At 39.5% G+C, this 144,179-nt stretch overlaps 2 protein-coding genes across 8 annotated transcripts; both read right to left on the bottom strand.

Annotated features, from left to right (window-relative positions):
• Nucleotides 1–4,033: 4,033 nt before the first annotated feature.
• SLC17A6 (solute carrier family 17 member 6) lies at nucleotides 4,034–35,042 on the bottom strand. The gene is made up of 12 exons (XM_056491961.1): nucleotides 34,443–35,042; nucleotides 31,063–31,315; nucleotides 30,017–30,135; nucleotides 17,637–17,751; nucleotides 15,707–15,794; nucleotides 15,521–15,607; nucleotides 14,456–14,598; nucleotides 12,290–12,439; nucleotides 10,901–11,033; nucleotides 10,089–10,199; nucleotides 8,564–8,691; nucleotides 4,034–8,224 (listed from the first exon to the last, which is right to left on the bottom strand). Exons 1-12 carry the CDS (start codon nucleotides 34,526–34,528, stop codon nucleotides 7,892–7,894), a joined length of 1,746 nt encoding a protein of 581 aa, XP_056347936.1. The 5' UTR covers nucleotides 34,529–35,042; the 3' UTR covers nucleotides 4,034–7,891.
• A 21,041-nt stretch (nucleotides 35,043–56,083) lies between these two features.
• Nucleotides 56,084–114,734, bottom strand: ANO5 (anoctamin 5). 7 transcript variants are annotated; one of them, XM_056491953.1, is made up of 23 exons: nucleotides 114,106–114,257; nucleotides 104,218–104,262; nucleotides 101,889–101,953; nucleotides 95,383–95,430; nucleotides 89,802–89,846; nucleotides 88,652–88,765; nucleotides 82,507–82,575; nucleotides 81,240–81,524; nucleotides 80,769–80,882; nucleotides 79,123–79,238; nucleotides 78,065–78,199; nucleotides 76,751–76,856; nucleotides 76,601–76,661; nucleotides 74,137–74,288; nucleotides 71,401–71,475; nucleotides 70,528–70,750; nucleotides 68,012–68,181; nucleotides 67,337–67,434; nucleotides 64,599–64,729; nucleotides 62,789–62,994; nucleotides 61,834–62,015; nucleotides 60,625–60,730; nucleotides 56,084–59,784 (listed from the first exon to the last, which is right to left on the bottom strand). In XM_056491953.1, exons 1-23 carry the CDS (start codon nucleotides 114,164–114,166, stop codon nucleotides 59,563–59,565), a joined length of 2,829 nt encoding a protein of 942 aa, XP_056347928.1. In that variant the 5' UTR covers nucleotides 114,167–114,257; the 3' UTR covers nucleotides 56,084–59,562. The 7 variants fall into 7 exon arrangements, with proteins under 7 accessions (XP_056347928.1, XP_056347929.1, XP_056347933.1 ...); XM_056491954.1 differs by lacking the exon at nucleotides 89,802–89,846 and having other exon boundaries at nucleotides 114,106–114,259; XM_056491958.1 differs by lacking the exons at nucleotides 89,802–89,846; nucleotides 104,218–104,262; nucleotides 114,106–114,257 and adding an exon at nucleotides 114,648–114,734.
• Between the last annotated feature and the right edge of the window lie 29,445 nt (nucleotides 114,735–144,179).

Below are 144,179 nucleotides of genomic sequence, written 5' to 3' on the forward strand. Positions count from 1 at the left end.
TGCATTCATCATCCATGAAAAGGTGGACTCCAGTATTTTTCCCCAAGAGATCTGCATCATTTCATCTTAGATGTCACAAGGAGGCTCCTGCACGGACTATTCAGGCAACAGAAGCAAAGCCACACAATGTGACATCAGGCTTCAAGCTGCTCTGTAAACACTTTTTGTCCATGCAAACTATCGTGTATGCTCATCAAAAAACAGTTTTTAAAGAAATTTTAATTCCTAATAAAAATTATGTGGACGTTTTATTTTGGAAGTGAATGAAGTTGCCCAGAAATGTTTGAATATGTGGCAGGTTTATACCCTGTTAATAAAATAGTTAGCTTTCAAACATTAGCAGTACAATTTTGCTAATTGATTTTGTTGTCTTCTCTGATGTTTGGTTTTGCAGTCTGTTTTGATACTGACCTTTAGATCTCTTCCCTTAGTCAGCTGGAGTATTCTTTTCTGTTTCATTCTTTCTCACACCTTCCTTTTTCTGCATCTCTTTGTGAGATTTTTGTGAGATTATTCCAGGAAGAGTCACATGGTACGTGATTTCATTGTAGAGGGAAGAAAGCCAAAGCTGCTTGAACTGAAAGAAGTAATTCTACAGGGAACGGTTAAGCCATGCCACCAACATGCTGCTGTTAAAAAACTTGTATATAATTCACTGGTTTTTTGTATAGCATAATTGAAAGTGATATATTTACAAGATTGAATTAATCAATAACAAAAAATAAAGTAAGCATTTCCAATCAATGCCTCCTGATTCACTTGTTGATTAAACCAGGAGGCTTTTTTTCTGATGTTTCTCTAGGCTGTTTAATTATTTATGGGATTTATTGCTTTTTCACTACTGACAGAAATTTAGGCTAGCACTAATTTAGGCGAACATCTGTCATTTGGCACCATGACAGGTGGAGATGGACACATCCTTTGGTGAGCAAGAGCTATACCTTCCCTCTTTTGATCTGTGTCACGTAAACTTCCTTTTTCTTTGCTTCAAATGCTCTTACCAACTCATGCTAAGTAAGTAGTAGAGAGAGGAGATTGCAAAAGATCAATCCAGTGACAGAAGGATTTGCTGGAATATGAGGAATATGGAACATTTCTTGGAATATGAGAGATTGATATCTGAGGCTCTGATTCACTGCAGCCACAGCCAGAGCCCAGGACTACTCTCAAGCTGACTCATTTCACTGTGAAGTCCTGTGAAAATAAAGCTTTCATTGTAACAGAGAATTAAGGAACTTTGAATTTGAGGAAAATATAGTAAGGGTCTTCTCTCTATTTCTTCTGTTCTGTTAAAAGGGAACATAGAGCGAAATCTAGTGGTCAGAAGCACAGAAGAGAATCTCCTACCTGGTGGTGACAGTTTCAGAACAGAATTTCAATGCTTGCAGAGTAACAGCGACAACTTTGAGCAATCTGATTTATCTTCATTGCAGTGACATTAGTGTCTTCAAAATACATTGCTCCATAGGGAGCAGAACTGGATATTTTGACAGAGGAATAGCACTTGATTCTCCAAAGTGTCATAGTCTGTGCATTGAAGTATCAGTTAGCGAATTAATCTTAAATGAGCTCCAAGAGTTAAATGTTAAATAGTGATGCTATTTCAAGAAAAAATATTTCAGCTTGTATGTTTTCTGTTAAGTAATTTTTGTGTCCTCTCAAATTAAATTAATGCACAAGAACAAATAAACCACTGATGGCCCAAAGGACTCTATTCTAAATAAAATGTGGAGTATTTGCATTTAATGATATAAACAGTAAACTACTGTTGCATAAGGCTGTATTGTATGAGCAAGTTTCTAGGCTAATAAAAATATTCTAAGGCAAGAAAATAAATGAACTAGTAAATGCTTTTTAGAAAAATATATTTTGTTTTTTACTCATATGAAGCACAGACATAGACACACAAAAATGTCCTTTAAAATAATTCGCCTAAAAATGAAATTCTGATTTCTTAGATTTTAATTTCTGTGTTTTTCAAAACCAAATGTCTTACTATATAAAAATGAGTGAGAAATGGTTGTAATTGGGTGAATATGATTGACGTATATGGAAAAAAAATCAAAAGTATGTTTTCTGAAAGACATATTTGGAAAGAATATTTATAATATATAATTTTTTTATCTATTTCATTTTCAAGCTGTTTAAAACGAGCCAAAAAGTTTTTGGAGAATATGTACAGACATACCACATGTATTAGGTCTTTTTTTGACTGAGGTTGTTATATCTTTGTTATTAAAGGGCATATGTCAACAATATTTTCATGTTCATACAATGGACAATACTGCCCCACAAAGCACAGCAAATCCACTTCTTCATAGTCCCATCACACTTGCAGTCAATAAAAAGCCATTGTGAACCATCACCCTCAGGATTTCTGAAGCAGAGTTAGATGGTCAGTCTTCACCTTACAGTGCTGCCTTACAGAGCTCTGGTTTTCTGTGTGAGACTTGTATGTGCCAACCAACATCTTTTATACATGCATACATCACGTATATATATACACATATATACACACATTGTATATATTATACATCACATACATCACATTTAATCTTGTGTTTCATCTATGCAGAGTAAACTGTCTGTGCTTTATTGCCCCTATGATCAGACATAATTCCACAGAAAAACACAACTGAGAAGAAAGTTGACTTTATTTGATTCAATTTTAATTCCACAAAGCAACATTTACAAAAAAGAAAACATTGGAACTTTCTAGATTAAAACTGAAAACTGTTGATTGCTGATTGAAGAAAATTATCATGTTCTCCTTGCAAACTCTTTTAGTGCAGGGCCACTGGTGGCACCCAGCCAGTGTTGGCGCATTCGATTGATTGTACAATACAGACTCTAATTAAATGGCAATCTTCCAATCTTAACAATGCAATGCTTTTTCTCTTACATGCTTTCTCATAACACTTTTTCTGCTTCCAAGCATCATTTTTGTTGGGAGTGCACAGGCAAAAAGCTCAGGGCAGTTAAGGCCTTTAAGTGTCCCTGTGGTCCTGGCAGATAAATGCACTAGATGCAAGGCCAGATGCCACAGAATGTGGCAATCAGCTTCTGAGCCCACTTCTGGCCCCACTTTAACCTCAGGAGAGGGTGACCAGATATTTAGAACTTCATACTCACTGTCCCTTCATTTCAAACCATTCTATGACTCTCTGTGAAGAAGTGAGGAATTTTGTCGGTTCTTCTGTAAGTTTTTCCTCAAATATCCTACAATGCTTTTTTTCCTGTAATTTCTAATTTATCTATATATTTTATGTCTGACATTACACCTGTTTCATACTTACTGTCTACCTACTTTCTTATAGATAAGAGCCTATCAAAGGTTAGACTGTTGCTCAAAATTTTGTATTGTTTTCTAACACCTCACCTGTGGTATTTGAGAGAATGTGTTTTCACCTGAAAAAAAAAAAAATTGAACTTATTATATGTTTCTAGTGTTAAAATTTTACCAAGAAGACATTTGCCAACAATCATTTGTGACATTAATTCCCAAGCATGGAAGATACTGTCTAAACACTTGACCTCAGGCTTGAACACAGACTTCTGTAGTGGCTTATAAGTAAACAGACAATACATTTCATTCTTTGCTGTGCTTGGGGTTACAGCTGAGTGAAGAGACATTAAGCAAAGCTAGAATAGCAACATGAGACACACTGGCTTGATAGAGAGGATATCCGTAAATATCTAATTTAAATCTGACTGTAGTTCTAGGTCCTTTGATTATTTACTCTTAAATCTCCCAGTGCAGTGAAAATTATTCATGTGAAAGACACAGACAAATTCCAAATAAGTACAAAAGCAGCTGCTGTTAAGTAGTTAATCTAGACTTATACTAGCCTTTAAATTCCTTCATTGCTTATCATGAAAGGAACAAAACATTTCATCTTTCAGAGGCAGCAACTGAGACTATGATGTTATCTTTTTTATGGTACAGCTTTGAACTGTGACATTTATTCTGACTTCCACCCTCATTCCTATTCCTAGCTTCATGCTGAAAGATAATTTCATTTGTATTTGCAGATATTCTTTTGTAAGTTTTATTCAACCTTTACCTTGAGGCTTTCTTTTTCCCCTTAGGGAATTTTTTTTAAAAAATTTGATCAGTTGAATTTCATGATCATATTTGAAAGCAAAGAACACTTTATGACAGCTTTATCTCTGCAACAAAGAGTATGTGTTAACAGAAGGCATCCCACTGAGGGAGATTCAAATATTTTAAGAATTGTCCATTTTACTGATACTGTCTATATGGAATCATTTGAAGACATGAAGGTGGACATGAGTTGTTATTCTAGGCCATCTAAATGCAAAGCTTTTCTAACAATTTAAACAGTCTGGATTCTGCCCCTTCCTTTTACTTACCTCGCTGAAAAGATAACCAAGCAGTAAACAAAAATGTAAGAAAATACTACTTTCTTTTTTTCAATATAGTAAGTGAGCAGGGAGTACCAGATGGGGAACAGAACAGAAATTGGTGACAAAACAAAACCATCAAGTGACTGTTAGCATTGTCTGACTGACAAACAGAGATGATTAGAGCTTCTGAGACTTCCAAAAGGGGAGCACTACACCATGCAAGTGCAACAGGCTTGCAGAGTAAGTCTTTGAACCTGAGCAGAAGAGAAACCTCTGAACAGAAAGGGCATAGTTCAGAAGAGGCTGAAGAGGTATATTTCAGAATTGGTACTTTATAAAAATGAAGTAGCAAGAGAAAAACATAAACCTATTTACTTAGAAGAAACACAGGGGTTTAGATGAAGGATCATGTCCCCTCAACTGTCCTTTATCCTGAAGCAGATACAGCTGTTGCTGCTTGTCTTTGAAGAACCCAATTATTTTCTCCATTTCCCTCTTCTTCCTTCTCTGTCATGTTCCTGATAATTGCTTCCTGTATTTTCACATGAATACGAGTCTGTGAAGAAGTAAAAATCTGAAGATCTATCATGCTCCTTCTCCTTCCCAGAAGAATGGATTCTTCTGGTCTACCATTGAAAGAGGAAGTGAGGGAGCCAAAGCAGAAGCAGAGAGCTAAAAAAAGAATGTGGTGATTCCTTGAGTAGTGTAGCATTCACAGGCAATTGTTAGGTCCTCACTGAGTTGTAGCTGTCTGAACAGTAATGGCTGGATTAAAGTCTCACCTTTGTTCTACATAATTCAAAGATCTCAAGCTCATAAGAAAAAAATCTCTACCTATATTTAATGAAAGGAAATTATTGAAGTAATTCCAAGATAGAGGACCTGTAAGATTAGACTGAAAATTAAGAAGAATTGTTTTTTGTTTAGTTTGTATTTTCTGAGCTATCCACTTACCACAATAAATACAACAGTAATTTTGAAGCTCCTACTTATCCTATTTTTGAATTTTTCAGGAAGTTTCTATGGCAACATCACACCAGTCTATCAAAACTGTTAGCATTAACTTTGTCTCAGCATCTCATGACAACCACCCTATTGGTGAAAAGCACTGGGCCTGTTACTGCTCTGGTTAGCATTCTGAAATTAAAATATTTGATTTTGCTCAATTTGATGTTTCTGCATTATTCTACTTGGTGAAAGAAAATTAGTGAAAAATAAAAATTTATTAGAAAAAGACTTATTTTTAATACAGGGTTTCTTAAAGTTACTGACTGCTGTGGGGTTTATCTAAAAAATTGATGTAAAGTAGTATGTTTCAGTTAAGGAGCCTTGTTGCATAATAAAGAAGTGAAAAATTCTGTGAAGAACAGTGTATAGGTTTTCATTTTCTTTAGAGAATGCTAATCTATGCCAGATTTTTTGCTAACACAGATTCGTCTGTCTTTCCCAGATTCACTGTATCTGTCACACTGATCCTCCTGCTCCTTTCTCTTCCACACCTACTCCAGCCATTCTTCTGAGAGGACAGAACAATCTTGAGACAGGTGCCTCTCCCACCACAGTCATGCACAAGGTTGGAGGGAAGAGCAGACAAGGTGAAAGGTTAGGTATGGAGCAGCGCTCCCAGCTGAGACTGTCTCCATGTCAATAGCAGAATTTGTTCTGCATTGACTATAATCTGTCATCTATACTAAAACACATCTAAAAATTACAAGAAACTATAGTGGTCCTTTTTATATAAAAGGATAAATAGAGCGTTTTATTAACACCTTTTGCAGCAACAAAAGTGACACAGTCCACATCTTTTTCATTAAACACAGCAAAAGCTATGGTCACGTTTTACATCACTTTGAGGCACAAAGCAAAATACTTCTTTTCTTAAGGTCAAGGTATGATTTGCATTAAAAAAAAGGAGAAAAAAACAATCCTCAAGTTGTATATTGCGGTAGCAGGGTTTCCAATCACTAGCACAATACAATGAACAGACCAAGAATCCAGAATGGCGGATTATTACATACAATAATAATCATTTGATTGAATTAAGAAATGGATCATTGTCATTTTAGAGTATTAAGAAGTGGTCTGGTGTTGCTGACTTCAGTTGGTTCAGTTTGGTTCAATCCCAACAACCCCAAGTATATACAACAAGCTAAATAAAGGTTAATATATCATCTAGAAGATTATGCACTTCATAATGCATTGCACTTATTGCTTGGTACACTAATGTTGCAGTCACTGTTGAGTTATGCTAAAAAGACAAGCGTGATGCTTGTTGGCTTCTTTCAACCCAACACTAGTTATTTACCACTTTGGTTTATTGTGAGTTTTTATGTTATTCATATTCAGTGTCCATTATTATTAGGTTTGAGCAAAAGACAAATACATCTTTTATTTTAGGGATTTCTAAAATAATAACATTTTCTATAATAACAGTATCTTCAATAAACATATCTATGTATACAAGTGTGGCACAATGTGTAAAAATATGAAAGCTATTAAGGGAAGAATAAGGGTTAAATTATTCTCTGCTTCTTCTATTTGTTTCAAAATATTCTGCAAAACAAATGCATCTTTTTTCATAGGGCTACTTGCTCATAGTAAAATTCTCTTTGGAATTTTGTAAAATACTATATTTTTTTCTATGTTACATTGGGGATTTTTTTCTCTTTCTAAAGACATCAGTACAAATTCAGAATATACTGCAAAGAATAGAATAATAAAGCTTGTTTTTTTTATAAAGGGATTTGCCGGCTGCCTGAAAAATCAGACTTGATATTTTATATTGTTTGTATATTAGTTGCTAAGTGCAGGGAAGAACATGACAATGTCCATAATTTCATGAGATTCTGTAAAGAATAGAAATAAGAATTTGTGCCCAAACATTCAGTGTAAAACTCCTAAATATTTCCTTTATTTATCACAGAGTAGCCTGCAGCATGTAATCACGATAAACATACAATATTCCCTATTTGTTCTTTAGGCTTGATGCAATTACCATTAAGGGAACTGGATCAATCCTTGTAAATGCCTAGGACTCAACCTTTCTTCTTTAAGAAAGTTCTTGTCCTAGACCAAACACACAACTACTACATTGCACTGAGTAAATGTGTGTCTTTAACACAATCTCTTTCAATACAGTGTAACAAATATATAAGTGCATTTTTAATGATCAAGTAATTTTGGCTTTCTAAAAAGAGCATTAGATGTGCCAACTTGGTTGCTTAGTTGTGCTTTAATCTTTAATTATGAGTTTTAGCTCTTGTATACTCTAAAGTATCTACTTGCCTCTATAATTTTTACCAGTAAACCCTTAAAACTCTAATGTTTATAGAACAAATATAACCTAATGAAAGTGATAACATCACAACTCATACAGATTGCACTTTGATGTATTTTTTTACAGTAAGACCTTCCTTCCTGTCTGATATGTGTTTACATGTTTATATCACATTTTATTTCTGTGCAAACAATCACAATGAATTTAATCACAAACACTACAAAATATACCAAATATTTAGGTTTGTTATGAATAATCTCTTTCCTTGTAGTTGTATGAGTCTTGTACTTCCTCTTGTACAAATTCCTCTTTTTTCTCCCAGCCATTAGGCCAGCCACCATTCACCTGGGTTGTAGCACCATAAGACTTGGTGGTACCATAATTCACATAATTCTGCGTAATGTCCCCTGTCTCTTCAGCAAGTTCATCTTCATGAATAAAGCCACATTTCTCTTCACTTGTCTGTTCAGGGTCTGCCCAGGGTTGTTTCTCTCCTGAAGCAAATATGCCATAGAAGATCACACCTCCGTAATGAACTAAAGCAGCAATGAGGAAGACATACTGCCATTCTTCACGTGTCTGTAAAGAAGAAATTTGCTAAATCAGAGTAGCACATAGATTTACTTAACACTTCTGAGCTGGAAGATTCAAATTACAGATTGAAGTCATGATAGCAGAGTTAAAACATTGAAGTGTCCATTTTAGAATTATTTATATCCATCTTTCTTTGAAAAATTTATCGGCCCACAAAAACATCAACCTAACGGGCGTATAGTGAAGCATGCCTCTAATTTTCATCCCTGGATGAAAGTCCCAGGCTCCAATATGGATATCCTGGCAAGTTGTACAATAGAAAGGTCTTTCTCTTGAAACCAGTTGTATCAAACTGGAAGATTTGAAAACCGTATTTCCATTTACCTTATTCTTTGTCATTGCTCCAACAATTATAGGGCAAACCATTCCAGACAAGGTCCCGACTCCATTAGAAATCCCCATTAAAATGCTAGCATACCTTGGGGCAATGTCTAAATGGTTGACATTGAATCCTGCAATAGAAAGGTCAGTGAGCGTTCACACCAAGACCAGAGCAGTACTTCAGATAAGAAAAGTAACATGACATTTTTACTGTAACATATTTGGGCTGCTTAATTGCATTTCTTTATCCTGATAAGACTTACAATGCTTAAATATTCCTAGAGAGACTCTGAGTTTTCATTTTCTTTTAAGAAAATATTTTAAAGGGATACCAGGTTAATTTTCTCACAAAACTGCAGTTTAAGAAAAACCCAAAACCTCCCAGTATTGTCTGCGTGGAATAGAGAACCCAGAAGATATTCAGGCAGGGAAAGAATTTGTGTTTCATAGTCCCTTGTATGACCATTTCATTCTGTAAATAACATGTCTTCTTTCCTATTGCCCACATTTTTCTTTTCTGAATTAGACAGCAGAAGGGAGTTCTTTTCTATTCAACAGTGGTAAATCAGAGAAAAAAGACATCTATAACAGAGTCACTAATTAATTTTGAAAGATATTTTCATATTCTTTTGCATTTTCAGCAGCACATTCTGTTGAAAATGTATGCAGTAACTATTTAAATAATCTAAAGAGGCAGAACACATTGCTCCCAAAATAGGTACTTATATAAGTGAAAACAGAAACCAAACCTTTGGACGCAGATAGTATAAGGGGAAAGGCAGGTAGTATGATATGGTCAGCTTGGGGAAGGTGCAATACACTTCCCAAATTGTACAAAATAAGAGTGATACCTTCCAGAATGCATGAGATTAAGGACAGATTTGATTAGAGGAGGCTTTAGATGTTTGGCACAAAATGAAAGAGAACCTGCTTGAGACATAAGGAACCAGCATGGGAGAGGATACTAAAATCACAGTGGGAAGACAATGGGAGGCCAGGTGACTTGTGCTTGGGAAGGGGAAAGGAAAAGGCAAGGGATTGATGAATCAGCAAGAAAGCTGAACTTTAATTCAGAAAAGAAATACTAGTAATTGGGCCCAAAAATAAAATAATATAATAGTAACAGGCCTCAAATTAATAAAACAGTACAATATTAACAAAACAATAACCAATACACAGTGAAAAAAAATTAAAATACTTCTATTTAAAAAAAAGATGTGTAAATTTAGGTATCATGGTGTAATACCAGTCAATTTGTCTTCTATGTTTGATTTCAAGAAAAATCTGTAGTACTTTAACACTACATTAACACGTTAATGAGAAGAGAATCTAATTTGCTGCAATGAATATGGAAAAGATTGGATTATTTGAAAAGAAATGTACATTCCTTTGTAACAAACATAAATAATGTCCTTTGGGAATTCCAAAGTGAGTGGGCTTTTAGATTACTATCCATGAATAAAAGCAAAGCTAGATATTCTGTCTCTTAAGATAAAATAGTTTAGCGTTAATAGTAATATAATCTTACCAGATATGGCAAATCCACTAAAGCCTACAGCAAGCACTAAGAATGATATAGCCACTCCTTTGCTGTGTGAATATCCCACCACGAGAAGAAGAGTTGCTTCCATACCAAAACCTGGTGAAATAATGAATAAAACCAGGCATTGAATTTAATTCCCTATCAAACACTGCAGACCTTAGGATGCCATGGTATTTCATAGGAACACAAATAAAACATTACCTCAGAGTGGGATATAATCAGGTATTTTTTTTCATCTCTAAAAAACACATGTTCTTCCTCTCTCAAATAATACTAATTTTACTCTTTGCATGCTAATTTATTGCTACTTTCTGTCAGTTTTAAGATGAAAATAAATACTTGTGTTGTGGTTAGGTCATTCCAGTCAACTCTCATGGGAAGATACATTTAACCTGCTTGCGAATTTTCCAACCCTTACCACAGCTAATTTGGTTTTAACATCTAAGAAGTCAAAGATGTAATCTCAGGGAGTGGTCTGGGCTCTCTTAGTGAAAAGTGTTTAGATGAGGAGCTAAGACTGAGTAAGTAGCTAAGAGTAGGCAAATTACTCTCCAAAAGCTCATCGATTTCTTTAACAGTCTAAATGGTTTTTCAAATACCAAATAACTATATGGAAATGGTGAATGGGAGCACCTGTGTTTTCTTTTATTTAGTAACATCTGCATTACATAAAAAATGCAGAAAGGGTTGCCTCCTAAGAGCATACAACTGTGCAGTTTGTTTCTTGATTTTATACACAACACAATATGAACATCAAATCCCTCCAAGAAACTTTTAAATAAAATAGAAAGACTTACCTCCACAGTTCATTATCTTTCTCACATTAGTTGTTGAAACAATCTGCCTGCTTCTTAAAAAGTCAGCAATTTGTCCCCCAATTGGAACAATAATTGTCATCACTAAATGTGGCACAGCAGATAAGATACCCACCTATAATTAAAATTAGAATTAGCAAAGTATAAACCATAACGAAACCTTAATTCTTCATTTCTTAAGTATTCAGCAGCACATTAATTACATCTTTTCAATGTCATACTCTGTTTTAAAAATAGAACTCCTGGGTTATGAAATGAACCAAACTAGTGAAGTTTTTATTTTATTTTATTTTATTTTATTTTATTTTATTTTATTTTATTTTATTTTATTTTATTTTATTTTATTTTATAGGTACAGTGAGAATTTTTTAAAAAACTCTGAAGCCGTGACACTTGCTGTTTATAGATGGTTTTCATAGTTTATATTTAAGCTAAAGCTTTTTCCCCATCACTTGTAGTCCCGTCAGAATTTTCAGAAAATTCATGATCAAATGTGTAAAATTTAATTGCTACATTTCTTTTGGTTTTTTTAATGTAGCTTTGCAGTAAGCCTCACTTGTCTAGACAGATTCCCTACAGACCATCATCACATGCATAACATCTATTTGTCCTTGATTTCTGACCAGACTGCAAAGAGCATGTGGGCAAAAGGTATGTCTGGAAAACTTTGTATGTAGTGAATGATAAAGCACTAAATATCCATCAGTGATATTCAAAGTGCTAAACATACACAGCAAAATAGGACATAGTACTTTTGTGATGGCTGTTCCAATAGATTGTATGTATGTATTCATATTTACCTTACAGGTCTGATCCAAACTTCATATGAGTCACATGGAACCTATCTCACATTTTGCCACCATGTAAGTTTCCTTTCTAAATGAGAAAGGGAGTGCAGTTCTCACCACAATAAAGGGGCATATAGAAAGGTGAAAAATTATACTATCCTTCCTAGAACAAGATGCTTTTTAAAAGGCACCTGGAAAAATCCATTTGTCAATGCTTTCTATACAGCTTTGGTGGGATTTTGCACCCCCTGGGGGATCAGAGTGTAATGGGTCTGCTGATACCTGCAGATCCTTTCTAATACCAAACACGATATAATTTTGAGCACTTAACTTACAATGTGGCCCCAAATAGACCATCACTAAATCTCATCTTGCCTCCACCTTTCTCTATCCTGTCCTTTGTCACAGTTGTTACTTCACTTATTCATGCTGGTCAAGAAAACAAGAACTGGGATGAGTAAGATTTAAGATGTAAGTGCATTATAAAGATGCTTACCGCTTTTCTTTCCTATTCATAAATACTACAAATGTAGATCTGATATTTACTTAATTAAAATAAAAGTTTTATATACTTTTTGCATACCTTGCTTATTTCAAATCCAAACACTTCCTCAAAGTAAGCAGGCTGACTAATTAGCAGCAAGTAAAAAGTCCAGCTTCTACAGAAGTTTGCAACGATTATTGCATAGACTGGCATAGATGTAAAAAATTTTCTCCATGGTGTTTTGTATTTCTGAAACATAAAAAGGGGATCCAATTACCATATTGATCATTATCAACTATACATCTTCCCTTTCCTTACCCTTTTTCTAGCTACCGTCCAACAAGCACGTATATGTACAGCATATAAAAGTTACTACAAAATGCACAAGTGGAGAAACTCAGTGATACTTAATTGTATAATTACACTCATATACAAGAGCTTTTATCTCAGTCACATAAACATGAACATACATGGACATAAGACCAAAATAATAATGTCTTTAAATGACATTTTAAATAATAATGTCTCTGCATAATCTTGTCTTTAAAAGACAATGTTGCTGTATATAAGGCAACAGCCAGATTGGACAATGTAATTCAGATTTACTGCAAACATGTATTTTAGCATTTAGATCTTAATTGCAGTATTGCAGTATTCTACTTTCTTTTTTTTTTTTTTTTTTTTTAAATCAAGCCTCAGCTGAAACTGCTTGGTTAATATATTTTTGTTTGTTTTACTGTATTTTTAAAATACATTGCAGAAAGAAAAGAAGAAAGACAGATGGACAATCCTGCTGAGTCCCAGCACCTGTCCACAAGGCCAGGCTTCCACCCATCTGTCTTGTGTCCAAACACAGGATCCATACTCAGATATGTGCTTGAAAATCAATTCAGCAAGAATTCAGGCTGAATTCAGTCTACCTTTGATTTGAACACTGGCTTTTCTTCAACGAAAAACAGCCCATAGACGTGCAACTCCCTGTATACCTTTTAAATTACACCTAAGTGAGAGGTAAGGATTAATTAAGTGACTTAATTCATGAGAAGCCAGCCAGAAAATCTAACTTGATGGTATGGGAAGAATTTCAGCTTAAATATTTTAGAAGCAACTGAACTACTGATACAAGATAATCACTTAAAAAATGTTTAATTAAAAAGCCACAATAAAAAAAAGAAAATACAGAAATTGTACAGTCCAAATTAGAATTATATGGATATCCTTCAAAGTAATTAATTTCACAGATTTTCAAAACCATGAATCCTACTGAATGCTGTTGAATATCAACTGCGACAGGCCCTCAATAACACCTAAAAATATTAGCTATCAAAAAATGACTCTTTAATATTTTCAGATCCTTATTTAATACAAAACAAAGTTTTTAGTAAGATGAACATTGCTAATTCCTGATTTCAATCAAGAAGCAGTGTTCTGACCAAATAGAAAATATAATGAAGGTCTACTGGGAATGGATGGGGGAAAAATTTAAGTAGATGAAGTGAGGCTTAAACATTTTCTTTACGTTTTCCTGGGAGAGCAAGCATGGCAATAGTTTCTCTAAAGCTTTTCAGCAGTTACAGAAATAAGATGACTATTAGTTAACACAATTGGAATGTTAGGTGGCTGGAAAATTCAGAGTTCATAAATGGTTTTTAGCAGGTTTTGAGAACTAAACCAGTACAGAACTAAGATTATGAGAGGCTTGATAACATGTCTCAAGCAAAATTACTGCAATAATAGGAAATGTCCTCACGGATCTCAAAGCATGCTCTATTGCAACTTGCAGTCTTTCTGGCAGACCAAACATAAAACAATAAGGATTGCCATTTTCTGATGTTCTGGTGACCTCGAGAGATACTGAGTATTGCTTTTCCTGCAGTTTGCTTTTAGGAAGAGCAAAACCTTCCAGAAATTACTATGTAGGAAGGAAACTGATTCCTTCAACAAGATATAAGAAAAGTCTAAGTAAAGTTGAAGTTTCAAATGTAGCTGTACCTCTTGTTTATAATTTGGAGTAGAAAAAGGAGCATAAATTCCATGAGTCATCTGCTAGAAGAACTAGAACTTTGAACTACTGTTCAAAAACAGTATCCACCCAGAAATCCACCAGCAGATTTAAGATCTTCCCATCCCTCAGGAACACATTTGTTCAAATTGCTCAAAACACACTTTTTGATCTTAAAGGAGAGTGTTGGATTTTTTTGTTGTTGTCTTTATTTGGGTGCTGGGATATCTCACTAGAAACCAGTGTGTAGGTAATACTCTTACTTCCATTGCTCCTAGGAGGTTGGCACTCTCTCCAATGCTTTCTTCTATGTATCTCCTTTCCTCATCTGTGATTGTAGGATGCTTTGCAGGACTCTCATATGAAACCAAAAGCCAAAACATGTACCAGACTATACCAAAGCTCCCTTGGAATAGAAAGAAAGACTTTAAAATGAAATGTACATTAAAGCAGCAAAACAGGAAGAAAGATCTGTGAAGAATTACAACAAATTTATATGGAAATTGTCAGTGCTTCTTTCCTGAGTTCTCTCAGTAGAAATAACTCTCCAATAGAAAGTTTCATCCTCTGAATAGTACTTGTGCAAAGTACATGCAGAGCTAAAGCAAATTGAAGTAGTCTTTGCTTCATTTACAGAATGATTTTACTGGAAGTAAATATTCACTGATCTTAACATCAATTTGTACAATTCAATGCAATGAAACAGCTTCCGTTTCATTTTACTAAACTGTAAATGAAGGCCCATTCAGCTTTAAGATGCTGCTGTTTGATTACTGCCCTAAATTTTTTACCTGCAAAATAGAAGACTGGCAATTCTTTTCAACATAGCAATGCACTTCCTGAGTAGTTTATTAAATTTCTATAATGCTTCTACTAAATTCACATAAATGCAGAATGAATTCCCTTGGGGCATTCTTTTCTCTCAGTGCAGGTTAGCACAACTAGTGAGAATAAAGTTATGTAGGTCTTTAGATAAAAATCAGACTAACTTATTCAGGGCAGGTACTCTAAATTTGCAGTTTTATCAGTGTGAGAGATGTTAATGTGAGCAGAGATAGTATAGATCTGCACAGAAGTGTGCACTGCTTGTGCTAAAAGTGATGAAGCTTTCAACATGAGCTAGCTTTTCTTATTTAATCATGTTGCTTTCTTATAAACTCTTCTCTTTAAATTCTGTTCTTTCATTGTCCTTTTCTCTAGACTGTATTTTTTAGCTTAGAAGTCCCACTTCTCTGGGGTTTTTGTCCCCATAACAGTAGTTTTCACATTTTTACAAAGGGTGAAGTATGTTCATACAATACTGGAGTGAAATGAGCAGAAATGCATACCATACACATAGAACACAGAAGACCACCCAGTATATTGCACTAGAATCCCAGCTAAAGGCATTGCAATGACAGCTCCTGCATAGGAACCTACAAAACAAGACACGTGGAGGAAAAGGAAGAAAAAATCAGTTTCAAAACACTTGTACATTACAAATGGAAGAAAGACAAAAATACAAAGTTACTTACCACAAAAGGAAGTGGTTGCTAACCTACTTCTTTCTAATGGGGGGGCCCACTTGCTCCAAATACCATGGCAGGCAGGGTAGGTGACCCCCTGGGGAATGTGCCACAAGTTAGCTAATGCTGGTCAGTCATTCAGTTAATTGTCTTTGCATAAGTTTTTATTTTTAATTGCTATAAACAAGAGGTTGAGAATGCTTTGCACTTTTATAGCAAACTCAGAGCACAGCCACAGAAAAACGTTGATATCTATTCAAGTTGAAACAGGTTTTGTGTATCGCTCCAAATCATTAGAGAGACCATATGAAACAAATATAACATGGTTTGCTCCCCCTCCCCCTTCCAGGAAAGAATTGCAAATAATTAAAGAGAAAGCATATTAGTGCACAAGAACCAGAGTCAAAGGAAGGGTGGCAATACAGACCCTCTGCAATCTTTCTAATGCAGGACCAATTCATCCAACCCTCATTTTTAAAATTTAACATTTAAAGTACTATTTAGGAAATATAGATTAAAGTCCCACCACTCTAAAACTAGAAAATAAGATCTATAACCTTTTAGAAATATAATTTTGAGAGAAGTTTTTCACTCTGTCTTTAATGAACCTTCTTGACCGTGTAAAGCAAGTATTATTTGACTTAATCTTAAGCCAGCTACCTTTCAGGTCTCTCTTAAAAACCAGCCTTCAACTTAGGAATAGGAAAACTAAACCGGCAGTGTTGAAATTTTAAGAGATGTTATATGAAATGTACAGTAATTCTACACAATTCCTGATTAAAAATTATGGTATATGCATATAAACCATATATATGTATATATATATATATATATATATATATATAAAATCTAGGTTATATAGATTTACTTTTCTCCTAATCTGTTACTTTGTTTTCTCTCCAAAAAGTAGAAAAATTAATAACTTATTGAAGTTACTGAGTGTTTCACAAATACTGAGAGGATGAGCCTCAATATGAAGAAAATTGTAAAATCATTTCTTCTGTTTCGAAAGAAGATCCTGTAACCAGTTTTCTGTTCATTTCTGTATTTTAACAGTTTTTTTAAAAAATATTTAAAGATATAATCATAAGATGGTCATTATTTATCATAAACCTTCTTCAAAAAGTTTAGTTTGGAATGTTTCGCATTCACAATTCCTTTGAACAATATTGGAGATGTGTGAGTCTACAATAGCTATTTTCTTGTGTAATTTATTACCCACTTGCTTCTCTTCCTCTCATTTTGCAGTGAAAAACACTATTTGTGCATGCAGATCACTTGCCTGGAACGGATCCAGATTTATACACATATATTTTAAGAAATTGGTTGACAGTCACCTAAATTTCAGGCACTTTCTTCACTGTTTTTTGGAATCTTTTAATACGATAAAGTACATTAGAGGGAAGGGGAAGGGGAAGGGGAAGGGGAAGGGGAAGGGGAAGGGAAGGGAAAGGGAAAGGGAAAGGGAAAGGGAAAGGGAAAGGGAAAGGGAAAGGGAAAGGGAAAGGGAAAGGGAAAGGGAAAGGGAAAGGGAAAGGGAAAGGGAAAGGCTCAGTTACTTTTTTCCTCTTTTAAATTATGGTAGATCTCTTACTCTTTCCAAAGAAAACATGACATAGTCAGGACTTAGGGTTTTATTACGTACTTATTCTGTGATGCTGACCAGCAAGTAACTCTTGAGCGCTATGCAGTACAGGAGTTTAGTGAAACATCAGTGCTAAATGCATATCCCACTGGCTTCTCAGCCAGAGAATACTTTGCTGTGAAATTTTATAGCTGACAGAAAATCAAATAGCTATAATTAATACACTGAAATCCTTTGCACTCAAAATTAGTAATAAATTTAAAACAATTTCTATCTTCCTTCCAAAGTTACAATGGCTAGTTAAAGGCTAACAAACATGTATCACATTAGTTATTTAATATAGTTTTTCCATACCTCTACAAGGCCCTGCAAGATCCTAACAAAGATGACACATCCATAGTGCACCCTGGCTGCAGATGGTATTAGCATGTTGAGGGAAGATGTCAGCAGTATAGCAGCACCAAATACTCTGCAAAGGTGGAAAAAAAGGGAAAGCAAATCACTTCAGTGTTGCTCCAATTGACTTGTTCTTCTTACCCTCATTTATCAATATAGATATAGTTCCCTACATGGGTTCTTTATATGGGGAATATACTGACTGGACTGGATAAGTGTCTACTTCCATCTAGTGTAATAATCTGTCTGGTAAGACCCAGGCCAAGCATGGGTGCATTTATCTATTTAGCATAATTTCCTAAGAAAATATATCTTATTCAATCACAGCTATAAATATTACTTTCCCTATAAACACCCACTTTCCACTAATTTTCACACTGATTTCAACCAAATTTGATTGAATTCTCCCTCCTCTAGAAACAAAACTAGAAAATGTCTCCAAATGGTTTGCTAAAAGAGATGGTCTGTAAAAGGGTTTCTCATGTGTTTTAATTGTAAGAAAGTGACACCATGCATTTACTCCTTGCAAAGCAGAAGAAAATCCACTTTCATACAGGCCAAAACCATCAGGAAGAATTTCAGAGGTTGGATTTTCTTAGACACAAGTCAATCAATCTGGAAACACATATCCATAGAAAAGAGTTCATTCCTACTGTTGTTTTTTCAGAGGCTACTCACTGAAAATTGCTTATTTTGATTCCACAGCATCCTAACTTCAAATAAAGCACATCACAAAGTTTAAATAAATGTATGAAGTGTGATTCATTTTCAATTCCATTGATTTGACTGAATTTTTATTTGATTCAATTAATATCCACCTCTTGTAGGAGGAAACGTTTTCTCCAGCATTATTGTGTCTTTTTTTTTTTTTTTAATAAAGTTATATAATGCAAGTATAAATCTGATGACATATGACATCATGGTATCTGTTGTGGAACTGATTTGACAGAAACTTTTGACCTTCACTTGTGTTCCTCAGAAACTGGTACAGTTCCATAAGACACTGAGAAATACAACTTAAGCTAGAGAGGCAGGATACTTGGGCTAAAGAAGAAGGATGAATATTCTCCTCAAAGACACAATATTTCACATTCTGTATTTAGAATCATGGTCTGAAACAAATCTTCAAATAGCAAACTGAGTATATGCAACTTTTATTTGACACAAAATAAAGGGCATGATAAGGAAGCTTTGCTAAACAGCTCTTAATCTTGTCACCTTAATGTGTTCCCTTTGATCTCCATCTCAAGTTAAAGAACATTTAGCTGTCTGTACAGTATATTTCTTTGCTTGTCAACATGTTCAATGCATTTGCCGGGATTGACTGGGCACATGATTGTTGTGCACTGTGAGGACTATTTTGACCTAAATTGTCTTTTACTCTTGATTTCTTTATGTGAAAGTTCCTACTCCAAAAACTACATGCTCTTAATTTCCTTACAATTTAATGCCTCCTTATGTTCACATAAATTCCAATGGTGTCTTGTCCTGTTAAAATCACATGAAGACATAATATTAAAAAAATGCCATCTCTTTATAAGGATGAGATTTACAAAATTATTGCAGTAGGTGAGCATTTATTCAAGTAAATTTACTCTAGTTTTTCAATTCTGTATCAGAAATCAGCTTCTATTTGCACACAACTGAAAGGTGGGTTTCCCAGAATTGCTTTTGCTCTCATGTTTACTAAAGAGATGCTGTTTCCTGGAGTCTGTTCCTTCTAGAAGACAAAGGAAAATGTAACTGAAGGAATTATCAGAGACATGCTTCTTCTTGCCTTTATTTAGACACACAAATACTAGAAAATATTCTGTTACATCAGGGTGCAGATGATGAAATAATTCCACAGCATCAGTTGTGAGTCAATTCTCTCTCTGAACTATGCTTGATAAGAATGATTTCCCAAAAAATCTAAGGATTTGAGAGTAGAATAAGTTATACTTACATTATGATTTTTGCAAGAAATGGCTTTTTTAATTATTTTTGTGGATCCCTCTTAAAAGCGATGTCATGTATGGCTATTTTAGTGATTTCGTTTCATTTATAACTCTTAATCAAGACCAAATAAATATTTCTATATTTTGCATCTCTCAGCACACAATGATAAATATCATAAGTATTTCTCCTTTGTGCTCTTTAATCTTCTTAAGTTTATTTCCATAAATACTAAATTCTACCTAATAAAATATTGTGATATAGTGCTGGTTTTTGTAAAATCTTACTGTTTCATTGCTTTAAATATCTCACTCATTTATTATTATTATTTAGATCAAGTAAAAATTATTTTGAGCTACAGTCAAAGTATATTTGAATGCAGCTCAGATTTGAATATATTTAATTGGGAAATGGAACATTCTGATTGTTCCTAGGGCATTTCCAAACTATTTTGCTGACTCACACATCAAACCCTCAAATTGCATAATCCTTTTTTTTCTGCTTACATTTTTTTCTGTCTATTACGCTAGTGATTTATGGTCCTTTAGATTTAATTTTTCATCTTGCTCAATTTTTCTACAACGTTAACTCCAGCAATGGGTTAGAAAGCTTAGATTTCTTACGTTTTCATGGCAAATTGAATGCGTGTGTGGTTCCATTGTCGTATGCATTGATGGTTAATGCTCATTCTCAGACAGATAGAGTTCCCTGCAAAACACAGTTTCCAACTCATTTAGGAGTGTTCGTTCCTCTCCACACCCCACTGCATTTTTATAAAAGTATCTGTTTCCCCTCTTGATATTCTGATGTCACACTGAATGGAGAGGTGTGGCCCTTATTGGAGGCACAGATTTAAAGATTTTTGCCCTGTTCTATCTTGCTTCAGTTGTGTTTCCACAGCTGTGCTCTGAAGTGAGCCAACCTAGGAAATCCATGTGGCTGCACTTTCATTCAGCAGTACCCTTGAAAATCCATTTGATTCTGGGCACACTACAAACCCCCCAAAACATTTTAATGCCATGGCAAAAATTAAGAGATTTAGCAGATTAAAGGTAAATTCTGGGAAAACTGCAGAGAAATATCACAGAGATAAAGCAGGCAAGACCAAAGATGTTGCCATAATTCTTGGCCCTTTTATTGGGATGGAATTAAAATGTCATGATATGTCTACAGCAGCCCCTAGCCTTGAAAAAAATTCCTTTCTGACTCAAAATCAGCAACTGTGCAACTATACCTGGAAGAAAATATCCATATACAGAAGAAGACAACAAATGCAGTAGTAGTATGTCAAGGAGAAGGGGAAAAGCCCAAGAAATTCTGGTCCTCATCAATGTACCAGAAGCAAAACAAAAACAAAAGATTATGCTTTACTTATCTATTTGTATTTCTAGACTGAGTAGACTCAGTCCCAAAAATCAGAATCTAACACTGATCCTCAGTGTATTGCTGGCGTTGAACTGTGACTTAATCCTCCTGTAATATAAGTAGTAATAATAGCAAAATCATATTTGAATGCAAGACATTTGGGATGGGAGAAGAGAAAGAAAATTGCTTTGACAGCTCAGGAGAAGTGCTTAGAATGGAATGAGGTCGCAGGGGAAATGAATCTATTTGGGTTTCAAGTCAATTGGCTCATTTTTCTCTTTTGGACAAAAGAAAAATAATTGTATTTATTTTCATCTCAGGATTTCTAATCTCTGCATCTGTGCAGCAGCACTGCAGTTGTCTACCTTTGTCAGGCAATTCACATTACATGAGCATTCTGCAGTGTGTTACAGATATTGTTACTCAGCTGGAAGCAGTGTCAGCTCAAAAAGTGAGCTGAGCACAGTGCACTTCAAATGCTGAGTGCCAGATGGATGACATATCGCATTACGTATAGGATATCTGAAAGCAAGGGGTCCTGGTTAAAGGCATCCTTTTAACCCAGTGATTGGGAATGAAAATTGCTGCAAAGAATTCATAAATGCATATGTGGTGGAATCAATTCCTCATCTGAGTCCCCTGTGTTTTTATTTATGCCAATTTTTAACATATTTGACAAATTCCATAATTCCACAATTATCGATGTCTCCATTCTCTGAAGAAGTCTCCTGGAGAAAATGAAAATTATAGATACCTTTTCTAGATGTCTTTTCTAAAACATATGAAGTACCTTAGCTAAATTTGTCCTTTAAAAAAATTGAAAAGTAACTCTTTATTAAATCAGTTTAAAACTGTTTTTAAAATATTTATTTAAACAAGAAAATGCTGTAGTTTTAAGATGTGTAAATAAATGCTGTGTCAGTGAATTATTAACATAATTTCATTAAAATTCAAAATAATTAAAGACAGTAAGTCTTGGTCACTTTCAACTATAAAACATCATTGCACGTATTTTAATAGATTTGCATTGAAAAATATGAAAATATAGAAAGCATTCAATGGCTTCCATAGAAAATTAATTCAGGACTGTAACTGAATAGTTTTTCCCTTCAAAGTGCCATTGATCATCATTTCACGGAAGATCTATCTACTGAATAGGAAAGTATGATTATTTTGTTAGTTTTCTAGGGAATCAAAGGGTGTGGGGGTGTGTGTGAAAGCATTTTGCACCACTACAATAAATAAAATTCAAAATATTACAAATTCATTAATTCTGACATGGAAAATTTAACCCATGTTCTTTTCTGAAAAACCTCTGCATTTGACATTTTTACATTAATATTGATCATATTCTAGAGAACATTATTTTCACTGGATAAAGTATAAGTATTGACCAAATACTTGATTTGTAAACAGTGATAAAACATTTTCCCTACTCATAGTTACAAATTTTGTTAGGTAAGGGTAGAAAATAAAGAGGATTGACAACATGAGGCTTCTTGTGAAATTTTCCCAACCTTGCTTAAAGATTAAATGAAAAAAATCTGTTACTATAAAATAAATGAAATTTATTCAGATTCCAGTTGGTGAACTGCTTTGCCATTTTCCTTACAGAAATCGCATGAAATATGTTGAACAAAGACTTATTTTATGAAACCTATATAAAAACTTTAGCTAGGTTTTGATTCTCCTTTGCTGTTCTTTCTTGAACAGTGCTTTTTTGGGAGAATCCTAGACCAGCAGCAGCTCTGAGCAGCAGAATATGTATCACAGAATGTGACTATTTGGACTATTCTGTCAGCTCAAGATTTCTAAAATGTATACTTTCTTCCGCCTGTGACACCTTCTCCTGCAAAGGGCAGCAACACAACATAGACATTCTTAAGTTGCATTTTTATATGCCCCAAAGAATATTTTGTCTGAGAGGAACTACATTACTCAATGCTGTATTAAATGCTTAGTTGTTTCCAGTAAAACATAATGCCTAGAAAGAAACAAGACAGGCTAACTGGAATGTCTATGGGCTTACAGCAGTTTTTCAGAATATTTTCTTCGCAAATGTTGCTGGCGATGACAATTTGTGATCGACTTTTTAACTTAGAATTTTGAATATATAGAAATTTCAGGGGTTAACTGACACTTAACACTTCTCACAAACATATCTCTACCCATATTAGTTGTGATGGGGGCCTTCTAAGACTTTGATATATTTTGATGACCTGAATTTGTTATAGTTTGATGCCACTGACTCATACCAAGATGCTGAACAGTTTTCAGGCTGCACCTTCCATTGCTTGTTTGCAGATCTATTTTTTGATACATCAATGTGTATTTTATAAAAACTTGGGCTCTATTGGATGGCAGCGTCATTGGAATTGATGATGAATGCAAAAGAATCCTGGGTCATTAAATTCAAATTGTTGTTCTTACCAGCAAGTACATTACATTATCCTTTCATAAGCAGATCAGATTCCATCTGGGAGGTTATAAACATTTGCCCTACTTAGTAGCGGTTTTTCCTTTCCAACTTTTTACTTCATGTATCCAGTACGTATTCTACCCATTCTGTTTTATTTTAATGGTTTTAATCTCTTCAGTTTCCACAACTGCAATTCTATCTTCTTTCTTTTGCATCACTAAGCAAATCAAATCCTCTACACCTTGTCTGCTTTTTTTCTTCATTCACTTGCTCACTCTACTAATCCTCTCTCTTTCCTGTCTGAATTCAGCTGGGGAATCTCTCAACCTGTGGTTTCGTTTTACAACTCATTATATCTATATATGTCTAGATAAAGCTCTGACTCATTCCTTCTAGCTCATTAGCTTTGGGACAGCTTGCTCTTTAAATACGTAATCTGCTAGACAATGTTTCAAACCAGGACTGTCTCATTCAAATCATTTTAGGGCTTAGGCTGTGGTTCAACTTTCTCTGCTGATTGAGAGATATATAACACATTTATCAATGGAATCATCTGTAGGATTAATTTTAAAATGTTTTGGAGATGTTTGGGATGATGACTACTAGGTGTTGGGCTCAAAAGCTGGACATTTATACTGCATTTTGGAATGTTTTCTGATACATAGGCCACATGTTACAGCTGATTGTGCCAGGACTGCTCAGATTAAAGGCAGATTCCTTCAGAGAAAAGTGACAGTGACATTAGTGGTTTTATGCAACCAACCTAGATAACATTTTGTTGCATCAAACCCAGTGTACAAATTGTTTTGGGGTGAAATAACTAAGCAAGTAGAGGTGATTAAGGGTACCTGTTGCATAGAGTGCCTGCAATTAATGGTCAGAAGCATCCCTGGGTTTTGTTTCAGAGACTGTTTTATTTATTAGATACCACTGCTAATGCAGTAAGGATTCATGTAAACCCAGGATTAGAAGAAAACTTTGAGCAAAGTTATATGACAGCATTATATCTGGATGATATAATCCTAACAAATAAGAAGTCTCTTTATCATCTTGCTCTAAAAGGGGTGTCATAACATGGGAATTCAAATTGGGTGATCTTTAAGGTCTCTTCCAACCCAAACCATTCTATGATTCTCTGGAAGTATCTGGCGTAATTTTACATAAATTCACTGTGTAGTGAATTTTACACAGATTATGATTTCAAAGAATTTTCATTGATGGAGGATGGAATGCAAAAATAAGATCAAATTTCAAGCAGAACCCTACTCTTGTAGTTATATCTCAACAAGGGAGACTAAATTCTGAAAATTTTATATTTAGACCCGAAAAAATTAGTCAAGGATAAATTTGGTTCTCTGCATTTTCTGTCTCAAGGATTACTCCTCTTCTGTATTCAATTAGTTCCAAAATTTCACATTTGTCAATGTAGTATTGTACTGCTGCTTCTCTGTACTAGAGAAAATTACCGTTTAGCCTATAACACTCTTGTCTGAGGTGCCTTGAACACTAAAAGTTAAACTCTATTAATGATGGTTTACCTGCTTCCAATATATGTGGATATAAAGTGTGCTTTTACTAACTCTGAAAAGATTATTTTTGCTTGAAAATAGTGTGTGGGGGGGGGTGTTCATTTTTTTTCAGCTTCTCTCCACGCATTTTCAGCTGTTCTTCGCATTCACCTCCTTGACTGAAAACTGTGAGTAGCTACTCATTGGAAGACTTACACTATCTATATTGATTTTTTAAAATTATAAGCCTATGATTTAACTTGTTCATCTCCTTTGTAACCTAAACACTCCTGATAATATTTGTGATAGTCTAGTCTGTAATCACACTGATAGCACTTCTTGGAATAACTTTTACTTATGTTTACATATTTCAAATCAACTAAGTAGAACTGAAGCCATTATGGGGAGACACTATTTAGCTATTCTGTGGCATATAGTCACTCTGACTTTTGTCTAGTATAGGCTAGTTTCTCGATGACTCTGTTGACCCCTCTACTGTAAGAATATCCCTGTGAAATGCTCACCCTGACAACTGATGTTTTCCTAAATGATAGACAGAATGTAGTTTTTTTCTGAATTGGGTCCTTAATTTGCATAAAACGGCACAGGGCTAACAAAAATGGGATTATGCCGTGAATATTGGAGTGGCACATGAACTCAGCTGCCCAAAAAAACTGAGAGAATAATCTACCTTTGCCATCAGAGGTGAACATTTATTCCCAAACACCAGTCCTAGGCTGAACATGCTTCATGGGAGAATCGCTTAAAACCGAATCTCCTTAAAAACAGCCTGTGGCCAGAAACCAAAGTAAAACAGCTTTATCTGGCTTTCTTAAATCGAGATAAAACAGGTTATTTTCATTCATATGTGTTTATGGGAGGAGGGGGATGTGCTCTGTGCTCTTCATACTAAATCCTATTATAAGCCCTTCATGAAGCATTAATATGTAAAAGTCGACCTCCCGCCATCTAATCTAGTATAATAAGGGCTTGGATACATTATTAATTTTTGTCACACATCTGAGGCCCCCTTTTATCAAGCAAAATCCCCATCTAAATCCCTTGTTGCATCATTAAATTGTGAAAACAGCTTCATCATTCATGACAGAAAAATGGAAGGACCCTGAAACATATGGCAGAGGGAGCAGCAGTACCAGCCTCCAGTTTCCCTAGTCCCCTTCTTGTAAAGACAGGTACTTAAAAGAATCTGCAATGCAGTAGGGTGACAAAATCACCTTGGGGGGTTTTGTGCAATATTGGCTTCTTTGCCTGGAAACACATGAGCCCCACACCAGTGCCAGGGATCAGAGACCAGCTCAATCTGCAGGATTTTGGACTGAATATGAAAGGTGGGATTGGCAACTGCAGCTCTGGGGGGGTTTCCTTCACAATACAAGGTCAGTTTAAGTCCTCAGAAGTCCAGAAATTGGCACTTGTTTAATTATCCACTAATCCCCTACTCATGCTGTGAATTAATCATTGTTTGCAAATCAGAAAACACACAATATGCCTACCTGCTAAAAGAATGGAACATTTTCTCTTTTCAAAACAGAGAAATGTAAAGATGTGAACTTCTGGGGCATTTTTCTATTTGTATTTCTAAATCAATACTTTACCTTAAATCTTTATGCTTGTTGTCAATAAGGCTGAGTCAGAGAGATTTTGATTTCACTGACATGCTAATGACAGCTCAGTGAAATTCTGTGGGACTCTGAGACAAGATGCACTGACAGTTGTCTAAAATATCATTCATTTTATTCATACAAATAATCCTATCAGATTACTTGCTGGGAAGAAAGATTTAGCCTTTAATAACAAAAAGAATGGCACTGGAGAAAAAAAAGATTAATTTGAAGAGAAATGTTAATTTGTGTAATTTCATTCAGATTAGAGTGACAATGATTAAGAGTTACGCATAGATGAGAGATAATTGCATTGTAGAGAAATGTAGTATAGTCATGTAGTTACATTTTTTAATGTGAATAGTGCCAGGATTTGAGCTTTGACAGATAGTAAGAAATATGTCATTACCATAGGTGATTTTAATTTTTAAAAAAGTGGCATTCTATTGTGCCCTTTGTGTCTCTTTGAGTTAGAACGTTCTAATGTTTGAATATACACAAAGGAGCTAAAATGGGCCCTCAGATTTGTTTTATTAAAAATAGTATGTGATTATTGCAGATTTACTTTTGAAAAAAATGCTTGGCACATACAGTCAAAACTGGAATTTCTATTTTAAATATATAATTACATTGGGAATTGATTATCTATGGTGTAACCTAACAATGCCCTATTAATTTCAAATAATCTTTCCTGATTTGCAGTAAGTGCTTAAACACTTCACTTAGGAAATAAGTGAGGAAATACTGCCACAGCATTTTAGCATTGCTTTTGGTAGGGCAAGGGGTTTGCTATAGATTTCCAACATAAAGAATATTTAAAGGGTGTATCAGAAATTTAAGATATAATAATATTCAAATTATCTTGAAATAAGGGATAAAACTGGGCACAGTTTCACACCTTTCCATATGTGTGTGACAGCACAGCAGGTAGTTCATTCACAGACAGCTAAAGTAGCATGAATGTGAGATAGGGAATTTTAATTTGAATTAAATTATTAAATTTCTAGATTAAAAACAAAACATGTGCTTACTTATAGGACCACATAACCTGAAATTCACTATGGCAACAGCCCTTAACATTTGATTATCCCTAATATTTTTCTTAATTATCCCTCTATTGCCAACATTTCACAGTAGCTAAAACATAGCTTCCATTATAGGAATTTACAAGTTAATGAAAAATAAGTATCACATAATTTCTCTGTTTGGACCAGTGATGGGTAGTCATTATTGTTACTATTTAAGCTTTTAAAAATTTGTATGGCTGTCAATTGCTGATTCTTGTAATATCTTTCCAGAGGACTAAAGCATACACTTATACCAAGCAATTTTTCCAGTGGAATTATATGTATACTTACAATCAGATTATCTCCTAGCAATCTTTTATATACATGTATCCTGAATATATAGTTCTTGCTGTTTCTTTCACTAGGCATCACTTTATACTGTCATTTTTAAGCAATTAAAGATCTCTAAAGCAATCTCTAATTTTTCAACACCCATACTAATATGAACGCAAATTACCCACAAAAATCCAAGGTCAATGTCATTGACTTAAGTACACTCCTTGTACTAAATAAAGAAAAATAAACATTCTAGGATTACACTGATTACTTTAGTAGAGCATCATACTGAAAGCTTGTGATGTGTTTCTAGTCCCACATGGCTCAGGATCCTACTCAGTGAGACTGCTTTCCAGAGTGGTCCCTCCCTCTCTAATATTACTTTGCACTCAAGTGTCATATGTAGAACAGAATTAGTCAACCAAAAGTTTAATATATCATCTGATGGATTGGATGTTTTTGAACCCACAAGTTTGACAACATTTATATATATACCCCAAATGACTTGTGAAATGTGAAGACCACAGCAAGTCTCAGCAGCATCATAAAGGTGTCTGAGTCTTTGAAAGGGTCATAAACTCTAGCCAGATACTCATCAGTCTCCCAAGGTGATAAATATCACTATCCAATTACAGTCATTGACTTGGTTGTGAAAAACACAAAAAGAAAATAAGGGGTTTCGTCACACCACTTGGGGCGTTAACAAGTAACCTGGGTTCCTTACAGAATATATAGGCAGAGAGATGCCTTGGAATGATACAATGCACCTGAGGCATGAAGTGCTTCCACAGGAATAATACGTGACTAGATAAAATACATCCAGTTCAACTGGATTAGTCCTCAGCTATCGTCATAAATGTAAGTATTTGTGAAGAAGAGAAAAATTTGATTCGAACCTGTCAACTTGTGTGGTTCTACTACTGACTTTTCCTGGCTATGACCCTGTCATTGTCTTGCAAATCTATGTAGTTGCATCACTTTACATCTGAATTGGTTCAAACGGCTTTTCTGATGTTGTTTGGGTGAATGAAGACAGCTTTTGATTCTCTGGGTCAGATTCTGCAGCCTTTACTCAACCAAAACTCCAATTAATCCTGACGAGTTACAGACTGTGTAAAGATGCAAAAATTATTAAAGGTAGAAGAAAAGGCAAATAGTCCTTTGCTGTTAATGGCTATTAATTGCTATTTGAAAAAGCCTTTTACATTTCTGAATATTAGTGTTTTCTCAGTTACAGAGCATCTCTCCGTTTGTAAACACTCGTTTCTACTGTAGATCTCTCTAAAATCTTTTTATCTTGAAGAGACCATTTTTTATTTTAGCGACACTCTCTCCTTCCTCTCAGTCTCAAGCACACATAAGCCATCTTGCTCGTCAGGCTAAGCCTCTCTGCCCATCCAAACCTACACTTAATGTTGCCCACTCCTGAGAAGAGTTAAAGGTATATGTGGCTGAGTTTAGTATCTATTTGCACTTAGTGTGTTACTGGTTTGAAGGGTGGCACTAGGACCTTTGCTGCCTCTGCAAATGATGAGCCTGTGGCATTAAGCATGGATGTGAAAGCCTCATGTGTCTCGAATACTCAGTGGATCTAATTAACAGGTAGAATCGCACCCTGGGTGCTTGAAAAATTGCCAGACACCATAGAAACGAGACCTTAAGTCCCCAGACCATCTGCACTTCCTTTTCATTGTGGAAGTCTCATTTAAACATGTTTTTCGACCATTCTAGATTCATTTATGCTTTAATGAAAAGATCCTGCTGACGGTTTTCCTTTTCATTAAAACAAAAATCACAAAAATATTTAATTCAATCTCAGGGGAAAAAAATATCTCAAGCTTTGATGAAATAATGAATCTTTGAATTTGCCTCTGAATAGGTGTTGTCTGAGTATCGTTGCCACAACCTCCTTAAGTGACTGTCTAAAGAAAAAGGAAACCAACATAGGATATCCCCCCGCAAAACCAGGGGGTTACTTGAAGGAGGGTGAGAAATTCACCATCACAGTGGAGCTCCCGGATCGCATGCGAGCGGTCCTTCGCTTCCTAAGGCGCTGCCTTTGAGCGGGGGTTAAGTTGCAGGGGAGCCCCGCCTGTCCAGAGCTCAGCCCCACGGGGGCTCGGGGCCCTATTTAGGCGCTGTTTACCTGTTTGCTGCCAGCCGAGACGAGATGTACCCTCCGGGGATCTGGGTGATTATGTACCCCCAGAAAAAAGAGCCGTGGATCATGCCAACTGTTTCAGGATCCCAATTAAACTTCGCTTTCTTCCAGCGCAAGGCACCGGGACAGAAAAAGAGAAAGACAAGAGGAAGGCTGTAATTGTGCCACTTCAGAGCTTTAGCTTCACCCGCAGTGCAATCGAAGGGGTTTCGCCGCCGGCTCCCGGCTCTGCCCCAGCACCCCCCCCCCGGCAAACGCCGGGACTGCCCGCTGGATCAGCACACCAAACCCGGGGACAGCAATAGAACCAGCATCGCCCGTGCCTCCCTGGGACACCAGAGGGACAGGGGGCTCCGTGCCCCTGATCCGCGGCAGGGATCGCCGGGCAGCGCTGGGACCCGCGGAATCTCCGGCTCAGGCACAGCGCAGCGCGGCGGGGCCGGGGGCGCACAGCCCGCACTCACCTCCCTCCTGTGCGGGCAGCAAACCGTCAGGGGTTTGTCTGTGGGTCTGGGTGTTCGAGACCCATCTGCATTTGTCGTATCTTTCTCACCACACTTTAACTCGCTTTAAAACGGCTCTTATCATTTAACATATTTTGTCAAAGCAAATTCCCCCTGGTGTTTTCAAACATTCCTGCAAAACCTCCCCACCTCCTTTACGGCGAGGTGCACCCCTTCTTCCATCCCCTACGTTTATTTTAGGAGATATCTGCGTTTCTCAAGTGGAAAAGACAGGGCAGGGGACGAATTATCCTCACAATAATACCTCAAACTAGGGTTAGGAATTGAAATGGAAAAGTAGAAATAATCGCTAGAAAATGTTTCTGCGTCAAGAACGGGATTTCCGTCCTTAGAAGGGCAGCGGCGGGGCCAGGAGCGGGGAGGGGGGTTGAATGCCTCGGGACCGGGGAGCATCGGGGCTCAGGTGAGGGAAAATGCCGCGAAACCATTCAGAGCCCACCTGTGTTGAGGTGTTTGACTGAGAGTTGTACTGGGAGTATGTGGGATTTACGAGGGAAAGGCTCCCACCTCTTTAATAATTTTTCCTCCTCGGTGTATGGTGCTGTTATTGACCATATCCACGATGGCCACTCCCAAGTTACATCGGATCCCGAAGGAAATGCAGAATCCCAGTCCACTCATGATGGCAATGATGTACCTCCGGGGCAGCCCGAAGCAGGTACAGTCGCACAACGGGGCTTTCTTTTCGGGCACTTCCATGGGCTTTCCATCTTCAGTCAGCTCGATGGTGTCCCCGGGCTTCTGCCTCTTCTCTAGGACTCTGCTCGACAAAAGAAGGGAAAGTCAAGGCCTGGCCGCCTGAAGGCACAAAAATTTCGGGGAGCTGGAGGCTTAAATTCACCGTTCCCCTGCTCCTTTGGCTTGGAGATTGATTTGAGGATTTATTCCTTGCTTCCCATTCACCTTCAACTGTTCTTTAGCAATGACCTGTGGGAGTCTCGATTAGTCATCCCCAACTCCCCCCGCCACCCCTCCGCAGCAGCCCAGGGAGGAGTTCTAGCTGAGAATTGCTCATCTATCATTAAAGACTTCTCCTTAAATATGTAGGACGCATCAAGAAGACATCATCTGTAACCACTGCAGAGGCGCCATGTTGGGCAGCCCAAGAGGCGCAGAAACAGAAACGGGCTTCTGGAGGTTTTATTATCTCCTTGCTGTGTCAGAAACACCAAGGGGTGATCTTGGTGTGCGCCTCGCTTTAGTTCTGGGAACAAAAGAAACGTCAAGAGAAAAAGACGGGAGGGAGGAGCGAGGAGGAGGAGGAGGAGAGGGCGATATTGCTATTTATTTTAGATTTGCAAAATGGCTGTCACATGCAGTGAAAGAAAACATGACCCAGAACTGGCATCTCCGGAGAAGGCTTTCCCAAAGATCTCAGTGCTAAGCTACACTTGTGAGGGTATGATCACTTAGCAGGTTTAACCTTCCCAGAGCAGCTTTAAGCACTATCTCCTTGCCCTCACTCTCCCTCAGTTTTACTTGAAAATCGTGTCTCCTGGAAAACAATCTGGAGGAATCTATAAGGAAATGGTTGTTTGCAACTATTTCCAATCAGATGGAAAATACCACGAAAGGTTGTTTAGAATATTTGGGGTGGTGGTATTATTATTATTATTATTATTATTATTATTATTATTATTATTATTATGCTTTTGTGGAAAATATTTTAAAATGCTGTGTCAGTAGCAAGAAAAATCAGCTTTATAGAGCAAGTGTCCCATGCCGAATCTGTAAATCTTCTTCTGAAGTCATTGAGATATTTAAAAACCAGAAAAGCTAACCAATTATGTCGTCCTGAGAAGCAAATACTTGACCATTTGCCGACACTCCGGACTCTACAACCGCAGCCCTCACCTCTGCTTTAGAAGTGTTTTCTCACTCGGAGGAGCATCTCTTTCAGGTTAATTCATGCGGCTGATAGGGCGGTAACAATTAGCAGAATAAAGCTTAAAAGGTTATCCGTGTTCGGGAGAAAATACAGGGATTTTCTCCAAAAGCTACTCAGCTGAAATTCTCCTGATTTTTCTTTTTTGGGCTTATTATTTCCATGCATAAGGATCGCCGAATTAAGAAACGTCTTAAAGTTGTGAATAAAAAACAAAACACCGTGGGTTAATGTTCAAAATTCGTTCGTGTGGATAAAGGGTAGGTGTTTTCTCCCTGAATGGGCGTCTTGTCTTCGGGAATAGACTGGAAATCAATGTGTAAGAGGCAAGAAAATTGTTTAGATTCTAAGAAGAGTAAACAAAGTACTTAATTGCCGTGAGCTGAAAAAAGATTAGCAAATCACGCGTTTGTCAGTCGAGGTGTGAATTCAAACGGAGTTTTGCTGGAAAATACAAGCACCGTTTCTCCATTATTCACTGTGTGATTACAAATAGTAGAGATAATAGTTTTATTTAAATGTTGTAGAGTCTTTAAGGAAACAAAAAAAGTTTATTTCCCTAATTATATTTTAAGCAGTTATTTTGCATTATCCTTTCTTCTTATTATTAATTTTCAACTACTGAAAATGACTTAAATATCACCAAAAACGGTAGGAAATCAATTGCATTGTTGATGACTTTAATTTTGCTTTTGGCTTTTCTTAATGGTACACTTCCTATGAAAATGGAAGCCTTAATTTTGTCTGTATCACTTCACTGATATGTCCCCTTCCCTTAAAATGGCAGCAGAAGTTGTGACTCATGCTGTGAAACAGCCTGGTGTCTGTGCCCAGCACTGCCGCATAGGTATGGAAAAAAGATTTTTACGTGACCTACCCACGGCAGGCAAATCCGCAGTTACTTTATAGCTGCAATTCGGGATAAAAAAAAAAAAAAAAAACAACAAAAAAACAACACACCACCACCACAACCAAAAAACAAGGAAACAAACAAAAAACAAAGCAAAAAACTAACAAACCCCCCCCCCCAAAAAAAAAAAACAACAAAAAAAAAAACAAAAAAACAAAAAAAAACCCAAACCAAAACAAAAAAAAACACAAAAACCCCAACAACAAACAACAACCAAAACCCAATCCAAACTAACAACACACCCCAAACCAAACCAAATATTTAGGGGTAATTTCCCGCAGACTGCACAATCGAAAATTTATTGGAATTTCACAGACTATTCTCAAACGTTGTGGAGGTCACTAAAGTCACTAGATTGGATGGAGAACGAAGTGTGAACTTTAATGCATGCACTTCGTAGGCATGCAAGAATCTTGGCTTATTTGTCTCTGTGCACAAGGCTCGACGGTGATAGAAATGTTCTTTACATAAAGAAATATACAGGAGTTATGTTTTTGAGTTTAGCAATTGCAGCTCTATATAATTTATAGGACAAGCAGGTGCTTCTAAAGGCAGATGGATAAATAATTAAACACATTCCTCTATATGTTTCAGCTTCAGGAGAAAAAAAAATCGTTCGAATATCAATTATTTATGCATCTCCATGTTTACCTTCATCTGACGACGAACTACACAAAAGACAAGACTAATCAAAACCAGATTTTTTAAAAACTATATTTGTAAAGGGCAGAGGGCAAGATTCTGGGAGTGCATTGCAAAATTAAGATGGAACCAAAATATAGGTTGCTGCTCTCTCCTGATTAGGATTTCAAGATGGGATCCTGTTTTTGTGGAAGAAAGGTGGGGTAATCTTTTACTACATCTTTACTGACACCATCTACGAGTCAGATAGAGAAGTTACGAGGGTGCCATATTGAGCAGCTTCAGCACTAGTTTCCAGGATCTAGATTATATCCAGCAGAACAGCAACAGCTCCCGACCCTGGCGCCGCTAACCTCCCCAAGGCATTCGACCTCCTGCAGCAACGGGCGCTTAAGATTTCTTTTTTTTTTTTTCTGGGAAGTAGAATCCTACAAGGGATATCTGTCTTACCTGTAGAGTTGACCAAGAGATTTTCCAGCAAAATTCTTCAATCCCTCCTTGCCAGGAGTCAAAATCCTTTGTTTTACCGACTCCATTCCTGCGGGGATGCTCGCCGGATAAAGCTCTGCTCTGGATACGGCACTGCTACGAGCAACAGTGGTTCATATTGGTTTAATCTCTTAACTTTTCGTCCTCATTCAGTGGCTATCGGTTCACCTATGGGTAAAGGGAGAATGAGAGGAAGAGTGCGCGCGTGTGTGTGAGCAAGGTAGAGACGGTGTGCGGAGTCGGGGGGGGGGCGAGGGCGAGGGAGCGCGCCTGTGTGCGGCAGCGAGAGGGGCGTCGGAGCGCGCTGCAGGCAGCCCTCGGGGTTCCCGGCAGCACGGAGTTGCCAGGCACGGTCAGAAACTCTCCTCGGCCTCACAGGGTTCAGCAGCGGCGGGCGGAGGCAGAGCCATGTCCGGCAGGGCGGGGACGGAGGTCTTCCTGCGGTAGCGTTTCGAGGCAGCGCCGGCTCTGCGTGTCCCCGGGTGCGGCGCCGGCGGGGGCGGGGTGCGCTCGCCGCCCTGGGCAGGCGCTGCCAAGTCCCTGGAGCCGCCGGCCGAACTCTGGAGTCGCGGAGTGCCAGCTGCCCCCGCCCGCTGCCCCCGCCCGCCCAGCGCTGCCCCCGGGGCGGCCTCGGCTCCTCTCCCCGGGCTCTTCGCCCTTTCAGCACCGCGGCCAGCGCCGCTCCCGCCGCTCCCGCCGCTCTCCGCGCCTCGGGCGAGCGCCGCCGCTCCTCGTACAGCGCCGTGTGCGGAAAGGACGCGGCCTTCGTGCAGCCAGTCCCACTCCCGAGCACGGCCGCAATAATGCTGCTGCAATGCTATAAACAGACAACACCCGTTCCAAAGGTGTATTTACCTCTACAGCCACATTTGCTCACATAGCTTATTTTAGATAACGTTAGGAATCCATTAGTGACTGCTTTCTCCAAAGCATTTAATATTTTCCATCCTTTTTTTTTTTTTTTTGTCCTCTGTTTTTATGCCTCTGAATAGGCCACTGTAACACTCAACCTTGATTTGTAGTACTTACAGCACTGGAATGAACTGAGCATATTCTAACGAATTATTTTTCCTTTCAGAATCTAGTAATAATAAACTTTTATCTCTTTGAAGAAAATTGAAGATGCAAAAATCGGTATTTCTTTCAAAGCCATAACCATTTTATTTCTCTTAGATTTCATTTTAATATTAAAGTTTCTGTAATATGCTACTTTAAAAAAATATAACTTATGTTTTAAAGAAGTCCTTCTAATATTATTAAGCTCTTTCACTTGCCCAGTTGATAACTAAATGCAAACTGTATTTTCAAAGGAAGATTGCTGATTAAAACATGTGTTGTAGTTGCAATAGCCTAAAAGCATCAGCCGTTTGGATTTATAGAAATATTTCTTTCAGATATTGCCCTCTGCTGGAGGGTTAATGAAGTTTTACAGCGCCAAAGCACATTTTTACAAGACCAATTATTTTAATATTGAAATTCCCATAACGACTGATCCATGTAGAATTTCAATAATTCCTTTCAAAATTCTGGCAGAACTACAAAGTACTAGAGTAGAAAATAAATTATGAACAAACCATATGTAATTGAAATGTTGCTAATTAGCACCATAACATAGACCTGATTTGTACATCACGGTAGCTATTGAATGTAGTTTGCAGCACAGTCACTGCCATCACAAACCTGAAAGGATTTTTCCCAGAAGAGGAAAAGCTGCACAGTTACATAAGCATGTCTTCCCAGTGTATCACGGCTCCACTGTGCCATTGCTGATGTTCAAAGGAAACCCATATTAATAGATTTTTCTGAGATGCAGCAGGAACAGAATATTGTTTTGCAGGGATACATTACATGGGGTTGGATGCTGCAATTCAAGCCTTTCAGAAGGATACTGAGCCCTTTTCTGAGCTGGAATTTGAGTTTGTAAAGCCTGCTGGGCAAGGGGGCTTTTTTTATATATGCTGTGCAAAGAGTTCTGGCCCTTTTTTTAGAAAGCTCGGCAATGGCGTGGCTCTGATGCTACATAGTAGCACTAATAATTATTAGCAAAATAATAGCATTTAATAAATAAATTACTATTGATTTGGGAAAGGTAAATAATTTATCATATCACACCAAAATGGAGAAGAAAATCCAGATGGCACATTCCTGGTTGTTTCTCTTAATACAGGATAATTAGATAGTCCTTAATTGCAAAAAATATGCAAAGTAGCAAGCAACCTTGGACAGTAAAATCCTGTAGTGTCTAGGCTCTGCTGCTGTAGCTACCTGAAATGGAAATTTCATATCTATCAGATGATACCTCCAGATATTACTGAGTCACGTCCTGATCAAGCTCAGCTGGTTTGGCTTCACATGATAGCAGTAGACAGCTAATCTCATTAGTTCTACAAAATTTTTACAGTCTTGTCAGCTTTTTATACATGATATATTAAGTATTTGACCTTGGTAAAATAAGCAATTTCTAGAAGAAACAGAACATAACATTAATCAAAATTGTTATCGATAATTATTTTTATAATAAACACGTGTCACAGACAGATCACCCACAAAAGTGCACTCAAACTTCAGTGAAATCACAATGAGCTCTTTCCACTGGTGTCAGTGGTAAAGTGAAATAAGATACTATGCAGAACATTCTAGTCCAGATGATCACTGCTAAATGTTCACATATTGACCAGGAGGAAAGAGATTCAGCCAAAAGTTGCTAAAAAATGCAGCTCTGAAATGGCTCTAACAGTATTTGTGGAATGATATGGTGCAATCCAAGATACTGCAGATGTCTGTGTTTTTCACATAGAACAGAAAACCTATTATTTCATACTGAAATCTTGCAATTAAATACAATTTTCAGCAAGTCATTGGATTTAACTTTTGCTCATGTGAGGGCTAAAGGATTGAATATTCACCTACCCTTTTATTTCTATAAATAGTTACTTTTTACAAATTTCGAGCTGAGCTATTTCAAGAACTTAATCTCTTTTGGAGGTGAAGAATTCCAGATGTGGTTCTTAGCTCATTTTTTCTTATTGCTATGTATCTAGCCTCAAAATTTTCTAAAATGGCTCTCCGAATAGTGTCTAAATATTGTATAACTCTTTTAGAGAAGCTCAAGGTCAATACACCAATATAAATCTCTTCTCTTTAAGTTTTAATCTTTCTGAAGAAAATTACACAGTAAGCTAAAATTTTCATCGTGGTACGTATCAGCAACTTTTAAAAAGTAATTATTTAAATTCTATTTTTGGTCTTATCTTTGCTATGGATTCACTGCAAAATGAATTTTCTCTTTCCCAAGTGTCATGCAAGCAGAATTTATAAATGAACATATATTTATGGTCCATTTTGAAAAATAAGCATGTATGCATTACTTTAACTTCATATGACCATACATACAAAGTCTAAGACATTTTGTTATTCCTGTTTACCAAAAGGTGACAAAACACTGCCCTCAATAATACAGTGTCATCTTCAGGAAAAAAAATTATGTGCTTAAAATCTTAGCTATGCCATTAAACTCCTGTGTGTAATACAGACATCTGGTACTGCGGATAACATAAATATACGTCAAAAATTACGAATTATGTCGTAACAATTATTCCTGTTTATGATAGCTGTCTGCTAAATCCAAGGGAATTTGATGTGACCTGAAGAACAAAGTGATTTTATACTTTCTTTGGCACTGTGGAACTGCAAAATCATACAGCAATGTGAAAATAATTATCATGCTTACCAGGCCACCAGAAACAAGGTTTTCTGGAATAAACAACAGCTTTGTAAACTCTTTTTTAGTAAATTCTTTATTTAAAAATATTCAATTATTAAAAGAAAATATTTAAATAAAATCTTGTGACAAACCTTGACTTAAGAGGCAGAAAAATGCGACAAAAAGATAGTTTTAAACCAGGATTTTTCTCATTCTCCCTGAAAACCTGTAAGAATCACTTCCTGAGCAATTTTGTTGGGCTTTTGTCTTATTCACCAGAGCCATGATGATTCACTGCTGGAGTCCCCTGAAAAACTGCACAGTATATCACTTTGAGAATTAGGTGTAGGGTCCATGTGTTGACATATTAAAGATCTGTCTATGCTGAATTTTGCATGCCAAGCTGTAAAGATTCCTGAATCTAAGTTCAAACTGTATGAAGTTAAAACTATATGAAGTTGGGTTGACAACACTTTATAGATAATTTTGCCTTTTGGAGGCCTGTCCATCAGTGTCTAAAGCTATATTTCATTAAATGGTCAGGGCCTATAGCTCCAGACCTAGGTTGTGGGCTCGATGTTGTTATTATGTCCTGTCAAGAAGTGTATTAATGGTGGCAAAAGGAATATCTGTAATGTGGTGCAATACTCATAGAACTTACTTTCTTCTTTCTCACAATCTGTGATGTTTACATCTTAACTGGTGCTTTAATTTCCTGAACTGCTGGCCAAATTGGTATTTATATGTTATTCAACAAACATGGCAGAAGTTGAACTGTTGGATCAGGTCTTGACTCTGTACTTCCACAACAACACAATTATTCTTCTTATTGTTTTTTTGTCAGAAAGAGAATATGCTTGGACTGAAATATGCCAAAGAATGCCTGGGTCTGGGCAGAACTTACACATTCGCATGGTCGCTCTCAACCAGATTGTGCATTTTGGAAATAGAAATCCAGAACTTCGGGCTAAGATCACATGGAAAAATAGAAAAATCTAGCAAGAAGCTGGTCACAGAGGAAATATAAAAGTGGCTGTGGACTTTGCCCAGCAAAATTGAGTAGTTTTTCCACTGCTTCAGCTAAGTTTCATATATGGCAGCTTAGTGCTTGCAAATTGGGCTACTCATTCAGATGCCCTTATTCAGTCGCTAGAATGTTATTACATTGGAGGTTTCCTATCAAATTTGCCCTAAACCAGAACAATTGCTTTGCCAGTGGTCTAAAAGGCACAAGAAATGAAACATGATAGAGTATAGGAGTTGCACACTCATTTTTTCAGGGCGGTTTCTACTTTTAAACCAAACTAGTGGTAATTTGCTCAGGGATCTCTGCACAAACATAGATGAGGAAATATTCTAAAGATATGCTACAAACTCCAGGGGTTTGTTTGTTTGTTTGTTTGTTTGTTTGTTTGTTTTTAAATTTAGGGATATCTTGTTTCTAAGCATATAAATTCTTAGTGTTCATCCTAATAGTGCCTAATTATCATATAATCTAGCTCATGTTGAAGCTATTCCTTCAGCCTTCCAGTGCTAAAAGGACTAGGTAAATGACTAGAATTGCAGTTACTTTTTATGTTCTATTGGTGTTGCAGATTTCACGGCGAAAAAGAAATATCACTAGATGATTTGCAGTTACCATATAGGACTACTCCAAGGCTGGAAATTTTTCTGTTATGTTACAAGAAGATTCATTTATTTCCTCCATCCTTCTTTTCCTCTTTTTTCGTCTAAAATCTAGTTAATTTTTAGTATTAGCAGATAGATTGTTAAAAAAAAAACCCAACAAACTAATAAAAATCCACCCATTGGCAAATGTCTTATAAATCATGAAAGCAATGATATCACTTTTTTTAATTATTATTTTTATTTTTTATGGTATCTGTGGAGAAATGTAACAGCATTAAATAAATTTATTTTAAAAATAAATGGAGATGCTTATATTCTTCCCACATATTACAGGAACATCTGTTCCTTTGAATTCCAGTACTGTTCCACGAGTTACATGCAAAGGATCCCAAAGGATTGGAAGCCATCTGTCATTTTACACAGTTAGAAATACACCTACCTCTGGGGCTCAGACACAGTAACAATTCTTTCAGTACCTAAGACAACTATGTAACACTTGGTGAGTGGTTGGAAATTACTCATAACAAAATTTAGCCAAGGATTTGTGATTGCAGCACAGTATCCTTTCTTTTATTATAGTGATGATTGATGATTAATGTCATTAACCTCTTATTACATTATTATTCCAGGATGACTATCACTGGATTGTTTAACAGCTTAGAAAAGGCTTTTATCCAAGAGTCAGTTTGGTCTTAGTGACACTCAGGTCTCTTTTCATTGGATGAGAAATCTTGTGAAAAATTTAATAATTGAAGTCTATATTATGGTGACTTTTTATTGCAAAAATTAGAAAATCAGAAGCAGGTTTTATAAGGCTGCGGTAGTCCTTTATTTTCTGTTGACTTGTTTCTTAGCATTATTTTAAAATTTATTAAGAAAAATTTGGGGAGGAATTTCCATTCATTCAGATAACAAGCTGCACTGATCTGAACAGGGCTTAAATCTACTATATGCTTTCATTTGCTAGAAATACACTTAAAGAGATACCAAAAGTAGCATCAGATACATCATTTGATTAGGAAACTACTCCTGGCGGGGGAAAACAACCCAAGAAAGCCATAACTTTTCTCTGTAGAAGGATATAGAGACAATGAGTAGAACTCATTGCAGCAAAAAGTAAATAAGGAGTATGTGTTTAGTTGATATTTGGGGTTAGTGGAGTCTGTAGAAAGCAATTGTTGCATTTTCCCAAGAAAGAAATGTGAGGGGGACTTTCATTCATCCCATATTTGGTTTCATTTCTTGACAAGCTGACAACCAACACATGAATTCCAGACTGTATGTAATTCATGTATTCTCTTGGATTTTCTTGGAATTAGCATAAAAGCATTGTCTCCAACATGGATCCAAAATAGAAGAATATGAAATCTGTGCAGGTTTCTTATGTCATATATTTGCACCTGCATCAGATAACACTAATCCAATTTAACAATGCTAGCTTGTCTTCAAATTACTAATATTTTAATTAAAATACTCCCATCATTGTATTCTTAATATAAAATCAAATATTGCTAGTCTGTGAGCACAGAAACATAAAAACATAGAATCATTAAGGTTGGAAAAGACCTCTAAGGTTATTGAGTCCAGCTGTTAATGAATGCATCTGACTCCCTAAGGCATCCTGTCCTTAGTAACCCTGGTTTTCTACTGTCCTTTCCTTACATCAGGCCCTGGTCAGGATCTATGACAACTGGGGTCCTCCCCTGCATGTTCTCCAATGCTTTCCTGTCATCATACTTAGTTTCTGTCATGTCATCAGCATGTCTATGCCTTCTTCCTTATTGTGCCTTTTTATTTTCCTTTACGGCGCTGCTTTTGGTAAATTATTTTTTTGAAAATGGTAGGGAACTCATAATTCTGACATATTTATATTTCTGCTAAGTGGGACCAAAATGGGTTCAAAAGTGATTATGAAAGGAAATGAACACACACACACAAACACACACACACATACACACAAAGATGTATAAGTCTTCTTTTCTTAGAAAATAGGATTGAACCCATCAGTGTTAAATGCTGTTGGTTGAGTTGATCTCATGTTTCATTAATAGCAGAAGATACCTTTGATATTGCTGTATCTTTTGAGGGACAATATGTGCACCTTCTCTAAATCACAGGGTCTTGCCTCTTTTATAAATGCTTCAGAAGTGCTAGATACCTTCTTTGGAGAACATGGCCATGGGTTTGAAGGTAGAAAAGCCCAAGTGTTCTTGTCCTTGCAAAGGAAAACCAATGTCTATAAAAGATTTTATGGGAATCAAAATACAGAAATGCTATTCTTGTTGATAGTTGCAATACATAAGATGTTCCTTCTCCCCGAGAAATATTAGAGAAGCACATAAATTAAGATGACAGGAAAATATCTGCTTTTTTTACTGCACTGCTAATGAGCTCAATGGTGGTTGCATTGTGTTCCACAGGGGAGGGGGGAGCATCGGGATGTCTCACAGATAGATTGCTTCAGGCCAAAGCACCCAACCTATCCACTTAAAAATACCTGTGATCTCTAAATGTAACTAAAAATAGCAAGTTCTTAATTCAGACACCTTTTCTAGATGTCAACATTTAGCTCACATTTCATATACATTTCATTTTATAATCTGGTGTTTAAGTGCAAATATTTCACATCTATTTTTTCTTACTGTTTGTTACAACAGATCTGGTAGATCAACTAACTGATTCCCCTGGAGGAAGTCTGTTGATTTTTATATGACTCAGTCTCTGTGTGACCAGTTCTGATGTCTAGCTATTTCAGTGTTTCTCCTATGGGGGAGGTGAATTTTAATTACCTATTTAGTGACTTATTTGCAAGGCTTGAAAGTTCAAACAGTTCAAAAGACTTGTGCTGAACCTTCTTCCCTTTCCAGGCTCAGGGTTTCCTTATCTATCTCTTAAGCTAGTGTTTTCATCCTGAAAGACAGAAAAAGCTTTTGGTTTTCTTTCCAACAGCCTTCATCTTAATAGTTGACATCTGCTGAGCCTTTACCATGGCCTTTTACTGAATTACACCTGATTATTACAACTCTTTCTGTAGTTGAGTCACTTTCTGACTCCTCTTGGGGCAAAGACTTGCTGGTTGCTTGTTTTCTACCCAAAGGGCACTCTTTTATGGGCAGTTCTTCTCTGGCTTTTTTTTCTTTCCAGAGCTGGAAAAGTGATCAGAAGCACCACTAGTGCTACCCCTATGTGCTGTGAGAAGTGATCAGTATTACCATTAGTGCTCTCTCTGTTTGCTGTGGTGTATGATTTAGGGATCCCATTCTGTTTGCCAAAGCCAAATACTGAAGTGCAGATAGAAAGCTCTTATAAGACAATGCTATTTATTCTGTTTTAGTGCTACAGAAACTTCTCAATCTATTAGAAAAATAACAGCTGGTAGGAGGAAAGAGATAAATGCCAAAGTCTCAGTATTCCTACCTAGTAGAGCAAGAGGCATATCTCTGCATAATATTCAGAAAGGAATTCAGGATTTGCCCATCTGTATGGAACTAATTTAAATGTTCCCATGGCATTCTACCAGCTGAGAAAGATTCCATAGAATTTTCACATCCTCTATACTCTCCTTTCAGAAGTAATGCCAGTTTCTCAAAAAATTGTCTTACTATTTGTTTGTTCTGAAACCTTGTTGAGTATTTCTTAGATATTAAGCCTGCTTTATTAATGAAAAATGTCCATCATGCTACAGGCAAGCAAAGATCAAGATTAATAAATATGTAAGAAAAGGGAGGTTGTAAGCACAGTTTTGTTGCTGTTTGCCAGATGTCCAGAGCTCAGACCCTGGGGGCTGCAGCCAGGTAATTAATGTCTGCAACACTTAAGTTGTTAAATTTGATTGTTTTCTTCTTCTCTCACTTAATATTTTCCTGTATTTCCACACTGCATGTCTTACTTTGTACATAACTCCAATAAAATCACTGTAGTTATTTCCAGAACAAAGGACCGAAATTTTGTTACAATGATCTGAATGTTTTTTGTACAAATATATTTTTTTTCTCTTTGTCCTGATAGACTGACTTTTAGGTACTAGTTTTCCCTAGTTTTGTTTTGTTTTCAAGTGTCTAGCAATTGGTCTGAGACTGTCAATTCACCCACAAATCACACCTACCATGATGTTATATATTCCTTTTTTTTGGTGGAAATGTTCTGGCTTCTGAAGTGCTGAACACACCAGAAGCATTACAAAGGTTAGATTTAGTGCCTTTACATCAGGCTTCTTTTTTTTTTTTTTTTTTTTTTGCTTTCTGTTAGGAATAACCATTAGGAATAATTAAAGCTCTGAAATAAATACATATTGCTGAAATAAATACATATTTCCAAACTGAATGGCTGGAAAGCAAGTAGTCCCTAAAAATCCATTCCATCAGTCGTGTCCTCTTCAATTCAAAATTTTACTATGAGGCCTCACTGGCTTATGAAAGCACCTTTCCCTGGAGGAATCATATCTTAAATAAAAATCTCCACTGAATCCATCCTTCAAATCAGTCTCATGTTACTGAGTCACTCCTGGTGTATTGAGATGGTGTTCTGCTTTCATAGACAAATTTCCTTGACAGGTTGCCTATTTCTCTCCATTTATGACAATAATATGAATTGCTCTCAGATCAGTGCCTGCTCCATCATCAGGACACATCATAAATCATTGAGAGGTACTTTGGCAGCTAGTTAACGTTATACCTAAGTGCTTCATCCAGCACATGCTTTCCCCATCTACATGAGCATCTTTCCTCCACTCATGTCTTACACCTTGCATCTGTGTGGTTTCTCCAAAAGGTTTCATAAATCGACTGCTTGTCTTTCAAAAGCTGCCTTGTACTCTCCAGCACTTCTCATAGATTTCAAAATTATCCTCATTAATCCTTCTTCACTGAAAGGATGGATGGCCAGTCACAAAGCCTGAGGGACATGGAAAAATATGACCAGTGAGAGAAAGAGAGAAGCAGATCCTTCTCTTATTGAACACAATCTCAAGGAATATGACTTTAAATACAATAGGACTTTCTCATGAGTGCTAGCATTTTGGCAGGAAAGCTCACAAATTATTAATGTTCTGGAATTCCTTTCCCATACCACAGGCAGGTTATCAGCCTGAGAGCAGCCCTCACTATGCATTTTCAAGGGGACTGAAGCCAATTTCTGTTTCACATACATATTACTGTTTTTCCAAAATGCTCCATGCTTCATCTACCCTGCAGTAGGATAACAAGCAATTTATAGAGCCCAACATTTGAAGGAATGTCTCTTTCTCAGCACCAGTGGGATGGCAGATGTACGTGTCAGCTGTATCATCCTCTTCTCCATGCTTTTTCTCATTTTACTCCTTGCTATTTAACAAAAGGTTATAGGGACATAAATAGGACTAGATAATGTTCAAAATTAAATTAATTCTTAACAGTTGATAACATTGCTAAACATTGGGGCCCAATTCTAATATCCTTAATAAATACTTGACCAAAGTGCAACTCCATTTTTTTGTTAGTAGCTGCTCTTTTGTTAGTAGAAAAATCAGGTTCAGAAATTCTTTGTGCATCAGGAGGGAAAACTGAGTATGAGCAGTAACTTTCTCTTCTTGATAGTATTTAAATACCTGCTACTACTTGGAATTTTTATTTATTAATTAGTCTGAGTTTAATTCTCCAGGTAATATTAATAGGTTATATATTATATTATATTATATTATATTATATTATATTATATTATATTATATTATATTATATTATATTATATTATATTATATTATATTATATTATATTATATTATATTATATTATATTATATTATATTATATTATATTATATTATATTATATTATATTATACTATGTTCACAACATAATCTGTCCAATACTATGGTTACCAACTTAAGTGTGGTAACTAGTAACTAAGGCTTGTAGAACAAGATGAAAGTCTGAGAACTGCAAGAAGTAGTAAACTTATTGCCTTTGATGATGACAAAAAAAAAATCAAAACTACCATTCTTAATATTTTAAAATATTCCCCAAACATATTTAATAACCATTTAAAAACATTTCCATTATTTAAAGCTTTTTCGGTTAAAATCTGTTGATATAGATGTTTGTTTTTAATGAAAAGTACTTTAGAGAAATTTTGCTGAAAGAGCAACGACCTGATATAATTGTCTTCTTATGCTAAACAATATCAATCCTTTTTCAGATTAGAGGCTTAATTATAAAGTTTCAGAATGACTGTGAATTTTGTGCATTTCTGCACCAAATATGGATCAAATAATTGGCATTTATTGCAGAATGAAGCAGCTTACCAATGTAGCCTTATAGGAAGTTCTATTTGTTCTCACCACAGCAGAAACTGAAGTTCCATTGCTCAACATTTGCCTCACCCTCACCAGACACCTAAGGTCTGTGGAAAAGCCTTGGTCTGGGACTGTCCTAGTTCCCAGGAATGAGCTCAGTCCCTGCAATGACAGATGCATGACAATCAGGCATGAATGGTGTGTGCACAGGAGAAAGGGGGTGCTGCTCTGTTCACCGTGAGGTGTCTGGTTACTCTGGGTAGACATTTGAATCAGAGTTTGCCCAGCATTGAAAATAAAGCAAACACTCCAAAGGATTTATTTGCCGTTCATTCCTTCCAGGTGCAAAAGCAAATAAAATCCTGCTTTTCCCTTTTCAACAGAATCAACCTCTTGGATGCCCCCTTCCAGTTCTTGTATTAAGTACTAATACAACTCGGTCCTCTCTCCAGGGGAGACCTGCTGACAGTCTAGCATTTACATTTAAAGGCTTCTTCTACACACCTGAATATTAAAAATTTCTCTACGAGTGCTGGCTTCAAGCCTGTCTGGTGCCTCAGCTTTTCTGTCTTCTCCAGTTCATAAGGCCTTACACTTCTGCTTATTCACCTTCCTCCTTCTGAAGATAAAGTAGTTAATAAAGACTTCATAGTTCCTTCCAATTTTATTCCTTTTTAAAAAACCTATTAAAAGAGCTACTGAGCATTCAGTGCTGGAACATTCCAGTACTATTTGTATTACATTTCACCAATCACTAGCTGAGAAAAATAAGTAAAAGCCACCAGCATGGAGGATGCAAGGATCTAGGAGCCATCTGAGCCAGAACTTTTCTACCTTTGCAATTTTACATTTCTGAGGATGGTGTGGGTCAGACAGACCCAAAACATCAAGTGTTTCAAATCAACTGTGGTTAAGGAAGGGCCAACAAAACAACAAGGCTCATTTATTTAATGCCTCCTGATGACAGAAGCAGTTACTATGGCTTCTGCATCTTTCAGTACCAAAACTGAAATGCTGAATAATGTTGGATTCTTTGAACACCCAAGGGCCAAGCAAGATCGATCAGTGATTTAAATACAAATGTTTCTGACAAGCTAACAGCACTGGTTTCTTGAGAAGTTGAAAAGAATAAATTAAAAAAATATCCTACCTTTATCAAATGGTTCAGACTGACTCATTTCTGACTGAGAAAGCATAGTCACTAATTATTGCAGGGGAATGTGTGTATGCACCTTCCAAAAATTGATATGGCTGCTGAATTTCACATCCTACTCATCATCTCCCAGCAGATTTCTCAGTACTTGCTTAAAAAAGAACTTGAGTTGCATCTGAATGATGTAAGCGTTATGTTAAGAAAACTGATTATTTAAAACCAGAATGAGATTTAATTTAGCTACTCCTTATAAAGGACGCCAAGGTAGGAACTGTTGGGACCACCCTTAACAAGGCAGACAGACAAGAAAAAGTAACTGTGGCTTAATAAGGTTACACAATAATTCATGTAGTCTGGAAATAATTTTGTTATCCTTCATATGATAATAATCACCCTTCCCTTTATTTCTTTCCATCTGTTTGGGGAAGAAAGGTTTTTTAAATAAGTCTTGTGACGGCTCCCTTTATCCTCTCTGGATAGAATCTCTTGCAACACTAGATGTTAGGAGCCCTGACCCTTCCCCTATGTCTCCCAGCATTGTGTCCTAAATATTTAAGTATTTTCAGTATTTTCAGAAACTGGGTTTTTAATTAATTTTGAATATTCTGTGGAATATTAGACAAGATTTTATTTGTTTCAGAGCCTACACATCTCAAACAAATTGTAGACTTCAGATGCTGGCATATTGTTTCTCCCACATCTTGCTGCTCTTTCCCACTAATCCACTGGTGAATGGGTTACTTATTTTTCTACTCCTCTAAGACAACATATTTTACACCATTTGAGATGCAAATGCTGGAAAAATGTCTTCTATTTCAGTACTTCCTAAAATTTTTTTCTTTGTATAGAATAAACATGGACTCATTTTTAGAAAGACTCTTTAATCTGGGTAGATGATAGAGATGCCTTACCTACTTTTCTGATTCAGAAAGTAGAACCACTGAGTTTTGGTGCACAAGTTTAATGAATGAATGTCCTGGTTTAAGGGAAATTTGGGAGGAAACCTCTGAATGGGGTCCCTCTAGGAAACAGATTCAAGTGGCCCCTCCCCTAACTGGCTTGGGAAAAGATCTTCTCAGAGAGAAGTGGAAAAAACCTGTTTATTTTAATAGGCAAAGCACTCCCCAGCACAAAAATTAACAAGACTAAACAGCAAAATCTCTCGCTGCTCTGAGAGATGACAGATTCAGCAGAGTCCCTCCCGTGGGTTGCAGCCCGGCTCACTCAGGCTGCTCTCAGTCCCTCCAGCACTGGGAAATGTCACAGCCCAGGCCAGACCCGGGTGCCACAGGTGTGAGCTCCTGGGGCTCTTCTGGGTTTTCAGTCCAGAGCAGGTTCAAACAATTCCAAGAAAAAGAAAAAAAAAAAGCCACAGTCCAGGGAACTTGTCTGCCTCACCTAGTCAAAAACTAACTAAAAGCAAAGGGGAGCTCTCTACTGCTGTGCCCTGCAGCCAACACAGTCTGTGTGAAGGATGCAGGGGAGCGAGTGCAGTCTCTGATAACAAATTCTGCACCTCTTCTCTCCCCCTTCACTCTTGGAACCAGCCTTAATGCAGAACCTAACATCCAGCACAAATGGAACAGACGACTGGGGATACAAGCATCACAAAGTCACACCAGTACATACCACCCCTTATCCCCATATTGTCAGCTTACTACCAAAACTAATATATATTCTAACTCTACAAACACATACATTATACATACAAATATATATATATCCAGTATAAGCTATATACAGACAATGGCCGTGACAACCAGCAGTGATATTTACGTATGGTTCTCACCCAACAATCAGATCTCCCTGAGGTACACATTGTGTTGTCCCATCTTTCTGCATTATCCACCATGTGCAACCTGGTCCCTGAGCAAAGACAATCCCACAAATGGGTTTGTCTGTACCGGATGCAGAATCAAGCCATACTGTCTTCCCTAATCTCTGACATGCACCACTCGGACTTTGTCATCATCTGCTGTATGCAAGGACTCCTACTGGGCAGGACCTACTCGGTTGGTGGAGCCTTGGGTATTAATGAGCCAGGTGGCCTTTGCTAGATACTGCTCCCAGTTCTTGAAAGATCCCCCACCCAATGTTTTCAAGGTGGTTTTTAACAGCCCACTGTACCTCTCCATCTTGCCTGCAGCTGGTGCATGGAAGGGGATATGGTACACCCACTCAATGTGATGTTCCCTAGCCCAGATGCTTATAAGGCTATTCTTGAAATGAGTCCCATTGTCAGACTCCGTCCTCTCAGGGGTACCATGCCTCCAAAGGACTTGCTTTTCAAGGCCTAGGATGGTGATATGGGCCATAGTGTGAGGCACAGGTTTCCAACCATCCAGTGGTGCCTTTTACCATTGTGAGCATGTAGTGCTTACCTTGGTGTGTCTGGGACGGTGTGATTTAATCAATCTGCCAGGTCTCTCCATACTTATGTTTGGACCATTGCCCCCCATACCAGAGGAGCTTCACCTGCTTGGCCTGCTTGATATCAGCACATTTCATAGTCATGAATAACCTAAGAAATAACCATGTCCATGTCCATGGTTAGATCCACCCCTCGGTCTCGTGCCCACTTATAGGTGGCATCTCTGCCATGATGACCTGAGGCATCATTGGCCCATCGAGCCAGGAACAATTCTCCCTTGTGTTACCAATCTAAGTCTATCTTTGAGACCTCTATCTGTGCAGCCTGATCTACCTGCTTGCTGTTTTGGTGCTCCTCGTTAGCCTCACTCTTAGGGACATGGGCATTTACATGATGGGCTTTCACAGATAGTTTCTCTACCCTGGTAGCAATGTCTTTCCACTCTTCAGCAGCCCAAACTGGTAGTTTCTCTACCCTGGTAGCAATGTCTTTCCACTCTTCAGCAGCCCAAACTGGTTTTCCTCTACACTGCCAGTCAGCCTCTTTCCACTTTCCGCCATCCCCACAGAGCATTGGCTACCATCCATGAATTAGCGTAAAGGTAGAGCTTTGGCCATTTCTCTCTTCCAGCAACGTCCAGTGTCAGATGAACAGCTTTGAGTTCAGTGAGTTGACTTGATCCACCTTCTCCTTCAGTAGCTTCTGCGACCTGTCATGTGGGGCTTCATATGGCTGCTTTCCACTTTTGTTTCATCCCTACCATGCAACAAGAATCATCAGTAAAAAGAGCATAGTGTGTTTCTCCTGCTGGGTGCTGGTTATATGGTGGGGCTTCTTCAGCACGTGTCACTTGCTCTTGTTTCTCTTTGTCAGTGAGACCAAAGTTTTCACCTTCCGTGAAAGTTTGTAATTATTTCTAAAATCCCAGGGCAATTTTCCAATATGGGCGTGCTGTGTGATGAGGGCAATCCACTTGCTCCATGTGGCATTGGTGGCGTGGTGGGTAGAGGGAACCTTTCCTTTGAACATCCACCCCAGCACTGGCAGTCGGGGTGCCAGAAGTAGTTTTTCAGTGCATATCACCTCTGAGGCAGCTCAAACTCCTTCATAGGCTGCTAAATTTCCTTCTGTGGGAGTGTAATTGGCTTCAGACCCTCTGTAACTTCTGCTCCAGAATCCCAGGGGTCGGCCTCAGGTCTCATCAGGCACCATCTGCCACAGGCTCCAGGACAGACCATGGTTCCCGGCTGCAGAGTAGAGCACATTCTTTACCTCTGGTCCCATCCTGACTGGGCCAAGGGCCACTGCATGAGCGATCTCCTGCTTGATCTGGGCGAAGGCTTGCTGCTGCTCAGGGCCCCAGTGGAAATCGTTCTTCTTGCGGGTGACCAGGTAGAGAGGGCTCACAATCTGGCTGTACTCAGGGATGTGCATTCTCCAAAAGCCTATGGCACCTAGGAAAGCTTGTGTTTCCTTCTTGTTTGTTGGTGGAGACATTGCAGTGATCTTATTGATGACCTCAGTGGGGACCTGGCACCGTCCATCTTGCCACTTCACTCCCAGGAACTGGATCTCTCGGGCAGGTCCTTTGACTTTGCTTTTCTTGATGGTGAAGCCAGCTTTCATGAGAGTCTGGATGATTTTCTCTCTCTTCTCAAATACCTCCACTGCCGTGTTCCCCCACACAATGATGTTATCAATGTACTGCAAATGTTCTGGAGCCTCACCATTTTCCAGTGCAGCCTGGATCAGTCCATGGCAGATGGTGGGGCTGTGTTTCCACCCCTGGGGCAGTCGGTTCCTGGTGTACTGCACGCCTCTCCAGGTGAAAGCAAACTGAGGCCTGCACTCTGTTGGCAGAGGAATGGAGAAAAACGCATTGGCGATGTCAATGGTGGCATACAACCTTGCTGCCTTGGACTCCAACTCATACTGCAGCTCCAGCATATCCGGCACGGCAGTGCTCAGTGGTGGAGTCACTTCATTCAAGGCACGATAATCCACAGTCAATCTCCATTCTCCATCAGACTTGCACACAGGCCAGATGGGGCTGTTGAAGGGTGAGTGGGCTTTAGTGACCATGCCTTGGCTCTCCAGCTCACACATCATCTTGTGGATGGGGATCACGACATCTTGAATTGTTCTGTACTGGCAGTGGAGTGCTATGGAGGTGGCAATTGGTACCTGTTGCTCTTCCACCTTCAGGAGTCCTGAAGAGATGGGTTTTCTGACAGTCCAGGCAAGGCGTTCAATTGCTTGATGCCCTCTGCCCCTACAGCCACTATCCCAAACGCCCACCTGAGTCCTTTTGGGTCTTTGAAATACCCATTTTGGAGGAAGTCTATGCCCAAAATGCATGGGGCTTCTGGACCAGTCATAATAGAGTGTTTTTTCCACTCATTTCCAGTCAGGCTCACATCAGCTTCCACCAAAGTAAAATCCTGTGATTCCCCTGTCACGCCAGCAATAGAAACAGATTCTCCCCACACATGTCTTGATGGGATTAGTGTGCACTGCACACCAATGTTGACCAAGGCCTCATACTTTTGTGGTTCTGATGTGCCAGGCAAAGAATTCACACAATCAAAAAAACATGGTTTTCCCTAGCCTCTACCTGGCTAGAGGCAGGGCCCCCCTAAGCCTTGTTATTCTCTTTTCTCTGGGCATAGGTCTTGGAGGTGCCTTCAAGGGGTCCGACATGTCAACATCATCATACCTGGCAGTTTGGCTACAGGCTACTGGAGCTGCTTCCCTTTTGGTGGAATTTCCTCTCTGTATCTTGCTGTCCAGATATTCAAGCACGTGTTGTGCCAGAGCAGCAGTAGATTTTCCATCCTGCTTCTTCACGTGTTCCCCACAATTATGCAGGAAAAAACACAGCTCAGTTCGTAAGGTGTACCTTCTCTCCCCATCTGGGGCAAGTCTGCGTTTGGTACCAGAACTTTTGATCTGTACTGCTGAGATTTGGAGAAAGCCCTCTTTAATCTCCTCCCTGAGCTTCTTGTGATTCTCCTCCATCTTATCTTCTAATTTCTGCAGACATGTTTCCACAGCTGTGATTCTTGCATGTGTTGGGCCACACATGGCATCTGCATATGCTCAGAGTTTCTTTGCCATATTAAGCAGTCTCCTCCCTGTCATCCTGCATCATTATTGCTAAAGCAGAAGTATATTCTTTTGGCCCAAGTTGTACAAGTTTTCGCCACATCAAGGATGTACATGGTACCAAGTCTGGATTTTTAGTTGTTACATCATGTGAAAAGACAACCTCTGCCACTGCCATTTCTCTCAAGTGTTGAATCCCTTGTTTGATGGTCTGTCTTCCATTGGGTTTGCTGCATGTAGAGACCATCTGCACACAGATATCTTTGTGCCACACTTCCCAGGACCTATGCTCAGAGGCTGTGTGCATCAGCCCCACCATCACCCCTTGATTGATAACCAGATCATGTGACAAGGATCCCCAATGCCTTGCTTCAGGACCATCTGGAATTGTAGCCTCGCCTGCAGTGTCCCAAAGAAGGACTGGACAAGTAATTAAATATTCATCAGTTGTTGAGTGCAATCCTTTCTTAGGCCACGAAGGCCTTTCAGGGAAAAAGAGTCAATAGGGACTTCTGATCTTGTGTCAGCTGCTCTGATTTCTGATATTGTATCAGGAGCTCGCTTTGAGGATCCTTTCCCCAGATCATCATCATCCGCTGGCCAATCAGTTTTGCTTGTGTACTTCTTTCCCATAGTGAGTGCCAGTGGCTTAGGCTCACTGTCTGGTTTAGCTACAACCTGAATAACTAGGGTGTTGGCTGATTTATTTCCCTGCCCCCCTGCCTATATCTGCTGCCCTACAATATCCAGCAGTGTGTGATAAGCATATGCCAAGACTCAGCTTATTGCAATGAGCTTTTTCTCATTAGAATCATCATGGCATTCCTCTTTCAAGTATTTCCCCACCTCAGCTGGGTCCTGAATTTGTTCACGTAAATAATTCCCAGGGTGGAGGATCAGAAAATTCCCTCAGGGTTTGGCCAATTCTCTCCCATTCTCCATACCACTTAGGATTTTCCATGCCTGGGTCTACTTCTGGGTCAGGGGTCTCATCAACTCCTTTGGAAATCACAGCTCTCACTCTAGACAAGGTGCAGACCATATGGAGGAAGCCTACCAGATTAAATACCAGAAAGGTGGTCTCTTTAACATTCAGGGGAAACAGAACACTCTCAAAAAATAATGTAACAGATTAAAAGGAGAAGAAAAGGCTGAAAAGCCTCATCCCCTGCTCCTCCTCTAACAAACTGGGTACAATTACTAATAAACCCCCAAAACATGCTACTAGAACTGGGATGCAGGGTAGGACGAAGAAACCATAAACCATACATACATGGAACAAACTTCAGTACCTTTATAAACTTTCTATAAATCATTATCACCAAGCCCAGGACAATAGCTATTCTAATCCATGCCCTTCTACTGTAAAAACTACATGTTAGGGACACTACTGGAGCAATCTTCGAATAAGAAAATAATCCTAGGGACCAGAGAGGTATTAAAAGGTCAAAAAAGCCTAGGGACTAAAAACACATGAAAGCCTCCACCCTGAGAGACATCGTGAATTCAAGCATCATAGCTACTGACTGCTTTATCCTAATATAGAGTTAAGTACAACCAAAACGCAATCAATACAGGTTTTTTTCCACTTTCTCGAGCCACATGTTGAGTGCCAATTAATGTGTTTGTCCTGGTTTAAGGGAAATTTGGGAGGAAACCTCTGAATGGGGTCCCTCTAGGAAACAGATTCAAGTGGCCCCTCCCCTAACTGGCTTGGGAAAAGATCTTCTCAGAGAGAAGTGGAAAAAACCTGTTTATTTTAATAGGCAAAGCACTCCCCAGCACAAAAATTAACAAGACTAAACAGCAAAATCTCTCGCTGCTCTGAGAGATGACAGATTCAGCAGAGTCCCTCCCGTGGGTTGCAGCCCGGCTCACTCAGGCTGCTCTCAGTCCCTCCAGCACTGGGAAATGTCACAGCCCAGGCCAGACCCGGGTGCCACAGGTGTGAGCTCCTGGGGCTCTTCTGGGTTTTCAGTCCAGAGCAGGTTCAAACAATTCCAAGAAAAAGAAAAAAAAAAAGCCACAGTCCAGGGAACTTGTCTGCCTCACCTAGTCAAAAACTAACTAAAAGCAAAGGGGAGCTCTCTACTGCTGTGCCCTGCAGCCAACACAGTCTGTGTGAAGGATGCAGGGGAGCGAGTGCAGTCTCTGATAAACTCTGCACCTCTTCTCTCCCCCTTCACTCCTGGAACCAATCTTAAAATTGTAGAATGTAATATCCAACAGATATCCAAACAGAACAGATGACTGGGGACACAAGCATCACAAAGTCACCCCAGGACAGACTTTTGATGGATACCTACAATTTCTAATCATGCGGAGTGCCAGGTTTGTACCAGAAGTTGTGAATGTTTTCTAACAAGCTAACATGCTGCTCTTTTTCATAAAATACACTTGTCTTTGGATGACATTGTACCCCCAATTCAACTTTAAATTTAAATTACCCATTTACCACAGGCCTTAGTGAAGGCAAAATTTAACCTCCAAGAGCAAAGCCTGAAAATCCACAACTTAATATAAAAATATTCCCCATATCCTGCACATCAACAGCACTTTCATCTTTTTTTTCCTCTCTCCTCTCTTTCTTTTGCTACCAATTTCTCCTCCTTTTTAATGCTTTTTCATTTTCATACTTAATTAATTACCCTATCTCACCTCAGTAATGAGCACAGAAGTGGTATCATATTATATAATTACACCTTGCTTGTTTTGGTCTTTTTTTTTTCATCTCTCCTTTTTTAATACAGAGAAGATTCTCTTATTCATCTTATATTTTTCTTTAATTTGCTTAAATTGCATGTGTTTTAGTTTATAATTTCAAAGTTACAAAGGAAATTACCTACCAAGCCTGGCAGGTGACCCTGTTCTCTGAGTCCTGACATAGGTGATACAATAGGAGAGGTGACACGCTGAGATAAAAACATCTATTGCGAGCGAGCCATAAACTTCAAACTAGATTCCCTGTGATTTAATCCAAAGCCCTTCACAGGTCCCAGAAGTGACTTTTAAGAAAAATTAAAATATGTATTGTAAGACTTACCAGTTCCTTGGGAATGCTTCTTTCCCAGTACATGTACTCAAAGCTATTTAAAGTGCATGTATGTGAACCACTTGTGCTGCGTATGGAAACTGCCAGTGTGACTGAGAACTTGAGAAGTCACCTCAGGTTCTGGCACTGCAGGAATAAAAACTGTATCCAGATAATACAGGGAAAAGCAGCCTTGCTGAAAACGGATCTGTATGAACACAACATACATGAGTTACAGAAATCTGTATGAATATTCTCCTTCAGGAAGCTCCCCAGGCATCTGACTTTTTGTACTTCGGCTCCTCTATCAGTTCTTGGAGTTTTCACACACAAGTTGACAGCACATTAAAAATGTACACAGCTTTATTCGCTATTTATTAAATGTGCATATTAAATGTTAGCAGAATGTTTAAAAAATTTATTCCCACATTAGTGTATCATATAGATCAGCAACATACTTAGCAGACAAAAACAACACTCAGATTACAAGACAGTACAACTCAAACAAGTGGTACATGTAGAATAGTTAGAAACTCCACCTATTTCGCTCCATTCTATTGCCTCAAATTGACAGCATTACATTAAAAAGTGAAAGCATAGTAAAAAAAAAAACTTTCTAGAAAAAACAGGATAGTGTTTCATAGTAGCACTATTCTTTTGCAGTCTTTTGCTTAGAACATACCACACCAGACCTTCCCAAGGTAAAAAACCTATATTTTAATTGAAAAAAAAAAATTTAAAAATCCCTGATTGTATTACGCTTGAAAGGTCAATTTTGTTTTGTGTAACTACTTCTAATGAGGCAATCTATTGTTGCTTAAATTACAATAATTGCAACACAGAACCTTATTCACTTTGGTTAAAGGACACTTTTAGAAACTGAATCACATGAAAATGAAATATTCCAACAGTAAGAATCAGCACATCTCCAGACTGACCAGGCCTTCCTTACTTTTGTCACTTTTCAAGAACACTACAGGAAACTTATGTGAATCATTATAAACCCAACCATACTGATATCTTTTGTCAAAATACTCCTTAATGGCAAGTAAAGGCAAAATTTTATGTAAAAAGGTGTCAAGACTAATTTTTTATGTGATATTAGCTTTTAGTATGACAACAGATTCTCTTTTCAACAGTTTTGGTATACAAAGAAGTAAAGTTATGAAGTATAATGACTTATTTTTAAGATACATATATAGTTTTTTCTAAATAAGCTGATCCCAGGGTTTTTTCCACTTTCTATTGTATGATACAACATATACAAAACATCTGTTTGTACTGCACTAAATAGCAAGTGATCTTAAAAAATAAGTTTGTATGAAGCACAAAGTAGGAGTCAAAACATCAATTTAAATTCAAAGGTCTGCATATCAATGCTGTATTCGAAACAAATGTATTTCCTTATTTTCCTCCGTCTTGCTTTTAATTTTTCATTCACAACACACCTACTTTGCTGATATCTTTTCAAGGGTAGCGTACTAGGACACTTTATTACTTGAAGAAACTCATCTTCCATAAGCAGAAATAGTGCATCTAATGCTGAATTTCCAAATCTGTTTTCAGCTTCAGTCAGGTTGTACATTTTGCACAGAACCTTTTGTATCTCATTATCTTTCTGACTGAAGCATCCGTTTGCATTGCAAACAGTAACAAACCCACAATATCTAAATTAAGCAGTTTAATTAACAGTATATGTGCAAGATGCAGCACAGTGCTTTCATTGTGCAAATTGTGGTGTTTGATATGTGATTACAACTGATGGCTGATTCTCTTCTTTGGCTTACACATTAAGCAGCAGAGCTAATTTATTTACACATGCATACCTCTAACAGATCCATTACTTCAAATATATCTGAATATTCAAGAGTATCAGTTCATCATGAACAGAAATTGCCAACATGCTTGATTGATCAAGCAACCTCAGAGAATGAAGGTGAATAACTTACAGTAATGAGAAATGTACATTGGCATCAACTCCTTGACTGGCAGCCAAACTGTGTGATGGGTGCTCGAGGTAGGCACTTAATTCTTTTGCTAATAACAACAGCTCCACTCAGGACATTGATTTAAAACTGTTACAACATTAAGGTTACTCGCCAAGTACTCCAAGACATAGGTAAGGTTTGCTAAAACAAAATACTATAACTTGTGGTACTAGTAAACAGTACATCATACAGCTGATATAGAATACAAAATCACAACTTTTATATGCATACTTGCGAGAAAGTATCACTTTCAAAGTGCAAATAGAGCAAAAATTTTCTAATCTTGTCTACCTTGTATATTCAGCATGAGAGTACTCAATAATCTGGTGTTGGAACAATCTGCAGTCTAGGCATGAACTGCTCGCCAACAGTCCACATGGCACTGAAACAGAAGTGTGCCAAGGCAGGCATGGTTTGGTAACACTGAACAGTTCTGTCTGCAGGTTCACAGTTACCATGATGCACTCACTTTGGAAATAGGCACTGCCCTGCAGAGATAATTTTCACACCTCTTGCCAAATGCAAAGAAGGCACTAAGCATGAAAGCGTTGATATGTTTTAAATATATAACAAAATCATAAAAATGCCTGCCTGCTTTAAACTAGAAAATGAGGGCACATTCTTGAACAGCTGGAAGCTACTCTGCACAAATAGTTACATATTTATAAACTGAGTAACTTTGTAGAAAAGCCACCTAACAAAAAAAGAAAATAAGTCCTTCCCAAAGATTCAAAAGGGAAAAACAAAACCAGAACAACCCCCCAAGCCTCAGGATACTATGTAAAAGGACAATAACAGCACAAACATAGATTATTTGGCATGCTTAATATCTTTCAGATAAAAATCCAAGACCAAACCATACAGCTAAATTGACTGGTATAGTGGTCCAGCTCCCAAACCACTGCCATGGAGTGCAGGCACACTCCATAGTATGCATCAAAGACAGACACACAGCTTTAGCCCTTTGCTGGCATCCATTGAGAATCCAAACAAAGAAATAAATGAATGAGCAGCTTTGGCCAAAAACAATGTCAAACAATCTTCCAATGGTAGTTTTAAAGAATAAGAAATTAAATAACTGTTATTCTTCAAATGGCATATATCTTCTCAAAACCCAGTGGAATTAGGTGATTCCACAATATCTGCATTTACAGAGTAAACTCTTCCATAAATTGTATCTTTACAAAAATAAATTATGGCTTTTTTTCCCCTTCATTAAGTATGTATTAACTCAATTTTGTGCCTATAAATAATTCCAAGTGGAATTAAGTCAACACATCTTTAAAAATCAATTACTTCTACAAAACATATAGAAGTTCAAATCAATGTTTCATAAGAAATAGTGAATATAAAAAAAGCCCCAAACTTTAACCTTTTTATCAGGAGTGTTCTATTTAAATTATCACATAATAAAAATAATAATTCTCAGCATTTTCCACAGCAGTGGTCCTCTGTGGTATCCTTTTCAGTCAGCTGGGATACAGCCTGGAATATTGCAATTAGCAACAGGGAGAGGGCTTGGTGGTAAATGACCTTATCATGTCCTGTGAGCCCTTTGAGGTTAACAGTCCCTATACCAGAAGTCTAAATTCTAGGATTACAAGATTACATTTACTATTCAAAGTAACAGGTAAATAAAAACCAGTGTTGAAATCATACAGTTAAATACATTTCCTAAAACTTGAAAGCTCAGTAAAACTTTAAAGAAAACTCTAAAATCTTTGGACTGAAAGAGAAGGATTGAACTCTCTTACAGTTTTCAACATGATGCATACTGAGCAAACCACAGATAAAAAAAGCTGAAACAAGCTAAATCCCAAACAGTTTAGGTTTTGGCTACATCGCTCTGGATAGCTCCATTCTTCCTTCCGTGGCGATGAACTCTTTTTCTGTGGCTCCTTTATCACCTTGGCACAGTCTCTCCTTCAGTTTTTCAAGTTCATACTCATGTAGGATTTTTTGTGTTAAATACTTTTCACGTTTTATTTTGGCTTTCACATCTGCAGGAACATCAGGGATCATCCATGCTACAAAGAATTTGACGATGAATACAACATGCTAAAAAAAAAGTAACAATTCATTACCAAATGAAACACCTCTTGTTTTATCTGACACCAAATAGGTCACTTTTTGTTCACAGTAAAATACATTTCATTTGGCTGTCCTGGAACAATATGCACCAAAGTAATGTGTATTGATGATATGCATGAAGACTAAAACCCTTCTTCTTATGCAGAAATTTTAATTCCAAACCATTAATGACTTAGCAAACCCAAGAGGAAAGTGTCAGGGCCTGAATCTTAACCATCACTTTTTAAATCCTCTGTGCAGTTTGTTAGAAAGTTCACACAGCTGTACTGATAACACTTAGCTATTGAGAGCTGATGAAACACAGCAGGAAAAGTGATGAGATGAGCACTTGAACTACTTACTCCCTTTTCTCTTCATAACTTGCAAAGCAGTGGCTTAACACTGAAGTGCCAGTTATCCAAACTATTGATTTAGCTGTTTTTAACCAATGTACATCGCTACAAAATGCTGTCTGGATTTTGAACACAGTCATCTCAGACACAGTTCTTTAATGAAAGCAAGAGGAGTGGAAGTGCTAGTCCTGGTGGCTTTCATCTCTTCCGCTGGCATAAAGTCATTCTCTATTTTGCTGATTACTTTGATCAACATTTGGATCCTCCTCAGCCATTTTCACTGTTCATACTCTAAGGTCAGCTCACTGAAGTTAAAAGGCCCAGTAACAGTAAACATTTAGGACATGAGTACTTGGCACTACCTAGGGAACAAATTATTTTATACTCCCAGCAATTCTATTTTCTGTAACATTAGTAACTATCTAGAAAAATCATAAGGTACCAATGTCAGAAGAAAATTTTGTAGGGAACATACCTCCATAATAATTATAAATGCCAGTTTTGCAGCAAGAATGTGCCAGAACTGCATAGTGTGTAAGTATTTCCTCTCATGGTCTGGAGGATATCGATAGTCTCTGTACCTGTTGGAATGACAGACATGCAAAGGTGAAATGTCACATTCAGTCTGGGACAGACTACAAGCTTAGTGACACTTACAAGCAAGTACAACTGTCACTTAAGGAACCTTTTCTTGTTTTAAATTGTCTGTTTCCTTTTGCAGACAAAGGTTGCCCCTCAATTTGTTTCTATCTTTGTGTTTGCTTAGACACCCTCACACACACAGCAACAGAGCAGAGATGAGGATGCGTGGCAAGAAATTTGGTACACAGGTTACTTGTTTTTCAGGCAGTGATGAAATAATACAGGACAGGGTGATGGGTGATAATGCAGGACAGGATGTGATACATCCGTATCACAGGTTAATGGACTCTTATTGAATAAATGTTACAGATGTGAGTAGATCATGGACTGGACAGATCTTCAGGGTTTCCTGAAGGGAAAGACTTGAATGCATTTTCTACATCACCAAACAAATGTAGCTGCTTCTGAAAGTGCTGGGGTGGTTGGTTTGGGAGGGGTTTTGTTTGCTTTGAGATTTTTTTCATCCAATCAAAACTTTTATTTTACCATTTCCAAAGTTCTTTTGCAATCATTCTAGAATATTCGATGCTTCTGCTAACAAGAAAGGACTACTTTTTAAATGAAAGCATGATCAGCCTGATTTTTGGTCCAATCAAGCAAAATAAGGATTGATTTTAAATACCATATCTCATTTTCAGCTTTGAGACTTAAATATCTCCTTTATTCTGCTTTCTTGTCCACTTATTCAGCCTAAAAATCTTTGAAAATATAGGCTGAAGTTTGCAACTTCAGGGACATAAATTTGCTTCCTCGCTCAAAAAATCAAGTGTAATTAAGTAAACAAAAATCCAATGAAGAAAAAACAAAATGCAAGTTAGCAATGAGACTCTTGGTGGTGATTTTTTTTTGAGGTGATTACTTTTGTCATTGGCTTGATCTCTTACCACCTCAAGCATTACCTCATCAATAGCCTAAATATTACCTCTCACACTTCAGAATTATAAGAACGACATAATTTATTTTCTAAGGGACTACTTAGATCTGCATAGATTTTTTTTTATGCTGTGTTCTACACAAAGTGATAAAATACTATTACACTAACCTGCATATGACAAAGTTTTCTGGATTCTCTTTAGGTTCATTTCTCTCAGGAAAATCTGAGATTTGAAACACTGACAAACTGTTGTTTATGTATCCAGACATTGGTGAGTCTTCATTTTCAGAATAAGCATAGTAGTAAACTAAACGAGGGATCATATCTGATGTGAATGCAACAATAAAAGCCTGAAAAGAAATTGGAAAAACAAATAAGCAAGTGGCACACAAAATCTGTAAGCAGATTTATAAAGGGGTTGTGGTTCTGTGACTCTGGCATTACCTAGAATCTTTTAAGAATAGGTGAGAAGCATGATTAGGGCACTTCATCTTGGTAAAAGTTGCTGACTGCAGCCTCAGCACATTTTGCCTGGAAGCCTGAGATACTTAAGATGCTGAGGTATTGTGCTACTTTGGCAGTGTCTGCAAGTGGGTTTGTTGCCTGAGACACACTAAAAAGAGACATCTCTTGTACTCAGTAGTCTGCTTTACAGTATGTTTATGATGAAATACTGGCATAGCATTTAGTCACCAGTTTATAAAAAACACTTGGAGCCACTGCTCCTCTACAGGGGCATCCAGAAGCAGAGCACAGTTCTCATGGAACAAGCCTTATAGCGACAAGGACAAAAATGGATCTGACCCATAGAATTCATCCACCTTTTCTGTTCCCTACAGCTCCCTCTGGGCACTCAGTGTGCTTCATCAGACTAAGCTTCATACTGGCTTATGCCATTCCAAAGGGCTGAAAAACACAGAAAACCGAATGAAAGATTATGGCCAATAAAATGAGGATCAGGAGCTGCACACTGTCAACACATGGACAAGCCAAACCACTTAAATGGTTTGATAGTATCTTTGTAGGTTAACATGATAAAGTAAGAGAAGAAGCATCAGCTGGCTTTTAATTCTTTACATTTTAAATACATGGAAGAATCAGTGTTGATGTAGCACATACTTACATTAGTGACAACAGACAGGATGGCCATCCCATTAAGGATTTCCTGCCACACCCCTATGCTATGTGCTTTTGCAGCCACAGGTCTTCTATACTGAGTGGTTAACTTCCAGGAGTCTACGCGAATCTCCAGGATATTATTCATCAGAGCAAGAAGGGGAGCCAGGGGAAAGGATGCCACAAAGAGAGTAATGAATCCAAACTGAATGACTGCAAGACAGAAAAACAGTGTGTCAAAATCTGCCCTACCAGAACTATCCTTAGAGTGAGGGGTCTACCACTAGCAGACAAATGGCAAACTTCTGCCAGGCTGTCCAAGTCATCTTCAGCCCTGGCCTGAGCTAAGTGACAATTAGCCCCAGTCCCAAAACTTCTCCAGTCCCTTCAGACTGCCATTCTGCAGCACCCATAGGAATGGGCTTTTGGGTCCTGTGAAATAATGCTGCCAGCAGTGCTGGATACCAATCCTTTCATGGTGCTGCAGTTCTCATACAAATGGTGTGTAACTATAGGGAATAGAGATGTATTCATCCATCAAATTTCTCAATTGTTATCAGGCCAGTTTTGTTCTGTGGAAGTTTGTACCATCTTGTTCTTCTTTTACTTACCAATTTGTACACCTCATAACCTTACCTCCACTTACTGTTACTGATTTAATCAAAACATTCATAGCAATTCTATATGCAATTGTTCCATTGGGGAGACTTGACATTAGTTTAAGAATCGCAAGTAAAATATACAAATGATCCTCTCAGTGATTACCAAAACTAAGTATTTCAGTACAGAATGTGATAATCCTCAGTAGACAGCCAATACTGCCACTCCATTTCAAATAAAGGAAACAGAACATTTTGTCTGGTTTAGCTAATGGATTAAAAAAAATTCCCATACACCAGTCATTTCTGATTTTAGTTATACACCAGTCATCTTCCATGATTTTAGTGGTAAGATCTTCACCTCAGACAAGCAACAAAATTCCTACTAGCTTAGCAGCCCTGGGACAAGGCTGGAGCATAGTTCTGATTCTGGAAGTTCAAGGACATGGCTGGCAACAGTGTTTGTTCTGAGTGTATAAGTTTCAAAGGACCACAGCCCTGTATCAAATTAAAGCGATAATAACACTACACATCTCTAGAACAAGTAAAGCTATTTCTGCAGAAATAAAACAACACAAAGGTTCATTTTTCAACAAAATGTATCCTTATAATAGCCAAATATTAACTTCTTTAAAGGGTCCTGGCTTCAGTTTTAGTTTCAGTTTATCAGGTTTTCTGAACTACTGTTATATGCTGACATGGTCACGTCACCTTTGAAAATCCATTTCTCTTGCCCATGCTCCCTCTGCTGGTCTAATGGACTGAACTGAAGCACTGATCAGTGCAAGACTAAAGCTGAAGGGATTCTCCACTAGCCAGTTCGTAGATCTCATGTCTGCAGTATCCATCCTTGCAGTACATTTGACACTCATCCCAAACTTAAAATTTCCACTGACATCAGCTGACAGTATGCTTCGGAACAAGAAAAGAACAGACACGGAGGCAGCTGGTTGCACTGAGAATAATGTTCCCCATTCAAATGAGGAAAACAGAAAGTCTTTGCAATGTTTCTGTGAAATTCCCAGCAGTTCAAGATGAAAAAAGACAGTTTTTTTTTCTTAAATTGGGCTGACCTATTTAATGATTTCCAGCAGTTAATTGTCCTGTAAATGCAGATGAAAGTGAGGACACAACAATTAATTGAGAAAATTCATTCTTTTGCAAGTATCAGTACAAGGTGTCCTGTCTTCAATTCCAAACGTGTAATTTTAAACTTACCCATTTCTAAATATTCGTAGAACAGGCCTAAGGCTCCAAATGTCTGCAGATCATGGTCTTGTTCCCAGCGACTGTATAAATTTTCAGGATTATTTCTGGCTTTCCGGCGACCCCACCAGTTACAAATCCAGCTGTATATGCAGAAAAAAGTTAACAATGAAAGAAGCAGATCAGACTGGCTCACTTGGTTAGAGCACAGTGCTATATTAATACCAAGCTGGTGGGTTTAGTCCCTGTACAGGCCATTCACCTAAGAGCTGGATCGATGCTTGTGGGTCCCTTCCAACTCAGAATATTCTGTGAAATCAGCACAAGAGAATCACTAGGTTGGAAGAGATCTTCAAGATCGAGTCCAACCCACACCCTAATACCTCAACTAAACCATGGCACCAAGTGCCACATCCAATCTTTTATTTAAACACATCCAGAGATAACGACTTCAGTAAAAAACTTTTTCCTAACATCCAACCTATATTCTCCTTGGTGCAGCTTAAGACTGTGTCCTTTCATTCTGTCAGTTGCTGCCTAGTGAAAGAGACCAAGCCCCACCTGATTACAACCACCTTTCAGGAAGTTGTAAAGGGTGATAAGGTCACCCCGAGTCTCTTTCTCTCCAGGCTAAACAACCCCAGCTCCCTCAGCCATTCCTCATAGGACTTGTGTTCCAAGCCCCTCACCAGCCTTGTTGCTCTCCTCTGGACGTGCTCAAGTGTCTCAATGTCCTTCCTGAACCGAGGGGCCCAGAATGGACACAGCACTCCAGGTGTGGCCTCACCAGTGCTGAGTACAGGGGAACAATGACCTCCCTGGTTCTATTCCTGACACAGGCCAGGATGCCATTGGCCTTCTTGGCCACCAGGGCACACTGCTGGCTCATGTTCAGTCGGATGTTGACCAGTACCCCCAGGTCCCTTTCCACCTGGACACTGTCCAGCCACACCATCCCCAGCCTATAACATCCCAGAGCGTTACTGTGGCCAAAATGCAAGACTTGGCACTTGGACTTCTTAACGTCATCCTACTGGATTCCGCCCATCCATCCAACCGATCCAGGCCTCTCTGCAGAGCCCTCCTACCTTCCAGCAGATCAACACATGCTCCCACCTTAGTGTTGTCCAGAAATTAATGAAGGACTCAATACCCTCATCCATGTCATCAGTAAGAATACTGAACAGGACTCGCCCCAGCACAGACCCCTGGGGGACACCACTGGTGACTGGCCACCAGCTGAATGCAGCACTGTTCACCACCACTCTCAGGGCCTGGCCATCCAGCCAGCTCTTAACCCAGCAGAAAGTGCTCCTGTCCAAGCCATGGGCTACCAGCTTTTCCAGGAGTTTGCTGTGGGAGACGGTGTAAAAGGCCTTGCTGAAATCCAAATAGACAACACCCACAGCATTTCCTGCATCCACCAGGCAGGTCACCTGGTCATAAAAGGAGATTGAGTTGGTCAAAGAAGACCTACCCCTCCTAAACCCATGCTGGCTGGGTCTGATACCCTGGTCATCCTCTAAGTGCTGTGCAATGGCACTCAGTTTAAACTGTACCTGGTACTGAGGTCAGGCTAACTGGCCTATAAGTACCAGGATGCTCCTTCCTACCCTTTTTGTGAATGGGCGTCACATTGGCCAGCTTCCAGTCATCTGGAACTCACCAGTGAGCCAGGATTGCTGGTAAATGATGGAGACAGGCTTTGCAGGCTCATCTGCCAGCTCCCTCATCAGTCTGGGATGGATCCCATCTGGTCCCATAGATTTATGAACATCCAAGCAGCTCATCAGTTCTCTGACTGCCTCCTCCTGAATAACAGGGGGACCATTCTGCTCCCTGACACCATCTACCATCCCAGGAAGACAGTTGTCCTGAGGACAAACTGTCTTACCACTAAATACTGAGGCAAAGAAGATTTTAAGCATATCTGCTTTCTCCTCATCTGCAATTACTACATTCCCTCCCTCATCCAATAGAGAACAAAGACTGGTCTTACCCTTCCTTTTACCTTGAATATATATGTAGAAACATTTTTTATTATCCTTTACAAAAGTTGCCAAATTAATTTGAACTAAGCTTTGGCCACCCTAATTTTTTTCCTACATGCCCTAGCAGCCCCCTTAAATATTTTCTGGGAGACCTGACCCTCCTTCCAAAGATAATACATCCTCTTATTTATTTCTAAGTTCCTTCAAAACCTTGTTGCCCATCCAGGCTGGATGCTTGCCTCATTGACTCATCTTTGGTACACAGGGACAGTCTGTTCCTGTGCCCTCAAGACCTCTGTTTTGAAGCATACCCACCTTTCCTGGAGTCCTTTGTTTATAAGGGCTGCTTCCCAAGGAATTCTCAGAGTAAGTCTCCTAAATAGGCCAAAGCCTGCCCTCTGGAAGTCTAATGTAAAAGTCTTATTGATGTTCCTCCTGATGTCACCAAATACCGAGAACTCTATAACTTCATGATCACTATGCCCCAAGCAGCCTCTAACCACCACATCTCCCACCAGCCTCTCTATTTGCAAGCAACAGGTCTAACGTAGTCCCTCCCCTTATCCAAACAAACTCCTTAATACAACATGCTTTTACAAGCATGGCTTTCACAAAAGAGGCTGAAAACCTTTATGAAATAAGTGTCAGAATTTGCGCTTAATTTACAGAATTCTTCTTATCTTCCTTATATGGCAATCACACCTCCCAACAATTTCCTCTAGCTATAAGACAGGCACCTCAGTGTCAGAGAGAACTTACGGAACAATAGCCTCTTGGATATTTCCCCAGATCTGTTTGCCAGCCATGACTATGGTGAGCTGTGTCGTCAGTTCTATCAAGCAGCCCGCAGGATCACACTGGTGGAGACAAACTGAGTGTTAACAGACACAAATAATGGGTATCACCCAGATAAATTATATTCTACTACTGTAAAAACGCAAGAAAGGACATCTTAAAACTTGTAAGAACAATACTTAATTTCCAAATGCCACTCACTCAAGAAGGCTGTTACAGAAGGGCTTTAAGTGCTTCAAGTGTGAGACAAAACACACCCATATGAAGACAGAGTAATTGAGAGATGCTTCAGCAGGACCTGTGTGCAGCACACATTCCTCAGCCTCAGCAAGGTGAATCTTTTGCACTCAGTGAGCTCTCAGCACCAGATTTTTTTTTTAAGACCCATGGTGAGACCCACTGGTATTTCAGGAGAACTGGGACCAAGAAAGGTTTTATGATTTTTCACTCTTGTGAGTGAAAGATTTTCACTACTGTGCTACCCTGACTAGCAATAGCAGGAGGAGTCATTGGAAGCCTCAGCATCAGCTTCAGGACAGTCAGCCAAGGTCCAGCTCATTTCAGACCAAGCCTGAAGTTGGAAATTTACGACTATGCCGGTGGAAGGGAACAATCTGCCTTAACTAAGAAAAATCTTACCTCTTCATTTCGCCAGCGATTAAACATGTATGTGTAGGCACCTGGGTAACCAACAAACTTCCCTTTGAAGAAGGCCACATAGAAGCAGGATGAATAGTAGTTGACAAACTGGAACAAAAACATTTTCATAGTGAGCCTGTTCTCATACTCCATATGAGTTCTGGGGATCTCTGTGAAACCAGAAAACAATAACTTTATGTTTCTTTATTCCCTTTCAAAGGATACAGATTCACAAATATTTATCATGCACAACGACCTTAAAGAAAAAAAAAAGGAAAATAAGAACACCTTCAAACATTTCAGCAGATGGAGTTCCTGCTTTCAATTACTTTACAATGCAACGTTTGATGCAGGAAGGCAAAGGAAAATAATATCTAAAACTTCTATAAAATTTAATTTCCCCTTCTTTGTCCTGTCCATTAGCACTTGTCCGTCCCCAAATGTTACACTAGTTTAGGAGGTCTGAGATGAATCTCAAACAGTAACTAGAAGGATCTCCTGTAGTATGAAGATTTCACTGCTGGCAACACATGATTATTTTTCTTATTTGTGGTAGAGAAGTGTATTACAATATTTCTTCCCAACATACTATATGTGCATATCCTTAAAACCAGCAGAAACTGCATGGCCCATGTGCCTCTGAAAGACAAGGTTCATTATGGGCAGAATAGGGGACAGTACAGGCATCCTGTACTGTACATGACCAGACATTTGCTTAGGATTTTGCTGCATTTTGCTGCTCATTGTCTGTTACACTGTTGGGGGTTGAGTGTTTTTCTATTAGAATTGTTTTTCTATTTTCTATTTCTATTACTGGGGCTACTCGTGTTTCTGGCAAGCTCAGAGGAGGATGCCCCCGCCCCGTCTGGAGCCACGTGGCCGAAGGCAGGAGAGCCAGACCCTCTGCCATCACCTGCCCTGCATCTGCCCTGCTCCAGCCTCCTGCATCTGCGGACACAGCGAATCACCCGGACACAAATGGTGAGCGAGGAGCTGCCCGCTCCAGCCGCTCCCACCCGAGACTGGCGCAGCTGCGGCCACCCCTTCCTGCCTCCGCTCCCGCCGAGAGAGAGCGTGCCCACAGCTAAAGAAAGGACTGGAACCGAGTAATCTGTTTTGTTATCTGTTCTGTTATCTGTTGGTAATTTTAACAACTGCTGTTTTTCTGCTTGTATAGTTAGATATATTAGTAAAAGAGCTGTTATTCCTACCCCCTTATCTCTCCCTCAGAGTCCTTGATTCAAACAATTATAATACTTGGGGGGAGTGGAATTAAAGTCTCTATTTCAAAGGAAAACTTCTGCCTTTATCAGCAGACACCTGTCCTTCAAACCAGGACACACATTTATATTCTTGAAGGCAAGCAGGAAGCCCTAAGTGTATTACTGTCATATGTCCTGTTAAATGATAACATTTAACCAATTTAAGTTGGGAAGTAGCCTAAGAAAATACACTGCCAACATTCAAGTCCCTCTGAATTGGTCAGGACCTGGCAGACGAATTGAACTCATCTGCCTTATGTAAAGTTGCTTTATATAACTGAGTAAACTGATGTTCCAAGCTTGGTGTAAGTTTGCATGCCAGAAGAACATGAGGTATTTACTGGGAACCTGACATCAGAGTGTACATAGGACAGAGGAGGCAGCACTCAGGTGAGGCAGTCTGACTAGCTTGCAGCTTCCTAAAGTATTTTTATTTTCAGTGAGCTGCTAAATATTGATGTGAAGCACACAACATTCAGGGCACCAGAGGCAGGTTATACCTGCTTGTCTGAACACCAAATCTGGCCTAACCGTTTCAAGGAGTCCAAGAGTGAATAAAGTCTGGGCAAACACTGCTGACAGCCTGGGCCAGGTGCAGGAATGGTATTTCCAGCATGCAAGCAGAAGTCGAACCTAAAACACACTTCAAAAGTAGTCCCTCCTTCTGGGCCTCCAGATCTGGAGCAAGGGTACTGGTATCAATGGCTACTGCTACAATAACACACCTTGGGCACAGCTTCTCATCCTGCTCAAACTCTGCCTTCCAGTTTTGTAACTACAGATACGTACAGCCACAGCTAAAGGAAACAATGCTCAGAAAAAAATGGAAAATGTACTATCCCATCCCATCTTTTCACCCAGACTAATAGTCATGATTATTTAGTCTTTTTTTCTTGTAAAGATATCTGCGATTTATTTTTTCAAATATATTTGCAGGATTTCTAAATTGAAATACTGCATCTGATCTTGCTTTGGTGTCTCAAGATGATTTTTAACTATGTTCAGGTCTGTGATTGTCTCTGTAGACTAGTTCTAATATAAACAAGTATTATATGAGGAGAAACTAAGTTATGAGAACTACTGAAATGCAGGGAAAATATTCAGTATCACCTGGATACACCTGATTCATTGCTGCAAGCCACTGCAAGCTACAGAGCTCCCACTATGCCTGAGTTGAGAACAACAGCATGGAACACCTTGATGTGTTCAATGGAATCTTCAATACAAGTTTTGCCTTCAAGTACCCCTGCTTACCCATATCAGTAATCCAGATGGCTATTCTCTCATAGAAGAAATTCAGTATCATGATGATGACAAAATTGAGGCAGGAGGCTGTGACAGAAGTTGCCAGCTGAGGGGTCAGTAAGCCACTGATGGGCTGCAGTGTCTGAGTGTTCTCCATGAGGCTGGCGAAGGCAGCGTACACTGCAAGGCGATACACAATCACAGCTATCATGCTGGCTATGATCAAGGACACCTGAGGAAAGGAAGGAGATTTGAAATACACTTGCAGCTTAGTACAGCTATACACCCTAGCAGTATGCATGCCGCTTTAAAAACAAGATGTAAACCATCATGCTTTATATTTTTAAGATTTTATTCTTCGTGGGTATGAGTTCCGCAGCACTGAAATGAAGAGTAGACAGGCAAAATACTTTGTTATATTATATGCATTAAAAACAACAAAATTATTTTGATTACATAAGAAAAGCCAACAATCTAATATCGATATCTGAGAAGAATGAAGACAGAAGATGGAAAGGACAAGTTAGAGTAAACTGTCCACTCTGAAACTCACTCTATATTCATTGTTGTGAATTGTTTTTTCTGTTTGCCTTTACTACAATTTTTTGGTATGTCTGTTAACATCAAGTAAGTCACAGAGGAACTTATCCCCATGCTAAAATGTCCAATCAAATTACTAATTAGTGATGGATTTCCAGTGCCTTTTTAAATATAAAAATTATCAGAATTGAAGTGCACTTTGAATGACATCTGGATGAAATCTGCAGAACAATAATAAAAGCATGTGTTAACATGATTAAAACTACTTTGTGTTAATGTGATGATTAGTAATGATCAGTGTCTCTGATACATGTTAAAATGATGATTCAAAAAGATGCTCACCCAGAACAACACTGTAGCTCCTGAGATGCAGAATCGCACAGCCTGGCTAGTTAAAGGCAAATAAGGCTCCATCTCCTGAAACAGTCAAGTACAGCTCATGTTATTCCCAGATCTTACTCCAACATCAAGCGGCACACAAAGCTCTCACCAGCTGTGTGAAAAGTGCTTACATCTAAGGGAAAACACCCTGCCTCTCTCAAATGCCAGACAGGACATAATTCTGAGTGTGCTGACAGTGTGTGTCTGTGGGGCAGGACAGGGCAAAAAGATCAGGACAGAAGCAGCCATAAAACTGCTACAAGTCAAGAAAGTACCTGGAAAGAATGGTTAAACTTTTGCAAAATCAAGCAGTAGCTAAAGAAAAAGACCAACTTCTTGACATGAGGCAGCCCACAACTATTACTGTAATGCCAGGTTAGCTGTCAAACAGCTCTGAGTCCACAACTGGACTCAAGTTTCATAAATTCTTCATGCCGAGATTCCTTAAAACTTGTCATTTGGATGTGCCAGTCAGAGAGTGCTTTTCCTCACTCATTCAATTTTATTTGTTTTTGTAGTTTAAGAAATGGCTATGAATGTAGCTGCCAAGCTCTACTGCAGCATCAGCAATGCCAGTATGCCCAGACGACACATGAACAATTTTCAATGCTCACATAAAGTTTGTGCAACCTATTCTAGTTCCTAAAGTATCAGAGTACACATTTTATGAAAGAATCTTCTCTTTAAGAACTAATGCCAGTGGAAGAAGACCTAGTGAATTTGATAAATCTGAATTTGAATAAATCTGTGGGACAAGGCACAGTAGAATGCCTACACTCCTCTTAAGCTAAGTGGCACTGAGTACTACAGACAGCTGCAATCCCAAATGTAATATGCAATGACAGAGCCTAAGTTTGAATCCGTTACTTATGTAAAGTAGAATTTTATTGTGATCAGCAGCCCAGATTTTAGCTATGACCTAGTTGGCCCGTTCAGCATCATGAACAAGTATATTAATGATAGCCTCAAGATCAGCAATTTCAGTTTCAGTGCAGTTAGAACTTCGAATCATAAATAATGATGAAATAATTTTCTATGTGAAGCAAAACCAGCTGTGGGACACAAGAAGGTCATTGTCTCATATGACCTTATTGGTTACTGCAGAATTAACTTATTTGAAAGCATTAGCCTTTCAAGTATTTAGTAAAGGACAAGCTCTAACAGATGGAAATTACACTACTATTACCTGTACAAGTCAGCCTACAATTGGGCACTGATAAGGGTCATTGATAAGGATTACTGATAAACCCTGCTGCAATAAAGCTTCTCAAAAAGTAATGAGACAGTAAATTGAAGTGTCATAAAATAAAGGCTTGTACAGTCATTTAATTTTTATGGAAATTGTTAATGCACACTTATAAAGTACAGAGAAGTGCAGTATCTCACACTGAGGTAAGAGAAGCATATCACAGTCCACTTCTACTTCCTAAATAAAGTTCACAAAACCCTATTTCACCTAAAGGATCTGAATTAATTTAGAGAGAGAACAACCTTCTCCCTCAGGACAGCTATACAAGCACACCTAAGCCTTTGGCAGTGCTCTGGCACAGCTGATTCACCTCACCAGGCTACAAGTTTTGGTCCATGGTGTACACAACCACAGCCCACTATTGCCCTGCTAACATGATCACCCTCTCTGGCAGAGCACACAAGGGCCAGCACCTACTGGACAGAGCTCGTCCTGCTCTTTCCCTCAGCTGCAGCACAACCGCGGTCTGGCAGGGTTTGGGCCCCGTGCAGCCATGGAACAGCGTGCAGTTTGAGCCTGAGCTTGCACAGGGATGCAAACCAGCAAATAACACACAACTGGCAGGCATGTGTTTTCAATTAGTAGAGCTAACTAATGAAAATCGATTTACCTGAACCTGTTTTCCTGAACATGCAGAAATTAATGCTTCAGTAGAGCTACATTCTTAAACATAGCACTGTTATCAAAGAGCCCTGCGCAAGGTACACAGCCGTAGTTACAAAAGCAGAATTAATGGTGCATATGAGGAAGGGGAAAAACTCTCTATCATGAGAAATAAGATTAGTATATGCATTTCCTAATGATTAAGGAGACAAGCCCAGAAAGACAGGGCTACTATAGAACAAAGACTCTTCCCATGTTCTGGCTAAGATTCTATTTCTTTTCTGAAGACTGTTATCTAAGTATATTTAGGACTAATGACAGTAGGCTATTTGTACGCAATTCTATGAAAGGGAAAAGTTGATTTAAAAATATGTCAAATATGGGTGGTAAATGATGTGCTGAAAAGCAACCAGCTGATCCTGAAATTTGTCAAGTAACTCCTATCTAAAATAAATTTAAATTAACAATTAACAGCTAATATTTACATAGAGTGTTTAACAGAGTTAGGTATTAATAGTATCTCAATTACATTTCAGAGAAAGGACTTCGGCAACCTTCATCCCTCTGGTGTTCCCCAAAGAAAGTGTATCAGAAGCAAAACCACAGCTAGACCAACTTATCACTTTAGACTCCTTCCTCATATGTTGTGTAGGGATAAGAAAGAGTGGTTTTGACGGCGTGGAAGTTTCAGAGACTGCTACCCTGAATTGTGAAAGATGCTGTAAAAACGGATAAAAAACATCCACTTTATGCGTATTTTCCTGATTTAATATATCAATTTCCATGTTACGAAACTTTCAGCACATAACTGAATTTGCACACAAGTCAATGCAGCATGTTTGTACCTGAGTTACGGGATTCCTCTTCTTTTGCGTACATTTCGCCTCATACTCAGGCCTCAGCTGGAGCTGTTGCTGTTCCTCTTCAAAATCAACCAAATCCCATTCATATTTCAATCTTGCCTGCCGCCTCTTCCAAAACTCCAAGAAAAGTGTAACTACAATTTGCAAATGTTAAATTAGAGTCAAGGAAGAAATGAACAAGTTCAGGAATCAAGTAAAACTGGCTTCTTTTCTGTGGTTAATTATTATCCTTACAGTGTGACTCATTTTTACTGACTACCTATTATAGTTCACAGATAAGATCACAATACGAATCCAGTGATTTGTTAGCTTATTGAATTCCAGAAGTGGATGACATGGAAGATGCCAATACATGATATGGGTATTTCCATGGTTATGGTGACTATGTTCAATTAACTACTCTGTGTATGCAAAATACAACATGGAATTAAGAAAAGAACCTGATATTTCAACTAATACCTGTGTATAAACCTGTAACGCATGTATAACTATTACAACAAATAAGGAGAAGAGCTTTCAAATAACATGGTCAAACATTTCTGTTGCTTTTTGATGCTTATTTGATATCATGGTGTCCTAGGGTGACTTTATGATGCTGAATTGTACCCCCATTCATCTGTTTAGCCCAGAAATAAATTTTGTGCCTTTAAAACTAGATTTGAGAGTGAAGGAGGAGAAAAGGAGAAGCGGTGGAATGTCTGAGGCGGCTGTGTTCAAAAGCGTAGAGATAAGAGCTTCAGCATTCTCTCTTATGGACTGTGTTGTCTGCAGCATGGACAGGGAGCAGGAGAAAACTCTCCTTTGCTTTTAGTCAGTTTTTTTTAGCTGTCAGAGGCAGAAAAAATCCCCAGAGTGCGGTTTTCTTTTTCTTGGAACTGTTCAAACCTGCTCTGGACCAAAAACCCAGAAAAACACCGGGAGCTCACACCTGTGGTCCACCAGGGCCCAGGATGCAGCATTTTCTAGCACAGGAGGGACTGATAAGAGACTGAGGGAGCCAAGCTACTCATAATGGAAAAGTCTCTCTGAATTTGCCATCTCTTCAGAACAACCAGAGGTTCCATTGTTTAATATTATTCATTTTTTATGCTCTTTGAATACTCTGCTTGTTAAATAAACAATTTTTTCCTCTTTTCGTTAAAGAGATTTATGTCTCCCAAACTGGTGGGGGGAAGGGCTGCTTGAATTTGCTTTCTAGAGGGACCCCCTCAGAGGTTTCCTCCCAAATTTGCTGTAAACCAGGACACATGGTCATTTTAAAGACAGTTAAACTCTGATGATTTTCATACGATCAAGAGTTGGGCTGGCCTAAGAATTTTTTAAGACACTAGAACTGATTTAATATAACAACAACTATAAAATTCATAATACTATATAACATTTTAAAAGCCCTTTATTAACTACTTTAAGATGTCAACATTTTGTAATCTGATTGTTTTTATTTGAACTGGGGACATTTTATGGTTAGACAAACACAGGAAAGCTTATCTTCTGCAGCTCTAAACTCTTTGGCTGGTACTTCCTGAATGACTAATCCATGTGATGTAAATGCTCATTTTTAGAAACTAAGAAAAGCTTAGTAAAACTATACAACAAAGCTATACAACGAAAGTCTTATTAGATTTTAAAAAATAATTCTGTATGAAAGAAGAGTGTAGTTAGATCCTCTGGTAAAAAATATACAGGTTTTCTATTTGTACACAACAATCTTTGTGAGTTAATAAGATATCTACATACAAGTTAAAAATTTAATTATGACATTTCATACAAAGAGTATAAAACAAGATAATTGCATTTAGGGAAATAAGAAACAATAACTATGCTATCCTGAATTTATAAACCTTCATAGAGTTGAAGAAAAGAACATGTATTCAACACAATGTCCTTAAAAGTCTGAAGAAGTATCATTGGTGTGAAACTACGATTACAGAAGCCAGAAATCCACCTATTTCTACATCATCAAAACATACTACAGTGTATGAAGTTCACTGGAGTAGAACCCAACGAGTTTTCTCATCCCAAAAGTACAGCTAATACAGCGGCAGTGTACTAGTGGCAGTACAGACTACCATCCATCCAGTGAAAGGGCACAAGGCTCCCCACTCCCTCACTGGGATGCTGATGATGTGCAGGGCTGAGCAGAGAGGGCTCTTATATGGGCTGCGTAACATTGGACCCCTCTGGTTACTAAGGAAAGAATCAAATGTTAGCAGCTAAGAGTACACAATTCTTACAATATTCTTATGGTATCTCAGATGCCTGCTTGCGCTTCTTTGTCTTAATTCCTCTGTAACTTTAAATTATTTTCACTTGTTCATCACTTTAGCATCTGACGCAGGATACTAAGGTGAAGCAATTATTTCCCTTCTTCCCATTTCCAGTATCCCTCAGCAGCTTGGCCAAGATCTCTTTATTGCTTGACATACAACTTATCAAAGGTACTCACCCCATATACCCATGAAAATGGCAAAAAAAAGAGTTGCCACGTTGTCAAACAAATGGGAATACTGCAACAGAATACCCAGGAACAGGTCAGTACCAAGACAGTTTTCAGGATGAACAAAAATGACAAGTGGCTGCAGAACCAGATACAGACCTGTGAGGACTCACAGGTGGTGTTTAGTCTCCAGTATTCACAGTCTCGGTCACAAAGTGGGCACATGATGATCTCTCCTCCAATTGCAGGGTCACAGATTTCTTTGCTAAGGAGGAAAACATTGTAAGGTATCCGTTTCCACAGCATCTTAAAAGCTGTTATATTAAATTTATTAAAAAAATTAACAGGAGCTCCATTTGCAGCTTCCCAGCAAGATGACACATCTTGTCACATTCACTGGTCTTCACCAGTGGCTGGTCAGGGCAAGCCAAGAATGAAGCAGTTGCTACAAGAAACAGAATTAACAATTCCCTCAGTATGGGTTTTTTGGCTCTACCAGCAATGAATCAGGAGTCTGTCAGGAGCTGTACTGCACACACACTGCTTTCAGACAAGATATAAATCATGTTATTTCTCATCAGGTTAGCAATGACATCAAAACACCTTTTCTAAAAGCAGAAAGACCACCTCAGCTTTGGTATCTGCAGTAAAATTTGCTACTTCAATTTAATGACAGTGGGTAAAATTTAGAATCCTATGATAGTCCTCTGGCATCCAGAGAAATCTCAATATGTGCAACAGTATTCTCAGATGAATTCTTAACCTAGCTGAAATACAAGTCTCAAAATTGCATTATTCAACAGAATAGAGGAGAATTTCAAATTCTAGTCATCTTTTATGGTTTAAACTCAAAATTTTATGGAAGCCTTCTTACAGAAAACAGTGAGCAATGAAAAGTCAACTCTCTTTTCCTCTCCCTACCCCCAATCCCTGAATACAATAAATCTTTGGACTTCTGATAAAACAAATACTATGTTTATTACAAAAAACCCACCAAACTGTGGCTTCTAAGACACTGGATCCCTCTTTGACAGGAGAACACTGCTGATCTGTTTTACTCATGGTTTTGGTTAGTACAAATGATGACCTACACAAAAAGGTCAGACTGCTCTGCAAGATAGATTAAATAGATGAGCTTAAGGCAACAATAAACACTTGAACGATTTTGAGAGGTCTAAGGGGTACTCCTAGGACTTCATATATTGCAGCTTCTGCAATACAGAAAGCTATGGCCAACAAAATATTGCTTTTCACCTACAAGCTGTCTTACTAACTGGTAGTCACAAGTTCTGCATTAGTGGTCCACCATCTTTTCAGCCAATAAAGACAGATGAAGAACAACATTTGTCTGCTCTCACAAGTTTAAAAGTTTGTTACCTGCTGAGTAACAAGAAGAATAATTTTTTTTTTTGCAAGAATAAAATTTTCACATTGGTTAGATTTTGCCCAGGAGATTTTCAACATTATACTTACCTGCTCATATTTTCATCCATTGTAAACAAGCCATAAAGAAAACAGATTAAGCCAACAACTGCTGCAAGGAATAACATCTCAGTGTAAAATCCTAGCCAGGCAAAATAGATTCCAATCTTCTCACCATAGTACTTTCTGAATACCAAAAAAAAAAAAAAAAAAAAAAAAAAAAAAAAAAAAAAAGCAATTATGAGTAACACAAAGCAACATTTAAAACTGTAATAGAGCAAACTGGCCAGAGTAAAAATGAAATACTTGACAAAATTCTCTTTTAACAGAAGAATACGTGCATTGAAATATTGTGGAAAATGAGGTCTGAAGCTGGTCATGAGAAGTTACTCAAGCTGCATGAACAAGGGGAATGATCAGGATACACCTCTTTTGTCCCTTTTTAGCTCCTAGCAGAAACCAACATTAAAATCACTCTTTTCTCTTTTCTACAGGACAGTGTAAGTGAAGATGTACTTTCTGATTTTTCCAAGGAGTTACACAAATGAAACAGCCCAACAGTTCTGACCCTATGGTTAAAGCAAATAGGTAATCCACAGAAATACTGCCTGTGTTACAAACAAAGGACTCTAACCTGTGAACAAAGCAATATTCTGTTGTATCACATCAGCTGAATCAAAGAGATATTAAGTAAGTTTAAATTTGGGGTTAGAACTAAGAATCAAGCTTCCAAACAGATTTTATCCGTATTTTCTCAAGTCTGTGTAGAAATTACAATATTTCAAATAACTCTTTAACATTTTTTGCAGAGATTGATTAAAAAATCTGAGATGTCCTATATATGTGTTTCTTTACAGCTTCATTATCTGTAATATACCTGACCCCAGGGGACTGGTTAGAGAGAACAAGGCTTGATTTGAGATAAAACATTTTTCCGCTTCTTAGCAGAAAGCTGTGTCATGTCCTCCTAATAGTGCCCAATTAATAACCAACTCTCACTGGATCTTGAAAGTGGCAAAGATTTCCTAGAAGGATCAAGCTACAAATGAATATAGACTGTATTACAGTGAAAACCAAGGAAACAGAACAACCCCCAGGCAGTATTTCACCTGATCAGGTCCAAAGGCTGCTCTTTGTAGAAGCGCAGGAAGCGGGCCCACTCCATGTAGAGCGTGTACCTCTCACTGTCACAGTTGGGGTCGCTTGCCTTTTTCCAGTACTGGCACTGTGAGCAAATCAGAGTAAGGGGAAAACACCTCATCGACAGGCTCAAATACTACATTGAAAGAGACAAAGAGGAATCATGACGCACCCCTCCTAAGACTGTGGTCTTGGTCATTATCAGGTATCTTATCTGTCAAATACTAAGATTTTCGAACTTCACCACTTTCCTAGAAATTAAACAATGTAAAATAACCACATTTTCTGACACTTTTTGTAATTTTATTTTGTGCCACAGAGCTCTGCTTCTAGAGATATTTGGCTATGCCAATTATTCACTTTGTGATCCTGATTTTCCTTTTTTCTGAATGTCTATCAGTCACAAAAAGCATGAAAATTGGTTTCTAAATAGGAAGCAACCAACAGAAGTTTAAGCAACCTAAAGTTTGCATTTTGAAAATATTCTGAAAGATTAAATAATTATTTTTTAGACAAAGATTTTTGAGTCTGTCTCACAAGTTTTAGAATTTTTTCACAAGATTTCTTAGCATATAAAGCTGGTTGTAGTTGTATGGAAGAGACTGGCTTTTTACTGTCTGTGGTTTTGTCCCAGTATAAAGTATTTCCCAGCCTACACTAGCATTCTAGATCCTAATCAGCCAAACTTTCCTCCTAAAAACCTGAGGAATTCACCCCTTTATTTTTATATTCTAAGGCAAATAAAATATTTTCAAACATTAAAAATATAAATCTATATGCAGTATTTAAAAATGTCCTATGGTAGAATTCAGAGACATTTAAACAGCAAATTAAGTTCACTAAAACATAGTAATATCTGAAATAACCATCAAAAACATGGAGAGAATTTAATATTTAAGCAAAAAATTAAACACAACATTTAGGAGGAAAAAATTTTAAAATTAAAAAGCCCATGTAAAACCCTGTAACCCATCTCTCTCGTTTTCTCCATGGAACTTCAGGATTAAATCCACATGTTAAAAAAGTGATCTTACAGCAAAACTAAACACAGTATTTAGTATCCTTACCACATGCCCACTATTACAGTATTTGTACCCCAAAGCTCACTGGGACATTGACAAGTCACCACTCCACACTGAAGTGCAGGGTTCAGGCAACTCATCTGACTTCAGTCCCAAAATGGTATGATCCCAAGAGTTTTTCTCTAACTGCAGGTAGTGTGCACTACTGTATGCGTGTATACACACCCTATACACACACACTGCTAAATGTATGCAGCAGCAGTAGGTATTCATTCCTTGCTACAATCTAAGGTACTACTGCATGGTCTGTGTCATCAACATTACCGGAATATGATGGAGTAAGTCTCTCAAAAAATTATTTGACTGACACATATTCTAAAAACTCATCCACAGGAAGAAACATTTCAGCACATAAAAGCCAAATAGTAGGGCTGACAGGTATGTCTTGTGTGGTTTAAAGAAGAATCAATTACCGAGACAAATTGAAAGGTTTGAGTCTATTTTTGTATCTCCTGGAACAGCAAATGTCACGGTAGGTAAAAGAGTGCTAACACTGGGAAATCCTCAAGGGAGCAGAAAGCTGAAATACTTACATCATGAAGAGGATATGCAGCTGTATAGGTTCCATTGTTTAGCAGTCTCTTAATCCCAAATTTTTTCTTCCCTTCTTCTGTTCCATATGGGCAACGTGTAAGAATATAATTAACCTGAGATTAAAGGACAAGAATTTCAGACCTTTTCTATTTTAAGGCCATTTAACAGAATTCTATAATGGATGTGTACTGTGTATAATCTGCAGGAACAACATGCAAAAGCAGGAAGGATTTCTTCAGAAGGCCTTATTCCATATACAAACACTGGGGGCACGATTGCCTTGTAGACATCCAGAAGATCACTTCCAACAATAATTCTGTATTTCTAAGCAGGATGCACAGGTACCCAAGGTCTCTCTGTATTTACCTCAGTTACCACAGTTTCTATATCCCCTCCTTCCTTACATGAATATTCTGATGAGGCAGTGTAAAACTACATGTAAACATAAGTAGCCAAATTCACATACGTACTATTCTGTTTCTCATGGATGGTGAGAAGAAAGTGCTCTCATCATTAATGAGGTACAGCTCCTGTTTGTCCTTGCTGAATGGTGCTGTGAAATAATCTGGTTCAGGGTGCATCACCTTCTCAGGCAGCCTGAGTGGGAAAAGCACACAGTCCAGGGGGTTCTCCACCATGGGGGGAATATCATTTTCCTTGATGGGAACTTTAATGTTCAGCACTTCTGCATATGTGATCAGAACCTCCCACGGCGCATGGATCTTCACAAAAAAAATCTTGCCATCTTCAGATTCCTGCTCCAGAAAAGTTCAATCAGACATTAGACCAAACTGTATTTTATTGCAAGATTTATGGAAATATTTTTCATATAAAATGTATTGCCTTTTACATATTTTAGGATTTCGAAACAAAGAAGGAGGGGGAATAAAAAGACTTCCTGTGTGTGTATAGATATAGCTATAGATATAGATATATTTATTCACTGAAAAGCTTATCTGAGTGGTTGGCTGCTCATAAAAATAATTTTCCCAGTACTAAAAGCTCACAAAGGCTTTTCAAATTATATTAATCTCATACACTGAAGCCTGAAAATTCTCATTACACTGGAAACATGAAGAATAATCTTGTCATTTGTCTCACATAATATGTTTGTTTTTGTAGTGTTGCTCTGCATTCACAGTAGAAGCTGACAATCAGAAACATTTTTAATATTGCTCAATGAATTCCCTACCTATGGATGTTACAGAGTCTGAACTTCATCAAGAGTTATTTTACTCTCTGGTACACTGACTGCATCAGTCAAAATTGCACGCCCTCCAGTTATTAAACCAAACGGCACCACTAGTGAAACATCCTCAAGCTGTTACAGAGTCCTTCCTCACAATTACAACACCCAGTGGGCATAACTAATCCATTCATAGCCTTCCAAACCTAATACTCATTGTTTAGGTGGGATTTAAATCAGCTATAAGTATACTTCCCATTTATGTGGATTTAAATCAATTCACAGCGACTTTACCTTCTTGTTATGAAAGCAAAGGCTTTGTTTTCGTTATGAAAGCAAAAGCTTCCTCTTGAATCAAAATTATTCTGCTTCCACAATTCTTATCAACGTATCTGGAAAAAGCACTCAAACATACTAACCTTGTTTCTCCTAAAGTTCTCATACTCCACTGAAATACATGAGCATAATTTATATTTTTTCTCAAAGAAAGAAAGTGGTTTATTAATTCCCAGGTCTATTATTTTGGTCCTAATTTTTCTTTTTTTTTTTACCTTCTTGTCTTCAGTTTCTAGCTCCAAACCAGCCTTTTGCAGGTTGCTCTCAAATTCTTTTCTCCTTTCCTGAAGAGAAACAAAGACACTTCAGTAACTGCTGAAGTTAGCAACTAATATATCACCCACCAATAACTCATTGTGTTTCACTTCTCTCAACTGCCCTGATGACAACCCCTTAACTCTTTTCAACATGACCTCAAAGTAAGCAGACAAAAATCAGCTGATGCATACCAAGCCACTTTCGAGTGAGGGGCCAGCTTTGTGATGGGAACCCACCAGGAACTGTACTGACTAGCCACAGGGCACCCATTGGGTAGAAAAAGGCTTGTTTTGTGCTATCTGGGTCATCAGAGAAACAACTGCTGTCTTGTGTCTTCAGCACTTCTGACTTCAGGAGGCTTGTAGCTATATTTCCAAGAGAAAGAGGAAAAGAAAAATTCTAGAAGCACGTGGAAGAGTGATTCTTACAGGCTCATCTATTTACCTCATCTATTGATTTTGCATATTTAGTTATACAATTATGCCCAATACAGATACGAAAGTACTGATTACAGACAATTCAAACAGTATTTCACAAATATCACTGATAAGGCCAACAAGTCACCACAGCTGCTTAGCTTGCATAAAGTCAGCACGGACTTCATACAGAGATAACAAACCTCCCTGGGGCACAGTGTGGTGGCTGCATGACCTGAGTGAGCTTCACATTCTTCTTGAACTCTTTTTTTTTGCAAAATACTTCCCAAGTGGTATCTTTAGGTAAGAACATTTTCTTTCTCTTCTTTGTATACTTTTTTCTCTTACTGAGAGACTGTGTTGATTTCCTCTGAATTATATAAAATTCGCTGAAGAACTGCCAGAATAACAATAAATTAAGACAAATGTTGAGCCCTACCCCCTTTAAAATGAACAAGCTAGACCACAAACTTATTTCTGGCTAGATTTTGCCAAGCTGTCTAATGTTTCTTCTATTGGAAAGTCTCAAATGACAGTTTTCAAACATACTTTAAAATCCCAAAACACCGTAGTTTTCAGCCAGTTTTCTTTTCCTGAATGTCTGTGAAGAGTTGACTGCCATTTTTGCATTTCAGTTTGCATAACCTCCTCAGACAAATGAATGCAGACTGAAGAATAGCTTTCATAGCCCTCCAAAGTTTTCCTGTGGTAGTGGCCTCTTACTTTTACGTGTCACATGTGATTTTGCCAAATATTACTAGGTATTAAATTAGACACTGGACTGCATAAACTTGTGAATATGATAACTCCTGAGTTTTAGCAAATGCTGGGGGAAAAAGCAATTCCATGCACTATTTTTCCTACAAACCTTCTAAAAGTACCTATATAAACAGAACTCTGGTTTGCTGACATGACAATCAGACAGAGAACAATAAAACTAAAAGGTGATTTAAGAATGTTTGTTAAGATGATATAGAAAAGCTGATATTCAAGCCTAGTATTCAAAGCTAGATACGACTCTGGATTACCTTTTCTCCTAAAAAAGCATGCTGGTGTGCATTCTTTCTCCAGCAAACACTGGAAGAGGGCCAAGCAAGTCAGCTCAGAGGATTCTCTGCCACGAGACACCAGCCAGCTTCTTTCCAGCTACGCAGCTCAGGAGCAGACCATGCCAAAGAGTCTGGCCCCATCTTACTTATCTTTCCTTACAATACACTTAGTGTGACAAACTGCAGTGCTCTAATAAAAATTATGCTCTTTTTACCACATTGCTCTTCTCCCATAAGCCCCCTCCTGAAATCCATGCAATTTACTGTACTTTCCAGTTAATAAGAAAAACATTTTTTAAAAGGAAATCAATTTGCCACAACAACAACAAAATTTCCTCCCAGCTTTATTTGCCAAATACTGGATTCCTTCATGTCACCTTCAAAAGCTTAAAATGGACAAAATGTATCCTTGGACCAGAGCTGGTTGTTTTTAATGTGTACGTGTTAGAATTTCAAGCTTACTGGCCCAAATCTAATAAACTATCCCTGGTGCATGTATTTCTGACTCTGCTATAGATGTCACTCTGAAGTCAAAAAGGCATAAGGGAAGCTCTGTAAGTCATCACATGCACCATATAATGTGGAATAAGCACAAACTAACTTTATCATCTAACACATGCTGGGCTGTAATGAACCAAAGCAGGATCCAAAGTCCAGCAGTACTGTTATGCCCAATGCAAATGCAACACTGCATAATCAAGTACCTATGGAAGAGAGATAACTTCTACAAACTTGATTGTGATAACAATGCTGGTACAATAACGGGTAACAACACAGGTCCAACTCCTGAACGGTCCCTTCTGACTCAGCATATTCTGAGATTCTCTAATTCTATGAACTCCTGGCCCTGCACAGGACACTCCAGGAGCCACATCATGTGCCTGAAAGTGTTGTTCAAATGCTTTTTGAACTCTGTCAGGCTTGGTGCTGTGACCACTGCCCTGGGGAGCCTATTCTAGTGCCCAAGACCCTCCGGGTAAAAAACCTGTAGCTCCTAATACCCAGCCTAAACCACCCCTGACACAGCTTCATGATACTCCTTTGAGACCCGTCACTCATGGGACTTAGAGAGAAGAGACTGACACTTCTCCCTCCTCTTCCCCTCACAAGAAAATTGAACACTGTGATGAGGTTTTCCCTCAGTCTCTCCCAGGCTGAACAAACCAAGTGCCCACAGCTGTCTCTCAAAAAGCTTCCCCTCAAGGACCCTCACCAGCCCCATGGCCCTCTTTTGGACAGCCTCTCAACCTCTGTCTTTTTTAATACTGTGGTGCCCAAAGTCACATTCAGAACTCAAGGTGAGACTACCCCAGCTCTGAGCAGAGCAGGACAACCCCCTCCCTTGCCTAGCTGGTGATGGTCTGCCTCATGCCCCTCTAGGACAGGGACAGCCCTTCTGGCTGCCAGGGCACTGCGGACTCATTGAACTTGATCGTTCTGGGTCCCTTCCAAAGCAGGATACACTGTGATTTTTTCTGCACCTACCAGCCAAACTTCTGCAAAACTGCATGCAGAGGGCCCAGGTCAGACGGAGCCCAGCTTTCAACCACTCCTGCACACCTGGGGTGCAGCTGATAACAAGGCTAACAGCAGCAACAAGCATCTGATACTTGCTGCCTGTAGCTCCCTATCTCTGGTCTAGCTGGTACCGCTAAAAAAGCAGAGGTTTCTATCTGAGATGATGAAAACAGGGAAAGGAACTATAAAACATTTCCTTCTGTATCTCTGTATCCCACTGGGGTCAGAGGGACTTCGCTTCCAGTCAACAGAGGAGTGAGTTACTTTGTAAAGAGATCTATGAGTCCTAACAGTGTAGTTCTTGTGAAGAAATATACTTATGAACAATAAAGACTACATCCTGGTCATACATCAATACTTTACTAGATATTTTTATAAATTATATTTATTTTTTAATGTTCACATACATTTCATAAGATTTCCACGTGTGCTGGAGGCTTTAAGGAATAATATTAAATATTGTCTCAAAAAACTGTAATCCTAATTTTTGTTCAGAGACCTTTGTAGTTTGGATCTATTCATGTAGCTTATAGAGGCAAGTTCAAAACAGTGTTGAAGCTGGAATGTATCTGGGAATATCAAAAAAAGCGAAAAGTTTTTCTGCATGAAACTAAGGGAGAAGGTGAACAGACTGTCTCTTACATCTGTATCAGGGCTATGTTGAAACACAAAAAGAAGTTATTTATATCATTCTCAGAAATGCAGAATAAAGCTGTTTCCTTGAGACTAGGAAACAAAACCCTTTGTCACAACTGTTATCCTCCTCGTATGAACACTTCTATTCTTAGCTGTTCCGTTTTACTGCATCATTGTACAACCATGAAAGAAACATTTCTTTCTATGATAACTGTATAACAGCAAGCACAGTGCACATCAGAAAAATTTCAGAGAGTGCAGTTCATCAATATTTAAATCTTGTTACCACAAAAACAACGGCACAGTACTTGTACGCTAAGAAGTCTGCACTAATTTATGGATGTACTAATTGTATAAAGATCTATGCTGAACATAATTATAGGGCAAATGCAGATGACCCAGTAACTGTGTAAAAAAATTAGTATCTCTATGACTGTTCGTCCAGTGGCCACAGAGTTAATCTACGGGGCCATAAACTCCTTTGCAACAAACAGACATACACAGAATTAAATCTCACTAGACTTAATGTGGATGTTTAGGCCTTTTGAAAGACAGAGATGTTTCTCCTAGGAAGTTCATTTTTAACTCAAAGAGGAAGGACAATATTGGCTACTAACCCTTGGGCTCTTTCTCACATGACTCATTCAGTCAATGATGACACCCATGGACAAGGACTCTGGTCTGGCAAAGATTCCTACTAGCCCCTAATGACCCATGAAGCAATGAGAAGGAAATTGCTGCACACAATACGAGAGAGTGATTAGACTGACCATTTGACTCATTTTCCTTTCCACTTGAAACATTACCTAAATAGTATTAATTTCTTCCCTCACTTTAAATAACTCAAGTATGACTAATAGAAAAGTTTAAGACTTGCTCTGACAAATTTTGCATGAGTATCTTTCTTTTCTCTACACTGAGTGGTCTTCTCTTCCTTCTTTTTCAAATGCACTTTGCTTCAGGGGAAAGGAAAGCATCTAGCTATGAGTACAGCCTGACAAAGAGTCAGGGTGAGTTTGAAAAAGTATGCTTGTATATAAAGCCACGGTATCACAGCTATCAAATAACCTGGTCTCCCAAGCTGACTGAGATACCTAATCTGGGAAAAGCATCAAAGACATGACAAATTTTTGGATTTTTTAAGGTAGTAAGAGTAGGATGCAGGGGCTGTATTCTACACTTGTATTTGGATGCAAGGACAGGCAGCAGCAGGTCTTAATGAAAATAGTATTTTCTTCATAAAAGAATGAAAGCTATGTGCAATTTTTTTTTTAACAGCCCAATCTTGCAGTATTTTTCCAATGGAAATTTGAATTTTTAATTACAAAATATCTCAATATGACAAGATATAGATTGGAACTGTTCTTTGCTTCAAAGACCAATAGTTTTGATCATGATTTTGTCACAAGCATTGGTAGAATTAGGTTTTTTTCAGATATCCTTATCTTTCAGAATAATATGATTACTTGAGAATGTAGTTCATTTGGTCTCTCTTTCCATTTTACAATTTTTTTGATCATGAATAAACTTTGGAGTTATATATTGGAGATACTAGTTTGTAAATATAAGCTCTCCTGACTCTGAAAGAAGGCAGCAAATAGAAAAAAAAACTTGAAATCCTTTCTTTTTTTAAATACTGTGCTTCATATAAAATTTGTTGTCTTGATTGCCTCTCATCATACTGGATTTTTTTATATAGCTTGAATTTCTGTTAGCCAGGTTAGACTCACGTGTCAGTGTGAGCATGTAACTATAGGTGTCATTAACTGATTCCATCTGACCTATTATTATTATTCAGGCAACTGGGTCTTGCTGGCAAGTTCAGCGAGAATCACTAAGTGGCATTTTAGAAAAAATTTGTTCTTGTGCTCTGTTACATAGGGGGCCTCTCATAAAAGCCACTTTAAATATTCTTCTAGAAGAATAAGTACACATATGTAGAGAATAGGTCAAACACAGGGAAAAGCTTCAGCAGGACATGCTGTATTTGTGTTACTCAGAGTATATTCTAAGAAAAGTGTCTCAAAAGTATTAACAGAAAACTGTATTGAGTCTTGGACTTAAGAATCTATTTTTCCTCCTACTACAGTCAAAGGGTGTGAAAAATAGTTATTGTTAAATCTTGTTTGGATGATCTTTGCTTATTTAGAAGACTCCTCCTTCATTTGAAAGTATTTACAGGTACAAGTATTTACAAATATTTCCCCAAAGTCTCAGCTAGACTGTTAAATGAAGACGCAAAATAATTTGAATTACTTTGCTCTGCTGTATAATAAATTGCTTAGCCTAAGTAATGAAAATTAGGTCCTGACAAACAACAGTAAATTACACAGAAATTTCCATACATGGAATTGCTTTTCACATGGCTATAGATTTCTAGCTAAATTCTATTCCAGATGAGTCTAGTGACCTGAAAGGGCTAGTAATTGATACTCATCATATTATAAATAAAAATTAAGAGGACTTCAAAAAGGCAAACTTACCAACTTTTTTTCCCATTCCTTATTAAGATCATCCACATAGGAGAGAACAAAATCAATTCTCCTGACACCATCCCTGAAGAAAATAGAATCTTTGCTTTGATGTCTTTTATCAATCTGTAGAAGACACAGACATATGAATAAAAAAGCAAGCATTGTTGTTTTTCTAAAATATAACAGAAGGCAAAGAAGTTTCCCCTCATCGCCATAGTTCTTCAGTTTCTTTACAGCTGAAGATATATTTGGGCAAGTTTTAACGAGGACTACATCTAGTTTAAACAATTTCAAGATTAACGACATATGTCTACAAGCATTACATGTAAATAACAGGTACACAACAAATAAATATATTTATGTTAGTGTAGCAATACTTGTGAATACTTGAAGCAGGTAGCAAAATGTAAATTCCATGAATTTTCCTCTACATAACAACATTCACTAAATCAACCACCAGAAAGACATATGTCCCAGCAATGACCACACATAAAAATAGCTCACAAAAGTACAGAGGATGTTTCAACATTGAGCATTTAGTTTCATGGGAAAAAAAATACACCTAATAAAAGATATCAATGTAACAGAGCAATTAGTATTCCAATTGATCTATTAAAGGCCATGTTTTAATTTATCAACATGCCAGAATGTCTTAGTAACAACATCCACCTTTTTCACTATTGGGCCACAGTAATTAATGTTAGGCAAATTAAAGACTGTAACCCCACTCTCCTAGGGAAGTTAACCCATTAAGTAATATTATTTATTATCATATCAATATTCAGCACCATCAAGTCACGTACAAGACATACAGCAAAGTGCTTTCTATAGAAGCAAATATTCTGGTTTAAATGTAACTCTGTTTTTGGTGTTATTGGCGAAAGTTGGTGTTATTTTCTCAACCACACCTATCAGCAAAAGTGTATTTGTATAGGGCTGAATTGGGATTTTATTTTATTAGATAGGAACAAAAGGAAGTATTATGTCCCTGTCTTTTCCCTTTCATACCATGCAGGGATGCATGTGCTCCCTAGGAAAGCATAAAATATGTATTTGTAACTGTGAACCTTGCTCCCAGTTAACAAAAGGCAACACACAGTGAAGCTTGTTATTACTGCAGCATCCAAGCCACTTGCAATAGCATTCATCACTGCTTTACCCTGAGACGTCGCTTCAGGAACAGATTATACTTCCTTCCACTCTGCTGGAATAATCAACAAGTAGTTAGCAGGCCCACTCTTTCTCTGCAAGAACCAATTGCTTCAAGCATATACAGCCCAACTACAGCGAGCAAGAAATCCACATCCTTTAAAGCTAAGAAAAGCCTCCAACCATCAGAAAAACACAAGTGCCTGCAAATAATATGACTGTCATGTCTTTTTTATTAAAGGTAAAGCTGGGCTGGAATCTGGACAGTATAAAATATGCTTTAAGATAATAACTCCTATAATACTACTTGCCATCATTTGGATATTTAAGCGGATTTTAAAAAGAGCAGTAAGAAAGTGGTTTTGAGTGTAGAGCAAAGACATCAAAACACTGGCTCATGCACAGTGCATGCATGTTCCTGTTACAATCGTGCTTGTTCAGACCCACTGGGACACAAAAAGACAAATGGCAACCATGTAATTCCAGAGCTGACAAAACTACAAGTAATAATATATGCATAATTCATGTGTTTATCTTTAAATAGGCTGAAATTAAATAAAAATAATTGAAAATCCTTTGTTCCATAGTGTTGCACAACTTTATGCATCTTCATTAGACACACTGGTAACCATCGAAATCAGATACTTGAAGCAGCCATGCATTAAGGAGAATTCCTGAATTCCTATCTTAGCCCTTGGGCAGCTACAAAAAACTGTTGCAAATCAATGCAGCACCAAAAAAGCTAAATAAATTATTTCCTGAAAATGCTGCTATCCGTTCTTTGCCTTTCCCCTTCAGCAATTCTGTTAAGATTTTTTGCTGTTTACGTTACTGAGAAATACTTACAGAAGATCAATTAGATTACTTTCTATGGCTGAAATCTGGACAGCTACCTCAGAAATGCTTTTGTTTCCAAATGCAGTACATCATCTTGCATGATTAAAAGGCTCACAAAAACCATGGAATCCAATAGCCGAAAAGAAAAAAACATTTTTCTATTCTATTTTGTACTTACGGGTTTAGGTCTTTCATTACAAATATAATTGTGACTACATGAAAATTGCAAGTTCAGATACTAAGTGAATCAAGTTAAAACGGTGCACGCATGTTTTAACCACACTAACATCTGTATAGAATCAACAGTACTGTAATTACTCAGCATTAAAGTACGTGAAATGCAACAAAGTGCATTCTAACAACTTACAATGCTAGCAATTGCCCCAACCACTGATTTAAAAAGCCAGTGACTTCATAAGCACAGAAATTGTTCTAGTGTACTAAATTCATATACACAAAGAAGAAATAAAACAATAAGCAATACTTACTACAAAAAAAACCTCTTGCCGAAGGAGTACCCCACATTGCTTGGGTTGCATAGTTATAATTAGATTATTCAATACAATTGAAGAAGTATTTTATCTTTATTGCCATCAAAATTGGTCATTTTCTAAGATGTATCAGAATCCTCAGTAATTAAAGTTCTGACTATCAACTTAAGACGATGCAGAAGTCATTGTCAGATCTGCTTTTAGAAGAGGAATACTTATCACTTCCTTCTCCTTCTGTACATAGGATTATTCATTGCAGATAGTGACAGGCCTGCATATTAAACCCATAAATTACTCTTTTCCATTTTGCTGCATTTGGATTTCATAAGAAGAACAAGATCAGTCTTGCACATTCATGAAGGTTTATACAAGTTTGAAGTATATAAAAAGTTCGTAATTTTCATTGATTATATCTGTGGATCATTAAATATTGTGGATTTGTACATCTTCTTAACAGCTCTTTCCAGAACTGCATGAATACAGTTAATGATCCTTAACAACCTGCAGTTACTAAATGAAGTTACACCTCATCACAGAAAATATTCTGAAATGTGTTCCTCCTGCAATACAAGTAACCAAATTAAAACTTCCCAACACAGTACAGACAGCAAGTTGAAGCTTTTCAGTAATTAAATTACACCTAATGAGGAACTACAGAAGAGATGGAGCACTGAGGCATAGGGTGAAAACTCAAGAAGCAACAACCACAAGTCACAACAGGAGAAATTCCTACTGGATGTGAGGCTGTGGTTGAGTGGGAATGGGTACAACATATTGCCCAGAATGACTGCATAATCTTCATCCTCAGAGATCACACAGCCTGATTAAGATAGGCCAGGACTGATCTGCACTGACTCTGCAAACTGATCTACATTTGAAGCCAGCCCTGCCTTGAGTAGGTTAGCCATCCAGAGGTCCCTTCCAATCCAAGTCCACTGCAGGATTCTGCGAAATCTTGTTACTGCAAACATTCCAACATTTATCAGGGCTTTCAAAAAGCTGAATAAATCCATCAATTACAAAGCAAGTTACAAAACCCACCCGTTCAAAATACAAGTAATGCCCTCCTGTTACCCTGTAATAGCTTTCCAGCCTCATTAGTCTAATTATCTTTGTAAGAACTGTGACCACTCAGCTTGCGGTGCTAATTGAATGCTGTAATGGTCCATCATGAAGAGAGAAATTTTCTTTTCATGTGGCATAAGTGCAAGCTTACAGGTTTCATATGGTATTATATCAACAGGTTTAGTTATCCTATATTTAATGATTTCTCTCTAGACAGCCAGCGGATTTTGGACCATTTCCAACCAAACAACCCTCCAAGTACCTAGGCTTGCAATCCTCACCTCAGACACAATCCAAAACCCTGCAGCAGGAAACATAGACTCCACATGACAGGTAATGGGAGAGACCAAGATTTCAGTAAGGAAACAAAGCACAGCACAAGACGAAGCAAGGCTGCAAGAACCAATGGTCTGTTCTGCCCAGCCTGGTTTGGGTGTGTAAATACTGGCTGGCAGCCTCACACGACACTCAGATCCACCCAGACTCGCCATTCAGCACTGCTGAATGCTTCCTCAGCAGTCCTTGGCTGCCTCACTTCACAGGTGCCTCTGAGACACTTCTCCAGGGCCAAGGAAAACAGCTGGGCACAGGGAGCTGGAGAGCACAGAGCAGCTGCTGAAGTGGCAGCAACCACTAACACTGGCACCGAGAGTGCTTCAGAGGGATGACTGCAGGCTGAAGCTGAGCGACGGGCACTGTGCTAAATGTCTCTGTGGCCTCACTTGTCCCCCTGGCACACTGACAGCAGGCCTTGGGCAGTGTGGGCAGCTACCCCTAATGGGTTAGTGTATCACAGTACCCAAAAAGCAAATATGTTTTGCAGATTACACCTGAATTATTTAATTTGGTATGTTTTTATGGGACTCTGAGGGATTTCTATTTCTGGTTATCCACCCAACAGGAAGTGTATCCTTACAGGTCACTTAGCACAACTCTCACCTTGTGGGCATGGAGCCTCCTCCAAATACACCCTGCTACTAAATATCCCAGTCTTCTCTATGTCCATGCTTCAAAGACAGGGAAACTTATCCTAGAGCAGTACTTTTCAGATTATTATTCAGTCAGAAAACTGCAAGTTCCTTAAGGGCCTATTTTCAGAAACATCCTTCTCAAATTCAATGGACCTCAAGTTTTCCCAAGTGTCCAACCCCACAGAGCAGGGACTGCAGTTTCAGATCTTAGCACCCTTCTACTTCTCCTTCTGCTTTTTTAACTTGTATCTTTCTTTTTGTGGGAAGGTGGTTTAGCGCAGCATTTTCAGTAACACAGCAAGTACCAATACCAAGCAGAGGTGAAGGAACTCATTAGCTTCATTAGTTTTCAGCACAGGGAAGCACCTCTGGCTGTGACTAGCTAGAATGACAAAAAGTTACATTAATACCATGGAACAGTTTCTATGATCCCCCATCAGCAAATCAAGGAATTACATTATCACAGTCCTAAATTACCAGGCAAAAAAACTACCTGAAATTACAACATTAAATTGTTTTATAACATTTTGCTGGCTTAAAAGATACAGTCTACAAACAAAATATTTATTTTATTGACTTTCACAGCAAGCTAGATGCAAAACAGACAGTGTAAAAACCCCAAAGAATTACATTAAAATGCAGTTTATTAATTAGCAATCCAGAGTAGAAGAACTTTCAGAACACAAAAACGGACAAAAATATAAGGTTTGAAAACTGAATCAAAATATAAGAAATGTCTCCATAACTGAAAGGGCAGGAAACATCCCATGGCTTAAAAACAAAATTATCACCTTCACTTAGATCCTCAGTTTCCTTGGAATATTTATACACTCCTCTTTTTCACTGAATTAAAACATGCTACAGGAAAAACATATGGCTTTAAGTGCTGCTGTGCTAAATATTAATATATATATTTATACATATATATGAACTCAAACATAACTTTATAAATGCAGATCTAAACAATATAAATGTATTTCCAAAATTAAAATGTTCCTGGAAATACATTTACAGAACATACATAAATATACATGTATTTTCCTGAAAATCAAAATGGCATATTTCTGGTTTATGCACTCAGTTCCCATTTTACCAGTTCCTTGCCATGAAGTTCTTGTCACTATTCCTTCCTGAAGGAATCCACGAATCCATGCAACTGAAGAGCTTACTCACTTTAAAGGCATGTATTAACAACACTCGTAACACCACCCATCCCAATTTCCAGATATACTTCATGCAGGCTATAAGGCTGCATACAAAACTATAACCTTTCCCATTCAAAGAAACACAAAATCCCAAAATACATTTCCTGTAGCTAAAACTTGCAAGCTGCTTCTTTCACCTTAGCCCATGTTTCAATTCTGAGCCACATTAAAATCTGAAAGCTTGAAAACAAGCATTTCAATGCAGTTTAAGACACCAAGCTATTTGCACTGAAATATAAATGTGCATAAGAAGCCCCTCTGGATAAAAGAATACATTAAACAAGAACAGAACACAGAAAAATAAAAAGTAAGGTAGGAGAGCAGACGTGTTAGACACCAGAAGACAAAAGTAAGCAAGGAAGACACCAGAGCTCCAAGTAAGCAAGCATACAGTTTTAATATACCTCAGCATGTACTTCTTCAGTTATTTTAAACGACTTTTGGTACTTTTTCTCCATAAAACAATAATTATTATTTTAAGTTTTCTGATATATTTGAGAATTTATATGGTTATCTTGTCTGTGAATTTCAGCAAGTGGCTATTCTGAGCCTTTCCTTATTATTTACTACAATTAAAAAAAAAGGCAACATATTTCAAATTATGTCAGCGTTTGTTTCTTGCTCTTTAAAACATTTTAAAGTATCATGCTGACTCACAGAGCCCACAGGCCATCATGATAAAAAGGAATCCCACATTTGTTAATAACACCAGAGTCAGAAAACATCCTATATCCCATCAAACCAAAACAATGATAAAAAAGCAAACTTTCCAGTTTTCTCCACCAATCTCAACTTTTCAATTTTGTCTATTATCCTTGTGATTTACTTCAATTTATCTTTTAAGTCATCTCTAGGAATAAATTCAAAATCACATTCATTTTTATCAACTAGAAAAAATTGTTTTTAGAAGGATGGCATTCTTAAAACTGGAAAATTCTCGGGTGAGGGATGTTTGGGTATACTGTTGTAGAAGACACCACACAAATTCATGCAAGGAAGCATGAATACTTCTTACTGCTTACCACTTGATGTTCAGGGATGAGTAAAGTAGTCTCAGTGCTGTTTAGGCCCTGCCAGTGGCATCACGGGAAAAACACAATGTTATTAGCAATGATGCAAAGGCTAATTCAGAATTAAAATTAAAGGCTAATTCAGAAGAAACAATGTAGTTCCTGGTTTAAGCTGCTGAAAAGCTCTTCTGAGTGACAGGTGGATTTTCAGTTGAGATAGTCAGAGTTTACTTCCTCAGAGGAGCTTGATCTCTAGCTTCTACTACCAACTTCTACATGGTCTATACCAACTTTTAAGCATTAGTAATTACAATTTTTGATAAGAGTTAAACAGTATGCATTTTTTATAAGAGTTAAACAATTCCATTAGAAAAAATACAGTCTAAACAAGTTGGTAGAGATTGCCATTTATAAACTGGTAAAGAACAACTGTTTATAGCATTATTCATTTTGATACCCAAGAGAGAAAATGTACACAGCATAGATGACTGTGCATTTGGAAAAAACGTGCTGCCCCTTATCTGGCTATTTTTTAACTACAAACTGAAATTATACAGTGTACACTGAATGAAAACAAATGTAATGAGACAAATCCTTAATCTCACAGTGTAGACAAGGTAAATTGGCACCAGTAATTGCAGTTACATTTAATGAGACTAGTGAGGGCTTCCCAGTTTCCAGCTCTGATCCACACCCAGTGAGGTCCTACCCTGATGTTAGCTGCACAAGATCTGGGTGCTCACTGTTTTCCTCTTTGCTGGTGTGGAGGCTGCTGCAACATCCTCAGGCCAGACTCCACACAGGTATGACAGGAACACAAAGAGCAGAGGCTGCTGCAGAGCACAGCCATCCTACACACAAGGCCATCAGCTCCCTGGGGTCCAGGCCCACCACTGTGGCTCTGCAGCAGTGCTGGGTTTTGAGATCAGGTGCTGCTATTGGAATGAATAATGTTCCTCAGTATCTAATTAGTCAAAAACTTATCACACTTCTGTTTTGTCTTGCTTTTGTGTGCTTTGAAAACAAACCACAGACAGATTTAAACAGCGCAACCAATCAGTGCAAGTCCATTATAAAAAAAGCAATAGTTCTCTGTGGAATTAATTTAACTTTCAATAGAAGCAGAATACTAACAGCATTTTATTATTATAGTATCATTTACTGGTTTAAAGTAGTAAAATTTCAGAAAGTTTATTACCCCAAATCCAATTTTCATAAAGTCCTATTTATTATTTTTTAAATAATTTTTCACTTTTATTACAATTCTTCTCAAGAGAAATCACTGGGGTCCCTTCCTGTCGTGGTTACACATCAGGTAATACATACACACATCTCTACATTCTTTTTTAATGATGCCACGTCTTGGTATTTGCTTATCTAAGTAAATAAGAAATGTCCTTTTCAGAACACAATAAAATAAACAAAAAGATCGATCTGGTTTTTGGCAAGGAATCCCCATGAGAAACAATGCAAATATAAATAGCTGCACTGTGCTCTTACCATAAGATAGTCTGAAGTAGGTTGAGAGGTCTAATCCTCCTGTCACTGATACTACTGGAAAAATTTGCACTTTTAGTAGAGAACTGAGGGCTGAGACACTTAAATGGAAAGTTTTTCTCAAATTATACACCATAAATACTTGCCATGGAAAGTACTGTACAAACTGAACACCGATAAAAGCACGGTCTAACTTTTTTCAATGTTGCCCTGCAGCTCCTGACCTCTCCATTGCGGACATTCTCCCCCATCCATGCTGCTACCCTTCCATCTGCTTTTATCCAGCCTCTCCATCCCATACTCCTCCCACCCACTGCTCACCACCTCCTCCATTGTTAGATGCAAATACAGGTTTTAGCCACCCACTGGTCCTCACTGCCCACATTGCTTCACTCAGAGACAAAATTTTATTACATTTAGTGAAACACAAAGCTGTGAAGTGATGACGCACAGCTAGCAGAGGCCTTTGTACATTCCCATGCATTCTGTTAAATGCTTTCCTGTTAGTCATGGGATCTTACCCTGCTCAGTATAACTATCAGAAATTAATTACATCAAGTCATTAGGATTAACTATTTTTAAACTGGTGCTCACACCTTCTCCTGCACATTTAAAGTACTCTGATAGAAACACACTTCTTTTTCATGATATGGCCAAAGTCTGTGTACAGCACAAAGGGGCTCCAGCATTGGTAACACATGACATGTAAAACAAGAATCAACTCAATCCAGCTTTGTTGAGATGAAAACCAAGAAGGCTGGCAGTGGTGGCAGCAGTGTTGGGCTGGTCCCTCTAACTCTGGAATCCAGCCTCTTTAGTTTTTAATGCACTCTGGATCTCCCAAAAATAGCCCTTGTGATTTTGTTAGACTCGGAAGAAGTTTTTTTGTACTTCTTTCTAGATTTCGAAATAAATTTTGTCCATGTTTGCAATATTAACAATGGTATTTTACGTTTCTCTACTTGAAGATCCACCCATCTGAACTGAACAATGAACAAGTATGAAAAGTAATGAACAACATGATGATGATCCTTCAGAAAAAAACTCCAACCAATTAATTTGAAACACCTGCAGTACCTGCTGCTCTGAAAAAAAGAAAATAACCTATGAATCAAGCCGTAATTGTGGTAAAATGCATTGCTTTAAAAAATTTCCCAATTTAATTCTGCTAACCTGGCTTAAATACAGACAGCTTGTTCACAGATTTTCTTATGATCAAGTTACACTGTGGAAAATCCTGATCAACAGGAACTTTTAGCATTTCATTGGTGTGAAATTAACAAAAAGGTCAAAATTTAATGTGCAACTCTGCAAAATCAATTCCTAACTCATTACAGATAGAATAGGGCATATTTCCTGAAGTCTTACTCAGACAATAGTACAGTCACCTGCCTTTTATGAGGTGGAGTCTACATGCAAGCCAAGCAAACATTTCAAATTACTTTGTGCTTCTTAATTGGAATAAAAAATAGTTCTCTACAGCTGGACTTCTACAGATCTTGGTAAACGGGTGATTCCATTTTGCACAAAAGCTGTACTATTTACATTACTATGTACATTTATCCCATCTAAATGGCCTGAACTCTATTAGAAAATGTAATACAAATTCAATTTTTTAACTTCCCCTCCAATCTTGAAAAAAATTGAGTGATCTTCTTTCTTCTTAGACACAGGAACTCTATTTTGTCAGCGTGTTTCATATCCAGTTACTCAGTAACCTGAACAACTATTACAACCCCTGAGCAGACACATCATTGTATATTTTTCTAGTGTGCTCTCTGCACAAATAGAAAGGACAGAGGAAAAAAACACATTCTCAGGTTTTATTTAATTTATTTTCCAATTTGCTTGAAAGGACTTCCAGAGGCATTTACGTATTTCTTGGAACAAGAACTCAATAAAGACTGATTCAGGTAGATTCTACACAGAGATTCACTTAAGTCAGCTGACCACCCCTAACAGAAGCAGCTGTCAGTGTATTACTGATTTAACAAGGCCATAATTTGAAGCAGTCCCCATCACAGTACTTATTTGAAAATATCCCCATTATATCCCTTTTCCTCCCCCTTCTCCAGTCTGGTGTTTGTGGAAAACATCTCTTTGCCTCCCTGCATGACAAAGCATCTAAAAATTACTAATGCTATAAGTCTTGGAATATGAAAAGCTGATGAAATCCAAGTCCAACATCTTATTTCTTTTGTTCCTGTCGCATATTAAAGAATAAGAAAATAGGGAGACTCAAGAAGAAGCAGTTAAAAAAAAAAAAAAAAAAAAAAAAACGGGAAAAAAACCAGGGTGAAATACACAGGAATGCAAAATCATGAAGGATCAAACGCACCGCTGATTGGTGCTACAATCTTTTTTGAGTCCTGGACTTCATCCAGCTTTTGTATATATGCTGGCAGGCTTCGCTACAGACTGTTCTTCACTTCTTGTTTTGCTTGCATCGTTCCTTATATCCAAATCACATATTCCTTTGCAGATTACAAAAGAAAGGAAAAAAACCCAACCTCCCACTGAATTATGGATGGGTAACATTTCTGCATATTTCTCCATAATAAGCCTAGATTTGTTTTTTCCCTCCTCTGTTGGTAAATCAACAATAAGGCCTTAGCCTTTTCTCTGTGATGCTGAACAAAAGTATGCTCTGCGGCATGTTTTGTTTCTTCTCCTCAAAAGAAAAGACAGCCTGAGCAAAATGAAGTAACCTGAATGTAAGTTCATTTAACTCTTTCCCAGTGGCTTTTTTAATTAATTCCATTTTTGTTTTAAAATTACTTGACTTAAATTGGTTTAGGAATTCTAAATGTTCATATTTTTTAACTGCAGAAACATTGTTAAGTGACAAGAAAATTACCAACCTATTATGGAGGTAAAATAATTTAATAGAGAAATGTGCTACCTGTCAAAACAAGAACAAAGCACATTGACTTGAGCTCAGAAAGGCCTTGGTGAAAGGAGGAGAAACCATGCTGGGATAGAAGATCCCTCCTGCTGAATTCCTACAGGAATTCATCAAGGATGTTAAAGCAGCCTAGGAAGGAACTGAGGGAAAAGAAATTCTTACAGTTTATACAGAAGATAACTGAAGCTGTGACAGCACATGAAGACAAAAGATTAGCACTGTATGAAAAAAAATCCCATAAATATTAGGGGCTATCTTACTATTGCAATTAATTAACCAAAAAACATTAAAATATAGACTTAAACTGAATTCTAGAACATGAATCATCAAAAACTAAGCCTGTAATGTCTGATAAGTTTGAAATTGGACAAGAAGATCAAGAATAACTCTAACTTTATGCCTGGCTAATGCACGGAAAGTGAAAATCAGATAAATGACAACGTATTAGGGTTCATTGGGAAGGAGAGGTCAAAGCACAGAAAAGTACTAACTTAAATGTAAGCAAACACCAGATAACTATGTGATCTGCAGAAACAAAGGCCAAAAAAGCTCAGAGGTAGCAATGAAAACAACAAAACGAAACCCCCAAGTTATCAACTACTTACTGATATTGCTTATATGACAACACTTTGTGATATTTAATAACAAAATAAAAGAAAAATACTTATGCTAGGAAACATTGAAGTAGAAAACAAGAGAAAAGGCTGCATGAAGTTACCAAGGAGAGATTTTTGAGAGGATAACCAGATATATTTTTCCCAGACATGAACATGCTGAAGATCAAAGCCTCCTCATTTCCCACCCTATCAGGAACCTTTCATCTTTCAAACAAGGTTCAAATCCTATTTTTCTACATATATGACACACGTTGCACTCTTTCTCCCATGCTTCCTGCCCTTTTATATGTCCCAAGTCATGAAGTGACTTCTTTCAAATTTTGGTGAAATGGGTCATCTCCATCCATTCAGAGACACTGGTAAGTAGCTCAGAATCAGCTTATCATGGTATGATGGCTATTGTTCAGTGAAGCATTTGATATGGCTTTTCACTGAAAATTTTCCTGGAGAAAAAGATGATTACAACTCCTACTACAGATTCAGAAGGGAACAAATAGGGTGAACATACGAACAAGTTTTAAAATTGAACTGGTAAATTTATGAAAACATTGGGATGATATGGCTGCATGTTCTAAAAAAGACAAAGAGCTGTATAATCTAGGAAGTCCTTCTGAGTTCTGTCTTTTTGTGATCATCTCCAGATTTGGTCCTCAGAAGATGCTGAGGACACTTTACTTTTAAGAAGCTCAGCAGAACGGCTGCAGATTTTCAACACTCAATTCAACAATTTCTGATCAGTGCTCATGGCCAGCATGAGACCCTATTTTGACGACAGCTGTTTCTTTTCCTATGTAAAACTATCTTTCTCTAAGCATGTAACAACAATAAACAACAAAACAATACAATAAAATAACAATGTAAAGATGACACATTTCCAATACTCATTTTGAACCAGTTACTCAGCTGAATACTGGCCACACACTGCTACCTCTTCAAGACACTGTGTACTGTACATATTAAGCAGTAAGGTACTGTGAAAAAATTTATAGCTGATGATGCTTTTCATGTTGCACATAATTAGGTACTCTAGTAACTCAAATCTTCATTTGCTTTCCAAGGAATATTGTGGCACTGACATAAGGTTCCTAGAGCAGTGGAACTCTTGATTTCCCAGCAAGCCAGCAATATGATACACAGCACAAAACAAAGTGTTTGGTTTGTGCAGAAACTGTATGTTTTTCCAATTGTCAAAACATTTAAAGATCATGTGATTCTCATTTCAAGACTGATACAGGAGAAACACCATTAAGCTCATACTGTTTCCTACCACTACTCACTACTTAGCACTAACATTGCTGAGTCTCTTCTGAGACTCATATTCATGGCTTTGCTCTTTCAAAACAATACAGGAAGAAGATTTTTACATGGATAAAAAGGAGGTATAAGACAATCTAAAAGAAACACTAGTTTTGTAAATTAGTTGTCTTTTTCACAACAACCATTCTTTTTCTAACCTACCAAGTGGTACATTAACTAACATCATTCGTACTGTACCTTACCTCAGAGCTGCTTGGGATTTCTGATCCTGCAGTTGAAATAGTTTCAGGTCCATTGCATTCTTCCCCTGCAGAAAATGGAAAAAGAGATTCATATAAATACATCCCTTTTTTAAAAATATTGTTGTATCTGAAAATGATGTGGACCTCAAAGGCATGGAGCTATGAACAAGTAAAGGATGGAAAATAATACTCATAACAGTCATAATACATAAAATCTTCAAGAATGGTTCTTCAGAGCGGAAGAAATGCAGCTAGACACAATATACTCAGTCTGTACTACCTTGGTGTAACCTTGCACTCACAGAAACGTATTTTTAACTATGACAGAAAAAAAATCTGGTGTCATCACTTAGCTCTCTTGTCTCATATATCTGTGAGGTCTAAGAGGGTTTCATACTCAGAGCTTTGCTGCCTATGTTATAGAAGTTCAATTAACTCTGGAAGTGTTTGCTAGAAATCGAACTGGTTTTTTGCTAAGGAGTTAGTGATGCATAATCTCAAGATTACAAATGCCCATGTAATGCAGATATGACAACAGAATCAAGAATAGTAATATGAACTTAATTACTTAGTTTCTTGATCAAAAAGCAAGCAAATAAACAAACCCTAAAAAACCCAACTCCAAAACAACGATAAACTAAACAAAAAAACATGCCTTCATTTTAACAACAGTAGTGAACTCCAACATGACTTTCTCACAAATAGTCATTTCACCAAAGACACTGTTACTAAATGTTAATGCTAAAGGGAAAATCCTATTTAGTACATTCATAATCTTAAATTGGATTGAGGCAGTGGCTGGGTTTGTGCCTCTGAATTTACAGTTTCACCAGTTTCCTCTGGAGAACAACTCGAATCTCCTAAGCTAGGCTCCTGCTTCAAGAAGGTTTTTGTAAACAACCATCTCTCTGCAGATTAGGCAGATCAGTCTCTTCAATCAGGCACCTAAATCACCAGCAATGGAAAAGAATAAGCGGTTTTGAAAACACATTATCAAAATCTATATCATGCACCTAAAAATGGTGTCTCTTTATTTCAAAAAACAGGATTCATCTGACTTCTTTCTCCATTAACAAAGCATTGCTGAGTATAGCTTAGACTGGACAGACTTACACTGGGCCACTGTCAAGACAACCAAAGTTGGACTATTTCTGCCAATAAAACAAGCTTACTTTTCTTTTCGTAATCTGCAAATATTTGTTGTCAAAATGTTGTCAAAAAAAAAAAATCCACATAGGATATAAAGTGGATCTTCAAAAATATATAAGTACAGCTTGAGAGCATTTTGTTTCCTACAATTTTTTTTTCTCTAAGTTCACTTACAGAAAATCTGCAATTTATAACTATACATATATGATGAGAAACCAAGTAATGGTATGTAAAACACAACAAAAAAGTTTCTGAATGGCAAGACATTTAACACTGTTACACGTTATTCTACTAAAGCAAACTACACCTGGGAAATCTGTATTATTAGATATAATCTGAACACCAAAATAAAGAATGGGAGCATCCCTACCACGCTGTGCTACCTGTGCTGCCTAAAGCCCCAGGAGGCAGGTGGCTGCTGCAGACTTGGCCAAAGGTAGCAGGCCAGGGCCCAAGAGCAGAAAGCTCAAACAGTTTGTCACACAACTCTCCCGTTCCAGGCCAGGAACAGTGTGGCACCTTGTCCTTGCAGCAGGAACATTCTATTTTCTCTACTGCTGCGGGAACTTGAACTGATTCAATGGCCTATAACTGCGTTTGTGTGGGGTTTTTTCTGGATTTTATCCTCTCTGTAATTGCAAAAGTCTAACCTTGGAACAAACATAATTCAGAGTTCCACATTTTAAATGCTTTCCCAGTATCATAGCTGATTACTTATGCAACTTGTGGAAAGAAATCCTCTTGATATCTCTGTTCCACTGGAATAAACCTGAATAACTCTAGAGCAGCACACAGTAAAGAGAATGCAAAACATATATTAACTGAAAAGTACAACATACTCAGTATGTTCCTCGTAAAACATGTCATCAGATTCCTGAACATAAGGAGCACAAGCTAGGTACACCCAAATCATGTATGAAGGTGCAAAGAGGCCCCATCCCAGAAATGCACCAAGCATCATGAATGTAAATACACAATTAGATCTTAACCAGGAGAGCTGCCAACAGATAGCCAACAATTGACTTGCAAATCCATTGCAAAAGACCTGACTCATATGTGATACCAATGACTCACATTAACTGAAGTCTGATTTCCAAAAGGTCCCAGCAGAAAGAAAAAAAGGAAAAGACAGAGCAAACAGACAGAAGGGAGGAAGGTAAAACATGGGTTAGTACAGTACCTTCTGAGTGTGATGGCTTGAACTTGGTGAGAATTGCAATGTCATCTTTAAAAGGAAAAAAACACTTCAGTAAGAACCAGAAGTATAATTCACTTTAACATGAACCCATTTCATAATTCTCCTCTATCCTTTACAATATAGCTGCTATATAAAGCAAAAGAATAAGCCCTGGATACCAGAGACTGTGACCTAAACAGAAAGCATGGCGCAGGCTCCTCTTGGAACACCAACATTCATCTTTTTGTCCAGGCACCTTATTCAGCAACACAAACAAGGATGCCACTTTTCCTTATTAGCAGCAGGGAGGACCATAACAGTTTCTACTAGCCAAGAAAACGCTTTAAAAATTCTTCATTTAATTACTGCTTTTTATCTAAAGATGGAGTAAAACAATAATATTCTGATAAAATTCTGTATTCAACGGTATGTCCTTGTTCTCCAATACTACGTGCTTTTATGTATATAAACAGATCTAGAAATACCTGCATGCCAAGAACAATAAATAAGGACACTTACTAAATTAAGTGGCCCTTTATCATAAAATTTGTTTGTATAAATTGCAGAAACTCTTTGAAATGTTTTTTGTTCAAAATTAACTGCAGTACAACTCTATGACTATTAAAGCTCATTAAATTATTTCAGAAATGTATCATTTTATTATTTGTTCAAATCGTTGGCCTTCATGGGAGTGCACATAAGAAATGCCTCTTTCCCAATGTAACTGATGTTTTCAACAGCCTTACAATTCTTCACACAGCTATTTGGAACTCCTTAAACACATGTGCCTTGGCAGTGTGCATGTTACTGTAAATAAGCAAGCTTTGTATGGCCTATAATTCTGCAGTATAAGACAACAAATGCTGTCCCAAACTACACCCAACCACACGGCAACCTACTTAGAAACTTTTGGTATGCCACCCCTACGAATTACAGGCCATTTCTACTTCAATTACAGACCTGAATGACGAGAACAACAGTAGCCCACAGCACAAATTAACATTCAATACTGAAGACTGAAGAATATAATCAAGATTGATTTAATCTCTTAAAATATAAGTAGTTCACTCACAAAAAAAGGTACTTTCATTATTGCAATCTTAAGATTTCTGTAACAAGCATAAAAATGGCTTCTTGTGTAATTAAACAAATCAGAAATTCTACAACAGTTCAAATTGTTCTGGAATCATTTTGTTTTTCTTTGTGGCAAAACTGATGAGTTAGGAAAATGTAAAAGTATGTGTTCAGTGCTGCTGCAAAAAAGTAACAATGGCATTGTAAATCAAGGCCTCCCATTGACCCCGTTTTCTGATAACAGCTCCAGCAATCCAAGCGGCATCAAAAAAGGAACTGCACATTCTCCAGAAGAAATGCAATTTATCACAGGTCATGCTGTGGCCATAGAAGTGTTGCCTTGACTAGGCAGTAAAAGCCCAGGACAGACCTAACCACACGACTTCTCACTCAACTATTGGCGCATTTTGAAGAATGGTTTCAGCTTTGAAGAATGGTTTCAGCTTCCAGCACTCTCCTAGATGGAGAAAAAGTACACTCTGAAGGACACTGGAGTCTGGTCTTCAAAACAGTATGGAGAAGTCTGCTTTGCTAGGGAGAGAAGGGATTTTAGCCATACAGATGTGGTTGGACTGTGCTACTCATCTTTGAAAGCCAATGAAAAAATCCTTGGCTTTTTTAATTACTAACACAGTTATAGCCATGGATGCTCTAGCCCCTTTAACTGTATCCAATCTGCAATTTCCCTGGAAGATGACAACCCTTTTACTTCAGCACCCTCAGTAAATCCAAGTCTGCTGGGAGATAGCAAAGAAAAAAGCTTGGCTGATGATGCTGCACCTGAGGTACAACTGGGCATGGTGCAGCTGGTGTGCAGATGCTGCAGGCTGGCACAGTTCAGAGCAACTCTGCATCCGAAAACAGAGTAAGAGAAGGCTTTTAAGTTTTCTTTTTTACCAACTTCTGTAACTCTGATTCATCTGCACCAAGTACAAATTGACATTGTTTATACCACTAAAAACGTTTACATATCAGATGCTTCCAGAATCAGGTGGCAGATAAGAGACATTTTTAGGGATCAAAATTTGTTTTGCTACTAAGACTACAAAGTCATCTGCATTTGCACATCTAAGACCCCTGATAGAGCTATTACAATGGAAAAGCCACAGAAGGATTCTCACGCGGGTGTTTATAAACTGCATTGTTTAGCAGCAGTAAGACAGTATCACTACTGATTCTGCTATTTCAGTAGTGTCTCCAAAATATTGCTTTCAATTATTTCCACAATTTTCTTAGGCACAAGGATGCTATTAAGCACCCTTTTCAGACAACAAAACCAAGCAAGGAGCTTGCAGGCCATTGACACTGTTCTACGTATATCTGACACATTGGCATATTGGTTAATACACATGCCTATCCCTCGAGCAAAATTTTGATGGTCCAGGTAAAATGAAAACAAACCAACAAAAATCCTAACAAATCCTGAAACTTACACTGCAGTTGTTATGAAGCAGCTACTTTGTACTGTGAAGTAAATTCCCAATATTCTTTAACATTCTATGAAAGAAAATGTTATTCCTAGATGTCTTGGAGTTACCATCTTAATAAACCCCCTGACATTATTCAATCACCCAGCCTGGCCAATAGGAAAGAGAAATCCACTCCCTCCAAGTAAGCATCATAATGACTATTGCAAGTGCTTCCATATCTAAGGAAAGTAGCTTTACAATGACTTATCAACCAAACTTATGCACATACTGATCATATCCTCCAGAGCTGGATGGAGTTGCCATTGGGAAATACAGACCCACCTAGTTGACTTGCGAGAAAGCAAAACAAGGATATTAGTCCAGCTGGCATTGTCTGAAGAACTGTGCTGCTGAGCCAAAGGTTCAATCTTAAGATGACGTCTGAAGAGTTGATTCATGCACACACAAAGAGATGCTTCTAAAAATTTAAAACTATTTAACAGTGAAAACATTCTCAGTGAATCCAAGCAAATCTACTGGAAATATTTTAAAAGATTTTACTAGTCCCTTAAAAGGAAGAAGACTGCATTTAAGTATAGGGTGTTCACTGACATATTATTTTTCTTCATGTGTTTTATTATTAAAGAAGTACTTCCAGAGAACAGGTATTTATCAACACATCAGAAAAATAACTCTTTTACATAGGCATAAATATTTGGAAATCTGTTCCTAACAGTAAGAAAATATCATTTAGCATTTGGAAAAGACTAGTCCAAGTCCAAATCTCTAGTATAGTAACTGGGTATTTTAAATCAGAACGGGATGCTTACCATCAGCAGCCTCCCTTTTGAAGAACCACAAAACCACCTCTCCTTTTGATTAAAAGCCACCAGGGTAGCAAAAAAGGGAATATATTAAATAAAAAGAGAAGCTGTGCAAATCTGTTTTTAGCAAAAAAAACACCATAAGCATAGTGTTGTAACACAGAACTTGAATAGCATTTTAAAGCAATTCAAGCAACAGCAATCACTGTATTTTATGTACCAGCACAGGCAAGACTCAAAGTATGCTGTGAGCATTCAGACCTTGAAGGTATCATTGCTCTGCAGAACGAAACACAAACTGATTAACAGGGTCAAATGCAATCAAAAAAGAAAGCCCAGACTAGGAACAGCTGGATAAAGCCAGGTATTTTTAAACTGTACAGCATTTACATGCATGCAAGTAAGAGGAACTAGAATGACAAATCTCAGCAGAACAGGGTGGTAGGAACACCAGACTGCAGGAGTTCTGACAACTCATGAAGCACTAGTGCTATGCTTGTTTGCCCTTAAGAGAATTCATATATTCGGGGCCGGATTATATCAGCACTATCTGACTGCAGAGGCAGGCAAACAACTCCAGCAATGACCTTGCACATACATGAAAGTGCCAGGTGCTCTCGCCCCTCCTCCAAGGTGAGATGTACAAAGAGGAACTGCAGGAATGTTTTTCATCACAGCCCAATGGAACCATGAGCACTTCAAAATGTGTGAGGCACAGACTTGCTTTCCTAGTGTGCCCAGAGATACACGGAACACCTCACAGCATCATTCATTAATGAACTTCTCCAACTTCCAATGAAATCACTAATGCAAACCCTTAGGCAACAGAGTTTCCAATTTCTTCCAGGTTTGCAATACACAAGTGTCCAAAAGTAGTGGAGGGCCTAATGTACTATTTATTCTGTGCACACACATTACATTGCTACCCTTGTATGAGAGATCTTCTATAGATACCTGAACTAAGAAACTAGTGATGAAAATATAGCAATTTTTTTTTAATCACCTCAAATTTACTGTCCTCTGGTGGTATTCCTCAGTTTCATGTTATCCAGACATTTAATTTCAGATGGCCAATTTAATCTGCAAATTTTTCTTCCTTCTGATTCTTTATGCTCTACCTCACTCAATACTTTTTTGGTTATGCTTCCAATGAAATGCATCACTGGAAATTTTGCTACTGTATTCATCAAGTATTTAATTTTCTCAACATAAAAACATGCCAGCACAGGAAGACATTTTATAAACAAATTCAAGAGTTGCAAGATTTACAAGACTTGCAAGAATTAATGATTTTGTCCAAATTACTTTAAAAATGATGGAACAACTTTGGAATTCCTATACTGATCCCAAATAGAAACTGTTCCTATCAATCAAGAAAATGATCAGGGCAATGGGCCATGGCTTCCATTACCTAAACTTTTTTATGTAAGCACCAGTCAATTAAAAGAACTGAAGTAGGCAAAGTGGTTTGAAGAATCAAGTGGTCTGAAAACCACATCTGCTAGCCATTACTGGTTGGCATGGTATATTTCTAGCACACTATAAATTGTGCAAATATAGACTTTCTGTTTTCCTACCCAACAGTTAAGACAACTCCTTTGATTACCAAACCAGAGGGCCCTTTCTAATTTACAGATAATACAGAAAATGAAAGGACAACCAGCTGCATCGTAAGTCCTACCCACACAGTTTGCTGGGGTTTCTGCTATCTTGCCAAAGGCCTCAAATTTCATATTTACACATGTGAGCTTAGTAAAGAAGATGAGAATCCCTTGGGATTTCCTGTTAGAAGACTGCCCTTCATGCAAAGATATACTCACTTCCTAAAAAAAATGTGTTGGGAACTTCGCCACATGTACTGGTCCTTACTGGGTGAACAAAGGCATGAACACCACAGCTTCAACAGCTTTAGGTTTCAATGAAAAACTTACACTTATATAGTAAAATCCAAGTAGACAAATCCCAATAGACTCAGCACCTCCCCCACACAGTGTTTAATATAACATAAAATGTTATAGTTGTTACAACAAAATACACAATATTACACAATGTGTAACTACACACACAATGCAGAATCTATAAATAATTCCTGAAATGTTATTCAGCATTAGCACATATAACTGTAAACAAGTAACTGTATAACTGTAAATCCTTGAATAACTATGTTATAATTGCAAGAACTATCCCTAGCAATACAACACAAGAACCTTCCTTCCGCCTTCTGCATTTATACACATATGCACGTGGAAAGTTATCACCAAATACAATAAAATTACTCCTAGATAAGAAAATACAACCTGGTAATTACACTGCTTTTTGGTTCAACCCCCAGATCACAATAAAAACTAGTGCAAAAGTTCACCGCATTATTACCTTGCTTCTTAACATCTGATCATGTTTTTACATTACCTATACCTTCTTGACGACATGTTTAGGTTAGATGACTATTTGTCTCCTCCATGCGCATATGCAAGTCATTGGTTTAAAGATACTAAATATGAAGACAGTGGTACTTGGTTGCTTGGTGGTTTTGTTTGCTCGATTGTTTGGGTTTTTTTTTACAAATTATACTGCAACAGTTCTCAAGCATGATTAAAAGGACATTTTCATCAGTGCCCTTTTATCTTATCCTAGTATTTCATTGTATCACAGTAATTATTAAGTCTTTTTACACAAAGGTTAAAGTGCACTTTCATTTTATAATACAGTTATCTGTTTATTTCTATAGGGAGCACCTCAGAACAGCACAGTACACCAGGCAATGCCTTAGCAACAAACTGATGGAGAGGAGTCACGGAGTGTTACACCAGAAGAGATGCTGATGGTTTTCATGTTTCTTTGACATTCACAATCCAGAACCTCTGCACCTCAGCTGAGCCAAACCTTTCCCCCAGGAATTGTTGTGAGGGAGAGACAGCTGCAGAGCATTTTCATTCATATTGTGAGTGAGAGGGTGAAATTGTAGGCCCCTTCTTACAAAGAGACTAAAATGCTTTCACCTGTGATGGCAGGACCATCACCCAGTTCTGCACCTGAAGGACCTGAGAGGTCTTTTTCAACCTTAATGATTCTGTGAATCCAGCTGTATTTCCCAGCTTCCCAAAATATGGCCTAAATATCCCACGTAATTGCTACTGGATTTAAATGGCATGCAGGAGACTTAAGCCTTTCTTTGCTACTCACTGACTTGCACACAGTGAATTTAATCTCATATAAAGGGTTCTCATCTAAAATGAAAATGCTGTCCAAGAGCAATTTATTTTTTAAACCAACACAATCTTTGGAGAAAAATCCATATTTAACAGCTTCAGCGGAATGGGCTTGATGTTTACATTTTTCACATTAAAAGCACCCCAAATATACAGTGATATGATACAAGTTGTTGGGATGAGTTCCCAAAAGCAGCACCCCTACAAACAGGAGTTTTCACCTACAAAGAGGTTTAACTTCCAATAACCAGCCTGTATTTATGCTGTGTCCCTGCAGTAATGCATGGCAGCCAGTAAAGAAATTCCACTCAGAAACCAGATGTTGGTTGGGCTAAGACAATATTTTCTCCCTTGCCTTTTGTATTATGAAGTATGTCTAAATTTCACGGACCTTTATTTCATTACCTAGGAATAAACTTTTGAACAGCTTTCCTCTTAACAAACCCTTTGGTTTAGCCTGTGGGAACATGATATCCCATTCAATGTTTCCACAAATAGATCAGAAATTACAACATACACTGCGACAGTAATTAGAGGCAGATGTAGTTTTGAACAGAGGCCTTTATTTTACATTACTGATATGAATTCTGATCAAATAAGTGCAGTATCATTTTATTAAATGACAGCAGGATTCAGTCCTGAATGCTGAGGTACTGCAAGATGGCAACACATTGGCAGAAACACTGTTTGCGAGTCACACCATTGGCTTTCCCTGATGCTTTTCCACCTTTCTCAGAGGGAAACAAGCAAGATGGCAACCAACCTAAGTAAGCATTTGAATTTAGATCACTTAGACCGTTTTGAGCACAAACCAGGCTCCCAGAAGTCCTGGAAGAGGAGCCATGTGTATAAAGGCAGATTACTTCAAATCATGGCATGGAGCCAACTGCAAGCTTCCAGAAAACTGGCAGGCTCAGGATATATCCCACAACACAGCTACCGCAGCATTAATATGCTTGGGACAAAAAAAGTTAATGGAAGTGAATGAATACATAAATAATCCTAGCAACATATTGCAGTCCTCTTTCTCTGACATTTACATTCTGATTTTGCAAGTTCAGTTTTCTTAGACTTAAGTATTTCAGGTGATACACACCTTCCAAGAGAAAGTAGTATCACACACACAAAAACGGAATTTTTTACCTCACATAGATATAATTCAGCAGGAAACCAGGAAGCTTCCTTCAAGGTAGAAGTTTTGGCACACAGGCTCTAAGCAGGCAAGTTAAATTTTCTGCTGCTGGTATACAGTTTTGCCTCCCCATAACCTGTTCCCAAGCATTCAAGTTTAATGAAAAGCAGTAGTAAACCACAATTCAATACTCACATACTATCCAAATAAAAACATGTCTTTAAAGAAAATAAGTAGCCTGCCTGTACACATTAGACATCCAGAACCTTAAGAGGCTTTTCCTTAAAACCACAAGGATCTGTAAGAAGTCTATAGATCTGTTTATTACTAAGATAGTCTATAGAAGTATTTAGATCTATAAGAAGTCCTGCTGGCAGGAAAAGAAAAGTTAACTTTTCTAAACAATAATTTAAGGAAGTTTTTGAGGTTTTTTTTAACCTTGAGAGACTTTCAGGCAACAAATTAACATAAAGTTTAAAAAGCCTACTTACTTCATCCCATATTCAATTTGTTTCTGTTTTAGAAAAGTGGTTAATTAACAAAATTTAACTGAATTAGAACACGATTTTCTATGGAGAGTTATGTGCTACCATATGGCAAATCCTTCTTAACATCCTTGGACACTGAAACCCCTCAAATCTCCTTATATTCACTATTTATCACTATAAAAACCCCAGAAGGCTCATGGGAAAACTGAATACTGTGGAATGAAGTTTACAAATCTGACTTCATAGAACCATTCCCTAAATAGGAATATTTTGTGCGTTCTGTAAATATTTTTTAGTCTCAAGGTACTTCAGAAGAACAACCCATGGAGAGACCAGCTCAGTCCTAGCATTTTTCATTGCTCCCAGGCAGTGAAATGAGTGATGACTCAGGTCTCTCACATCCCCTTTGGAACAGGATTACTGGCCAAGAGGCTGTAATATCCATCTGGTCGGGTTCCTAAGAAGCCTGCCAGCTCCTCCAGACCGTCCCAGAGAGGGCAAACCTCCATCTGACACTTGCAGTGGATGACTGCAATCCCACAACTGGACACCCCTCCTTGCTGTCACTATAAAAAGCTTCTTTTGGATAATATCACAGTCAATATTGCCATCGTACCTCTCTGAAACAAGACTGCCAAATATTTTGAAAATCATGATTTGCCATTAATGCTCGAGCAGTTTAAAATGGCCCTATATATGTTTTTCTAAGAGACAGTGTAGTCAAGCTGTGAAGGAGAACAGAAAACCCGAGAAGCCAACACAAGGACTTAGTGAGTGGTTGTTTCCTGCTTTAGACTTTCACTTCCAGGACTGATGGCAAAGCATTATTCCCAAAAAAGAATGTTTTTTTGGTCAGCATTTTTCTTTTTTAAAAAAAAAAAAAAATTTACACAGTCTCATTCTAAAAATATAAACACGAGCTCTTACATTCAACTGTTGATTCACGTTGCCAGGTGAGCTGCTGATAAACACACACTTGCGTCATGTTATTTTACAAAACCCTAATATGACCACATTTATTATAAGTAATGACATACCATACTGACATGAAGTGGAAACTGCAACATGGCTATAGTAAAAAAGCAAGGCCCTGACACAAATCCCCTGGCTGCACATCCCCTGGCGAAGGGTCTATGCGAAGCTGAGGGCTGCAGGCACATCTGGGATGGGGTGAGGGGGAAGGCTCACACATTCTGAAGTGAGGTGACCCGGTTTGCCCCGAGCCTCCATGTAAGGGCAACCTCAGCGCCCTCAGCCCAGGAGCCAGCGCCCCATCCCAGCTGGTGCTTCGGGGGAGGTTTGCTCAAAGTTTGCTGTCCGGCAGAGGCGCCTTTGTATCTGCTCTGTCTTTTAAGATAAAAATCTAGCGGATTCTCTGGTTCTTGTTCTCGGCAGGATGCTGACATGAGAACCTTCATGTTAATGGTTTATTTGGGGATTATAAAGACTTAATCGTGGTTGGATCATGCTCATAGAAAAGTGTTTTTTGTTCTTCTCAAGTGGAAGCCGAAGAATTAAAATCTCGATGCAGAAGGGGTCAGGACTCAACCCGAGATCTGCCCCATCTCAGAGACGCCGGCCTGCAGACCCTGGGGAGGAATTAGAGCCCCCCAGACCTCCCACACTACGCTCACCTCCGCTGCCCCCCACCCGCGCCGCTTCCACGGGGCCCGGAGTCAGCGCTGGGCAGGAAGCCGTCCCCCAGGGGGCAAGGGCAGAACAGAGCCACGATCCCCCCTCCCCGCCCTCTCCTACCGTCCGCCGACAGAGCCATCTCGATGAGGGTCTCATTTGCTTTCTTCCCCAAGCGGTTCATGGTGGCCGCCTTTCCGCTGCTGCTGGGGAGCGGCTGAGCAGCGGAGCGGTGACTCAGGGCTGCGCGGCCGACTCATGCATGCGCACTGCCCGCGGAGGCGGAGCCGCCCGCTCCGGGGGAGCCGCGCCCCGGGGGAAGGGCGGCGGATCCGGGGGGATCCTGGGCTCTACGGGACAGGCCCAAAGCTCCCGGGGGAAGGGCGGCGGATCCGGGGGGATCCTGGCCCATACGGGACAGCCCCGAGAGCCCCCGGGGGCATCCTGGCCTCTACGGGACAGCCCCCAAACCCTCCGGGGGAAGGGCGGCAGAACCGGGGGGTCCGGGCCTCTACGGGACAGCCCCGAGAACCCCCGGGGGAAGGGCGGCAGATCCGGGGGGATCCTGGGCTCTACGGGACAGGCCCAAAGCTCCCGGGGGAAGGGCGGCAGATCCGGGGGGATCCTGGCCTCTACGGGACAGCCCCCAATATTAGGCAGTATGCCTGAGAACAGGTCCATGATATGTTTGACACGGGCTCAGCTGTTCCGGCTGTGTCCCCTCCCAAGCTGCTTGTGCACCCACGGGAGCAGAACGGACCTGGACGCTGCGCAAGCACTGCTTGCTCAGCGATATGTAAAACAGCTCTCTGTTATCAACGCTGTTCTTATCACAAACCAAAAACTTAGACCCATAAAAGCTGCTGTGAAGAAATTTAACTCTTAACTCGTGAGGCTCCGTTCACAGCTGCTGTCCCTGCTCCTGGAGCTGCTACCATTGCCATCTCTAACAACCCTAGCTTCTTACCACTTTATTAATCTTCTACTATCTGGGTAACCATTTTTTGCACCAAACTGACAGGCAATTTTGTTACTTAGGCAACTGTAACACAACAGTGCTTTCATGACCAATAAGAATTCATGGAATTCTTAAAAATTAATCAAGTCAGTCAGATGAGTTGCTGGGCTTGTTTTCAGATCTATATAAAGTAGTAAGTCTTTATTTGTGCAACACAACTGCTTAAAGCAGTATATTTTTAGTCAAGAGTAAGACCTAAAAATGTGTCTGGTTGCTCTCCAAAGCCTAAAATGTTTAGTCGGGGTTTTAATATCCCAATGCAGGATGGTGGGAATAAAGAGGGTGGGTTTGGCACACCAAAAAGTGCCCTGGACCAGCTTGTGACTGTACACAGTGCACAGGTCATAAGGCTCCATTTAAGAGCTGTACTTCTAAGCCTTTAATTTCTTCCTAGCACTACATATCTTGGATAAATACTTTTATACCTACAGAAGATGCAATTAGAGGCTGCTATTTAACAAGAGCCAGAAACAGCAAGAACTGCCACGGTCATTGCTCGGTTTTCCTCCTAATTGCATGCTCGCTGTTCCCAGCTCCACCCAGCAGTGAACCCAGCCATACCGAAAGCTGTGTAAGTATCTCAGCCAGAGTGGCAAAGAAGATTTGAATGACTCCTGTCATTGCACAGGTTGATAGTGTGTCGAGGCACTGACTTTGTGCAAATTACACGGTGGCTGCAGTAGGGATGAGACAGAAGCATGAGGTATCTGTCGAGGTGCACAGGTCTATGCAATAGCCAGTGTTGAATTTTCTTGTATATTCAGAGTTGAATCAGCCATTGTCTGAGTCAGTGGATTCACAGTTTGCCCAAGTGATCTAGGACCACACTTCCTTCCAAGGGCACACACCTTTTTTCCCTCTCACCTTCCAGTTTCAATCTGAATAAGAAATGCTGATAAGGCGATGCAATACTTTTGTCAACCTATTAAACCAAATGATCGTGTTGTTGGTTTGGGGTTTTTGGGGGCTTTCAATTCCACAAATCACTGCAAGCAACAGGTAAGGCCAAAATAAAGGAAGAGATGGTGAACCATGCAATGGCAGGACCATTTCATTCCTAAAATATTAATACATTAGCCAGGTACACCATAATATTTCTGCTTATGGAGTTCAAACACTATTTCTAATACAGTGCATCCATAAACCAAAAACTAATAAAATACCTAGAAGGCTATGGGCAAAGGTAGGAAGCATCACTAAAATTGCTGACAGTGAATATACTTGGTATATTCAGTGGCAAAGGGTAATCCTTTGTTTGTGCTAAAGGAGAGCAGGTGGTTTGTATCTCTTATAAAATCTTCCTTTCCATTGATTGACCTTTTCCAAACCATGCAACTGATTTTTAGGCCTTCATATTAAAAAAAAAAAAAAATCATTTAAACACAGAAAATTGGTGGGGTTGGAGGACAAGATTTCAAAGGTATCTCAGTGCCTACTGTTTTCTCAGGAAGATACTCCAAGGCTGTTCAAAAGAAATCCTGATATACAACCAGAGATGCCAACTTTAAAAATTCCACTTAGAGCACTATCTAAAACTTTTGGCACTGAAGCATCTTTGAAAATATAACCCGAGTTTTTTTGTGAGAGGTAGCAGAATTGATGCCCACATTCTCTGCCAAGAAACTGTCATGTTTTGACATTGGCCAAATGCCAGGCACTCACAAAAGTTCCTTGCTCGTCCTTCCCTGCCACAGTGGGGCAGAGGAGAGAAAAAAATTTAAGGAAGGCTTCATGAGTTAAGGACTGGAAGAAAACACCCCAGGTGCAGTACAGCCTCAACTTAGAGGTACAAAGTGAATTTGTTACTAACAAAAGAGGAGGATAATGAGAAATAAGCCCTTAAAACACCTTTTTCCCCCACCCCAACCCCCCTCCTTCCCACCGACAGTGCAGAGAGGCAGGGTGTGAGTGTTTGGGTCAGTTCATCACCATAGTTTTTTTCCACTGCTCTGGGAGTGAGTTCCCTCCCACGAGAGACAGCTCTCTGTGAACTTCTCCAATGTGGCTCCTTTCTGACGAGCAGCAGCCCTCTGCACCTACTGCAATGTGAATTCCACCCATGGACACATAGTACACCCAAAACTGCTGTAATGTGGGTTTCCTTTTCTGTGGGGCACAGTCCTCCAAGGACAGGCTGCTCCAGCCTGGAAGCAGGGCTCCCTCTCTCCACCAGGTCTCCCAGCCCCCTCCAGGTATCCACCCGCTCTGGCATGGGCACGTGGATCTCTGCATCACCCATGGATCTCCACGGGCTGTGGGTGGATCTCTGCCTCCCCATGGATCCTCATGGGCTGTGCATGAATCTCTGCATCCTCCATGGATCCCCATGGGCTGCAGGGGAACAGCTGCTTCACCATGGTCATCACCATGGCCTGCAGAGGAATCTCGTCTCTGGCACCTGGAGCACCTCCTGCCCCTCCTTCTCCACTGACCTTAGTATTGCCATATTGTTTCCCTCACATGTTCTCATCTCCTCCTCTTCTCTGGCTAGAAAAATCTGGGTGTCCTTTGTTTTGATTTTCTTCTTAAGTATGTCATCGCAGAAGCATTACCAGCTTCTCATTGTCCCAGCCTTGGCCAGCAGCATGTCCAGCCTCAGAGCCATCAGGGATTGGCTCTGCTGGACATGGTGGAAGCTTCCAGCAACTCCTCACAGGAGCCACCTCTGTGCCCCCTTGATACCAAGAGCCAGGCTGTGCGAACCAACACACCTAGGCAATAACATCTGTTCAAGTTTCAACACGTCTGAAGTGTGGGAGATCACAGGACTGCTGCTGTGAGTTGAGGCGATCATCCTCTCCAGATGATCGGGCTGCTAGAGGTGTGGGGAGGGAGCAGTCAACTAGACAGGAGGCAGGGATGGATGAGATACTGTGTGCTTCCCCGCGGAGTTGGCCACTGCAAAGAAAGGAATGTAATAGCCACTGTCGAAAGGGAAAGCCCAGGCGAAATTGCAGCTTGTCAATGTTTCTGTCTGTGCTCCACAAACTCTTCCTGCACATTACTCAGTGGCTGTTTGGGATCTGACTCTTGCTTTCCGTTACACCCAGCTGCTTGAATGCCATGGTCAGGGGCTCAAAAGTTCAGCAAGGCTTCCCGATGGGCGTATGAACTTGTGTATCGAGAGACAGCTGATTCTTTGTGCCTGCTGCAGCACAGCCCTAATTCCATCAGGAAACGGAAAGGGAGTGTCATAAAGAGCTGCGGTGAGAGGAGGCAGAGTGCCAACGCTTGTCAGAGGAAGAAAAAAGTTTTACGAAGTATGCAGAAATTTCATCATTAATCACTGGATTTTTTTTTTCTACGTCATCACTTTTCAGTCAGCTGAAATTGCAGAATGCAGTGCAGACAGCCATAAACACCTACAATACCTAAACAAACAGATGACTTTACAGATAGGTGTTTTTCTTGGCCGGAGTTACCACACATTGACAATAGCAGAACTAAAACCAAGTACTCGGTTTGCAGTGTCCCCAGGGGAAGGAAAGCTCACAGGCGTGGTCCCGACTCAGCCGTCCCAGCCGTACGGACCGCGGGAGGAGCGAAGGCTGGGGCGCGGGCACAGAGTGAGCAGCAGCGACTCGGGGGAGGCTGATCGGGATCAAGGAAGCCTTACCGGCAGCCTGGATCCCCTTTCGGGAACAGACAGATGTTTTAGTTTTGTAATCTCACAGTTACACTCCCTTAACTGGATTGCCCAGTTAACAGCTGCAATCAAAGCCTTCTTAAAGCCATAATTCAAAGAAAACCACCCCCAAAGCCCCCATCACCACGAAACTCCCCTACACCCCTCAAGCCCACCCCAACAACAAAAAACCCCCAAACCAAAACCAAACAACCCTCCGAAAAAAAAACATAAGAAAAAAAAAAAACAAAAAAAACCAAAAAACCCCAAAGCAAAAACAAATCAACCCCCCAAACCCCAAAAAAAACTCGAAAACAAAAAACCAAAACCAAAATATAAACCACCAACAACAACCAGATCAAACAAACAAGCCAAAAACCCAAACCCCAACCCTATGAGAAAAAATTACTTTTCTGTGTTTTGGGGAGTGGAGAGAATTCTCTACTTCTTGCTGGTAGAGAGATTCTTAAGGATGGTTGAATATGTACAAAATCTGCTTACTAACAAAGTGTGAGGCTTTATACTTCGCTCTTGTCATATCGCCATGGACATAGTTCCACTGATTTTGCTAAACTACTCCTAAACAACGTGAGTGAAGTTCAGTGTTTAATTGTGATGGGTTGTGCACTGATGTAGGTACACTCACAGAACAGATTACCGAATAGGGCGTGGTTGGGAAAAGGCCACTTCATCAGTTCTAGCTCTTAAATTGCAATGTTAAGATAAGAAATTGCATCATCTTACTAAATTCTTGTGTTGTTCTGGTGAAATCATCAGTATTTTAGTTTTTGTATTCAATTTGGTTTCTCAGAGTTTAGTGCCCTCTGGTGGTGATAGTCTCTTCTGTGACAATAAGGGATGCTGGCACCATCATTTTGGTTATCTGTTGTCTGTTGAATATCCCAACGTGGTAACTAGTTTGAATAAAGTCAAATTACATTATTTTTTAACACAGAAGACTGTAGAGTGGGTCACTGAGTCTGATGTGTGAAAGTCAAAGCATTGAAATTATGCAGGGAGCTCAGTAGCCCTAGCAAAAATACTAACAAAATCGGTTCAATTCAGTTCAGTGTGCGTTAATATCTTAAACAGTAAAGCAAAACTGAATGATAAAGATTCCATAAAAGTACAAGTTACAGATGTGATACACAAAGATTCTGTCATCACAAGTAAATTTTTTAAACCAGAATTTCTTTTAATGACTTTTACATCTCTCATAAATGCCCATTTTAAATTGTTCTTGATTACATGCTTCACTACAAAGTGTATTAAATGATATCAAGAGATCAGCTTTTCTGTAAAAAATTCCAGAAAAAGGTGAACTCCTCAGTATGCCTACTAGTAAGTTACTTTTTTGCAGTATTCAAGCACAACTTATGTAGTTGGCAGGCTGGTAATAATAATAGAAATAATGGTACAAGTGATTGTCTATTCATAAGAACAGTATTCAGTGACCTTGTTCTTCTCTGCTGTTTATAACATTCTCCATGAGGAGACAACAGTTATAGAAAGAGTTATAATATGAGCTTTAAGAAAATATTTCACATTTGCTGTTATAAATGACTGTTAAATTCTGTATATTTGATAGACCTATATTTGGTTTTCAAAGCTTCCATTCATTGCAGTGCACACATACAGCACTCCTATGAACAACATAAAAGAAGGAAGCATCCTTTCCATGTTGGCTTCTTGGATATCAAATTATCAATCTACATGTCTCTTTTCAGCTCATCTTCTTGAGTAGACTCTGCAGTTTAGCTCCAATGCCTTGGCAGAAAGTTTTCATCCTTTAAAACTTCACCCAGCTTCCAATTTTGATCCTTTTTGCCATCAGTCCCATTCTCCTTGCTCTGTGCAAAGGCAGAGAGATGATGCTGCAAAGGCCTCTATCTTACAAGTAGTCTAGGCATAGGTTTACAGGTAGCACTTCTAATCAGAAACTACTAAAGATAGATGGGGCAGGGGAAAAAAAAGATGCAATTTTTTATGGAGATTAGAGACAAGAAGAAAAATAGCATATCTAAGAGCAAGCAAGATAAAGGTGTGCAGGTCTGTCTCAGGGAAGCCTTGTTTAATGGTCATAGGGAAAAAGGAGGGTGACTAAGATGTTTCTGCAGTTCCTACCCTACCCAAACACACAGGCTTTCCCAGCTTCTTGGGGCTGTGCAGTGGCTGATGCGATCTCCCAACACAGCTGCATGCTTCAAGGGGTTGTTGTTTGGCCTGTGCTGGCCTGTACCCTAGTGGATTTTGAAACGCTGGTATGTGCTGGAAGGCAGCGTAGGAGGTAAATTAAATAGTGGATGATGTCAGCCTTGTTCCAGTACTACTCAATACACTCTTGTTTCTAGTTCTAATAAAACTGAGGTGTGAAAGCTATTGGTTGCTGCAGCCCTTCTGTTTCCTTCTCATTTTCGCAATTTCTCCATGCAACTGTGTGAGCTGCAGTGACTGTATGGTTTCCAGCCTTTCCCCAGTCCCTAGCCATAGCTGATCCCTGTCCCAGATCCTGCCTGAGTAATGCAGCACTTATTTCCCCATGCAGGGGAACCCTTAGGCAGAGCTGTCAGGGCTGCCCCAGCTGGCCTGTCCATCCTGTAGAGAGCTCAGCCTGGGCATACATGCCAGTTGTGTGAGCTCTGCAGACATGATAAGAATTCAGGAGTAGCAGGAGTCATTAAACACACAGACCACATCAGCTCTTTTGCTAATATATCTAACTGTACAAGCAGAAACAACAGCAGTTGTTAAAATTACCAACAAAACAAAACAGATAACTCGGTTACAGTCCTTTCTTTAGCTGTGGGCACACTCTCTCTCTCTCGGCGGGAGCGGAGGCAGGAAGGGGCAGCCACAGCCACGCCGGTCTCAGGGGGGAGCGGCTGGAGCGGGCAGCTCCTCGCTCACCGTTGGTGCCTGGGTGATTCGCTGTGTCCACAGAGGCAGGAGGCTGCAGCGGGGCAGATGCAGGGCAGGTGATCGCAGAGGGTCTGGCTCTCCTGCCTTTGGCCGCGTGGCTCCAAGACTGGGGATCCTCCTCCGAGCTCGCCAGAAACACAAGTCCCCTCCAGAAGCACGAGAGCCCCTCTCGAAGCCGTTCCCACCTACCTCTTTTGTCCAGAATCATCAAAGATCCTGGGTGTAACCCGGCCAGCTCCAGTGGCATGATAATGAAAAAAATTCTTTAAATTGACACAGTAATAGAAAAACACTCAACCCCCAACATTATCCACCCCGAATTTTTTCCATGCCAACATGCTACAGCAAATTAAAACTTTTAAATTATATACATACATGCAGTTACAGGCACAGTATCATAGATAGTTCACCCTAGAACAAGGTCTCCTTGGGGTATGCATCGTGTCTGTCCATCCTTTTGCATCACCCACCAAGTGCAACCTGGTCCTTGAGCGAAAACCACCCCACGAACAGGATTGTCTTTGCTGGAGGGAGAGTTCACCCAAACAGGTTTTTTTAACATGCCTCTCAGGTGTACCACTGGGACCTCATCTCCATCTGGTGTTCCCAAGGGCTCAGATTGGGCAGGGCCTGCTCAATTAGTGGAACCTCAGGTATTCACTAACCATGTGGCCTTTGGTAGATTGATCTCCCAGTTTTGGAAGTCCCTCCACCAAGTACCTTTAAGGTGGTTTTAAGCAGACCATTGCACCGTTCGACTTTCCCAGCCGCTGGTGCATAGTAGGGAATATGGTACACCCACTCAATGCGATGTTCTCTAGCCCAGGTGCTTATAAGGCTATTTTTGAAATGAGTCCCATTGTCTGACTCAATCCTCTCAGGGGTACCATGCCTTCAGAGGACTTGCTTTTCCAGGCCCAGGATGATGTTCCGAGCAGTGGCGTGAGGCACAGGGTAGGTCTCCAACCACCTGGTGGTGGCTTCCACCATGGTCAGCACGTAGCGCTTGCCTTGGCGGGTCTGAGGCAGTGTGATATAGTCAATCTGCCAGGCCTCCCCATACTTGTACTTGGACCACCACCCCCCATACCAGAGGGGCTTCACCTGCTTGGCTTGCTTGATGGCAGCGCACGTGTCACAGTCGTGGATAACCTGGGAGATGCTGTCCATGGTTAGATCCACCCCTCGGTCTCGTGCCCACTTATAGGTGGCATTTCTGCCCTGATGACCTGAGGCATCATGGGCCCATCGAGCTAGGAACAATTCTCCCTTGTGTTCCCAATCTAAGTCTATCTTTGAGACCTCTATCTGTGCAGCCTGATCTACCTGCTCATTATGCCAGTGTTCTTCATTAGCCCGACTCTTGGGAACATGGGCATCCACATGACGGACTTTCACGGGTAGCTTCTCTACCCCAGTGGCAATGTCTTTTCACTCATCAGCAGCCCAGATTTGTTTTCCTCTACGTTTCCAGTCAGCCTTTTTCCACCTCTCCAGCCACTTCCACAGAGCATTGGCTACCATCCAGGAGTCAGTGTAAAGGTAGAGCTTTGGCCATTTCTCTCTCTCAGCAATGTCCAAGGCCAGCTGAACAGCTTTGAGCTCAGCAAGTTGACTTGATCTACCTTCTCCTTCGGTAGCTTGTGCAACCTGTCATGTGGGGCTCCATACGGCTGCTTTCCACTTTCGGTTCATCCCCACAATGCGACAGGAACCGTCGGTGAAAAGGGCGTAGCATTTTTCATCTGCTGGCAGTTGGTTGTATGGTGGGGCTTCTTCAGCCCAGGTCACTTGCTTCTGCTCCTCCTCGTCAGCGAGACCAAAATCTTCACCTTCTGACCAGTTTGTAATTATCTCCAAAATCCCAGGGCGATTCGGGTTGCCAATACGGGCACACTGCGTGATGAGGGCAATCCACTTGCTCCATGTGGCGTCGGTGGCGTGGTGGGTAGAGGGAACCTTTCCTTTGAGCATCCACCCCAGCACTGGCAGTCGGGGTGCCAGGAGGAGTTGAGCTTCCCTGCCAATCACCTCTGAGGCAGCTTGAACTCCTTCATAGGCAGCCAGGATTTCCTTCTCTGTGGGAGTGTAATCGGCTTCAGACCCTTTGTAACTTCTGCTCCAGAATCCCAGGGGTCGGCCTCGGGTCTCACCAGGCACCTTCTGCCAAAGGCTCCAGGACAGACCATGGTTCCCAGCTGCAGAGTAGAGCACATTCTTTACCTCTGGTCCCGTCCTGACTGGGCCGAGGGCCACTGCATGAGCGATCTCCTGTTTGATCTGGGCGAAGGCTTGCTGCTGCTCAGGGCCCCAGTGGAAATCGTTCTTCTTGCGGGTGACCAGGTAGAGAGGGCTCACAATCTGGCTGTACTCAGGGATGTGCATTCTCCAAAAGCCTATGAAACCTAGGAAAGCTTGTGTTTCCTTCTTGTTTGTTGGTGGAGACATTGCAGTGATCTTATTGATGACCTCAATGGGGATCTGGTGCTGTCCATCTTGCCACTTCACTCCCAGGAACTGGATTTCTCGGGCAGGTCCTTTGACTTTGCTCTTTTTAATGGCGAAACCGGCTCCCAGCAAAATCTGGATGATCTTCTCTCCCTTCTCAAATACCTCCATTGCTGTGTTCCCCCACACAATGATGTCATCGATGTACTGCAAATGTTCTAAAGCCTCACCCTTTTCCAGTGCAGCCTGGATCAGTCCGTGGCAGATGGTGGGGCTGTGTTTCCACCCCTGGGTCAGTCGGTTCCAGGAGTACTGCACACCCCTCCAGGTGAAAGCAAACTGAGGCCTGCACTCTGTTGGCAGAGGAATGGAGAAAAACGCATTGGCAATGTCAGTGGTGGCATACCACCTTGCTGCCTTGGACTCCAGCTCGTACTGCAGCTCCAGCATGTCCGGCACGGCAGCGCTCAGTGGTGGAGTCACTTCATTCTAGGCACGATAATCCACAGTCAGTCTCCATTCTCCCTCAGATTTGTGCACAGGCCAGATGGGGCTGTTGAAGGGTGAGTGGGCTTTGCTGACCACTCCTTGGTTCTCCAGCTCATGGATCATCTTGTGGATGGGGATCACAGCATCTCGATTAGTCCAGTACTGCCGGCGGTGCACTGTCATGGTGGCAATTGGTACCTGTTGCTCTGTCACTTTCAGGAGCCCCACTGCAGATGGGTTTTCTGATAGTCCAGGCAAAGTGTTCAACTGCTTAATGCTCTTTGTTGCTACAGCAGCTATTCCAAAAGCCCACCTGAATCCCTTTGGGTCTTTGTAGTAGCCATTCCTGAGGAAGTCTATGCCTAGAATACGTGGTGCCCCTGGGCCAGTTACAATTGGATGTTTTTGCCATCCCTTCCCTGTCAGGCTAATCTCAGCTTCCAGCAAAGTGTATTCCTGTGATTCCCCCGTCACCCCAACAATAGAAACAGGTACCTTCCCCACATGTTCTGATGGTATCAGGGTGCATTGTGAACCAGTATCAACTAGTACTCTATGTTCCTGTGGCTTTGATGTGCCAGGCCATCGCACCCACACTGTCCAATACTCTCTATCATCCCATGCCTCTCCCTGGCTAGAGGCAGGGCCCCTCTAGCCCTGGTTATTATTTCTTTCCTGGGCATACATAGTGGAGGTTCCTTCCAGGGGATCTGACAGATGATCCTCCCTTCTGTGATACCCTGCACCTTTACCATGGGAGGTTGAGGCTACCTTCATTTTAGCGCGGTTCCCTTGGTTAGCATTTCCCTCCCTGAGCTGACGCACCTGTGCTGCCAGGACAGAAGTGGGTTTCCCATTCCATTTTCCCATGTCTTCTCCATGGTCTCGCAGGAAAAACCTCAGGTCAGCTCGTGGGGTGTACCCTCTCCCCCTAGCTGGGGGGCGTTGGGTTCTAGATGTGGGGCCTATGACTCGCACTGGTGCTGCACTGATCTTTCTTATTTCCTCCCTTATCTCCTCCATCCTGTCTTGGATCTCTTGGAGGGCCCTGGCCATGGCAAAGACATTGGCCTGCATTGGGCCATTCATCATACTCTCAAAATTTTTGATTCTGTTGGCAACAGAACTCACTGTCTCTTGGTGGTTATTAGCATTAATCATTGCAATGAAGGTGGTATATTGAGATGGCCCCAGGGTTGCCAGATTCCACAGCATCTGCCCTGTGCATCTGACCTTGTCAGGATCATTGTCATGCTGTCCATCCCTCCCAAAGAGTACCTTTAATACTGCCACTGGATCCCTTCTTCAAGAGTTTTCCAGCGCATTCTACGTTGGTACTCCTGCATTTTCTCTTTGTGGACAAACTTCTCTCTCACACTTATTAAAAGCTGTCCTTCAAACCAGGACACTCTCATTTTAAAAGTTCTGCTGTTTCACACCAGTTCAAATGTGAAAAGTGGCAAAAATATACCATGGTAGTTACTGATTGCATAATTTCTGAAATTCTGAAATCTGCAAGTCTTACTATGTTAATTGTTGAAGAATTTTTTCCTGATTGCTGAATTCACTACTTATCCTATACGCCTGGGTGGTTTCCTTTGGGTTATATCTTCAGGGAAGTCAGTCAGTTAAAATAGCTGGTATTGGTGTACCTGTCAAATGCTTGAGGTAACCGGGATTATCCTGATATTCAAACATAAAAGATGAACAGATAGGGACTTGTTGATTGCCCAATGTATTGTAACAGAGAGAAAGGGATATTTGTGTAATCTGGTAAACAAATATGTGGTACTGCAAGTATGTTAGTAGATCTATTTTGCTGGAACTCCTGTTGTTTTTTTTTTAATTTTCCCTAGCTAGACCTTTAAGTCTAGTCTTCATTTTCTTGGATCAAACCTTGGTTTCTCACTGTTCTCCAGCACAATCATATACAGAGACATAGTCTGGGCTTCACAATTTTAAACTGCATGGATCAAGAAATGAGCTAGTTATCCGGAGGTATATTACACTAGTGCATTTATACATGAGAATAAAACAGCACTTTTTGGCTGGGCTTTTAAAACCAGTCAGTTGCATAAGGTGTCAGTGATCATATTTTCCTCCATGCTCTTCTGTGGGTTACTGAAGAAGCTACAGTATCAAGATTTGGTATTGTAATGGGCTGATTTTGGCTCTGAATTGCTCATCCCCTGCCCCATCTGTTCCAAAGAGTGCATTAGCAGAGTCATTGTGACATTTCATAGGAGGGGTAACACAGGCTTTCCTGAACCATTACTATATTAATTAAGGCAAATGATGCTGCTTCATTTTTCAGTTCAAAGCAAATCTGCATGTTTTGATAAAAGACTTGAATTATATATATTCAAGGCCATTTACATTTTGATTTCCAAGTGATCTTTGGAAATAGAACTAAAGCCTTGCATCTCTTAGTGTCTCTAAGTACAAGAGTTCTTAGCCCAGTTTTGCCTGATGTTCCCCTAAAACTTGTCTGACTCAAGTGAATGAAGTACATTTATTTAATCTCTTCACTGAAACTTTTGAGGAAAAGTTCCATAAAAGCTGACCTTTCAGTAATAAGTCTCTGTCTTCTGATGTGATTTAATTTTCCCGAGTCTGACACACTGAGAACTAAAATGGAATGACATTTTTTAGAACTTTCAGTAATTGCTGCTGTTATCAATCATTAGCCAGCGAGGCACCATCTGCATCAGCTAACTTTGCCTTGGCCTGCCTAATTTTGCCTTTTTTTCTTCATTTCCGTTGTACTTTCACAAAGTAATGATGTTCTTAAGCTTCATCCCTCTGTTTCTATTTGTAAAATTGATATCCTCCCCACACATTTCCTGTCATGCTCTAATGAAAGCTGAAACAGGTAGAGCATTTCTCTTTTACCTTGTATTTAAGAACATCCATGTTATTTTTAAAACAATATTTCTGGTGGTGTTTTACTATCTCCATACTACAGCCCTTCATGAATACTAATGGTCTGAGTCCATCATTGTTTTTCAATCTGCATGCCCCAGAACTTATGTTTAAAATATTTTTTTCTTCTTCTGCTATAATACTTTTTGCTTTTTACATTTGATAATTTTTGTTCTGAATCAATTTTCAAGATCCTGCTTTGCTGTTAGATTTGGGCTCATATTCTCTAATACAGTGCAACTGCATATGTTTTCAGGGTTAACAGCTGTTGTGCTTTAATGAATCTTTCTCAACACTGATCCTTTTAGAGGCCTTATCAGATAGTGAAGGATTGATTATTAGTATTGTTTTATTTGATACATCTTACTAAACCATACAAGAGAGCTTCCTTCTCCAAAGACCAGGGCCCTGTTTTGCTGTTTCAAAATGCAAAATAACCAGCAGGAACCATGAAGAGGAAAGGGATCGCAATTGCCTTAATGTTACAGTCCACATCAGTGATGTATTTAACTCCAGTCAGAGTAGCCTGACCCTAACTTAGTTTTTCTTTCCTACCTACGTTTGTACTTTCTTATCGTAAAACCTGAAGTATCTCATTGTTGTATTGCACTGTTATGGGTTTGTATCGCACTGAAAATGGTTTGTTCCATATCCCCCTGGGGTTTATGTAGTTGGTTCAGCCCTCCCTTTGCCCCTCCCCACGTGACCGCATTGGCTGTAGTTTGGTTTTCTCCTCCCCTCGCCCTGGGTTTAAAATTCCCCCGCCATCCCTTTATCCGCTCTTTTTCTTTCCCCTCGGAACGAGTTCGGGGATAAGCTGCTAGACAATTATTCCGGGAAAAGGAGCCTCCATTATTTTTTACCTTTGTCCATGTGAGTTCCCATCCTCCTGGTCCGGAGTTAGCTAGAGGACGGGAAAGAGGAGGAAATACCACGCCTCATGTACAATTTATTGTCATCAGATATAAAAACCTAATATGTTCTCCTGCTAATTCTCTAATTTTTCACTCTTGTGAATTCAAAAGGCTTTGATGAGGGCTAGGCAGCTTTGATCTTTAACAGCTTTGCTTCTAAACTACCTCCCAACAGTTGACCTGACCAGAAGACTTTTCTTCTGATTGCAAGAGGCTTAAATAAAAATATCTCCCAGTACAGAACCTGAACGAGACTTAGATATCAGAGCTGGCAGGGTAGTGATTCTTATGTGTAATGGGCACACTCAATAGCTAGGGCTTGTTAGATACATATGTCTAAAATACACATTTAGATGTTGAAAGTGTACTTGGAACACAGAAAAGTGGCAGACCACAGAACAAGATACTAATTCAAAAGTTTCCTTTAATTGAGACTTTTTTTCTTAATTGTTTTCTTAATATTTCAGAATGAAAATGTTTTCTCTTTGTATGTAAAAATATGATCTGAGAAAAACAGGTTCTCTCTACTTTCCTTCATACTTTACAGCTTTTATTTTGTTAATTTCCTGTTACAGTCGCACACTTCTACATAGACTGAAATTATCTATAATCTGAATACTTATTCAGGTGGTTTGCTACAATATCATGTACAGGGTTTTATGTCAGTGAATCCCAAACTTTTTTTTTTTTACCAAGAATTCCTCTGGCATGTAAGTCAACTTCCAAGAGCCTTCTTTATGTCTGTTCTCTCTTCTCATCCTGCTGGTGCTGCTTAGCTCTTCTTACCCACCTCCAGATCCCTTCTCCTTCCACTGAATCCTGATGTCACCCTTCCCTCTATTCCTCTCTGAACAGGCCTTCCCTCCCTACACTTATGTTGGTTTATCACTCTCTTCCCAACCAGCTCAGAATATATTTTCCTCTTCTTGGAATTTCAGTGCTTTTCCCTTAAGAAGGAGATGAGGGCAACGTGATGGTAAAGGGTTTTTCCTGCTTTTGGCTTTCTGCCTTTGATGCAGAGCCACATATTCTCCCTTTTCCATCCTAGCAAAATTAGATTTCCTGCTTTCTGAAACAGATTGATGGTTCACAAGAAAGTCACTGCTGTTGTCACAGCAGTCTCCTGGTGTCCAGCATTTACCCCTGGGGAGGAGGAAGTACTTTACGTCAACTTTGAATGCACCTTTGTCTCTTTGTCTGCAAGTATTTGAAATTTAACATTTGAATATATAAAAAGTTTCACATCAGATTGCTGTGGGTTGCTGCTGATCTTGTCATCCTTCGGTCTCAGCACGTCCCCTTTGAAAGTATTACAATATCATTCAGAGGGAAAAAGTATTTATCCATTTGAATCTAATGGTGGTGCAAATTCTATGGTCCTAATCTTAAAATGTTCAGTTTGCCCGTTTCCAGACAAAATTTGCACTGAAGTTAATGGCTCAAGATTTTTTCGTTGCTGTTATAATGCCATTCTTGTCAGAAGCATTTCTTTTTAGATAGCAATGCATTTCTTTCTTAGATGAGAAGAATCAACTGAAAAACGAATATAATTGAGAAGATCTTTAGGCATTGCAGGCATTACACAATGAATTGAGATGCTTTTCTGTGAGGGTTTGATACGACAAGTTAGAAATCATTTTCATTTATTTTAAATTACCTTCTGACATTTCCAGAGGTTTTGTCTTGGGTTTAAAAACCACAAAGAGGAATACTGTCCCCAGAAGAAGATGCTATCCTATATAATTTCTTTCTTCTTTTCTTGCAATCAATCATTCTTTCAGTGATGCTCATCTTCAATGCTGCTCCTCGGCTGCAGGATACTTCTTGCCATGATGCCCATGGCTGTAGCTCACCACAAAATGATCATCCAATTTGCTAGTCATCTGTGGATAGGGTCTGGAACTAAGTATTTTGGTTTGATTTAATGTGAAGAAGTGTGTTCTTCCTTTCCTCCATTGTTAAATGCTTTCTGAGAAGTATTCATGACTTGCTTCTGGCTCTCCCGGCACACAGCAGTGTAGAAGAGCTGGAGTTGCAGAGCAGTACCTCATAGAGCTCCCTTGAATTGCTCCTCCTGGACACAGACTAGTTAGAAATATGCACAAAGCTCTCATTTGGGGAACACCCAGCAATACTTTTTTGTGTGCATTTTATCCACCATTTAGACATTCACAGTCAATGACTTTTTTGGATTCAGGCCTTAAATAACAGACATATCATTCAAACTAAGACTCTATTTTCAAGAGGTAATGTTAATGGTTTGAAGTTGATTATTTTAGTGGGAAGTTTGCTATTGAGATTTTTTTGTTCTATAAAAATGATTGCTTATATTCTGACCGAAACAAGAGAGAATTGGCACAAGATTAATTATGTAAGGCAATTACAAGGATATTAACCTGGCAACAGAGAAATGCCAGATCAGCAGAAATGATGAGTTGGAGCTATTGCTTGAGAATATCTCCTATCCCATGGAATCTCTTGCTATTAAACATGCTTCGTTCTACAGGTGTTTTGTTCTGTTATTCTATAACAGAGTCAGGATTAAGAAAAGTGACTGTATTCCACCAGTTTGGGCATTCATCTGGTATATTCAAAAACCGACTGTGTTTTCGAATATACCAGATGCCCCACAGGCATCAAGGTTTCTGTTAGAATGGCAGAAATGGATGGCTAGAACACACTATTAAAATTACATTAGCATATGTAACAGAAAGAGGGATAAGTATAATTACAGTAGATGTACACAGCAAAGTGTGAATGCATCAAAACAGTGAGACAAATGCTATTCCTGCTAAATAACCTTTGTATGTTTGAAGAAAGAAATTTCAGACATCCTTTGGTTTGTATAATCTGAATATTTGCTGGCATATTTTTTTGTGAAAGCCCGCTATATAGCACAGATGTGAGGTTAATGATCAATTCACATTAAGCCACAGGTGAAATCTAGGATTCAGCAATTCAGACTTGATATGCCCTGAAATGTTTACAGACTGAATAAAAACTCTGCTTCCTTCATATGGTAATATATTAAGTTCTCAGTGATTTTAGGTTGGAATAGTAGAGATGATCAATGAGGTTGCCACAACTATATGTTTGTCAGGGAACTAAGGAGTGGAAAATAAACACATCATCAAAGGGAATTTTTTGAACGACAGTAAAAAAGTATCTTAGTGCAGTTCTCAGTCTAGAATGTGTATAGCTGCTGCCCTGCAAGCAGAGGGAGTTTCATCTGAATTAACTCCGACTTTTTGAAGCTTTTATTTAGGACATTTAAGTCCTTCTAAAAAAAATCTTCAGCTTTTAGTTTAAGCTTCAGATAAGCTGATTGCAAGCACCTCTGCGTACATAACAATCCTCAATTACCTGTTTCTTGGTGTAATAGGAATATTCACCAAAACTTTCTTTGGAAAGGGAAAGCCCTTTTGTCAGCAGCAATCCTGCAAACTATCGAATACTGATTGCATCTAAATGAGAGACTTAGGGGTTATGGCAATTAGCAAATGCTGCTGATGATGTAATTCTGTAAAACTTGATGCACTTTTACTTTTCTAAAATTTTTGTGTATCAGCATATTAAAGGAATCTGGTGTCTGTACATAGCTCTATAAATTCTCTAGTGTGTGGATCAGTTTATTAAACTTATGGTCTTTCCTGTCTCCATTATCCTAGCCTCTCTCTGTTTTTCTCAACAAAAAAATAGATGCAATCTTATCAATGCTTAACCTCATGCTTTGTAATTTGTTAGTTATCCTGGTGTTTTGTATTTTAAGACCAAGACTACCTCCTAGATTGCGTAACTACCTGACTGTAATTCACCTTTATATTTGCCCAAATGCTTCTATTGTTTCTACATCCTACTTATACAAGAATGTCTCCTGGTTTCTTTGAGCTGGAAGAAGATTATTCATGAGCTTAAAGGTGATAGAAATCTTCCTTTTCATCTATCCTTCTCTCTTCACCTCACAGTCACTGTGATATATTAATGAAGTGATTCTGTGAATATTAAGTGTAGAAGTATGGAGTCAGCCCTAGTGCTTCCTTCTCAGAGTAATGCAGCTGTACATAGCAATCTTGCTGAAATTAATTGTTTACTGGAGTGAGAGCTGTGTGCAGTGCAGGGCTCTAGGTTGTGTCACAGCACTACAGTTACTATTCATTCCATAAACGAATTTGCTGTATTCTTTTAACAATGGAAACTAAATGCATCATGCTAAAATCAAATCAATGCCATCTGGATCAGTCACTGGGAGTCTCTTGATCTTTTTCCATTAAGGCTTTTGTTATTCAGACATTCCTTACAAGCTGTCAAATGGTTCTACTCAATAACAACCCATAAAGTAACTACCCCTTAAAAATTTCTCCTGGAAATATTTTTAAATTGAACAGGGAATAATATATCTTGCAGTGTCAATAATGCTGAAAATGTTAATTTGGTTGATTTTACTATGTGCCTTCTCAAGTAATATTTCAAATGCTGCTCTGGGAAGATGACTTCTACTTGAATTCACTCTTTTGCTCTCTGCCTGCATCACCAGTTTCAAATCTGTGGCAAGGGTTATCTAAGATAGGCTGTATAACAAAAGAGTGTTCTGGTGATGACTGCTTTCTCAACCTTTTAAATCTAACTACTAATAGTGACGCTCTTAATTTAAAATTAGATGGCAAAGATGAATGTGCTGATAAGATGTTCTCAGATGGCTGACTGATAGAGTCCCTACATGCAGCAGTAATGTGTCCCATCTGCTGAGCATAGCATGAGTCTGATTTACTATGCAAAGCTGGTTTAACACCAGTATCAATAATGTCATTTTCTTTATCATATAAAGTGGGTAAAAAAAGATTTTACTATGCAAATTTAGTCTATTAAGGACATTTCTGTGAATAAATTATACTAGATGTTCTTTTAATTCTTGTTAACACCCTTTTTTTCCCCAGATGTCATTTTTGGGCATTAGACAATATTTTTTTTTCTCCTGTTGTTGTGAAAGGAGAACTGCAAGTACTGACATTAAACATTTTGGGAAATCTGTTCTGTTCTTTTTATAATAAGGGAAAGCAGTCCTGCCAGAATTAAAACCTTCAAGTGACTTAAATAATTGCTTTGCTGTATTATTTCTTAGGTATATCTTGATATCATCCTAAATAAACTAATTTAGGGACTTTTTCCGAAGTTCCAATTGCGTACTTACATCCTATAATCATGCTTTTATTTGTTAATTTTTTAAAAAATTCTATCTGCAGTGGACACAAACTGACAGCTTTATGTGTGACGACTAAAATGTGTTCAATATAAATTTGTGGATGAGATAACAAATGCTAAAATCTCCTGATTACAAGATGTTTATTTTTGGCTTTATGTATGTCGTGGGTTTAGCATTGGCCAAATGCTGCACCAGAGCAGCCTAGAAATGGTGCATTTTTTTACGATGAGGGTGATGAAGCACTGGCACATGTTGTCCAGAGAAGCTGTGGATGCTCCATCCCTGGAAGTGCTCAAGGTGAGGTTGAATGAGGCTTGGAGCAACCTGTTCTAGTGGAAGATCACCGTGCCCATGGAAGGGCACTGGAATGAGATGAGTTTTAAGGTCCCATCCAACCCAAGCTGTTCTATGATTTTGTGTCCCTCAGCCCATCCCCATCTCCACGGAGGTGCCCGATGCCCAAGGCTGGGTCTGCCCCAGTGTCCTGCTCCTGGCTGGGGTGGTAGGACTGGGCCAGCTGCCAAGGATCCCCATCGGGCACCCCAGTCATAGCCATGCAGACAGAACAGATGTTACTTAAACTCCTCTCCTTGCAAGCAAAACACTGGAGCGAGGAAACACCATGTACAGGAGTGTGCATGAGCGTGGTGCTGACCCAACTCTCACAGCTGAGCGAACACTGTCGTGGTTGGCACAGACACCTGTGGTCATGCATGTGGTGATGGACACACTGCTCTGGGAGCCACTGGAAAACACAGAGCGAGCACAGACACAGGAAACTGCATAGATGTCAAGGTTTAACTCCAGCTGGCAACACAGTACCACAGAGCTCTCACTCACTCCTCCCCACAAACCTGTTTGGATGAGCAGAATTAGGAAAAAAGCAGTGAAACTGGTGGGTTCACTTTAGTAACTGAAACAAAATAAAATACACTGTATAATGTAATAATAATAGTAAAAATAGTGATTAAAGGGGGATGAGGAAAAGAGAGAGATAAAACCCAGGAAAGACAAGTGATGCACAACAGCATTACACACCATCTGCTGATCGATGCCAAAGTCATCCCCAAACCACAATGAGCCCCACTCTCAGGCAACTCCCCATTTTATACAGTGGACATGGTGTGAAATATCCCCCTGGCTAGTTTGGGTCAGCTGTCCTGGCCATGCTCCCTCCTGGCTGCTTGTGAAGAGACGAGACACTGAGAAGTCCTTGGCTTACGTTAAGCCCTACTTAGCAACAATCACAACATCAGTGTGTTACTAGCATTACCCTCATACTGAATCCAAAACGCAGCCCTCTGCAGCTACTAGGAAGAAAATTAAGTCTGTCCCAGCCGAAACCAGCGCAATAAATAAAGCGAAAACACCGAGAGCACCTCGTGAATTTACTGCGGTTTGGCGGTGCGAGAGCCGCGGTGAGGGCCGAGCCGGCAGGGGGCGCTGTCAGCCCGCGCTCCTTGGTGGGGAAGGGCCTGGCGCTGTGGCGGCGGGAGCGCTGCCCCGTCCGTGGGACACCGTGAGGGCGGCGTTCCTGTGGGACACGATCCCGCCTGGGACACCGTGAGGGCGGCGTTCCTGTGGGACACGGTCCCGCCCGGGACACCGTGAGGGTTGCCACTGCCACGGAGTTCCTTCATTTTGGAAAGTGCTCTGAAAGCATCCAGTCCAGCCATTAGCCCGATAAATACCTCCAGGTTTGGTGACTCCACTGCTTTCCTGGGCAGCCTGTGCAGCTTCACAATGGTTTCTGGAATTTTTTTTCTTAATTAAATACCCTTTTCAGGGTAAAACTAAACACTCCTTTTCAGTTTAAAATATTTTAAAGGCCTGAGGTGGCATGATTAATAATTCAAATTCTAATAATTCTAATAATTCTAATTCTTCTAATTCTAATTCTAATTCTAATTCTAATTCTAATTCTAATTCTAATTCTAATTCTAATTCTAATTCTAATAGAAACCTTCTAATTTTGTCACATTTCTCAGATGAGAAGGGAGGTGGTTCTACCCAAAGAGTGAACACTGACCATCATTTATGGAGCAGGTGCTGTTTCCAGGAGAGCTGAGGGCAGTGCTGCTGGTGGCCTTGTTTGTTTATACTTGCACTAAGGAATGCCAGTGCCTTGGCTATCTGGTGAGATTGCCTTGTGTTTAGTGTTATATTAAAGCCTTTCTGAGAGGGACTTGAGGCTGCTGGTGGATGACAGGCTGATGACCACCCATTGCCCTTGCAGTCCCAAAAACCAGCCATTCCTGGGCTGCATCCAAAGCAGTGTGGTCTGCAGGGTGAGGGAGGGGATTCTCCCCATCTGCCCAGCTCTTGTGACACCCACCTGGAGTACTGCATCCAGCTCTGGGATGAGGGTCACAAGGCTTGCAACATCAAGCTTCTTTTGTTTAAGTAAATATAAAAATAAGTAAAACATATGAAAGCTTCCTTTTCAGATACTTTATGGCCAGAAATGCAGGCCTGCATCATTGGTTCGAGCTATCTGCTGTCACTGCAGGTTTGTTTCATCATCTCTTTTCCAAGATTGTTGTGATTTCTTCATGCTGGCAGAAATCTTCTTTTAGAGGTGTGTCAAAAGCAGAAAGAGGGAAAAAGTTCTAGAACACTATCCTTGGCAAGAAAGTTCCATATATAGTAAAGGAGATGTTTAGATTTCTGCTCAATTTTTTCCTGTGTTACCTAAAAATGAAACCAGTTTTAATTGGGATTGCTTTTCATTACAGGCTTTGTAGTGCAATGCTCCATCTTTTGCACGAAGGGTATTCACAGAAATATTATCAATAATATGATATCAGCAAAACCTTGTGGAAAGAATTTCTTAATTTTCTGGTAGCATGGTGCTACAGAAGACTTCCCGTTTGTCTCCTTGCCATGAAATCACCATGAAATCATCATCAATTTCTGTTCCCCAACCTTCAGCCTTTCATCTGAGACAGAAAAACTTTGATGTGCATTTTCACCAAATGATTTTCTGCAAATAAGTTAATGTAATGCCTGTATCTCCTAATGGAGACCATGGAAAAGAACTATGGCCAGTTGTCCTGCCATTGTATAAGCTAATGTAATTAGCTACACATCAGGGGGAATAAAATAATAAAGTACAAATACTTCTTGTTGAGGAAACCATATATGTGTATGGACTGCCTGTACTTGATATTTGATGTCAGAATACATTTACCCTTGTAATGAATGCACAGTTTTCTCTCGGTTTTGGCTCTGTAGGAGAGTTCTCTCTCAAGTTTTGTTGGTTCATTTTTGAGAAATCCTGCTGTGTATTTCAAAGAAGTATGTCCAGTCTTCCTCAGACTCTTTCATCAGCAGCCTAAAATATTGCAACAGTATAGATTACAGACTCCCATCAGGGAAAGCAATCACAGGCAAGCACTTAATTGTCAGAAAGGACACAAACATCATCAAATTCCAATACTGCAAGAGCTCATTGATTTAAAATGCACTATTAACAAACCTTTTTTTTTTTTTTTTTTTTTTTTTTTTTCCCCCACACTTGCTGTCAGGAGTATTGTCCTAGTTTGGACAAACTTAGGGGAAAAAAACCCCAGAAGAGCTCTCCAGGGAATAAACCCCCAATTCTTTATCCCACTAGACTTAAGAAAAAAATACTTCACTCAGGGGGAAAAGTGGAAAAAACCTATTTATTAACACATACAAGGGAAACACTTCCCAGCACAGATCCAGATGCAAAAAAAAAAAAAATTTTACCGAGAGAGAAAAAAAGAGACGTGGACGATTCGATCTTCACCAGAAGGACGAGATGCTTCTCTGGCCGGTGTCCAGAGGCAGCCGCAGGGTTCCTCCGGAGCGAGCTGGTGCTGATCCTCGGGAGGTGAGGGGGGGGGGAAGGAGAGGGGGAGAGAGAGAAAGGGAGAGAGAAAAAGGAAAGAAAAAACAGCCAGCAAGCCTTAAACAACAGCGAGCAGGCAACGAACTACTACCACAGCAGCGAAAAGCCAGCAGCAGCAGCAGCAGCAGCAGCCAGAGCCAAGCGAGCCACCGCAAGAAGAAAAAGAAAAAAAAACCAAGGCCAGTCCACAGAGCCGAGCCCAGGCGGCCCCTCCCCCGGGAGCAGACAGCTTCATGGCCAAGGGGGGCAGGGTGAGGAGTCAGTCAAAACACCAACCCAGGACATTCCACCCCTTATCCCATATCGTGATCATTGACACACGATTGGGATATACACTCATTAAACACAATATGAACACTTCCTCTGACTTGCTCAAACCTTCAACATTTACATATTCCTTTTGTCTCATCCCACAGTCAGATCTCCCTGAGGTACACAGCGGGTTGTTTCATCTTTCTGCATTATCCACCAAGTACATCCAGGTCCTTGAGCAAAGGCAATCCCCCGAATGGGTTTGCCTGTACTCGAGGTAGGATTAATCCATACTGTCTTCCCTAGCAATCCTCTGACATGGGCTGCTGGGACTTTGTCTCCATCTACTGTATTAAGGCACTCAGATTGGGCAGGACCTGCTCGGTTGGTGGAACCTCGAGTGTTGACTAACCAAGTGGCCTTTGCCAAATGCTGCTCCCAATTCTTAAAGGATCCCCTACCCAATGCCTTTAAGGTGGTCTTTAACAATCCATTGTACCTCTCCACTTTACCTGCAGCTGGTGCATGGTAAGGGATGTGGTACACCCACTCAATACCGTGTTCCCTAGCTCAGGTGTTGACAAGGTTATTCTTAAAATGAGTCCCATTGTCTGATTCGATCCTCTCAGGAGTACCATGCCTCCAAAGGACCTGTTTTTCCAGGCCCAGGATGGTGTTGCGGGCAGTGGCGTGAGATACAGGGTAAGTCTCCAACCATCCGGTGGTGGCTTCCACCATGGTCAGCACATAACGTTTACCCTGGCGGGTCTGAGGCAGTGCGATGTAATCAATTTGCCAAACCTCCCCATACCTGTACTTGGACTACCGTCCTCCATACCAGAGGGGCTTTACCCGCTTGGCCTGCTTGATGGCAGCGCAAGTGTCACAATCATGAATAACTTGAGTAATGCTGTTCATGGTTAGATCCACCCTTCGGTCTCGTGCCCACTTGTAGGTAGCATCCCTCCCCTGATGGCCTGAGGCATCATGGGCCCATCGAGCCAGGAACAACTCTCCCTTATGTTTCCAATCTAAATCTATTTCCAACCCCCCTATTTTTGCTGCTTGATCTACTTGATGGTTATTTTGCTGTTCTTCGTTAGCTCTACTTCTGGGGACATGGGCGTCTACATGGCGAACCTTTACGGGTAGCTTGTCTAACCGAGTAGCTATGTCTTTCCACTCTTCTGCAGCCCAGATTGGTCTTCCTCTGCGCTGCCAGTTCGTCTCTTTCCATCTCTGCAGCCATCCCCACAAAGCGTTGGCTACCATCCAGGAATCAGTGTAAAGATAGAGCTTTGGCCACCTTTTTTTTTCGGCAATATTCAAAGCCAGTTGGACAGCTTTGAGTTTAGCGAATTGACTAGACCCTCCTTCTCCTTCAGTAGCTTTTGCAACTCGTCGTGTAGGGCTCCATACAGCTGCTTTCCATTTTCGATTTGTCCCTACAATGCGACAGGAACCGTCGGTGAACAGGGCATAACGGATTTCCTCTGCCGGTAGCTGGTTGTAAGGTGGTGCTTCTTCAGCCCGGGTCACTGGTTCTTGTTCTTCGTCTGTCACACCAAAACTTTCTCCCTCTGGCCAGTTGGTAATTATTTCTAAGATCCCTGGGCGATTTAATTTCCCGATCCGGGCGCGCTGCGTAATGAGGGCTATCCACTTGCTCCATGTGGCACTGGTGGCATGGTGGGTGGAGGGAACCTTCCCACTGAACATCCACCCCAGCACTGGCAACCGGGGTGCCAGAAAGAGTTGTGCTTCTGTGCCAATTACCTTTGAAGCAGCTTGGACTCCCTCATAAGCAGCCAGGATTTCCTTTTCTGTCGGGGTATAATTACCTTCAGACCCTCTGTAACTTCTGCTCCAGAATCCCAGGGGTCGGCCTCGGGTCTCACCTGACACCTTCTGCCACAGACTCCAAGACAGACCGTGGTTTCCAGCTGCAGAATAGAGCACATTCTTCACATTTGGCCCCGTCCTGACGGGACCAAGAGCTACTGCATGGGCGATCTCTTGTTTAATCTGGATGAAGGCTTGTTGTTGTTCTGGGCCCCAATGAAAATCATTCTTCTTCCGAGTAACCTGGTAAAGAGGGCTCACAATCTGACTGTACTCGGGGATGTGCATTCTCCAAAAGCCTATAGCACCCAAGAAAGCTTGTGTCTCCTTCTTGTTAGTAGGTGGAGACATAGCTGTGATTTTATTAATAACATCAGTAGGAATCTGACGTCTTCCATCTTGCCACTTCACTCCTAGGAACTGGATTTCACGAGCAGGTCCCTTAACTTTATTCTTTTTGATGGCAAAACTGGCTTCCAGGAGAATTCGGATAATTTCCTTTCCTTTCTCAAACACTTCTTCTGCTGTGTTTTCCCACACAATGATGTCATCGATGTACTGCAAATGTTCTGGAGCCTCACCCTTTTCCAGTGCAGCCTGGATCAGCCCATGGCAGATGGTGGGGCTGTGTTTCCACCCCTGGGGCAGTCGGTTCCAGGTGTACTGCACGCCCCTCCAGGTGAAAGCAAACTGCGGCCTGCACTCTGCTGCCAAAGGAATGGAGAAAAACGCATTGGCGATGTCAATGGTGGCATACCACCTTGCTGCCTTGGACTCCAGCTCGTACTGCAGCTCCAGCATGTCCGGCACGGCAGCGCTCAGCGGTGGGGTGACTTTATTTAATGCACGGTAGTCTACTGTCAATCTCCATTCTCCTTTAGACTTGCGCACAGGCTAGATGGGACTGTTGAAGGGTGAGTGGGTTTTGCTCACCACCCCTTGGCGCTCCAGCTCCCGGATCATCTTATGGATCGGGATCACAGCATCCCGAGTTGTCCTATATTGCCGGCGATGTACTATTGAAGTGGCAATCGGTACTCTCTGCTCCTCTACCCTCAGGAGTCCCACGGCAATTGGATTCTCACATAGTCCCGGCAGGGTGTTCAATTGCTGGATTCTCTCTGCCATCACAGCCGCTATCCCAAATGCCCACTTGAAGCCTTTTGGGTCCTTAAAATACCCGCTTCGAAGGAAATCTATTCCCAAAATACACGGGGCCTCTGGGCCAGTCACAATCGAGTATCTCTTCCACTCTCCTCCAGTTAGACTCACTTCCGCTTCCACTATGGTAAAGTCCTGTGATCCACCTGTTACACCAGCAATAGAAACGGTTTCTTTTCCGACACATTTTGATGGAAATATAGTACATTGCGATCCAGTGTCCACTAAAGCTTTATACTTCTGTGGTTTCAATGTGCCAGGCCACCGAATCCACACGGTCCAAAACACTCGGTTTTCCCTGGCCTCACCCTGGCTAGAGGCAGGGTCTCCCTAAGCCTGTTTATCCTTTTTGACGGGGGCATAGGTCTTAGAAGTTCCTTCAAGTGAATCAGACATGTCGTCATCATCCTCCTCATACGTGGCACTGTGATTCCGGGCGACTGGAGCTGCTCTCTTTCTGATGGAACCTTCTTGTTGAGCCTTGTCTTCCTTCAAATCACGCACTCGTCGTGCCAGAACGGCTGTGGGCTTTCCATCCCACCTCTTCATGTTTTCTCCGCAGTCACGCAAGAAAAACCACAACTCCGCACGTGGGGTGTACCTTCTCTCCTCAGCAGAGGAGCGTCTGCGTTGACTGCCAGGACGTCCGATTTGCACAGCTGAGATTTGGAGGAGATCCTCCTTGATTTCCTCTCTCAGCTTCTTATGGTTTTCCTCCAACTTATCCTCCAAGTTCTGTAAACGTGTTTCTACGGCTGCAATCCTGGCATGCGTTGGGCCATGCACAGCATCAGCGTACGCCCGAAGCTTCTTTGCCATATCAAGCACTGTCTCGTATATGTCTTCTCGTTTCATGATTGCAAGAGCTGAGGCATATTCAGATGGTCCAAGCCTCACAAGCTTCTTTCACATAATCGGTGTGCATGGTACCAGATCTGGATTTCTAGTTGTTACGTCATCTGAGAAAATAATTTCTGTCACCGCCATCTCTCTCAAACGTTGGACTCCCTGCTCGATGGTTTTCCATTTGGTCTGCTGCATGTACAGGTCATCAGCGCAGAGATATCTTTGTGCCACACTGTCCAATACACGTGACCAGAGGCTCTGAGGATTAGCTCCCCTCATCATACCTTGATCGATGACTGGATCTTGAGACAGGGATCCCAAATGTCTCGCTTCCGTGCCATCCAGGATGGTTGCCTCACCAGCCGCATCCCAAAGCCGAACTAGCCAACTAATTATGGATTCATCAGGTCGCCTTGTATAGTCTTTTCTTAGACCACGAAGATCTTTCAGAGAAAGGGACTCATTATTAGTTTCTGATCTCCCATCAGTCACTTTAGCTTCAGATTTTACATCAGGGGGAGTTGAAGGTCCTTCTCCTGCATCCTCCTCATCCTCATCCTCCCCCGGCCGATCTGTTTTCTTTGTGCACTTTCTACTCCTGGTACTGGTAGCCACAGCCATAGGTTGAGGCTTGCTGTCTAATTTTGCCCCTGTCCTGGAGCCTGAGGAGTTAACTGCAGTCTGAGTAACTGGAATAGTGGCTACGTTATCTCCCTGTTCCCTCTCCTTTGTTTGTTGTCCTGCACTATCTAACAGGGTTCGATAAGCGTACGCCAGAGCCCAGCTCACTGCAGTGATTTTCTTTTTCTTAGAATTGTCCTGACACTTTTCTTTTAAGTACTTTGCAATCTTAACTGGGTCTTGAATTTGTTCAGATGAAAAATCCCAGATTATAGGTTCAGAAAACTCTTTTAGAATTTGGCCCAGTTCCTCCCATTTGCCACACCACTCAGAATTCTTCCCACTCTGCTTTGCTACCAAATCAGGGGTTGTAACACCTGCATCCCTAGAAATCTCAGCTTTCATTCTGTATAAACTGCAGACAGTATAGAAAAAACTTACTAAATTAAATACCAGAAAGATGGTTTCCTTTACACTCAGGGAGAGCTGAACATTTTCTAACAGAGATGTAAATAATTCAGGGGAGAAGAAGGAAAATAAAGGCAAGAAATCCTCTTTGCTTGCTTCTCCTCTAATGAATTGAGTGCACAACACAAACCACGACTTGTACATCCCTGAAGTGGATTCTAACACCTTCATAAACTTCTGGCAGATCATAACAACCAAGCCTAGCCCAATGAGTATTTTGGTTAATACCCCTTTCATGAAAAAACTACGTGCTAGAGACAACACTGGGGCTATCTCTGAGTAAGAGAACAGGCCCAAAGACCACAGGGGTATTAAGATTTCAAAAAACTCTAAAGAGCAAACATACAGACAGGCTTCCAATCCAAAAGACATCATGGCTTCAAAAAACATACTGATATCAATACAAGCAAATTAAAAACAAGATGTTATTAAAGTTTTTTCCACTTTCTCCTTCCCCGTACGGGCCACCAAATAAGAAATGTCCTAGTTTGGACAAACTTAGGGGAAAAAAACCCCAGAAGAGCTCTCCAGGGAATAAACCCCCAATTCTTTATCCCACTAGACTTAAGAAAAAAATACTTCACTCAGGGGGAAAAGTGGAAAAAACCTATTTATTAACACATACAAGGGAAACACTTCCCAGCACAGATCCAGATGCAAAAAAAAAAAAAATTTTACCGAGAGAGAAAAAAAGAGACGTGGACGATTCGATCTTCACCAGAAGGACGAGATGCTTCTCTGGCCGGTGTCCAGAGGCAGCCGCAGGGTTCCTCCGGAGCGAGCTGGTGCTGATCCTCGGGAGGTGAGGGGGGGGGGAAGGAGAGGGGGAGAGAGAGAAAGGGAGAGAGAAAAAGGAAAGAAAAAACAGCCAGCAAGCCTTAAACAACAGCGAGCAGGCAACGAACTACTACCACAGCAGCGAAAAGCCAGCAGCAGCAGCAGCAGCAGCAGCCAGAGCCAAGCGAGCCACCGCAAGAAGAAAAAGAAAAAAAAACCAAGGCCAGTCCACAGAGCCGAGCCCAGGCGGCCCCTCCCCCGGGAGCAGACAGCTTCATGGCCAAGGGGGGCAGGGTGAGGAGTCAGTCAAAACACCAACCCAGGACAAGTATTCTTCAACAACATTTATTGAGAAGTGTAAATTCCTATTTACATTTTCCCCACAGTCGAGTTACTTGAGTAACTTAGTGTTTTGAGTGATCCTGTTGAGTTTGCAAACATTGTGTCCTAAATTTCCATCTTCCAAATTCAGGTCACTAATGACTATATGACTAATGTAACTATACCAGAATGCTGATATTAGTTTATCACAGTGTCTATGTGATAAATGTATATGTAGGTTAGATGAGTGCAGTTCTTCTAGACAAGGTGTCAGATACTGCCTGGAAACAAAATGAGAATTCATAGAACCAGATTGGTTTCTGTGAGCCAATGTATTTCTGTCATTGTCTCAAGAAGATCCTTAGAGATCTGCTAAATCCTGAGATGTTGTGCTTTAGGATATTAGTTTTTCTTTTCTTTTAGAATAATAAGTTCTTAGAGGCTTGGCACAGATGGAGATGCCCAATTCTCTGAAATGAGTTACAGACTTTAGAGGCAGA

Source organism: Oenanthe melanoleuca, chromosome 5, assembly GCF_029582105.1.
Source record: "Oenanthe melanoleuca isolate GR-GAL-2019-014 chromosome 5, OMel1.0, whole genome shotgun sequence".
NCBI lineage: Eukaryota > Metazoa > Chordata > Aves > Passeriformes > Muscicapidae > Oenanthe > Oenanthe melanoleuca.

Bases quoted from the DNA above. Each gene is read 5' to 3' on its own strand.
- SLC17A6 (XM_056491961.1), bottom strand. From the start codon at position 34,528: ATGGAGTCGGTAAAACAAAGGATTTTGACTCCTGGCAAGGAGGGATTG. The intron at 17,752-30,016 runs GTAAACAGCGCC...CCACCTTTGCAG, and splicing joins TCTCGGCTGGCAGCAAACAG to AGTATTTGGTGCTGCTATAC. The intron at 8,692-10,088 runs GTAAGATTATAT...TTTCTATTGCAG, and splicing joins TAGTGGATTTGCCATATCTG to GATTCAATGTCAACCATTTA.
- ANO5 (XM_056491953.1), bottom strand. From the start codon at position 114,166: ATGAACCGCTTGGGGAAGAAAGCAAATGAGACCCTCATCGAGATGGCT. The intron at 76,662-76,750 runs GTCTGTATCTGG...ATTCTGTTGCAG, and splicing joins CCACCTGTGAGTCCTCACAG to TATTCCCATTTGTTTGACAA. The intron at 64,730-67,336 runs GTAAGTTCTCTC...CTGCATATACAG, and splicing joins ATCCAAGAGGCTATTGTTCC to CTGGATTTGTAACTGGTGGG.